The sequence below is a fragment of the Polyodon spathula genome, chromosome 4 (assembly GCF_017654505.1).
Source record: "Polyodon spathula isolate WHYD16114869_AA chromosome 4, ASM1765450v1, whole genome shotgun sequence".
NCBI lineage: Eukaryota > Metazoa > Chordata > Actinopteri > Acipenseriformes > Polyodontidae > Polyodon > Polyodon spathula.
The window spans coordinates 85,995,235-86,139,413 of NC_054537.1; the positions used below are offsets into that span (position 1 = coordinate 85,995,235).

Sequence of the window (144,179 nt, forward strand, 5' to 3'; positions counted from 1 at the left end):
ATGAGGAAGCAGCTCCAGCAGTGTGATCCAGGTCATCCAGGAGGAGAAGGGAGGGCTGTCTCCACACAGCCTCTGCAAACACCTCCTCCAGCTTCTTACACACCGTTTCACACCTCTTACCTGAATATTGAGACATTGAAATCACTCTGTTACAACCACCTAACAGACTTAATAAAGAAAGGCTTTCATATCTAATAAAAAAAAAAAAAAACAGATAGAAGTGGTCATAAGGGCGAGCTGGTTTACTGTATAATTGATTCATATATTACCAATATTGCTAGAATTCTGGTTATACATTTAGAACTTTACTTCATAACCCTTATTGTGCAATATATGTGCTTACCTCCCAGTTGTTTACAATCAATCAATCACTTCCACATAGGCATCCAGTTTATCAGCTGCTTCTCTACACAAGGCCTTTGCAAGAGCTGACTTTCCACTACCCTGAGAAGCAAATGACAACTCATCATGCATCTGCTAGGCCTAAAAAAAAAGTACACTTAACTAAATATGACATGTTTTGCAGGTGCAGAGCCAAGACATATATAACTCCTTGTAAACAAATACACTTTACATGATTTGTTAAACTGAAGCTAGTATATTAAATTCACATTAAGCACAAACTCAACATATGCCTACCCTACTGAGCCACGCAACAACTTTCCAAAGCAAGTTTAAATAAGCAGATTATATTGGAAGTAAAAAACCAAATCGGTCCTCATAATACGAACGCAGCCCTTCTGTCTTTGGATTAACGCTAATCTAGATTAGCGATGTCTAGATTGAAAATCCTACCAGTTTTCCAAGCACAGCATCCACTTTAACCAGTCTACAAATCTTTTGTGAACCACTGTGCCTTCTACTTTTGATTCAAGATTCAGTTACTTTTACAATAGGAAAGTGTTTGGTGGTTACTAATGTGACCCTCCATAGTTTTTACCTTAGGTCCTGTTAACAGAAGAGCTCCATTTCTTAGACCTGGAGCTGCAGAGAGCAGCTCTTGAGAGAGAAGGCGCCCCCTCAGGCTGTGAATAATGTGTTAGAAAGCTGTGCGGCCCACTTCTTCTACTCCTCTGAAAGGCAAAGCAGTGAATCATTATAGCTGAAAGTGTACAAAGTACTGTACAGGGAGTATAAATACATATTTACATTAATATTACAACAAGGATGATGCAGATCACTTCAGATTCTTGCTGGACTGAGGATCTCCTGTACGCTTAAAAAAGGGTGAGTGTTTTGTGGGGTATTTATAATTGTAAGCACATTTTAAACAGCCTGCTCTATAGATTTAGTCTAATAACAATAACTCCTCCCGTTTGAACGAGCGTGAACAATCGAAGGATGTCATATCATAACTTCAATCCATGTGCAGTTTAGCTGCGCTCTGACAAATATGTGATTGTATTGAAAGCTCAGTCTAAATCCACAACACTCCCTGCTGCTTTGTTTCAAACATTTTCTACTTTATTTTGCTAATGGACTAAGAAGTGCGGCCAATTCAATGGTGCGCAGAAAAAACTTTATTCTGTCGGAAAAGGAAAGTTTCTGCAGCTTCCTGGTACCTAAGCACTTCATGTGTTCTAGTTCAAACTCATTCCAGTGTTTTAGCTGCAATCAGACCATATGACCATCAGCAAAGGTACCCGGATACAGAAGTTTAAATATTTTCACAATGTGAATTAAGGCAGAAAAAGATAAATACAGTTTTGGAATATTAAACGAGTTACCAGTAATACTGTTAATAAAACGAATAAGTAAAAATAAATATTTTAAGCACAACAATGTGTATAATGAGTAGGGTATAATGTCACAGATTACAGCCAAAGACATGTTGTTTTTGTTTATCTTACCCCAACCCCCTGAGTGTTGAAAAAGAAAGAGTCTGGTCGATATCATCTTTGACTGTTATCGTGTCTGCTTCTTTAATCAGAGGCTGCATTATTACCTGGATTAAAGGGAGAGAAAGTTATTTTTCTACAGATGTACACAAGCAGGCTTTTTTTTTTTAACTAGTCTCTGAGTGTGCACTCTTTTTACAAAAGCAAAACAAATGTGAAACTGCACAAAACCTTAATGCTCCGTACCTGTATGTCTGTCTCTTGTATCAAACTGGAAGACAACAGAAAAATCTCATCTGATCTGCAGCTCATAGCCTCAGGCATAATCACAGTCAGGCAGAATTCTACCTGGGCTGAAAAGAAAATGTAGTAGTCAGTACAGAAACCGCACAAGAAAACAAGAAGCCTTGATTTAATATAGGCATGTACACATATATGTATGTATGTAAAATATGAAACATGGTATACATTTTCATTAGCAAAAAGTATATGAAGCAAGTACTTTTTAGCAAGTACCCGATTTCCGGGTACGTTCTGTATGTTTTCTGCTTGACTTTCGGACATCTTGGTTCCAAGTGCTGACTTAGTGGCTGGTATATCTCCATATGTGCTTTGGAATTTGCTTACATTAGGGTTTCTCTCAGCTCGAGAGGAGAAATCGGACACAATGTCCTCAGTCTGGCGCAGTTTAGGCGAGACAATAAGTTCAGTAAGTTGCTCCAGTCGGCTATAGGGAGCAGCAGCTGTGAGAGATCCTGAAACTGTGCATGACACTGAGCTAATGACTTGACACACATTCATCCACACATACAGATATAAACCTACTTGTACAATCTAAAAACGAATTGCCAACAAATTTCAAAGTCAATAGGTAGACAATTGTCAGCTTCAGAAATATGTGTAAATGTTTATAATTACCATTCCAAGCTGGCACTAAAAGTTTAAACTACTCTCAGTAGCTGCAATGCATTTAAAAACAAAACGAGACCTCCTAGCAGGTTTCACTTGTAGGATATATTATACATTATCCATAATCTCACCACCTTCTTGTTAAACCTTATTCTTTACGCTTAACTGCTTCAATAGTATGTTCTAACGTAAAGGTAGTTGACTTATCATTATAATACTGACAAGCCATGGTAAATGTGCCATATTATCTTTAACAAATCAATATTGTTCAGTTTAAAAAAACAAAAAACAAAACACCCATACCAATATTTCGCAGTCGTCAGCTGAGAGTGGTTCAACAAATACCTGTTGAATGGACAGGATTTGGAAACAGGGCCTACGAAATGCCTAAAACAGAAAAATGTTAATTTAAAAAAGTATCCAATCACATTTTACACAACTGAGGTAGAAACACGTCAGAATCACTGCCAATGGCTGCTAGAGCTTTAAATAATGTCGCAAGAATTTGGAGCCAAAAAAATAAAATACTTTTAAAACGTCCTATTAGAATGCTATGGAAGCATCCTAGTGCCAATTTAACTCCTACATAGGACTTAAAAAAAAAAAAAAAAAAAAAAACATAGGTGATATAAAGTCCTACGTAGTAGCTAGAAAAGTTCTATGTAGGCGATATGAAGTCCTTTTTTTTTCTAAATTGGAACTAGGATGCTTCTGTAGAATGCACAGGGTAGACAAAAATGAGCAACAAGCAGAACAATGTCCATGAGAAGCAAGGGAAACCATTGGTGTACAATTGGATACAGGTTAATTCTGCAACTGACTGTCTGCCCATCAGTCACACCTGCAGAAATCGAGTTACAACAGGGAGATACAGCCTTTATTTATCTCCATCTGTATCATTCTATATACTTCACACAATAGAAGTTCCTAATTTGATGGCTGAATAAATCAATGCTTCCCACACCTGCTCCCCATACTTGATTCCAAGTTTGTCCCCAAGTTGTCTGTTTATCGCCACAACATTTTCCTCCAGGAAAGCACTGCCTTGACATTTTGTCCAACTGAGGAATACAGACCGATGCAGACCCCAGGAATGCTCAATTGCTTGGTTCTGTAATTAAAATATATATTTTAAAATTAAAGCAGGCAAAACACACCACTTTTACACTTGGAAAAAGATTTGTTCTGAAATCCTGGTTATGAGCCTGTCCCCACGGGTGTATATTGTACGTGTTTAGCACATCCCAAATTAGTTTTGAAAATGATCTATAAATCAATCAATAAATCTTTATTATTTATATAGCACCTTTCACGATAAATCGTCCTAAAGCGCTTTACATAGATAAAAACATTGATGAGTATTAAAAGTAGCTATACGAACACTACAATGATAAAAAGAAGCATCACTAAGAATTAAAGTGATGCATAAAATAAAAACACTAAAACAGCTCCCAAACCTCTACAGTTAATTCCAGTTTGGAATGCTCAACCACCTGTGTTCTTTTTCTGTATCTTGCTGGGCACAGCAAAGTAACTATTCTGTGAGCGTCCTGGAATATATAAGGTTAAAAGATCACTTAAATAAGATGGGGCAAGGACATTTAACTTTTAAGTTAATAGCAGTACCTTAAAATCAATTTTAAAGTAGACAGGAAGCCAATGTAAGGCTGCTTACACAGTGGCAAGGCAATGTGTTCATGCTTCTTTGCTCTTGTTAAAACTCTGGTAACAGCATTTTGTACAAGCTGCAATCTGGATAAAACACAACTTGAACACCAGAGGAAAGAGCATTGCAATAATCAATCGTACAAAAGCATGCATCAGTCTCTCAGGATTATGCTTTTATTTGCACATGTAAATACACTTTATGAAAAGCAAAACACAATTTATATTAGGAATTTGTTACCCACTGGAAGTAACATCCGCGTAATACAGCACAACAATCAAATTTATATTCTCGAACTTGTGGAGTACGCCACGAGACACTGACAAAAAACAAAGTCAACTGCTTATTATAGGGTATGATTAGATCACTTTCATTTAGCTGTTTATATGTTATTTACATTAAATGGTTTCACTTTTGTTTCTTGCTAATGCAGGTAGTTAACAACATGACTTACTTGTATCTCCGATTTATTCACTACACCATCTTAGTTACGTCTAATAAAGTGCAGCTAATCACAAACTCGTTACCTCTTGCAAGCGAAGCTGTGTTGCAAGACTTGAAGGGAGATTCAGAAAGCAGTTTTTTGTGTTCGTAAAGGTCAACGAAACTGGTTGAATCCCATGGCTGACAAAGATCTCTGCTGACTGTTTGTCCTGCGGATATTTTGACTGAACCCTAATCGTTCAAAAGGAAAGAAAAATCAATGGTTTACGAATAAGGCATCAGCACTTTTTTTTCGACGTAGAGTACACATAACTTGGATACTATTGTATTTGGGGTGTGATATAAAATTACATTTAAGTACCAAGCGTAGATGGCTTTACAAAATAAAAAATGCTACCGCTGTAAAATCTGTGTATAAAATATATTTTTGCAAAGGTTTTTTTTTTTTTTTTTTTTTTTTTTTAAACACCAAATTACATTGTACTTTGTGACGATCCCCTAATTTAAGCAAACAGGAAATGTTTGTAAAGGTTATTCGTACAACAAACCAATCATGCTGCAATGGTTCTTGGATTGGTTAGGGACACTGCCGTGGTTTTGTTGATTGGAGGAGAAATCTATGCTTCCTGTGTGTGATGAATCTGTCTGAATAGGTTCACGGAAACATGGCAGCTTCCAACTGGAAAACATTAGAAGTCTGTAAACACCACGAGCAAAAAGATGTTTGTTTCACCAGAGCTAAATACAGGGAAGGAAGAAGGCCCAAAGCTGTTAGGGTATGTTGTTGTTTTATGCTTTAATAACTTACCAACTGTGTAGAGGTTTATTATTATATACAGTACATAATAAGTGATTTCTGAGAATAGTAAGTTACTGTTGGCGCTTAGTTTCACCTGTGTAATTGGTTTCTGGTTCTTGAATTGAAGCTGTTTTTCTCTTCAAAGGTTTGACATGCATTTTAACCTTATCTGGGAAGACAGGAATTGTAATCTTGACACCTCGGGTTCAACCTACTGTGTTTTCACCATTTAGGTTTATACCATCAACCTGGAGTCCCGTTACCTGTTGATTCAGGGTGTGCCAGCAGTGGGCGTCATGAAAGAATTGGTTCAACTTTTTGCAATATACGGAGCTGTTGAAGAATACCGTGTACTAGATGATTATCCTGCAGAACAGTTCACAGAAGTGTACCTCATTAAATTCCAGAAGCTACAGAGTGCAAGGTAATAGCATATTTTGTGGAGCATGATACATTGCTATAATAGTTAAAGTGTAAAAAACAAAACAAACAAAAAAAAACTTTAACGGTTCAACCTAGTTCCCATAAAAGGGAAAGCAACTAAGCATCAGTGAAATGATCCAAAATGTGCAAAGTTGTCGGTTTAATTGCTTCATAGTATCTGACACACCATGGTCTTCAATTAACCAGGTAAGCATTGACAGGCAAGATTATACTACATGTCTGATTGTGCTGAAACATTACATTTTGATGCAGAACTGCCAAACGGAAACTGGATGAAAGGAGCTTCTTTGGTGGATTGCTTCACGTGTGCTATGCTCCAGAATTTGAAACCGTGCAGGACACTAGAGAAAAATTACAAGACAGAAGAAAGTTCATAGCAAGAACAACAAACAGAGGTATTTTATCCTAAACACACGTCAGTGTAAATCTGTAATAGTTATAACACTCTATTTGAAATTATTCCTTTTGAAAACCCACATAGGTGTTGATTTGCAATCAACCTGTACCAGCATTTTACAGCACTAATAGCAGCTTGGTTGTCTCAGGATTACACCTAAAATACACTGTTGATACAATGCAGGTGAAAAACAGTGACGCAATACCTTTTATGTTCATGGAGTTGACAAAATCTTTGGCTCAAATGGAAGAGTTCCACTTGCTGAGCAACCAGCACCATTGCTTGCAGAACTTGGTTTTGTGGAGGCTCCCCATTCAAGAACTGACTAAGGCCATTCTTGCTTAGCTGTTGAAGTGACAGGGTCAGGCTCCAGGGTGATATGAAAGTGACAGATGCCCAGTGTTTACCAATATCTGGTGACAGGGAACCATTGCTAGTCTTGGTAGTGTACAGTAAGTTACTGTAGTGTTATGAAAAACAAGACCATAAAAGTAAATATAAAAGTTTACATTTGAGAAAAAAGGCCTGCCGTACTGTTATATAAATGCACATTGAACTACTCAGTTATGTTGGCTAAAAAATATGTATTTTATAGGATTTATATTTTCCTGAACAGATAAGAACTTGGCTAGAACACAGCAGAAACACGAGGAACCTGGTACATCAAAGGAAGTTATTAAAAATCTGCAGCAAGAGCCCACAGAAATCGAGACAAGTAAGGTCTGTGAGGACTGGAATACCTATTATGGTTACCCAATGTTGCCTCCCCCACCTCAGGAAGATCTACAGAGGTTTACCTCTGTGTCGGGAAAGAATTACTTCGAGCCTACTATACGTGACCCATTATTCAAGGACTTTAATACCAGTTCCACAGGACATGTAGCTAATACTGGTAAACATTGTGGAACAGAATGCCCCCCTCCCAGTGATGTGAGGAAATATCATGGGCCAAAGGAAGCATCTTTCACGATGAGTAACGCTTCTGTTGCCAGATTTATCCCAAGGACTACGCATTTGCAGGACAGGAGAAGAAGAAAGGAACAAGTAGCTGTAGACTCACTGATTGGAATTGACACAAATGATGCAGAAGTATTTGTAGGTCCAAAATTACCAGAAGAACCCAAGGTGGATATGGGGGATGATTCACTAAACGTGTCAGCCGATTTCATTAGAAACAGATTAATCAAGGTAAGTTGTGCATTTGTCTTTCTTAAAACATTCCTACTGTTGTCATCCTTTTATCTTTTTTATTGATTACTTATACATTTTAACTGAAAACTGTGACTCCGTTAATTAGGTTACATATAAGTCCACAGTAATCAATTTTATGTACTTGATTATCAATTTACTGAATGTAGGTCAATAACAAAGATGAAAGAATTTTTTTGTTAAATCACTGAGATAAACAATGATTTTGCATCTTTCACTAAATTCAGAATAGTTAAAGAATAATTTCAACTGCTCAAATTTGTGTTTGAAATTAATATTGATCAAAAACCAGATATATCTAACATCTATCCCTAGGATTACATTTATATTATGACTCTGTTATCCTAATTGGTGCTTTTAAAAAGAACCAAAAAACAAAACAAATAACTGAAACGTGTAACCGATACATAATTAATGTAGTGTTGTAGGTCAATCTGATTGCATCACAAACACATATTCAACATAAATTCATATTCCAGTACGTGTAACCTGGTTAAAAATATAATCAGATTTAAGCATTTAATCCAAAAAAAAAAATGTTGGTGTTGCTAAAAATACTGTAGCATTCATGTTGTGCTATGTTTAATTTAATTTTTGGAATAATCTTGTGTTTTTTTTTAAGGTTTCTTCAGTCCCTGCATTAAAACCAGAGACAAAGCAGACAACTGAAGAAAAACCTCCACCAAAGCAGCGCAGGAGGATCTAACCATGTACATTTTATTGTTTTCTCTCCCACGTGACACCTTAAATTACAGTACCCAACCACTGAAAGAGGCAGGTGCATCAGTTTAGGATGAACTGTGTGTAGAAGGGCGGAGGCTGGGTGCAAACCAACGACCCTGGGCACTGCAAGCGAGCATCTAAAACATAATGCCAAAGAGCTGGGCTTGTCTGCATTTGTGGTGTTGGAGCTTTTAACCTCCTCCCCCCTCCCCCCTTTAACCTTGGTGATTTCCTGCAGCAAATCTAGGCAATCCTGGTCACTACACCTTTGTAACAGGGCGCAGGCTTGGCGTGAACTGACAGGACAGAATCCGTAATAGCAGTGTATCCCACAGCACTGCCCATTACATATGTATGCCTCATGCCTAGCTTTGACTAATTATTTGTTACAATCAGAAAATTAGGTTTTGTTGCAGGACATGGAACAGTGTACCCTATTTACAAAACCAGCGTTAAACTACTTTGAATTTAAACAAAACAAGTCAGATTTTTCTGATAATTTATATAATGTATAGTGCTTAGGCTTAACAGAAAAACACATATGATACAAAGGTTTGAATTAAAATACATCTAAAACAAGACAACTGTCATTGTTATTTTCAAGTTTTGTTTTTTTTACAGAATAGGTGCACATAAGAGTCTTGCTTTCAGTCTTTATTGTCTTTAATTTTCTGTGGTATCCTGGAAGGCCTGTCTTTCAAATGCAAGAATACTCTGTTAAAGAAAAAAAAATGTTGTAAGGGGAAGAAAAAATAAATCAATTTTTACAAGATTTGGTAATTGTAAATCTAACCTAGTTTTATATGAGATTAACATAAGCCATTGTATTATAATGGTGCGGTACATGTGAAATAACATGTTACAGAGTGGCACAGCATATTTTTGGTTCTAGAAAGGAGGACCAACATGGAGGTGAAGGCTACTTTTCAGTACTTTACCTTAGGTGACTTCAGGATAAAGAATGTATTAGAAATATACCTTTGATTACTGAACATGGTGACAAGGCAGCAAAAATTTATGAAGGTTTTAAAACTGTAAGGACTACTGCCATTAAATGAAAATGACAGACCAGGTTAAGAACTATATACCTTTGCATCAGGGAGACAAGCTCCAAAAGCCTCAAGCAAGAGATTTTCTTCTTTTACTGCTTTCTCAAAGTCGGCGTATGAAAGTCTGCTGTCATGATCATGGTCCTGTAAATAAATTGTGATTTTTGCATTATTTTATTGTTTTTAAATGAAGTTGTATACATGTGTAACTGATTGAAAAAAATAATTAGCTGTGAAATGTATAGCTTTGATAAGAATCCAAAAAAACCTTTCACATACTGGGTGCATAACTACAGTAACAGCAAATTGAAAGTGGGAGCTCAAGACTGTCTCACCATCTTTTTAAGAGTAATCTCTACCAAGTCCTTAATCCCCTCATCTGGATCTTCTTCTGTTGGTTGTTTTATGAGACTGTTTTTCAGCATGTGGAACATCTCTTCTCGTGAAATATATCCATCTCCATTTAAGTCATAAACCTCAAAACAATCTAAATAAATCAATGAGAAAAATGTAAAATACCCTTTGATCTAAGAAACAAAACTATGACACTACTACATGTACTTAAAAGGAATTGCTCAAGTTTTGACATATTGAGAATTCATACCATGTTTTGTGCAGAATTGAAGGGGGGTAACATTGTGCAAATGCTACATTGCGTTACTTTTTAATGTATTAATAATGATGAAGGTCTTTGAGACAAATAACAGCCACACTGAGCAAAAAATAAATTACCAGTGTATAGATGTAAGATGCCTTGCCCCTCTTTGTTACATTCTAATATATGTATTTAATTTTGTGTATTGTGATACATGACTAGAAAAGTATAAGATTTACAGATGGTTTTACAGACCCAGATTAACTCAAATCTTGGACTACCTAAGATTACCTAAGGTAAAGCAGTCCACCATTGGTGCTAAGTCTGAAACCAGATGCTTTTGTCTCTTGAAACCCCAGAATCAATTTTATTTTGTACAGTATACTGTAGGCCACAACAAGACTCTTTTTCTCATTTACCAAAATAGTATTGCATCCTAACATGCAAGTCATGATATGTATTGCATCTGGTGTATAATTCGCTCCTGTCTTGCAGAAAGTAGGCATACATACATACATTTAATTTTTTCATCCAAGGTCCCTCGCAGAAACACTGAGAGTCCTTCTATCCATTCTTTTACACTGATGTTGCTATCATTGTCCTTGTCAAATGCACGGAAGACTGAATAAGAAGACAACACAATATACATTGTATTAAGACATCTAGCAAGTAGACTGTAAGATGGTCTTGGTTAAGTAGTTTAAAGAGTTATTATAGTTAAATGGACAGGTACACTGTTTAGACCATTAATGTGGCACTTGTATGTTTAATAAGAATCCACAGCACAGGTTTACTTATGATTAATATGTTAATAATTTGTGAAGGTTTATTTCATAACACATCTTACTTCTATCCATAATCATGTCATCTGTCATTCCAAAGGTGTTGTGGAGAATGTTCCTGAATTTACCACGATCCAGTCCATTTCCAACCCTGTGCTCACTCTGCTCTCCCATCAGCACATTGAACAGTTTGACCAGACACAAAACTTCAGTATTGTTAACTGGAGAAAAAGTTACAACCATGTATGAGTGGAGCGATAAAGTTCATAAAATAAATACAGTGAGACCTTGTAAACAAACTAACTACATATACGTGCTCAAGAGTATAAAAGGCAAGGTCCTCTTGACTATCATCCACAGTACTATATCACATACAAATGCAGTTCCAGTCAATAATGTCACTGTTATGAATGGCCATTTAAGTTATGTAACAAGTAGAAAAATAATCCATAACAAGTAAGACGTTTACGTCACTCTAACAAGATACGCAGCTTCATACAATTGTGAGAAACACTTATAAGCAATATAACTTTTTTGTATCAGTGCATTGCATTAGCAATTTGAAATGGATAAAAGCATTATACTTATTACTTAATACATATTTAATGCTCCAGTACCAGTGTAAGAACTTTTAATATATATTTTATAATACTGTAAATACAAATTAGTTACGCTACTTTCAAGTCTGATGTCGATTAAGTTACGTGCATGACACAGTGGCAAAAGAAAAAAAAAAAAACACGTTACTTAGCAACTGGACAATAGGTACTTACAGTGCTTTACATGTTTGGCAATTGAATCTGCTAGTTTTTGAAGATTTTTCGCATTCACAGAAGATATGACAGACATTTTCCTTCACAGTGTGGTCTCTCTCAAGAGCACAAATCGAAACGACAGCAAACCGAAAGAAAAGCAGAGCGTTATAATCTGCAAATGTTTATAAAGCCGTTTCCAAGGCAACGCCAATCAGCTCTGAGTACTGCAGACCCCTGTGTGGCGTCAGTCTTGTAGGTTTTCATGTTGAGAGAATGCTTGCCTCCTGTTTTGTTCATTTCTCCTTCTTAATTTGTTAAATGTTCCAAAAAAGTGGTAGGCAAGAGGCATTTATACTGGACCACTCTTCTGTTGTTGTTTTTCATTAATGGGGCTTACTAAATACCATTTATTTATGGGCAACATGATTTACTTATTTATTTATTTCTGCATTGGAGACAGAAGCCAATGTTATGTGTATAGTATTGTAAAAAAAAAAAAAAAAAAAAAATTCAACTTAGCAGGAGAGCAAATGTAAAGTACAAGTAAGTGCAAGCTGGATAAATTGCCTTTCACTTTTAGTTTTTAATTTTTTTTTTTTTAGATATAGCCAACAGCAATTCTCTTTTCCCCCTAAATGCACTGGAGTAACACAAATGGCATGTCATGTAAAAAAGGGAAGTGACATGTTGTTGCAAAGTAGCCTACTGCTCCAATATACAAGCATACATGATTGTGTGTGTGTGTGTGTGTGTGTGTGTGTGTGTGTGTGTGTGTGTGTGTGTGTGAAAATACATTCCTTAGCAGTTTTAAGGTACTCTACAAATATAATGCTGATAATAAGGTCTGCCCAACAGCAAGAACATAAATAGCATAGTACATATGTAACATGCTAATTACATCCACCCAGGGAAAATATACTAATCAGTCCCAGCAAACAGTAATATGTTAACTAACTAAGACCCCTCACACTGGCGTGTAACCTGTGTTAAATTAGCTTTGAATCATACAGTTTCTATCTTATGTTATGGTATGTGTGGTAAAATATGTCCTCTCAACAAAACAAACCAAGCAATATGTAGTATGAATAAAGTAGCATGCCACACTGGTTTTGTATTGGTTGCTTATTGAACATATTTGGAAATGCTAATTTGTTTTACAGTGATCATGGTATACGGTAAAAGATTTAGCTCTATGCCACAGCAGGGCCAAAGTCACCAGCATCATCAATGCTATATATATGCTATTATTTAAGGAAATAGATACTCGAATAGGCAATTGGAGAGAAACAGCATCAGAAAAATACATTTATAAAACACTGCAGGGTCATAAGTTTGCATTGGTTCTTTATTGGTTGTTTATAGTGATCAAGGCAGAAAGCAAGAATTCAAAAGAAGCCAAAAAGAATATAAAGTCTTTAAAAAGCTTCAGCTGGATTAAACAGCAAGGCTAAAGATGACAGTATACAGTCAAAACTCAAGGGAACAGTCCTGCAAATTAATCTAAAACCAATGGGAAAGAGAAGGATCAAGATAAGACATGATTAAATGCATTACAAACTATTATTTATTATTATTACCTCATGCTACCCCCTCCAGCACAAACGGCAGAGCTGTCTAATTTTCTATGGTGTGGTATGGTATGGGGTCGTTTGCACAAACCTTCCAATCTTGCCATCATTAAGTTAATTTTCTTTCCTTCTGGAATTTCTGTCTTTCATTTATAGTGTATTTATTTAATTAGTTTAAAGAATGGTTTCAAGTTTTCTTCTACAGTAAGTTCCTCGCCATCAAACCTCCAAGGTAAAATGCCAGAGATAAGATGATAATTTAGTGTATAGTAAAGCTTATGTTTGTTCTGTCCATATTGGGGTGTAAAAGTCAAGACATTAGCAACTCCATGCTGTATAGGACTGTATTTTTTTGTCACAAAGCATACTCTTTTACTCGTTGTCTTTATGTACCATAGTAGGCTCCTTTTCTACTATACTTTGTGACATCACAGGAATAATAAATAGGACAGCAGTGGTAACAATCCTGACAGCAAGTAGTCTGTATAGAATAAATTATTGTATTGTTACAGAACATAATCCTAACTGTAGAATCTGAGGACAATATTTAAAGTCAACTTCTAAACAAATTAATTATTGTAGCCATTCCACTCAGATCAATACATGGCTCCTTCTTAAACCAAGTGTGAAAGTGACATAACAATTAATTCCATATGGACAGCAATGGTATCCATCACGATAGCAAAAAGCCTGCAGAGTATTTATTTATTTCATTTTTGTGCCCACAGGGCCGCCACAGGTACATCTCAATAGTGCAGCACCAATACAAAGAGAGACCTAAGTAGACCATACTCAATAATAAACAATACAACCACATCCAATACATCCAAGTAATAGCAATACAAACCCACATATACACACACACATATATTTAAAGATACAGATATTTATATTTAATTTACATTACAAATAAAACAAGTTCACCTCAAAACGCAGATTACACTGAACAGCAGTTTTAAACCCCCGGAGGGTCTTGACAATGACAATGGAATCCAGAAAGGAATTCCATAACCCCAAGGCTGTGCCAAAGAAAGAATAATGACACAACTGAAGACGAAAAGGACTGATGGTCAGAGCAGCTCTGTGGAGACTCTCAGCTCAGGTCTACTACAAGCACAGACTGACATAGAGGCAGAACACAGTGAGTGCAGAAACTTATAGAAACGAACAAGAATAAAATAGGACCTTCTGCTACGTAATGGTTTATAGAGACTAAGACGGTTGTCATGAGTACTACAATGATGTGATTAATGTGGCACAACAGAATCTGAAAGTTAAGGTATGACATGCTAGTGGTTTTAAAATGAATAAAAAGGCTTTTTAAAATAACAATTGGAGAAGTCTGAAAACGTTACTTAAAGTACCAGCAACTACTAACGATGCAGTGATCAGCAAAAATGTGGAACTGAAACACACATTTACTGGTTTCCTAGTAGATGCATTTTGTATTCTAAAAATAAACATATAAAAAACAAACATACTTAAAATTAGTTTTCCAGTAAAACCATTAATTTCCCAAGCATGGGTCTGTAATAAAATGAGAGGTTTTAGCATTATTGATAGAATTAAAAAAAGTATGAAATCATTTTTATAATTGAGCCTTTGAAAAGCAACAAGTACATAATAATCAGTAGGAAAGGTGTTAACATTTCACAGCTCAACATATCCCAGTTCTGCACCAATCACTTTGAGATGTCAAATTAAAATATTAACATGTTAGTCAGGAACTGTTATATTGTCAGGTGATTGAAAGAAGTAAAGGAGTGAGAACCAATAATTTAAATTGTAATGAATGTCTTTTAAATGCTTGTTCTTTGCTTGTATTTTGTTTTTTTAAACTTAAATTGGGAACACGTTTGAATGCTTTTTTTGAAGCTTATAATGCTCCTACACATTTTCCTGTGTCAGACTCACTCACATGGTCAGCCAGTGTGCTTCTTGGATCCATGGGAAGTCCACTTTCTCATTATTCGAAATTACTTCTGCAATAACTTCACGCTCTATTTGTAAAGATACATTCATTTATGTTATGGCATCAACTGACATTTGCAGCTGTAAGGTTCCTTTTCTTCTTAAAAATAATCAGACAGTCTTAGGTCTCAACAGATGGAATCTGAGCAACAGAGCTGCAGGTAAACTCACAGGTCTCCAAGGTGGTATTCGAGTCACGAAATACCTGTTACAAACATTAATATACACCCACCCCTCATTATATCGCCTCTCGCTATACTGCGGTCCTGCAGTTGGCTCCCCATTTTTAGTCTAACTGCACATGCCTTAGCTGCAATATATATAGGCACTTAGAATTACTGTTTATTTTATTTGGTACTGCACATCACAAACAACAATATTCTAAACAATTAAAAACAAAGCATTAATAGCGTACTGTTATCATAAACACACGCACTGTACAATAACACAAAGCAAATTAAATATCTACTGCCTGATGCAGTTTTTATTTTAGCCAAAGAGGTTTTCACTTGTGGCAGCAATGCACGTGAAAAAGCCACAAGGCAGTGACATCAGCTCCCTAGCAACATGCCTCCTCTGTTGTTGCTGGAAATTGATTATTTCAATGCAGCGGGTTTGTGCATTTGAGAAAGGAGAGGAAGACTGATTAAATTAATTGGAGACAGAAGTTGATGAGAAGCAATTGCCCTCTGCTGTATGTGTTAAAACGGTGTGCTGCTTTTTATATGAAAAATTAGAAAAAATGGTTTGCGTAGAGGATTTATACTGCACCCTGACGCACCCGATAAAACAAGGGAGTGGTTGTACAGTATTTATTTGTTAGCCTGTTTGTTTTTCTATGGGTCTCTCGCTATATTGCAGCCCTCTATATATAGCGGATTTATATTAGACACGGACACCCGCAATATATCGAGTGGGTGGTGTACTTAGCAAATGCCTGCCCACTGGAAGTGAAACTCCACCTAGAGGGAGTGGAAATTCCCTCCCTTCACCAATGAACAGAGTTGACACCCCCCCCTCCTTCCCCTCCGTCCCCTTTACTGGAAGTATGTTAGTAGGTGTACCGTGTTGTGCTACCAGAAGTATGGTGCATCACTTTTAGCAGAAGTTTGCGGTTGGCAGTTTTAGCTGGGTTGATTGTGGTTTTCGCATATGATCAAAACAGCTTTTTAAGTCATCCGTCCGATGTTTATCATAAATCTCAGTTACAAGAACACACAAGATTGTCATATGCACGTAAACAGCAAGGCTTGCGGCGAGGTTACCAGATTACATTTTTACAGCACTATATGAAATTGTCATTAACTTGGTTACAAAACTGTTCAAGCTCTATCAAGTTCCTTGGGGAGTGCTGATGGACAGCAATCTTCAAGTCATGCCACAAATTTTCAATTAGATTTAGGTCAGGGCTCTTACTGGGCCACTCAAGGACATTTACCTTTTTGTTCCTTAGCCACTCCAGTGTAGCTTTGGTTGTGTGCTTTTGGTCGTTGTCATGCTGATAGGGGAACCTCCGTCCCAGTATCAGCTTTCTTGCAGAGGGCAGGTTTTCCTCAAGGACTTCTCTGTGCTTTGCTCCATTCATTTTCCCTCCTATCCTGACAATTGCCCCAGTTCCTGCCAATGAGAAACATGATGCTGCCACCACCATGCTTCACAGTAGGGATGGTGTTCTTTGGGTGATGGGCTTTGTTCGGTTTGCACCAAACATAACACTTTACATTTAGGCCAATAAGTTCCATTTTAGATTCGTCCACAAAACTTTTTGCCACATGGCTACAGAAGGTGGGCTTTCTTGAGTAAAAGCTTCCATCTTGCCACCGTATACTGGCCAGATTTGTGGAGTGCTTGGGATATTGTTGTCATATGCACACTTTGACCAGTCTTGGGCATAAAAGCCTGTAGCTCTTGCAAAGTTGCCATTGGTGTCTTGGTAGCCTCTCTGATCAGTCTCCTTGCTCAGTCATCCAGTTTGGGAGGACGGCCTGATCTAGGCAAGGTCTTGGTGGTGCCATACACCTTCCACTTCTTAATAATTGGCTTGACCTTGATCCAAGGGATATTCAAGGCCTTTGATATTTTTTTTATACCCATCCCGTGATCTGTGCCTTTCAACAAGTTTGTCCCAGAGTTCTTTGAAAGCGCCTTGGTGCTCATGGTTGAGTCTTTGCTTTGAAATGCACTACTCAACAGAGGGAACCTACAGGAACTGCTGAATTTATCCTGAAATCATGTGAATCACTACAATTTAACACAAGTGGAGGTCACTTAACTTGGTGTGTGATTTTGAAGGCGACTGGTTACACCTGAGCTAATTTAGGATTGTTATTACAAGGGGGAGGACACTTATCCAACAAAGCTATTTCAGTTTTTATTTTTAATTAATTTTCTACAAATTTCTAGAATATTTTTTTTTCACTTGTAAGTTGTAGGATTTGTAGATAAATGAACAAAAAAAACTATTTTATTGCATTTTAATTCCAGGCTATAAGGCAACAAAAGGTGAACATTTTAAAAGGGGGTGTAGAATTTCTATAGGCACTGAAAGAAGAAGAAATCTGAGCAAATTTTACCCAAATTTAAGTCAAAGTAGATTCTATAGTCAGAGGTGTAAGTAACTTTAATTTTCTTACCTGTGTATTTCTTTCAGGTATGTCTTAAAAAACAGTACTCAGCAAACTGCTCTTGCTCACGCATGCCTAAACAACTTTCACTAAGAAAGCAGGGGAGTGCCAAATATTTACCACACGCAATACATTGGGACTAGTCTTTTTTTTTTTTACTTGTGCAACTTTGCGGTGAACTTCTCGGGAATATATATTTTTAATTTTTAATCTTTTTTTAAGGGGGCAATTATGCTTATTTAAACCCTCTTTTATCCAAAACCCTATATTCACTATTACAACATTAACATACATACTGAGAATATTTTACTTTTAAAGCAGAGTGTCTAATGGTTGAAGCTAACTCTCTTGAACAGCACCCTGCTAACCCAATTTTACAGAGTTATAACCAGCGCTCCAGAGAAGCTGCATACTGGGTGTTTTATGGACTGAAAAAATGACTTGACTTTGCATGTTATCAAGCTTCTTGTACTTCGTTGGTTCCCAGTGTCTCAATGGTCAATTGGTAATACATTGCATGCGGTAGCTTGAGAATGGATCATAGAAATGCCGGGACAGCTAATTGTATCCTGACTGGGAACTGCCTGAAAAACGTGACCTGTAAGTCTGGATTTTCAATAAAAAATTAAAAAAAGAAAAAAGATGGTTGAATCCACCATGTGTGACTGGTGAATAAGTGACTAGGTAAGTGATCCTTAGGATTTCTTATGTGTCTGTCAATTTGGAAAGGGAGAGCACAAGAGACTGAGAAAGGAAGATTTACAGAAAACAGCTATAAAAACAGCCTAGTACTAGTGGGAGAAGACTCAGTGAACGCAGTAGCTAACTACATCGAGCGTAGAAACTTCCCGGACTCTAACATTATTAAGGCAGGACTAAATGGCTGCGAAAAAGGCATTGTTAGATTTTTTTCAGGTGGAAAATAAGGAAAGCCATACAGTATTTATTAAAAGTACTCATGACTTCAAGGTAATGTTGCATTTTACTCACAGTGTCTAAATTGGAGAGGAAATTACTCAATGACCCAAAACCTTATCTGGGGCACTGGTTATAACAATATTTTTATTAAAATTGCATTCATGTCTATTAGTAAAATTTGTGTTTCTGTATGTAACTACAGTTTTGAAAATGTGTTGCCTGTGCACCTGAAGGTGCATTCTGGCAAATACGTTTATTTATCAAAAGAAGTGGGCTTATACGCTGTAAACTGAATAAAGTATCCGTGAAATATTCTGGTTTTCTTCACAGCTCTTTTTCAAGATCATTCTGACAAGGAATAACCGGAGGTTCTGGGCATGGTGCAGAGTACTCTGGCAGCGGCAGCACGAGCCTCGGTACAGGGCACATCTGCAGCAGCAGCGCAGGCCACGGCAAGAGGCAGCCCATCGGTGACAGCACAGGGCTCGCCGACAGCGGTGGCACTGAAAGCGGCAACGGCTCCTCTCCTGTTGGCACTGGAGATGGCACCGGCTCCTTTGCTCGCCGGGAACGGCCGCTCCTCTCCTTCTTCCTCTTTCAGGCAGGTGTCAACACTTATTCACCCTTAAGGGGGTAGCATTCTCCACAGACAAGGCACCACCCTTGGTCCTCCAGGCCTGCAAGGAGGGCATCCAAACCACCATCCCAGGTGACTTCGGCGGCAGATGGGCCCGTCTCTGGCTTTTGGGCCGGAAGCTGGTCTTGGGCCTTTAGGTGGAGCCACTCATCAGGGGACTCCTGATCCCTGTGATATGCCTCCATGAAGCAGGGGTGTTCATAGGTGCACTCTTCCAAACTCACTGCATGCTTCGCACCACGTGGGCCCTGCAGCTTGCCGCCGCAGTTACTCATCATGCCAGTCTTGATTTAGGTCTGTGTGACAGGGAGGTTTATTATTATTATTGTGTTCATTACTAGTGGGTGTAGATATACTCTCTCTTCCTCTGGGATACTTTTGTTCTTTATTTTCTTGGTAAGTCTGTGAGTGAATGTGACATGTAAGGCAAATTAAAGAGTTGCTTCTTTTCTCTAATTGCTGCAGCATCTTTGAGTATTGAAAATAAAGTTAATGTTTTGTTGTGTTTGGTCTTTGGCTCTAGCCCTTCAAAATGGCTGCTTATAGGTGGGGCTGGCAGACCAAAAAAGGCTTTAAAAGGGGTCAAGGACAAAAAAGTATACAAGGAATCATTCCTTTAAGACATAGTGCATTATGGGAAAGATTGCTCCCTATAAGAGAGGACATTTTCAAAATGGTGGTGTATGTGGGGAGACAGGTTAGCATCTGAGGGGAACCTCTGGACAATATATCTTCCCGCTATACTGGGTAATTCCAGTTTATTTGTTGTTGTTTTGTTTTATTCTGTAAAAAGGAATATATTGTGTACTCGCATTCTAAAGAATGTGAATGCAAGCCAACCCAGTCACGGCTGGTGACATATGGTGTCAGAGCTGAGGCTTGGGTGTTATTAAAAACAACAAGACCAAGGAAGACTGTAAGGAATGAACAAAACAAGAGATTGGAGAATAAGTCCAAACAGACAAAAAAAACTGTTCCAAGACTTAACTCAGAGAAGGGAGATTCGCTGAACAAAAGTAGTAAAACTCTTGGCAACAATGGCAGATAAAGAAAGTGAGCTGGACAACACGGCAGCATGTTCTCTGTCAGCACCACAGATGGTTAACAGCTCAAGCATCTAAAAGAGGAGCTGGAAGATCCTCACACTTGAGAAAAATCAGCTACGGGAGCAATGCCAGAACTGATTGGTGACCTGCTTAAGTGGCTTGCTATACAGCAGGTTGAAATGAGAGGAGAGCGGAGGATAAAAAAAGCCGAACAGAGTTGTTCGTAAGGAATAGCAGCAATGAGAACAATATCAGCGTCAGGAATGAGCAGAAATTATTAAAGCCATGAAAAACAGAGCCATGACCCACACAAGCTTGGAGAGCCAAATATAATTAAGTTGGCACCAGAGGATGACACTGAGGCCTATTTAACAACTTTTGAATAAGTAGCCCAGTCACGCCGATGGCCAATAGAACCATGGGTAATGAGGCTTGTCACAAATCTAAATGGAAAAGCCCCAAAAGCATATCGTGGCATGGATATCGAAGAAGCCATGGATTATGCCAAAGTCAAAGAGACAATTTTGAGATGGTACGACATAAACACAGAGACCTACCATCAAAATTAAATCAGAGAAACAGAAGCCCCTAGAGAAGCCTGCAATCAATTAAGAGAGTTGTTCCAAAAATGGATAAAGCCAGGCACCAAGTCTTCATTACAGACTGCTTAGATTCTTGTTCTGGAGCAGTCCCTGTTCATTCTTCCACAAGATCTCCAAACTTGGGTGAAAGAGCATCATTCTGAAATCTGTGAAAAAACAGTCTCCCTGGTGGAGGATTTTATCCTGGCAAGAAAAGAACCAGATCATCAGTGACCCGTGGTAAGATCCCTTCTATTCATGTTTCAGCTGGTGAAGGGTAAAGTGGATAGCCAGATAAGTCACCGTAATCCCAAGAGACTGAGTTATAGTTGTGGCAAGACTGAACATGTGTAAATGTTGCTGACAATATCAGCCGTCTACCTGGGGTAAGCATGGTAACATGTCTTTATTGGCAGGAGACTTTACGATAGACTATACAAATTGAAAGCAATATGGTGGATGCTTTCATTGACTAGGAGTCGTTAGACTTTGGCAAAAGCCTAATTATTGAATCACGAGAAGCCAGCAGGGATAACCCCTACTACTTGTGTGCATGGGGACTCCAAGGAGTATTCAGTGACTAATGTCAAATTAAACATTGATGCGCAGGAACTGACTATGAAAGTGGGACTAGTAAAGAACTTGCCTTTTCCAGTCATACTGGGCCAAGATGTGCCAATGTTGCCTAGTCTGCTGTGTGACTCTCAGAAGGATCTCCCTGTTGTGGTGAATACGTCCGGCCAATCCCAGAAACAGTAAAATGAGAAAATAGAGGAATGGTTTCCATTTTCTTCTGATATTTTTCAAGGGGGAGAGGGGGGGTGAAACAGCATCCCACAAAAGCAGAGTAAAGAGCTAAAAGACTGAGAACAAAAACTGGAGTTGGGCATAGTGTAATTAAGTCTAGGCATTGTGAAAGAGCAAAACTGTGATGTAAGATTGAGAGATCTGTATAAAACTGTTTGTGATTCAGATGTAAAAACAGATAGTGATACATTTCCTTTCATCATGGCACAGAATAGCATTTTGTGTAGAGTATGTCAACATCCAATAACTAGTAGGAGAGTAAAACAGCTATTCGTCCCAGAACCTTTTAGGCAAGGAATCCTAAAGGTAGCACAAGAAAATCCACTGGCTGGTCATATAGGGAGAGATAAAACCTTAGTAAATATTTTTTAGCGATTCTTTTGGCCTAATGTTCATAAGGAAGTTGCAGAATAAGTCTTGCCCAGAATGTCAGTTAGTTGCCCCGATCTTACAAAGAGACAGACATACATTAATGTCTATTCCGATGATGGAAACTCCATTTGAGAGAATAGCAACAGACATTGTGGGTCCTTTAGAATGTAGTCCTAGAGGTAATCAGTACATTTTAGTCATTAGTGACTATATGATTAAATACCCAGAGGTAATTCCACAGTGTTGTGCTACAGCAAGAAAAACAACAATTTGAGAGGTTTGGAAAACCGGTTGCAGAAGCTTCCTCTTTTTTTAACTGCAGTCCTGCTGAGTCTCTACGGGGCACTATCCCACTGTTGACACTACACTGTTGCAGGTTAGCATCACGGCCCAAGCTGGTTACCGGCAGGAGAGAGACTCAGAGACAGAGAGTTGCAGTGGAAGCACATGTGCATGTTTATTAAACAAATAAAAACATAAATAACACAAAACAAATACGACACGGTGGCCAAACAAAAGGTTTATACAAAAAAAAAAAAAAAAATCCTGGTAGGATGGGCATTTGCCTTCACTACATCAGGTTTCAAATAGTGCATAACACAGAAACAAACACTCACACCAACTCCTCCTTCTCACAAAGGAGCCTAACTGCCTTTTTATACACCTGCAGATGGAGCCTAATTAATCATCAATTATTCAATCCAGCCACATTCTCATGTGGAGTTGGCAGGAAGAGATTAACTCCTTCCCTGCCAACACAACACATGTGCAGGGCATTTTCCGTCACAGTTACCTTTGATTTATTTGGTAGAATTATTTTTATATATACAGTCAGCACTTGGATATTCGTTACCCAGATACACGTCACTCAGATTTTACCGCCCTTGTATTAAGAATACAATCAATCCCATTATATATATATATATCAGTGCCTATAGGAAGTATTCAATCCCCTTGGACGTTTGTTGTGTTACAACCTGAAATCTTGATGCATTTAAATGGGATTTTCTTTCCTTTGATTTACACCACCTATTCAACACTTTCAATGTGTGAAATTGGGGGGAGGGTTTAAAAAACAAATCAATTAAAAATAAGTTAAATGGAGTCCATCTGTGTGCAATAAAAGTGGTTCACAGAATTTCAGATTAAATACACCTGTCTCTAAGGTCGCAAGTTGGGTACTGCATTCAAAGGGAAGATACTACCATGAAGACCGAGGAGCTTTCAAAACTCCGGGATAAAGACACAGATCAGGGGAGGGGTACAAAAAGATTTCAAGGGCATTGAATAACCCTTGGAGCACAGTCAAGCTGATCATTAAGAAGTGGACGTTATACGGCACCACTCAGAATCTGCATAAAGCAAGCCATCCTCCCAAACTGAGCAGCCGTGGAAGAATTGCATTGGTCAGAGAAGCCAGCAAGAGGCCAATGACAACTCTGAAAGACCTACAGCGTTCCATGGCTGAGAAACTGTCCACGTGTCAACAATAGCTGAGGTACTCCACAAATCTGGCCTGTATGGAAGAGCGGCAAGAAGGAAGCCATTTCTGAAAAAAGCCCATGTAAAATGCAGCTTGGAATTTGCAAAAAGGCATGTGGGATACTCTGAAAAGATTCTCTCGTCCAATGAAACAAAAATGGAATTATCTGGCCTAAATGCAAAGCGTTATGTCTGGCGCAAACCCAATACAGCACATCACCCAGGTAACACCATCCCTACTGTGAAGCATGGTGGTGGCAGCATCATGCTATGGGGATGCTTTTCACTGGCAGGGACTGGGACGCTTATCAGGGTAGAGGGCAAAATGGATGGAGCTAAATACAGGCAAATCCTTGAAGAAAACCTGCTTCAGTCTGCAAAAGACCGGGACAGAGATTCACCTTTCAGCAGGACAATGACCCCAAACACACAGCCAAAGCGACATTGGAGTGGCTTAAAAAGAAGAAAGTGAATGTCCTAGAGTAGCTCAGTCAAAGCCTGGGCTTGAATCCGATTGAGAATCTGTGGCTTGAGGATTGCTGTCCGCCAACAATCCCCATCCAAATTGACATGAGCTAGAACAATTTTGCAAAAAAGAATGGGTGAATATTGCACAATCCAGACATGCAAACCTGGTAGAGACCTACCCTAAAACACTCACAGCTGTAACTGCTACCAAAGGTGGTTCTACCAAGTATTGACTCAGGGTGGTGAATACTTATCTAACCAAGACATTTCAGTTTTTTATTTTTCATTAACTGTTGTTTCACAATAAAAATTCTCTTGCCTCTTCAAAGTGTTGAGTAGGTAGTGTAAATCAAAGGAAAAATCCCATCCCATTTAAATGCATCAAGATTTCAGGTTGTAACACAACATACTGTGAAAATGTCCAAGCGGGGCGAATACTTCCTACAGGTACTGTATATATAACAAATTAATTACCTGTCACATGCGATTTCCGACTCTGTCACCAGTTTTCTGATACGAAGCCCATCTCTTCAATGTTACAATGTACCTGTTTATCCGTTACAGCCTGCAAGTTTTTTTTATTTTTTATTTACTGTGTAGTTACACAGCACTTGCATGACGAAAATGCAGCAAAAACAAAGCGAACGAGATTTTTTTTTTAAACTTATCTTTAGTTGTTTTTGTGCATTTTTATTTGCAAGTAAACTGTGACATTAGAGCCTTATCGAGCACTGTACTCTGCAATTTTGAATACTGACTGGATACTGGTTTAATTCTGGAAACTGGTTTTGTTTTTTTAATCTTTTGCTAAAATTAAATAATCAGATATGTGTCACAAAAAGTAAAAGTCAAAATTTTATAGGGTCGGATATACGAGTGCTGACAGAGTGTGTGTGTGTATGTGTACACAGAGACACAAACACATAAATACAAACACTAGAAATGTATCTACTACAGTAATGTATTACTTCATCCAACATTGCAAAAGCAAGACACTGATTTTAGAACACAATTTATTCTCTTGTAGTTACATTTTTGTTAACTGCACTACTTCTCTTTTTCTTCTTCAATGGTACCTTAAAAAAATATGTCATTTAAAAAAAAAAAAAAAAAAAAAAGTTAAAAATGGGGAATAAACTTTAATTTTTAAAGAATAAACTTAATACACCAAAATTGTTAAGTTACAAATGGAATGAGTTTGGTAGTTTCAATTTAGCAACGATCACAAAACTACGATACAATAGTCAGCAATGTCCCTGGCATTACAAAAGTAGTTTATCTTCAGTCGTAATCAATTAAATGAAAAAGTCACCTCCTTTTTGTATACACACAAGTTGTCATGTTAAACTTTAAAACGTCAGGTACTGCACTTACATCGATATCAAGGTCCGTATCAGATGAAGACTTTCTTTTCCTCTTTCTGCTGCTACAGCTGTCTTCCTGTCATGATAAAGTCAAATACCACATCAACCATGCCTGTGACCATACGTAAGTACAAGCAAATCAATGAAACATTAGCTGTATCACTTTGTAGTAGGGGTGGGCGCCAATATCGATATTTTGATATGATATCGCTATCAGTTTATCGATAATTTCCATATCATGGTATTGTGGGATTAAAAAAATAATTCTCTTACGCTCGCAGAGATGTACTTTTTTTATTGCAAATAATGCTAAAAATACAAATGCAGTATAATCAGGTGTATTTTATATTAAGATACAACAAACCCTATACATACCAATCATTGTTAGTCTAGTAGGCAAACACCACACAATGTATTAACCATTTTATTCTATTGATTGCCATTTTTCTTTTTCAAACATTCAATAAGTCAAGAAAAACAACAAAACCACAAACTGTGCCCTCTCTCGTATGCTCTACTCCCATTTTCTCTTCCCAGCCAATCCCTTAGCAGAAACTATATTCTTTTTTCAAAAAGTGCATGCATCAACTAAATAAGAAACAGGATCGTCTGTTTTAAGGGGATACACACCTCAGTGTTACATGGTCCGCGGTTTTCCCGCGGAATTGGGCTACTTCAAAAACACCACCGTGGGAAATATTAAGGAGTCACGGGTTGATAATGTAAATAGATTGGTGGTATAACTTTAACAGACTGAACTGTTTGCAGTATTGTTTGGGATACAGTACCAGTATTTCAATAAGGGGATCACGCTGTAATTCGGTTGCTGGTCTGGTATGAATGTTGATTTGGCCCTTCAGAGCTTCCGTACAAATTTGTTGATAGTGACGTGTAGATGAGCTGTACTGGGGCTTGCAGTTTCTATCAAATTTATATAAGGTATCTTTTCTTACGAAAGCTTTTGATTGATTTTCTTTTTTTTTTTAAATGCACAGGCCTACCTGTTAATAATAAGCTTGCTTTCTGTAAAAACTAATAATTGGGCTATTTTTGGGCTATTTTTTAAGTGACTTGGGCTATAAACTCTGCAGAAATCTGGCAACCCTGACACACCTGAAAAACAAACAGCACAAAAAAACACACTAAACAGGAAAATCGGCTTAAATAATTTGATACATTCTTTCATTCAGAACATGCTGGCCGGGCATACTGCTGTTCAAATTAAAAACATCAGGTAGAACACTTATGGTTCCACATTAAGTGGTACTCACCACAAGGTACCAAACGCTATCTGCATGATGCATTAAGCACTATTGGCATTATTTTGAGATATGCAGATGTGTCAATGGTTCATTGCATTTTGACCGACTTACGGATTTCCATTACGAGGGTAGATGCTGAAGTTCATCCTGATTTGAACTCGACTCTCGCCAAGATAAGCACCAACTAAGACGTAGCTTTACAGTAAACTAATGTGCTCCATCTGCATCTCCATCCATATGCGTTGCTTTCCATCTGACGATGTATATAATCTTCTGTCTGGTGTTGATTGCTGAAGTGTAATGCTGGCTCCAGGGATCAGCTCATTTTGCCTCCCCAGCGCATTAGCACACACAACAACTGCGATGTTGGCTCTGGTGATCAACCCAGTGCGGTCTCCCCAGTGCATCAGACAACCGTCTGGATTGAGCTAAGTAGGGTACATCTCTGGGGTCTTCAAGTGGGCACCTTCCGTCCTCGGTGTTTCGTTGACTAGCCCACGACACCTCAAGAGGGCTCAACAGTGATTCTGGCGTCCCAGCATCACCCCCCTCCATCCCCCACTCAGCTCAGCCCAGCTTACTTACCCGTACATCAGCATTGCTTAAAATGTCAATTATTATGTCATATTACCGATATCGAAATACATGCACAATATTGATATACAATTTTCATATCATTGCCCACCCCTACTTTATAGTCAAAAAACGTCTAAGAATACTACAAGTTTATTTTACTATTTCCAATAACTCATCAACAGGGATCCTAGTAATCCGTTTGCTGCGGAAAAACACGGATTTTCTATGCTGTCGGAGAATTTTTTATTTTAAATTTGCAAAAAACATGCAAAGCTTTTTTTGGTTGTTTATATACCAAATCAATACACTTTTCATACGTAATCATCAACACAGGCAATTTTGCTTTAAATTTAGTAAACAAACTTGTTCAATAAAACTGCTTCTGGTGAATGAGACACACTCATGTCCCATTCATGCTGAAACAGAGCTGCAGTTTACTTCAGTGTGTTTTTACTATTCAACAAGCTGTTTAAAGATGCTGAAAACAATAAAAATCACCCCTAAAGATCAGGTCAACGAGTTTGGCAATAGCCATCCAGGTGACAAAGACTAACTTAAAATAAACTAATATAAATACCATATGGCTTCAATCTGGCGCCGCAGCGTTTATTTTAAATTTATCAAAATGACTGCGGCCCTTAAATGAGGTTGCCGATTATAAGAGGGTGTCCTTTATTAATAATACTATGCTTTACAAACACTGCAATATTTTATTACAGGGCATTTTAGAAGCGGCGCTGTGAGAGACAGTGACACTTTTTCAAATGTACCCCATTCTCATACAGGAGATTTTGGTGTGAACCCAATTAACACCATAAAAACCACTGAGTGCAAATCAGGCCGGGGTATACAGAAACTGGTTTCTACATGAAGTAACTGTTCGTAAGTATTCGTAAGGAAATGGTATATGATTTTGGCCTCTTAGGTTTGCAATTTATACACTCACTTTTTATCAAATTTAAGGACTAAAATAACAAACTATTGTAATTGCTGTACATTTTTGGGTAATATAACACCTGTAAACTTAATAAATTATGTCTAACAAATTTGCCTAAGGCATCTCATGTGTGTTTCTTTATTGTCCTCAAAGACAAATTACCTTATTTTTCACTGGGTCCTTGGGTTTCTTTTTTTTCTTTTTTGAAGACTCCTAGAAGAGCAGATATATACTTTATGTAGTGCCAGTTTTTCTTTTTATGAAGCTACTTTACGAAGTACCTTGGAACAGACAGGTGCTATATTCTTGTATCAGTATATAACTAAAATGCTTTTGTATATATATTCAATACATATACATTTGAACAATTATTTTAACAGCATGTTGCATAATCTTTGCTATGTTCAGGTGCCTTAAAAAATAAATATATAATGTTTTATAAAACATGAAATATCAGGTTAACCCCATAAACTGAACAGCAACACAGTATACATACCTACATATCTAAAAAGTGCCAAATGTTGACTTTTATATAATTGGTTTACTTAATACGTTAAAGATGGAATATCAAGATGTTGTAAATAAAACAACTGATGTCAGAATTAACATCTTCTAAAAAGAAATATTATACAATATTGTTTTTTGTTATATTATGAAAAGCGACAACTTTAAACAAATAAAATTCATGCAAGGCAAAGATTAAATATTAAACAGTTCAGTCTGTCCTCACCTTACTGTCAGCATCAGATTCAGATGAAGAACCCACGGATGATTTCCTGGCAGAGCTGTGCTTCCTTTTTCTTTTCTTTTTAATGTGCTTATCTTCCTGTTAAGAAAAGGCCACAGTGCTATTAACTGCAGAATTATGACATTTTAAACAATAACTCTGACCGAAATTCTTATTGTAGAACAATACAGTATTTAGGTACCTGGACAACTTTGTTTGGATCCTTAATACAAGGGAAATGTCTAAATTCAGATCATTAAGATTAGGGTATCCTAGCATCTATTGGAAAAATATTACTGTGTCATTTAGTAAAATGTTGTAGGGCATCTACACCCTCAAATATAATTAGAAAATGTTATGGCACACATGTACTTTTAGCTAATAAGTAGTTTTTACCTCATCAGAGTCAGGGGAGCTGCTAGAAGAATCAGAACTTGATGAAGAGGAGGAAGATGAAGAATGCTTGACCAAACACAATTAAAGCAGAGCTTGTGAGATTTGAAATTCTTTCAAACATCAACAACTGAATAAAAACACACAGAAGTAACTAAATTAGTTAAGCCTTCCATCCAAACATGTTTGTGTTGCCAGTGTTCTGGGTTTTTTGTACAGTCAGAAGGACATGCATTTTTTATCAAAGCATCTATTAGCATTTCATAATTGTGCACAAAGAACTCACTAATACCATACACAGCACTCTTACCAGGACCCTGCAAAAACATTTTGGTTGCATTTGCCTGGCTAAAATGGCATCTGTGTTGACCTGTATTTGAAAGCGCTAGTACACACACTGAAAACTACTATACAACACACCATATTTCAAAATGATCACATTTTTTTTGGTATCCTATATATAAATACAATACTCCATTCTTTTTTCTTTCTAAAACTGCACAACAAGACTGCATTCATGTTTTGTTTTTATCATCTGCATGATGTTTAGTCAGCAGAAATTACTGCAGGGGAAATAAAATAAAAACACTCTTGGTTAATAATTCGATTCTTTGTATCTGTTCTTCAAGGTCCTATTGAGAGGATGCTATATGTGTTTCTGTTTGTTATATATATATATATTCTGTATGCTATATGTGTTTCGCCTCACACCGTGACAGAAATTTGGCCCTTGATATTTAAACAAGGCAATTTATCAAAGAGCATCCTATTATATCCCTATGTTGTACACAATTTTCAAATGTCTTTATAAGAGGTCACAGGCGATTGAAACCAGAATGTGCCCGTGTTATTCCAGTTATATATTTGGAAAACATTTCTCACCCTGTTTGATTTCTTCATTACTTTCCCTTTTTTCTGGAGAAGAAAAGAACACCAGGATTTATTAACAGTACCACTCTCAAGGGAATTTAGTAAGCAGGTAGGCTGTAAGTTCATTTAGCAATCTAACCTACCTCTTTAGTTTTTGAAGAGCCTTTGTTTCCCCCAAGTAACTCATCTCTGTTTTTTTTAAGCTCTTTTCTCCATTTCTAAAAAAAAAAACGCCTAGAGTACTGCAACCTTCCTACAGATGTCAGGACTGCCCAGTCCCTGACCACTTTCTGGCGCCTCCTCAAGACATACCAGACAACACCTGTAAAACTCAACTCTTCCTTTCTGGACAATATGACAATCTGCCTTTAATGCACTTTACCTTGCACTTATTTGCTCCCTATTTTACTCTATGTAATCCTGCACTTAACCCAATCTGTGGTATCTCGTATTTCACTTGCACTGATCTCTAACCCTGATGGAACTAAAAACACTGTTACCTGCTCTTGAACTGCCCAGATATCAAATAGTACTGTGTTTTGTGTCTACTGTTATTAGAACTTAAGTCATTGTATTTTGTATCTTGCTCTTAATTGTACTGTAATTCCTCATATGTATTTTTTGTACTGTAAGTCACCCCTTCCCCTCCCCCAACTAATTGCCATTAATTTGAGTGGACGTTGGGGTTTATTCTAATATAATTAAAATGCTGTGTTGTCTTTCTGATTACAAAATAATGTGTCTAATTCTTGAGATTAACATCTCATTGTCTTTATAAGGAACGGCCCAAAGTTTTTAATTGTTTTTTGAAAAGTTTTTGCATGACTTTGAAATTGTTAACGTATTTGATTGAATATGTTTCTATACCGTCTGTATCCAATACAGTATGTATTTTCCCCGTAACAATGTCTCCATTAGGGTCTTAAACTTCATCTAAATTAATAAAATCCATACTTACAATCCTGTTGTCTCTCTTCCCCATGGTAACCTAATTAACGGAAATGTAATTTGAATTAGATTATTTACATGGCTCCGTAGGTGATGTGACTGTAATAAAGCCAAGACAAGCAGCTCGCCAGTCACTGGCATAGAATGCAATATCGCCATCTGCTGGTTTTCCCTAAAATGTTTACACTCACATGAGGATGGATCACAGACAGTAATTGATTTTTACACACTTTGGAGTTTCGATCATTATTTACAACAGTATTATCAATCAAACAATCTTTATTTATATAGCGCCTTTCATAGTGGCCCACCATCACAAAGCGCTTTACAAGGTGCAGTAACAACAAGAAAATCCATAATACTTTAAATACAGAGAAATGCATAATACATGATACAGTAATAAAAAAAAAAAAGCATGATACATTAAATAGTAGCATAATACATGAAACAGTACATAAAAACAATGGAAAGTGCATAATACATGATAGTAGCATAACACATGAAATAGTAATAGCAGCACAGCAGCTAATAGTAGATATCAGGCTAAAAGAGCATGGAAAGCAAGAGAGAACAGGTGGGTCGTGAGGATTGATTTAAAGCGAGCGACGGTAGGAGCATCACACACCAAAGCTGGAAGAGAGTTCCAAAGAGTCGGAGCCATGAAGCTAAATGAGTGTTCTCAAAGTGTGGTGCACTTTTGCCTGGGGATAACAAGCAAGTCAGAGTCGGAGGACCTCAGCTTGCAGGCAGGGACATAACGAGTCAGCAGGTTGAGGAGGTACTCAGGACCTGTGTGATGAAGGGCATTGCGAGCAGAAGAGTTTTGAAAATAATCCTGAATGGTAGAAGGAACATTTGACCAAGGAGGAGATGTGGGCATCAAAGGAGAGGTTGCTGTCAAGGAGTAAACCAAAGTTTCGTACTGTGGGTGAAGGCAGCAACAAACAGTTTCTGAGGTTCATGGCAGCCATATTGAGATTCTTAAGTTGAGTTTTAGATCCTACTAGAAGGAGTTCAGATTTGCTAGTGTTCATCTGAATAAAATTGGCAGACATCCAGGCCTCGATGTCTTGAACGCAAGCCGAGAGCCGGACCATGGCAGAGAGACTACCAGGGTTGAGTTTTAAGTAGAGCTGGGTATTGTTCCTATAGGAGTGAAACAAGAGGCTGTGTTGGCGGATGATGTGTCCCAAGGGAAGCATGTAGATATTGAAGAGAAGAGGCCCAAGAACAGATCCTTGGGGGACACCACAAGTGACTGGCTTTGCAACGCCACTGCGTCCAGCATAGAAAATAATGACTTTGATTGTATTTCTCTAAACAGCGGTGAATAAAAATATTGTCTCTCTTGAGCTCTATAATAATACTGGGGGTGTTTTACCTAAGGCTTGTTTTAATGACCCCCTTAGTAACATTATTATAAGTGGGAGCTGCAGAAGACTAACACCGTCAGAATGGCCAAAGATTACAAGGTACATAATGGATACAACAACTGTCTTGGTTTCCACTAAGAACAGACCATAGGGTGGGATCATCTTTCTAATCCCATGGTGGAAGTTGTACTCTGTAGACCATCTCCCCCGGCCGTCCCAGGACTCGGCAGGTTCATATCCAGGCACTGTCCAGCTTGTGGGCTTAGACCCAGACCAGTTCTCCGGAAAGAAAGTGTTCTGTGTGAGAAGAAATGGTTTTCTCTGTTGTAGTTTTTTTTTTTTTTACAGAAATATTAACACGGCTGTTGGGCTCAGCTGTCCTGCGATGAACAAAGAAGCACACGCTGAGTCAATCTGCTTGCAGCTTTTCCCACGGGGTCTCTATTCCACATTAAGATCTGCTTGCAGATTTAGTGTGAAGACTGTTAGAGCTCTAGCAGTAGGCTTTCCTTGGTTTTTGATCTGTTGGTTAGCCAAAAAGCGTTATAGGTGGGCATCCCTAAATTGCTCCTGTGGTAACTGTAAGTCCAAGACTTTCTACGATTCCCGCCTGTACTGTTGTACAAGGAACGAGATTACCCTTCCGATTCACTAGCAGTTGCTGGGCTCAGCTCTGCTTCGGGTTTGATTGCTTGCAGTCCTTCCCCCAATATTTCGTTACCGCTCTGGTTTCCGCTTGCAGTACCATTGCGAGGGCTGTCATGGTGATAGCAGGCTTCATCTAGTCTAGGGCTATGTTGTGTTAAGCCAGAAGATATACAGGTGGGCATCACCAGGCAGCAGGTAGGAACCTGGCTGCGCTAGTAGCTGCAAATCGTCAGCTCTGGCTGTCTCAGACAGGCACCATTGCTGGATGCTTCCATTATTCCAGGACACACTTTTGGTCCTGCAGTAGGTGAAATTCTGCAGCACTCTCATTGGGCACGTGAGTCTACTAAGGAACTGGTGCACCTGATAACAAAGAGGCCGCCTCCAGTATGTAGACAGGGAGTCACCTGGAGTACTGGTGTCAATGCACCTTGGACACCTGGGTGCTCAATACTGTACAGACCGGCTATTCTCTGTTATTCAGACACGGTCCCCCTGCATATCGGGGTGTGACTACAATGTTAGTCACGGATCCAAGAGACACATTGGTATTGTCACAATAGGTGACAGCCCTGCTGCTGAAACTGGCTATTTGCACAGTTCATCCTCTTTACTTAGAAGAAGGTTTTTACTCCAGGTACTTCCTGGTGTCCAAACGGGACGGTGGCCTCAGATCAATCCTCGATCTCAGACAGGTCAATCCATATCTGAGTCGATGGAGGTTCAAAATGTTAACCATGCAGCAGCTGTTGCAATCAATAAGGCCAGGCGATTGGTTCACTACGGTGAATTTAAAAGACACCTATTTCCACATCCACATAAGAGCAGGGCACAGGAAGTATCTCAGGTTCGCTTTCCAGGGGAGAGCGTAAGAGTTTCAGGTGTTGCCATTTGGCCTCTCTTTAGCCTAGATTAACACCCATGAGGTAATGGTTACATTTCTTTTTCAGGGAACCAGAGTTATGAAAGTAACCTAATGTTTTCATCACTGCTGTTTAAATTCCCTTCCCTGGAAACACTGTCCACCGAAAGCAATTATCTGGAGAAAAGGAGAAAACTTGCTATGTTTCTGCCAAAACTCATTGGGTTTGTTTTGTTAACATTTACAGACAGCCAACTATGGTTTGAACCAAGAGTGAATGTTATTAAATAAGTTGGATAACTCATAACTTAGGTCACCGATACACTTTTAGTAAATTATGATATAGTCTGCATCATTGTTCTGAATACTTCCAACATGTTGGTACAACTAGGTTTACACACAAGAAGAAATAAATACAACCCAATACAGAAAATGTCTTGACATCTTGTCTCGTCTCTATTTTTAGGCATGTATAGATTTAAAACTGCTATGACCAAATTAATTGATAGGGCTTGTAAAAGCAGGTATGGAGTATGCAATGGTCTACTTGGTTAAACATTTTGGAAATGTTGATGTTGGCAGCGCCTCACAAGAGCCATACGTTTTTTTTTTTTTTCCATAGGGTCACAGAACACCATGAAATATTTTCAAGAAACACAATACTTTACCTTTGCTGTAGCCTTTGTGGGCAGGCACATGAACTGGATAAACTATAATGCTCATAAGAAAAAGTGGTATGAAAATAAAAGGCATTCTCCAATACAGTATTTCATCTACATTTTTGTAATATAAAACTTCCTAGCGTTCCTGTTTGTCTAGTTTCACTCGAAATGTATACCTCTCTATTTACAGACACCACTTGGTAACTAGGTCATATCCCGCTTAAATTAGTATTAACCTTGGAACTCCTTACCTAAGATCCAAGAGTAGTGTGAATGGGGTCTATGAAAGCAACTGATCGTGTGTGTTCTATATGAATATCTGTTATTTCTGCTCAGGTCTTTGGTTTCCATCCTTGTCATCCATTACTATTGAACACTTAAAACTGCTAAGTTTAGAATTACTAACAAAAACTATTCAATGACAAACATTTCCAGTCTTTCTCAATGTCTTCAATCCCTTATTAATTTTTTTCTCAAAGAACATTTGTGTTGTACTGTGAGCTGAAGCCCACAAGTGAAGCAATGTTCACTGAAGTCTGTGCGTCACTTATGCATCCCCACCTCACTTCTTCACGGAGCCTTTCCAGGAGAAATTCCTGCTGGAATTGTGGCAAATCATCACTATTAGGAAAAGTACAGTATCCCTTTATCTTAATTGATTAAATAAACACAAATGAAAAAACATTCCAACTTTTTACACACTGAAAAATTTATTTTATAAAAATAAAATTGTAAAGCAGTTAGAGCTAAAAGACACACAAGCACAAAATGTAGAACAAATTCATTCAATAAAAGCAGCTTTATCATTGGTAGCATGTTTTACCAATTCTTGTTTTTCTGATCAGCAAATGGTATAGACCAGAACAGGACATAAATTAGCAGCGAACAACTTAAGAATTGCTAATAAAAACAACAAAAAAGAAACGATGCTATAATAATGAATTATTTTTCCAAACTATCATAGAAACATTTGGCAGCTGAAGTTAAGCATTACACATAAAACATGAGCATCTGGAGACCACACCGATTATTATAAAAAGCAGACAGTGTGCAAATGAAGTATTATTGAGATAGGAAAGTCCTGGCACTTATATAATGGCCCGCGTGGTTCATATAAATTGTTACAAAACATCTTGTATTTGTCTTTCAAGGATTTATTTAAAAAAGAAAAAAATAAACTTAGGAAGAAGATATGAAAAATTATGCCTTATTGTACATACTTAATTATATACCAGCACAAACTATTGTAAAGTGTAAGAACTGTGTGCTTTATAAATGTCCACTATATGCTCCATAAACATCTGGAAAAAATGCTGTGCTGTTCTTCCACTGTAATAATATAAATGAATGATGTTTTGGAAATATATAGTTTTAAATTACAACACGTTCGATGATGCACCGAATGAAGAGGAAAACAATCAGAAGAGAATATTCTGCTGCACAACCCCCACCTCATTGTTTACTACACCCGAGAGCGTAGTGTACATTATGTCCTTAATTGGTGTTTAAAAAACTGCTAAGGAATTAACATTGCTGTGTATTTTTCCATAGCAACTAAATTTCAGCTTTACAGACACACTGCCAGACAGTTTTTACCACTTGGTAACTAAGTCATATCCCGCTTACTGTACTCATATAGTATACAACATTATACAGTTCAAGATTTAAAACTCTATACAGTACTACTGGTATGACACGTGCAGTTGTGGAATCCTTGGCAGTGATGGCACCATTTAGACCACAATCTGTTATTATTTTGGATTTAGTTTCAAGTGCAAAGATATACAGTAAAAGTATGTGCTGTAGCAACAGCTCCGGTTGGCTTATATCATTGATGTTTGGAAAAAACAATCAACATTTAGATTTAAATGGAAAAACCTACTGGAGAATCCAAGCATACATGTATAAGTCAGAACCACTACACCAATAGCATGTCTCAGTGCAGTGACCTCTATTTGAATACTAGAAAGCAGAACCCGACAGCAAAATGCCAATATACAGTTCTTCTGTCAAGCACAGTAATGCTGATTGTATTTTATAGATCCGTGACACAGAATGCTAAATGCATGCATTTCAGTAAAATGAAAGGCTGTGAATCAGATTGTAGGTACGTTTGTAGGTAACTAATAAAACCCGTGACCTTTCTTCTGTGTGGAATTCAGAAGATTAGGCAAATCATATTCCAATATTGATAACTCTAATGGGTTTCAAGAATAAGAAATAAGTATTGAAACAGTACTGTTAACAGTGAAGGAAAATGGTTTCCTCACTAGAGAATGAAAAACAAACAATATTAACCTAATATGTTACCATTTTTCTTGAATTAAGACTTTTGCTAAATGAATAAAGTGGATGTTTGTATCTAAATATTTCTGCCTCTCTAACCACCTTCTGGATCAAATTAAAAACATCTAAAAATTATGGATAAATGCATATTAAAATACATTCAACCAAAATTTGCATCACTGAGTACAATTTTACACAGAGACGGTGATACATTTTAGCAACAAAGAAAACCCCCTTTTCAGGGCTAGTTACAACTGGTATCTCTTTAACTTAAGTTGCTATGGAAACACCATCATGTCACCTGTCACATTACACTTTAACTCCTCTTTCAGCCATGGCTCTTGTACATACACCCTTCTCTTGTTTTCTTCATACAGTTAATTAAAAGTCTTAAACGTCATACTGCTACTGCAGTAATTAATAAATGTGTCAGTCTGTGTGGGGAGGGGGTGCTATATAAATGTGGCATCCAAATATGTACGTTGTCAAATAAATAGTTCCCTTCCCAAGTCAGTAATAAAACACCTCCCCTTAAAAACAGGTTACAATACTGTATAACCTTTCCAACCATCTGATCTGTTTAGTAATTATGTATCTACACCAAAACAAATGATTTCAATCTGAATTAGCGTTTTATTTAACCTAGCCTGGTGTTCCATGGGTGAGATCAATGGTGAAATACCTTCCATTGCATATTAATAAATGTCTGTTCATTTATAAAAATTTTTTTTAAAAAAAATCATGAAATAGCACTCCTTATTCCTAAGCTTTGCGGACTAAAATAGACCTGATCCAAGGCACCATATTTATTCTCTGCAATATAAACACAAGCTTCATGACACCCACAAGGCAGTCAAACAATGAAACATTCCTTATAGCATGACATCTACTTCTGTATAGGGAAATCACCACATTGAAATCAGCATTTCATATGTGCCATGTAGGCTTGAGCTTTGCGATATGTATTATTAATAATAAATTCAAGTTAGATAATAAGGCTAGACAACAAACCGTGTTAATAACCAACAATACATAGCTACAGAGTATTCAGCTCTCTGTTAAGCTCCTATAGAGCATGATAATTGTAATTGTTAATGTTTTTATTTTATATTAATGAAGTACCACCATATTGTTCCAACATCTTTGGATACCTGCACCACTGGAAGGGAGTGGTCAGCATCCCTTACAAATGAGTCTATACTCAATTTATCAGCATGTCATTTTACTAATAAAAAAATGAAGCAAATACATTTATCAAACCAATAGCAAGATGTTTCTTAGATTATGAACTAGAGCAATTTAAAGTGAAAGGCCACTTGTTTTCTAAAATGCATAATGCTGCCTAATGTATGATTCAATTGCTAAGAAACCATCCATAATGGTGAACATACTGTATTAAAAACAATTGCTGTCACCAATATGATCGTTGTAATTCCAATTAAATGTGGATATAGGTTAAGGTGTATTTATAAATGAACTACTTTTATCAGCTACAAATAAGGTTCATTCCTAAACTCTCTCTTTTGACATTCTGCTTGCACTGCTAAGAGACCATGGTCCAAAGTATAATAATCTTACGATTAGAAAAGATTATTACATTTTTGAACGGCAAGGAAGACCATGGAAACGTTCGAATGAAGACGTGGATTAACCAGAGTATGCTGCTGCTAAGCAGGGCAGGCCAGGTGACAGCTTCTCCCGCTCCTCCTGCATTGTCTCTATTCCACATGGACTGTTGAGGAGTCCTGCACTAAGAGAATACAAGAGAACGTGAAAGAAACGACAATTAACGAAACGACAATTTTTGTTGCTTCAGTGCAAAATTTGCCCCATGTTTTTATGAAAGGGAAACAAAAACAAAACAAAACAAAAAAACTGCCTAAAGTTTCTTAACTGTAATTGTTGGTTATTTATTTTCTAAAACAGGTATTTTCCTGCCTTCAGCATATAAATGTGTTCACACAGAACTTTAACTTCAGGAGTTTTTGTAAACCTCCACATTCAAAGACCTCTTTAGAAGCCGTCAAGAAAGATTTAAAGAAACCGAACTGTAATTTCTTAACACAGGCTTACGTCAAGATTGTAAATTTGACAGATCATTCTGCTAACATTTAAATTCTAGTAAGAAACTTTCCTTAATCTGGATGTTTGAACTGTTCATAGTCTATAAATAAATATATATATATATATATATATATATATATATATATATATATATATATATATTCCTGTAGACATCTGGAAGGGTTTACTTGGCATCTCCCTCTTCATTAGCAGTCTAAAATGCTAAACACATAAGCAGCACATATATTTGCTGCAACTTTTATAGAACAAAGATAGCTGCAAAACTACGTGGCAGCAGAGCACCCTTTCCATCATCTCTACATTGATAGGATAAATATATATCTATACATAGCTGATTTAAAAAATATTTACGTGATATAAACATCATATACCATTGTTTAATATAAAATGATATGTATCAGGGTGTGTATGTTATTTTGGTAAATCTATTACCTAAGTATGTGTTACGGTAAAAGTTTGACTCTGGTAAATCTCAAGTTTTACCGGTAATGGTCAACATTTACCAAGTGAGGTGGTAAATGTCTGAAATTATGAAGAAATATATGGCTTTTTGGACATTTACCAGTCAATCTTATGATATACCTACGCTCATTGGTAAAGTCACTGCTTGAGATTATTCTTGAGATTTACCAGTAAACATCTGACTAGTTTAATCGTGTTTATTTTGGATATTTACCAGTAAATCTTACGATATGTCAATATTCTAACTTTTTCACTTCTAGCTGTGAATAACTTTTACAATAATTCTTATTTCCAATATCATTTGCACATTGAAATTAGATTTGTGATTTTCAATAAAACAAAAAGCATGTACAGTATCCTTTTACCTTAAACTACAAAATATCTTAAAAACAGTTATAACATGGTCCATTGTCTCAAACATTCTAATTCCCATTCAAATATATAAGGAAGCACATATTCGTTTCTGGTTGCAATGGTTCTTAAAAGCCACAAGATGGCAGGCTTGATTTTAAACACTGTACTTTAGTTTGTAGGTTGATTTGTGTGTAACAGCTTACTGTATTATACCCCCCCCCCCCCCCCCCCCCCCCCCCCCCCCCCCCCGCCAAAAAGAAAAAACCCACAAAAACATTACCGTAGAATAAACATTCTAAGAACAGGTTTCAAAAAAGGTTTAGCAGCGGCATTGACTAAAAAAAAAATAAACTAAAGAAACAAACAAAAACAAGCCCTGGCAGGGTACAGGCAGTGACCGTGTTTGAAGTTTGGCAGTAATCTTCAAGACAGAAAGGCAGTAGGTGTGCTGAGCAGCTTCTGTATCTCCAGCACTCTTCCAGTTACACATGTGGAGCTGCAACGATCCTTGCATTGTTCATAAGAAGGTAAACAATTTAGAAAAATGCTTGTATCCCAAGAAAATACAGAAGTTATTCTTAAAGCAGCATGGTGTTGTGGCAAATATTTTTTTCTTCTTTTTTTAATTTATTTTAAGTACCAAGAAATAAGTAACCAAAGGGCAAAGTTTGAGTTTTAAAACCTCCAGCAAACCAGATGCTCCTTCAAGCTTTAATATCTTCCAACAGGCCGTGTTCATGCTGCATTCTCCTCTGTGGTCGTCTGGCCTGCAGAGATGTGCGAGTCCATGCTCTGATTGTACCGCTCAAGGTCCTGGAAGTATGGATGTGATAAAGAACTATACGCCGATATTCTCTTTGTTGGATTGAATGTCAGAAATTGCTGGTTAAAGAAAGAGAACATGAGAAGGGTTTAAAGCTTTATTATTATTATTATTATTATTATTATTATTACATGTGTCAAAAGTCTATAATCACTTGAAATTCCCTCAACTGTATTGCTTTAAATAGAGGGAACTTTTAAATGTACATTTGTTTCTAAAGGAAACTTTTAAAGCATGCACACTTGTTTCCATAGGGAACTTTTAAAGCATGCACACTTGTTTCCAACGGTTTTGCCCACTTGGTGAGAAGGAGGCATACACTTAACACCATCATATGTGGAGAAATACAAAATGTTAAACTACAGCAGTTATGCTTGACGTAAATTGATATATGAATATATAGAGGTTGAAACTTAACCAGGGCTATGCATTTTTTTCCCCACACAGAAAACAGAACTAAAACTATGAAATATGTCTTGGGGGGAGTTTCCTGGGAAACACAATATAACACATACTGTAAATACAAAGTGATACCAGGGATTAAAGAAGGACCCCTTTTGACAGGTCTTGAAAAGCAGGCAAGCAAGTTGTGTTACAATACCAGACAAGACTTACAAGCAGCAGGTCTTTTCCCAGGTCCTCTATGTCTGGTACAAAATCCCCAATGGGCTTTGAAGGTCTCAGAGAAAAAGCACTCCTTGGAAGGGACACATCATCTGGCCAGTCCCCTTCTTCTGGTACACCGATGACACTGTATGCAAAACATAGAACATATATGCATATACTAAAAGAGTCTCAGTACATTCAATGACTAGCACGTGGAGTAAAAGTAGGCCTTGCCTATGTGACCTACTGTAACTTGTGCAATATGCATATTCCTCTTAATGGGAACTTCAAGCACTGACACTCAGTCAAGTTTCAGTTCACTTATTTTTAAATACATCTGACATTATCTTTGGGCATAGCGTTTGATACCATAATTGTCAAGACTTATGGGGGCCTAGCTGTAGACCGGCCTAAGCTGCTCCTGCATTGTTTTATGCCTTCACATTCAGTAGATAAAAAGGTACTTACTCAAAGATTTTTCCCAGTTGGTCAACATCTGAATTCCCCCGGAAAAGAGGCCTACAAATAAACATACATGAACAAAATGTTTGAAAGAAAGTCCATTTACCATGGAAACAAAACTGCTATTCAGAATCATTCTGGGAGATGTATGGGTTCAAGTCAAGAGTTGCTGCTTTTTATTATGTCAGGTTTGTTCTTTAAAATAGGCATTGCAGGGTAGTTACAGAAACATATACAGGTTCTGTCTGGGTAAAAGAGTGTCCTCTTCAATAAGCATCTACTACTGCAGATGGTAAAAGCCAACCAAGCTTACAGAGAGAATTACTATTCCATTTTTACCCTGACTTCACTCTATTTTATGGGTATCTGTCTAAGTTCAAGTAGTTTTGTGTGCAATTTGTCAACACATAAGACCTTTAGCTAGCCGCCTAGAGGAAGGGCGGTCCGTCTAGCCACTGATTCTCAGAGGTTTTATTTCCACTACTTACTTGACTAGGGGGGTTTGATTTTCCTCTCCTGAGTGCTAACGGATCACGCTGGCACCAAAGCAAGCCAGCATAGGTGGGCCGAATGGCCTTTTCTTGTTCTGGAATTTCTTATGTTCTTAGATAAATAATTTATGTTTAGAAATTATATGTAAAGATCAGCAAATACTGTACCAGTAGAAACTAAAAAAGCAGCTTTGAAAGAAAGTGTGTACTTTTGGTGAAGGATTCTGCGATTGATTTCATTCCAATAAATCAAGCCTTCCTTGAAAAGACAGTGTGGCCTAGCGGTTAGAGCAGAGGACAAGATGTACATAGCGGGGTTCTTCCTGCTCAATAATTTCTTTGAAATGTCTTGTAATGATCGATGGCTCCTTTACCTTGTGGTTAAAAACCTCAGTGGAAACCACGCGCAGCTGAGGCATGCACTCAGCATGCTGTTGTGTTCTCTGCTCAGGATAGAAAATATGCTTTGCTTTTGTGCCATGAACCAGAAAGAACCAGCAGCCTACCTAGGATTTGACATTTTTTGGATCAAGCAGTACAGCACTAGGTTTGAAAAAAAACTTGATGAAATTTGTTGAGATGTGTTACAACTGTTTTAGATATGTAGAAATTTTACAAATGCAGAGGAGGCCATTCGGCCCATCTTGCTTGTTTGGTTGTTAGTAGCTTATTGACTCCAGAATCTCATCAAGCAGCTTCTTGAAGGATCCCAGGGTGTCAGCTTCAACAACATTACTGGGGAGTTGATTCCAGACTCCCACAATTCTCTGTGTAAAAATGTGCCTCCCATTTTCTGTTCTGAATGCTCCTTTATCTAATCTCCATTTGTGACCCCTGGTCCTTGTTTCTTTTTTCAGGTTAAAAAAGTCCCCTGGATCATGTACATACTCTGTTGTATAAACAGAACCTCACATAAGCTGTACTGTGACGTTCCAGATCAATCTGGTTTGATCAATCTGGAGTCACTGCAGCAGAAACCAATTTTTGGTGACCCTCCCAGTCATTCTGCTTTTAACAGTAAATTTAGGGTTTGCAAATGAAAAAATTGAAAAAATCTTCTTCAGTTGCTGAACCAGACCAGTGTGCTGGTACATGGTGGAACAAACTGCCCATTAAAACCCTCTGCATGTACATTATTGTAAATGGGACACAAGTAAAATAAAACATTTCAGTTTTCAAATTTTGTTAATCATTATGTTACAAGTTGTTGTTTTGCTTAGTACTATACTATATTCAAATGTATATTTTCTGAAGTGTAAAAGTTTGTTGCAATTGAAAAGGTTTTGCTTTTTTTTTGTCTTATTAGTACTCATCTGAACAGCTTTCCTAGTTAAGTCACATAGGGCTAGAGTGCTTGTGGCACAATTTGGATCACATCCCAGACCTTCCTTTTTTATTGCAGACACAACTGAAATAATGTGGAAGCCGACTTTATATCTTAAGGCTTAGCCAAACCCGTTTGTTATTTAAATTCACCTTAAACGGTATCATGACAAAACAAGTATGATACTTGAAAGTTACTGAAGAGGAATTTTCCCACAGCTGCTCCCTTGGGCTTAATTAGTAGCTACAGCCAAGGTTTACATTCTTTTGGAAATGCAAATCTACAGTGCAATGTGACCTTCCACTGTACTTTGCTATCCCAACACAATGAAGCATTAAACTGGAGCATTTATGCAGCCAGCTTACTTGTATGTGGCAAAGTTAACGTCCTGCATACTGAATGCTGACCCTCCAAACTGGGGTGGAGAACTGTCAGGCTGTGAGAAAGCAGTCTAATAAAATGATGTCATTATTGATTGTATCAGACTATATTTACTCTGAAACCCTAAAAAAGCATTATGTAGTGTTGTTTTTATTAGAGGTTCCTTCATGTTAATTCTGTTCAAAGGCATTTTAAGAATATGATATACGGGTGATTCAGAAAGGCACTGGATAAAATGGGGATAACACAGAAGTTACAGATACTGTTCAGACTTGTCCACTTGTCTAGTGACTTTCCAATCACAAAACTGAAAAGTTGTATTGCAGTGCAGCTCCAACAGCTTTGTAAAATGACTGCCACAAGACGCTTCCATTTTTTATACAATATTCATGACCCAGAGAACCAAGGAATATCGAGTATGAAGCTACTACTTAAAGTATTAAAGTCTTTGTCAATGACAATTATATATAAGCCGGTTTACATACAATTACATGGTGCTGGTTGGCTGCTTTCCTGTTTACAAGGAACTGTGAAATAGGAGGAGAATTACCACGGCAAAATAAATATATATGTGTGCCTAATGATATAAAAAAATTGCAGTCAATAACAAAAAATGATTCTTGGCAAGTACATGCACAACATTGTCCCATTAAGTCAACAATACCCTGATCTCCTTGGCAACAGCTGAAGAGTTGGGAAACAGTGCTAAACCTGCACTCATGAGTGACGGAACAATACAGAAGACTTAGCAGCCCTTCCCAGTCCAGGCTGCAAACGATACTGAGGATTACTGAACACTATAAAACAGATTAAGGGGTTCTCAGAACAGCACGATTAAGCTGCTGCACATCTACAGCGCACTGTATGTTGCTGAGAAGAATAGAAGATGATGCTGGAATATTAGCACATTCTTTTGTTCCTGGATGTCAGAAGATGTTGGAAGACAGGGATTTGCAAACCTGTGCATGTGTGAAAGACAAGTATGCACAGCACATCACAACCCCCTTACTGGACAATAACTCAAGTACAGCATCACTGATATGACTGTGCTAGGTATTGCTGGGCCTTACAGGTTAAACTCTTACTGCAATTGCTTGAATTTACTTAATCTCACAACTGTTTACACTGCAGTCCAGCACTCAAACCATCTAATACTGCAAAACTGTCCACTGCCCTTACTACTAAACTATTTAAACCCACAGCAGTCAAACAATCTATTGCCTGGAGTTATGCCAAGCTTTCCAGTTGTTCCTTTCTCATCACCTGTTTTTATTCACAGATTAATGTTCTTGTGTTCTGAATAGCTGTTTTTTGTAAAAAGTTCCATAACAGTAAGATATAAAATGCTAGCAAAACTTATTTTTTTGCATAAAAATGTATGTATGTTTTATAAGCTTGTGATCGCTATAGGGTTTATTAACACTGAACATTCATATTAAACACATTCTATGTATGTGCACATCATGTGGTAATAGTTCCTCTGTTTAGAAAAAAAAGGATTATATGTAAACTATTTGTGATGAAATGCAGTTTTTTTTCTTCTTGTTAATTATATCAGTATTTTTTTTTTTACCAGAGCTTTCCTAAAACACACTGTAGAGAGGGGAGTGGTAACACAACTGTTCTGTCTTAATATATTAGTCTCTGGACACTACATCCTTTGGTTTTGGCTATTTCCTCAATCTGATCTGCCTCTGCATCATTGGAAAGGACATTTCTCTCATGCAATGTATGTTTTGGTTTCAGTAAACTGATGATGCCTTCACAGTGTTCCCCTGTAGATTTTTAACTTAGCAAAAGGGTCCCCTTTGTGGCCTAGAGCAGTCCACTATGCAATGTGCTTCATATAAACAATTATGTAGTTTTAGAGCTTATCTGAAAGTAGTTTTTCATGTTAAATCACATATTGGGGAAAAAATATCTAACATATACACTGAGTGTACAAAACATTAGGAACATCTGCTCTTTCCATGAAATAGACTGATGAGATGAATCCAGGTGAAAGCTATGATCCCTTATTGATGTAACCTGTTAAATCCACTTCAATCAGTGAAGGGGAGACAGGTTAAAGGATTTTTAAGCCTTGACACAATTGAGACATGGATTGTGATTGTGTGCTATTCAGAGGGTAAATGGGCAAGACAAAAGATTTAAGTGCCTTTGAACAGGTTATGGTAGTAGGTGCCAGGCGCACTGGTTTGAGGGTGTCAAGATCTGTAAAGCTGTTGGATTTTTCATGCTCAACAGTTTCCCACGTGTATCAAGGATGGTCCACCACCCAAAGGACATCCAGCCAACGGCAGGCCAGTGGTCAAAAACGGCTCATTGATGAAAGAGGCCAAAGGAGGCTGACATGAATTGTGCAGAGCAACAGACGGGCTACAGTTAGTCAACTGACAGTCCATTACAACATTGGTGCTGAAAGCCAATAAAAGAATGCACAACTCGTTGTACCTTGACACAAATGAGGTACGGCAGCTGACGACCTAACAGAGTTCCACTTCTTTCAGCAAAATGTAAGAAACTGTGGTTGCAGTGGGCTAAGGAACGAAAACACTGGACACTGGAGGATTGGAAAAACATTGCCTGGTCTGATGAATTCAGGTTCCTGCTGTTTCACGTTGATGGTTGGACTAGGGTATGGAGAAAACCACATGAATACAGGCATCCATCATGCCGCATGTCAACATTGCAGGTTGGTGGTGGTGGTGTGATGGTGTGGGATTTGTTTTCATGGCACACATTGGGCCCCTTGATAAAAGTGGAGCAATGTTTGAATGCCACAGGATATCTGGACATCAATGCCAATTAGGTGCATCCCTTCATGGCAGCAGTGTATCCATCTGCTAATGGAATTTTTCAGCAGGATAATGCCACATGCCACAAGGCTAGGATTGTCCAGGAATGGTTCCACGAACATGACAGTGAATTTAGCTTACTGCGGTGGCCTGCCCAGCCACCTGATCTCAATCCAATTGAGCATCTGTGGGATGAGATGGAACAAGCTATTCGGAGTAGAGATCCACTACCAGCCAACTTGACACAACTGCGGGAAGCATTGGAGTCAACATGGGCCAGCATCCCTGTGGAACGCTTTCGACACCTTGTAGAGTCCATGCCCCGACGAATTGAGGCTGTTCTGAGGGCAAAAAGGGGTTCAACTCAATATTAGGAATGTGTTCCTAATATTTTGTACACTCAGTGTAAATAACCAATAATAACCTGTTTCCATTTCATCCAGGTCGCTGTTGTCATGATCCACACTACAGCATAGCGATCATTACATTAAAACCCATGCCTGGGAGTTTGTTTCTCATTTTGTAACTGTGACAGAGAGCGAATGAATCCGAATCAAAAATCTCCCTCTCGACCAGTGAGGGCACTGTACAACAGGAGCTGCAGGCTTCCTACTGAATGGTTGGGCAGTTCATCCTGGGGACAGTCGGGAGCCGGCCATTCAGGAAGAGGGCGGCGTTACGGTACCTGGAGTCATCGCCCTAGTACGGTGAGCGAAGTTTCAGTCATGAACTGGAGGAGACGTGATTGAACTAGCTATCGGAGGGGGCGGGGCTTAGGGTACTTTAGGGGGACGTGACGCCGTAATCGGCTCCTTTGTTGTGGTTAATGGGAGGAGACAAGGACGGAATCTTGAATGAAGTGTGGGTTCATTGAGGAGTATTGTGTTTGTTTTGCCAGACGGCTGATACGAAGCTGGAGCTGCAGCAAGAAGCCCAGACCTGAACGCGCACGAGCACCAGCACTCAGAGCACCGCACCTGCACCAGAGCACCCAGTTTGGAGACGTGTTTTTGTGTTTATTATTTCGGGACTGCAACCCCTTTGTTTTGTAGCTGGTAATACCCATTGCTGGGTAGAACCAGCTTTATTATTTGAAACCTGGTTTAAAAAGGGCATTAAAAGAAACCTGACCGGTAAACTTCGTGTTTGTCCTTTGTTGGAGCACCTCAACTCACCTATACACCGGAGCACTACAAACCACTTTGCCACAGTAACATTTACATAATTTTTTATCATTTAAAAAAAAGTGCTTCAATATCCACAATTTTAGGTTAAATTACCAGTGATGACAATATCTTTAATTCTTAAAACAATCACAGAACAGGAGCATGGGCTGCGAGGAGTAAGCCCTGGGACTTGAAATAGGAATTATGTGTTTGTGACTTTAAGAAGATGACATGCTTTCCCCCTGGCTCGTGCAGAGCCGCCCTCACAGAAGTGAAACTGAACCGATCAGCCTTCAAGGCTGAGGAGCACGTATGCTGCCCCCAGGGGGAACAAGTGATAGAAAACAGATTTAAGAAAAGAGTGCAGGGTAGCCCCCTGGCTCAGGGAGAGCCAGAGGTGAGACCGAGCTGATCGGCCTCTAAGGCTGGGAGCATGTATGCTGCCCCAGGGGGAACCTGGAATGATAGAGAGATTGTTAAGATAGATATGGCCAGGGGGTCCCCTCTGGTTCTCGGATAACCTTCCTCTCAGAGGTCGAGGCCAGCTCGTCTGGGCCTAGGGTTGGGAAGTAAACGTTACTTGTCCCCAAAAGAGGACCCCCGGCTCCCCACATCTGCGCCACCAATGCAACAAAAAAAAGAAAGAAGGGTTAGTAAAGAAACACAAAGGTTAATTAGTAACAATCAATACTGGAGGATTTAATAAAATTATAAATAAATAATAAAATTAATGACTAATCTCACCTCTAGTGGTCCCGGGGGAGAAATGGCCCCCACTCCAGCATACTAACAATATTCTCAATATACTAGCAAAGTTCCCAGGGGAAGGTGCAGCTTGTCTTTTGCATAAATGGGGAACAAAAACCTTATTTCCTGGTTAAAGGAAGAAGGGGATACCTGATTTTGCTTACAGAAGGCAGTGAAGGTAGACCAGCCAGTTGCACAAGGGGAGCAGATGGATAGAATAAGGCAGAAGCCAGACCGACTGGTTGCGTAGGAGAACATAATACGTGTGAGTGCAGTGAGTGTGATGAGATTGTACAGTGTGATGAGATTGTGCAGTGTGATGAGATTGTGTGGTGTGATGACAGTGCGAAAGCCATGAACTTAGTTGAATATCAGATCGCTAAATTGGTAGGTTATCTTATGCGTGAACAAGGAAAACAAAATTAAATCCTGGTTGGCAGAAGAATGGATAGGGGTAACAGTGATGAGGCGGTTCCTAAAGGGAAGATAGAATTATCAATGGAAGAATTTGAGTGAGTGAGTTAGTGAGCAAGTAGTGGCTTGTGGAATAATGCAGATCCATGGCAAAAGCACAAAGCAACAAGGTGTAGTAGAGCATCAAAACAACTCCCCTCAAAATATGAATAGAAATAAATCTATTTAAAATAATCATGTTCACCAAAATCTTTAATGACTGGAGAATTTCACTCTTGGGACAAGGGAGACCCCTAGTGACAGTGAGCTTGTAGCTTACGGCATCAGTTGAGAATTTACGGTTACTGCTGGAGAGAAAGAATATTGCTGAGTGAATTGCCTGGTCAAGGTACAGCAGATTGCGTAGGGAGCATTATAAGATTGAACGAGATTACATGAGTGTGGAATACTGGCAGCTGCAGTGCCAGCCGAGCGTGGCGAAAGCAAGGATAAAAAAGAAGGATAGGTCAATCAATCCCATGGCCCAATTGTGTTATCTCATGATTTAATGCATGTATCACTACAGGCGCCATTTTTGGAGCCCACTCAGAGGTGAGAGTAACACAGAGCACTGCGGACAAAACAGAGAGCATGGCAGAGTATAAGCGGGCACCGTAAAGCCGACAGAAGTATGGCAGAGCCCACCAAACAAAACGCACATAAATAAAACAAACTAGGGAGAACCACTCCTATAAAAACCAAACCAACTAAAGCACAGAGAAATGTAACAATGTAAGAGAAAGCCTGGCGACACATAAGTAAGCACAGACGGCAGAAATGAAAATGACGGTTGGGTCAGCGCTGCGTGGGTATATGCAAACACAAAAAGAAAGACAGAGAATGAGTTTTAGACCCAGTGCTTAAATAGGGAGTGTGATGAGTCAAAGGGGTTTCGGTCTGCAATTCAGCCTCCCAACAGTAGAAGGCATCAAACCAACTCGGGACTTCCCTTACCAAGGTCTTGTGACCATGACAAAAGTCATCTTTTTGAGGGGCGGCACCTTGGTGAGGGGCGGAAGTACGAGTATGTAAATTCCAGCCACTGGAGTCAAGTGAAATTAAGGATACCTGTCAGTTTGGGATTGGTGATCCACTGACTACCGGGGTGGGGTTTGCATACTAAAGGGAACGTGCTACTGTGTTTGGGGTTGGTCCTAAGGAATAGAGGCGGGGGAAAAAAGGCTGGAGGGAAGTACGTGGGAGTTTGGACTGTGTCACGAACGGAGGCCTTACTAACTTGGCTCTTTTCTGTTTTTATTCCTTTTTGTTTTATTTTTGGATTTAAGCAGAGCGCGAAGAGGACTAAGAGGCTTCCGTTCCTTTATTTTTGATTACTCCAGCACTCCCTCCCTCACATCCTTCTTTATTATTTTTCTTTTTTTTTCTGTGTAATATTAAATAAAATTTTAATTTTTACACGTAAATCACTGTCTGGAAAATCCATTTTTACTCACACGCCTCACAGGGAGGTTAATTGATAGATTGGCTGGACTAACTAGGCAGGAGACCCTGCTCCTGCTCCCCCAACAACACCCAATGGTTACAAATTAACAGCGACCCACAGTGAGGAAAAGAATAACAAATGTATATCTCCAGATTATTCAGATATACAGTAAGTCTGTGTTAAAGTAAACATGAATTTATACATCCATTATCATTAACCACTTAATCCTTTACAGGATTGTGGTGAGGCAGAGTCTAACCCGGCAGACACAGGGCGAGAGGCAGAACGCCAGTCCATCGCAGGGCACCACACAGACACACACACACACACACACACACACACACACACACACAGACACACACACACACACAGTAATTCAGAAAGACCAGTCAACCTGAACAGCATGTCTTTGGACTATGGGAGGAAACTGGAGTACCCATGCAGACACAAGAACATGCAAACTCCACACAGACAGACCCCTATAACTTTAATGAAACACATTTGTCTCCAATACACTTACTTTATTGGGTGCTGGGAAGAAAGTCATTTTGTGTTTGAGCACTGATTCTGTTATGGTGTATTTGTTTGTAATTGTAAAACCAATAAACTGAATTTTGGGGGAAAAAGTATGCAGCAGATCAAAGTGCTTATTGAATATTGAATCTATACCAACTTCATGTATAGGCATATCTAGCAGATCAACCCTAAACAAGCAAGCTCTGCAAAATGAAATGCCCACAGTAAACTTTTCAAATATTACTTTGTATAAAATCAAATCTTAAAGTCAAGTCTAAGAAGCAAACAACATAACAAAACAGAAAGCAGACAATTTTAGGAATATTTTAATCTCCTTGAATTGGAATATAAAAAAAGTCATTTAGACACTGAGAATTGTGCCAGAAAAGTACTTAATCTATAACAGGTGGCCTTTTAAAATGTTATCTTAATCATCTGCAGGAAAACAAACAAAAAAACATAAGTGCATGAAACAGGGATCAAAGACTTACCCACCCACATTAAGGTTACAACTGGGCAACAGCCAACTCCTAAGCAACAGAAGGCTTAATGACATTAAAGTAATTATTTTCTCAAAGGATTCAAATGTCTCAATGGATATTCATTTCAAGTGATAAAAAAAGAAATAGAAAAGTTATTTTCACGAGCACTGAAACTGTCACTTTGGACAACTACCAAAAAAAAAAAAAAAAAAAAGAAACAGACATCTGTTTTAAAGCTGTGCATTCAAACTCAGATGTGGTCACTTCATAATGCTTGGTAGCTTTCTATATTATTGGCATGTTTCCTTAACCACCAGGTAGTACTGCTAGAATACATGGAATAATACCTACTGTATGACACGAAATACACCCTTAAGGAAATAAAAAAGGTAAATAAAATGTGTAGAATCCTCACCCCCTTTAAAAAAAACACATATATAAACTCTTCCACTTTTATTAAGCCATCACTTGCAAAATAAAGGTTTTTGTTTTGTTGTTGTGTGGAACATATGAACCTGCTCTTCACAACACTGACGATGGTATTAGCAAAAACGTTGAACTATTTCACTTCTTATATGCACTACTTCAAGGAGTCCAACTGGGCTTTCCTTTAAACGGTTTTTAGCGGAGGCATTAACCAGCATACACTAGTGCATCGTTTGTGTTTAGAAATATGGATTATTGATTTAAGGGTTTTGTACAGTATGCCCTTTATGTAAACAGCACCGTGCCCAAGACTTATTTTTGTGGAACCATGTAAACATATACAGCACTGACATTTTCAACATGGGCTTGCTGTACTAAATATGTACAAACAAAAATGTAAACCACACGGTGCACCAAATCTTTAATAGGCATACAGATGGAACAGGGATGACCATGGATATCCATTTGTCCATGAAATTAGATGACCTAAACTTGGGACATATGTTTCAGTTGAAGTGTTTCCCAAATGACTTTTTCAGTCTGGGAGAGTGTCATTGTGAATTTAAAAGTAATTGCCTTCTCACAGGCACAACGCACTGCAGAAAGAAAAGCTGCCAATATAAATCTGACTTCATTTTACATTAATAATTCAGGGTCAAAACCCAGGCCTTACTTGCTTTTAATGTTTTACTGGACTTCAATGTGCTTTTACCATTGTACAAAGTAATTAAGCAGAGCTTTTTTTTAAACTTTTTTTTTTACAATTTTTGTGTCCCTGGAAAAATGTAAATTGCCACAATGTGGAGAACATCTACTTATTTTAGAGTGACTAATACCTTTTCTCCACCACTGCTGGCCCCCAAGTAATTTGTACCCACTCCTCTGTTTCTGCTAACTGAGCAGCAGAGGCAGAATGTGACTGGATATCTTGAAGCTAGGAGAAGAGCTCTGAATGGCTAAATCCCCAGAGTTGTCAATGATCACTAGTTCCTGGGAAGATATAGCCTTTTAGTAAACTAACAGCAACTTAAAAATACCAACCAAGACCACGTTTAGTTTTACATTACTGCATTCCAAGTGCTTTTCTTTTGAAATGCCTTATACCTCAAAGACTATAAGACCTTAAGATGTTCATAGGAAATAGACTTAGACTGACATTGCGTTCAAATTCTGTTGGAAAGCAGGCGTAATGTAATATTACAGTACTTTACATAGAACTGTTTTATACACAAAGAGTATCTGCATATTTGTCAAAACCTGTTCAGAGTTCCAGGTTTCCACTTTGGCCTAAATGAAATAATATTATGTGTCATTCAACTGGGCCCTGTCTTTCTCCTCTGTGTGTTTCACCCTGACCAGAAACGATACAAAAAACTGAGGTTGCAGAGGGAAAACCCAAAAAGAAGAAGTTTAAAAAAAATAAAATTATCACCTGCTTTTGAAATTCTCAGTTTAGGTTTCTATAAAACATGATTTTAGATACTTGCTTTCTCTTTAAATTAGTCAGTGCAGAAACTGAAGAAAACCAAAAACCAACATGCTAATTCTCTTTACCATGGTCTTAAATAAATTCTACACATAGCACGCATCACCATTACATTTTGCAGCATTTCGGAATGATGGCATACAGTGGTTTTCTTAACTACAATCTTGATAATCCACTGGATAAAGTATACCCAAAATTGGATACCCAAAACCACACCACTGGTACTTGGGGGAATTTAGGAGACATAAAGTAGACAAGGAAATGTATGTTGCCTGAAATTCTACTTTTTTTTTATGACATTATCAAACTTTGATAATGTTTTGAAGTGGACAGAAATGTACTGCACTTGTTCATACTGACTGATAACTCAGAATGACCAGACTTCAAACCAGTGAGCTTTTGACCGTAAGACTCCCACTGCACCCTAACAAAATAATGGCCATTAGTGACCTTGTGGCAGGCTGGCGAGTGGAAAGAGGCCCAGAGACAGACTGCAGTTCAAAAAAATAACTATTTTATTATAAATAAACACAAAAATGAAAGGGCACAAGGGCCAAAACAAAGCAATTTAAACACAAAGAAAGACAAAAAGCAAAACTTACAAAAATAACAATTTCCAGGCTGGGCAATGCCTTCACTGGATTCAAACTTTCCAAACAACCCAAAAAAAAACCCCAACCTGCTTCCTCAGCTCCCTCTCCCCAAATGAGAAGCAGAGGCCTCCTTTTATATCAGGTGGCTGGGCGCTGATTGATCGTTAATCAACCTAATCAACTAATCAACCCCAGCCACCTGAACATAATAAACCCAGGCAGGTAGGGGAAGTTAACCCCATCCCTGCCAATTTAAAGGGCAGAGCTTTGCTCTGCCACAGACCTTTAAAACATGCTATATGTTTTATGTGTCCACTGTTTGCAGGAATAGAGAACAGGAACTGGGTCAGGCGACTTTCAAATCCTCATCTCAAGCATGTCACCTAACAGTCAGTTGTGGGAGTGTCTAGCCAGCTCAGTGTGTGTCTATTTTAGTTGCTGGCTTTTGTTCATATTGGGACAAGCTCAACCTCGCACATCATTTACCTGTACACATACAGAAAGTAAATCAGAGAATACAAAACATTTACAGGTTTGTTTGATGTGCAGGTGAGGGGAGCCACAGACAAAAAACATTACAAAACTACCCCATGAGGAAATGTTTAGCAGCAGTTGAATCGGTAACTACAGGAAAGTTTGAAAACTAATAATTAATTTGAAGCTTCTTCAATGCAAATAAAATATATTACAATGGTACTCTTTAATTACAGAGTAGACACAGAGCAGATACAGGGTGAAGGTGTGGCTACTATTAGAAAGCACTGAATGCTCTAGGCATGTTGTTCAAGTCACCATTCACTACAGCCGTAGTCTTCCTGTATACGTCACCATCCGCATCTGGTTGTACGGAAACCATTTAGTTGTAGTCTGGTTTCATTGCTAGAAAGTTATCATTTCTTGAAGAAAAAAACATGTGACATTTGCTTTGGTAGCACACTGTGACAGGGAGAGAATGAATCTTGGTTATAAATCTACCTCCAGACCTGTGAGGTGATTGTCACCGAGCAGTTTTGCCATGTGGTCGGCGCCAAAACCCCGGCCTGGATATGGCGCAACAATCTCGACACCCTGGAAGCTGCAGTGAAACTGGCTGAAGATTTCAGGACTCCATGATCTTCGCCAAGACCAATCACAGCCACTCCCATACCACGGAGCAGCCGAGCAACACCTCCTTTCCCAGTGCCACCACTCCAAGTACAACCACCTCCTGGACCTTGATGAGCCCTCCAACCCCAATGGGCAGCCTTACCTCCCCACCATGGGCAAAGGTTGGCCCCCAGCTGGGGTACATTTGCTGATCCTGCCCCGTTGGCATACCAGCAATGGGACAGATACTTAACCTTTGCTCCCTCTGCCCCTCCTATTTGTTTCAGATGCCAACAACTGGGACACCTCGCCAAGTCATGCCCATTCGCGATGGAGTGTGACATGGCAGCTTGTTATTTGGCATCAGAAGCGGGTAAGCGAAGGGGAAATGGTCAGGAGGGGCCTTGTATTGTTGATGTGATTATAGGGAAAGTGAAAAACCACGCATTAGTGGACACAGGGTGTGAGCACACCTTAATTCGAACAGCTCTCCAGGGCGGTGTGTCGTTGCAGCCACAAGGTCAGACGGCTATCTCCTGAATCCATGGAGACACGGCAACATACCCCATACTAACAGTATATTTATTGGCGGGACGGATTAAACGTCACCTAGTAGTAGGGGTGGCGGAAAGGCTGGCCAAACTATAAGCAATTGGTGAAATTAATGGCAGCCCTGGTGGCACACATAAACATGGCAGAAAAAGATAAAGGGGAACCGACTGGTGAGATTTTCCCCTTCATAACTGATGTTTTCCCCCACTTTTCATCCTAAAAAAAAAAAAATAGAGAGAAAAATTGAAAAGTGGGAGGAAGCATCAATGAGACGAGGCTATGGTCTGGTGGGAGAACGCTCTGATGGTTGCAAACGCTAATCAAAGGGGGTTGGTACACAGTGTGACCGAGCGGGCAAGGCTACTAGGCCATCCAGGGCAGAGTTTAACTTCAGTCCCCGTCTCAATATAGTCAGGGAGGACTAGTTCCCTCCTGAGTTCCGCCACACCCTGGTCTTTTTGACCCCCGTCCAGGTCCAGATACTTCCATTCCTAAGGAACTTCCGCACTGGGCCGGATCATATAGGTATGAAGTAATATTTTCCCATTAACAATATATCCCACTTGGAACGGTGCTCGTGTCCTGTCGGACATAATGTTAATTACTAAGGGGTCGACATAGCTAGGTTCCAGTACTCCGAACATGACACTTTTTCCGGGCAACCTAGGAGAAAAAGCCCCGTGGAGCCTCATTTATTTTGATTCCTTGATTATATATAGATATAAATAATATATATAGATAATATATATATATATATATTATATATATATTATATATTTATATATATTATATAATATATATAGTTCATAAGTTCATTAAGTTTGCCATCTTTTCCTGTCATATTGTTTGTGACCATGTGCAAGCATTCTGAGAAACTGACTTTAACAGTTGTCACTTGTGATTGAAAAAAACACTGTATATGACAACTTCTGAAAGTGCATGAGATGACATTTTTTTTGTTTATTTCTAATTGTGTGTGGACAATAAGTCTGTATCTTTGATTGCCTGCGTGAAAAGTGGTAGATTTTTACTGGAAAACCCAGAAAATATGAGTCACTACCGAACATGAGATAAGAAAATGCAGCGTTGGCAGGTTAGCAAGATCACTGTTATAAAAGGGTTCATGTTCAATGTGCACTGCACACAATCAGACTTCCTCTGGAGATTTTGTTAGATTTTGCCTGACTTTCTACAACACTGAAAATATGACATCAGGATCTGAAAGGGTTTATGAGATATGACCAGCTGAATAAGGGGTTGAAGATTAGCAAAACATACATTCCTAAGTTTTCAATTTTATAGTTCTAGAGTTGAGTTCCTCCGTATTCAACTGAACTTTTTTACTGGATATCATTTTTTGGTTTGGTTGTTACCTTGGGAGAAGAGATGCAAATGGTTTAAGCACTTTATGATTAAATATAAGATACATTATTTTTGTAGTACAGGTTTGTGAATAACTCGGAAACTTAAGAACATTTTTAAAATCTGTTTACCGATAACTCATGTCTTCATAAGAAAAACATTTTTTTTTTTCAAACAAGGCAAAAATGCAAAATATTAAACAGATTATCAGATTATTTTCTGACACAGATGGTGGCAATTACTCAAAACTGAATGTGAAGATCTCACTTGGTGACTAACTGACTTAGATTCCTTGGTAACTCTTCTGAGTGGTGTATTATTGTATTTTGTATTTCTGCTGTTTGAAAACTGGCTATGTATTAGTTAAAATGTAGTGTTGGTGTTGGCTAGGATGGGGTTAATTCCCATCCAGGGATGATTGCTCAGGTGCAGCTGGTTAGGAGTTTTTTGATTGTCAATTGTGCAATTAACTCCTAACCACCTGCTAAATAAGCCCAGCTCCAGGCTCATTAGGGTTGGTTGGAGTTAAGAGAAGGAATGCAGACAGAGTCTGAAGGAGCAAGAGAGCAGTGTGTGAAGATGACTGTTAACTTTGTTTTGCTGAGGTATTTGTTCTGTATTTTCTGTATTATAGCTCTGTTTTGCTGAGGTATTAGTTCTGATTATTTCTGTATTGCAGCTATGTTTTGTTTGACCCTGTGTCAGTTTTATTTTGTAGTTGGAACTGCTTTTAATTTTGTTTAACAAAATGCTGCCCAGCTAGCAATTTGCACCCTGCATACCTGTGTCTTGTTCCTGGTTTCTACCATCTTCCCCACTCCACTACATCCTGACAAGTTGTTAATGAAATGGGTTACTTCACTGTAACTCATTAAATCCTTAATTAACTTTCAGTACGATACACAATCTATTGACTGGAGAAAGATGTCCTAAGCAAAAGTAAAGACAGCAGTGATGAATCTTTTGCACATTAACCTAACTGTTATCAAAAAGTGTGGTTAAAGCACTTACCTTCGTCTAAACATTTCAGCAAATATGCAACCAACACTCCAAAGGTCCACCGGAGTCGCGTAACTGGACTGAAGTAAAACCTCTGGGGCCCGGTACCACAATGTGACAACCTAGAAAATCAGAACAACGTGCTAAACCTCAGAGCAGACATCAGAACTCTAACAAAACAGCAACTGAAGTCTAAAGGAAGTGAGTTCACACACTGCCTGGGAGTGATTTTTTTTTCTTTTTGTACCACTGAAATAAAAAGTAAAACCCTAACTCTGCCAAACAAACTTAAAGTATTGCGTCTTGGTCCCTTTAACAGAACAATCAATGAACGGCATTTTCATATACTATACTATAGGCGTCAAAAACATGTACACTCTAATCTGTAAGTACTGGCTGTTCTAAAACATAATTACTTGGTTTACATATTCATTCAAGTGGTGTACAGTGGTGGCACTTACAAAATGTTTTGTTATTTTATTCAAGTTGGCTGTTCTGTAGAAAATGTTCAAAGCTCTCCATCTTGATTTTTGCCCACTGGCCCAGTGGAGAAAGGCAAGCCAGCTAGGTCTTTGGCCTTAAGATTTGTCTCCCGAGAAATTTATTTCAAACATTATTCCAGAGAGTGGGTTTGGTAAATCACAGCTGTGCTAATGCTGAAAGCAGATTGTGCTCTTAAATCCTGTTGAGTAATATAGTGTATGATATCATATTTGGCATATCAAGTTGCTGCACTCATTTTCGGAATGCACTGATCACACAGTTTTTCCATAGAAAACAATCAGGGAGACTCCCAGAGGTACAGTCAGTGCCCACTTAACCATGCTCATATATAACTCCAGTCATCACTTAGCATTGAAACTTGGTGCAGGTCAACCAGTTGTCTCCTTTTTAAATGACCCAGTATGATTTAGAGTTTCATCAGCAGTTTCTGAATATTTTCATTTACAGTGTAATGGAGATGGGTGACATACCTACATACGTCACACTTTAAATACACTGTATGCAAAACCGCTACAGAAAATTGCTTGCCCTATTGTGGTGATGAAACTTGCTCAGGACCTTCTTCAGCACAGTTATTGAGAGTGGTACACAAGGCATCTGTCTGTTTGTCGAGGTTCAATTTTTCATATAACTCTTACTTGAATTTACAGCTGTGGAGGGGGGGTGCGCGTCACAAACATGCTTGTTTATACAGTAGGATACTCTTTTAAAGTTGTAAATGACTAGCTTTACCAAATATACAGTGTCACATACTAGTAATAAATGACCACCTGTGTGGATGCATGTATAACAAGAGTACAGCAGTAAACACCAGTATATACTATGCACCCACAACTTAGGTTTACGTTACATGGAAGTTATTAATCACAATGTATTAATTAGAAACGTCCACTGCACAACCACACAAGTAATTGATGCAGATTAGGGCCCCATTCACAAAACATTAAGGACTGTTTTTTTTTTTGAGGAAGACAGAAGATGTTTATTTTTTTTTTTATGAAAAAGCATTATCTTAGGTTAAACAGTTAAAAAAAAAACTGAGAATAAAACTCTCTAACAGTTCTAAAATATTTAATTAATCAAAATGGGCTTTCAAAAGGGTCTTAAGTTGAGTGAATAAGGCCCTTAAACCTGCATGACCATGCAATGACTTTAAGGCCATTTGCAATGCTTGCATACTGCACACTATCTGTAATTTAATTGTCTCTGTTTTTTTTTAGTTCAAGTTGAGTGGTGTGGAATTTACTTCAATTATGCCCCAGTGGTTCCAGTCAACAAATAGTTAATCTCTCTCGATTCTTATTATTTTACTATATACTGTACCAAAGTTCTTTTGATTAATGACACCATCCCAGTCTTCTACTAATTTCAAGGCAAACATCCAGACCAAACTCAATGACCCAGTTAAAAATGGATTCTCTCCAAGTTCCCTTAGTTGGCTTTTACACTTTGGAACTCTGTTCACTTTTACTTACTGTAAACATTGTTATGAAACCACTTGCATCTGAATAATCTCTTAAAGAGTAAGTAGCGGGGTTCCGAAAAATCTAGTATTATACGTCCCCATGTGTTGCTACATATTTTTAAATAACGTCCCCGTATTTTTTTTGTAATTAACATCCTGAAAACTTTTTACACTTATAACTCTGTTTCAAAGCTTTTTTCAAAATGTCCACTCTAACACACTGGGGTTTGTGATCTGTCCTCTAAATCACTGCAGGAAGAGCGATTTAAAAAAACAAAAAACAAAAACAAGTGTTCTGTCTTTTCTGTTCGGTATCACATCATGGCTCGTTATTGCTGTGTTACCTGTTTGACAACGTGGGCAATAATCCTTACACGATCAGTGCACTAGAGCAGACATTTTGAAAAGAGCTTTGAAACAGACTTCAAAGTTATAAGTGTAAAATGTTGTCAGGATGTTAACAATAAAAAGAAACATTACAGGTATGTTGTTTACCAGTTGTAGCAACATGTGGGGACGTATAACGAAGGATTTTTTAGGAACCCCACTATTCATTCTTTAAGGGGCATTTCAATTCTGCATCAATGCTAAAAAAAAGGACACTTACTTGTTTGACTACCCACTATGTGTACACTATCTTCAAACGGTACATATACATCAAAGCCACCTCGGGGTGCAAATGGACGGCCATTTGGTACCTGAATACTACACAACGTAATTACTTTAGTCTAAATTACTGTAATTTTTTTAAGGGTTGAGGTATACTAGGAGGCAGGCTGAGACCAACAGAACCTTATTTACAAATTTGTATCATTTTGAAACCAAGTCCTCACAGCCCTGGGATGAAATATTTGTGCTGTCTTACTTTGCCTATATGCCAAAGGTAGGTAACTTTAGCCTTGCAGTCAAGGGGTCTAAATAACAGAACATTAAAATGTGTATTTTTCTTTGTTCTTATTTCATTTGCTGGTACTGTTTTATATTCACTTTAAGGGCTACTTTACCATTACCGAATTTTGTGTCTTATGGCAACACATTATTGGATTCCCTAGTCGCATGCTATTAACAAAAGTTGTAAACATTTTCTTTAATACTTTAAAATACTGCAGTCCTTTTTAAAAAGGTAAATCTGCTAACGTAACAGGGAGTGTACCCCAGGCTCATTATCCTAGCATGCTGGTGGTTTAAGAACAGTGCATAGACTTAACATGAAGAAACAAACTTAATAGGCAAAATCATACAGTTTCCTGATCTCTGTTTCCAGTAACCCTTATCACAATTGCATAGTTGTTGAATAACATACAGCCAATAGGTTACCTAATATGCAGCATATTAAAAACAACAACAACAAAGAAAAACAAACAAACAGAAAAAAAAATTCTGCCTACAGTTGTAGTGGAACTGGAAACTGGAACTTCTCATCAGTTTTGCACTAATGGCACACTTTTTACTAACTACTTCACAGTGACATTCCACCACTATGAAATTTACCGCAAGAGTCTGTGAACCACTGCACATATTTAAAATATATTGAATTATTCAGCGGCATAAGATGATTGGTCAGTTTTGGGACACAAATGAAATACAAAGTAATCTTTTAACAAAAGTTTTTAAGCCCTTTTTGGTGGCTAACAGCTAGTAATGGTAAACTGAAGGGCTCTCTAGGAGTTGTACTTTTTAGCCAAGATGTTTGGGGAGAAAAAATTGATTACATCTGCCAATGTTGAATCACCCACCAACATCCTCGGGTCATATAAGTCTAATAGGCTGTACTAAGGAGTTATTATCATTGAAAAGTTTACCGTTCATGGTAAGGTTTATAAGTAAACCGGGAAAACAGTGAGTAAAATGTCTAAAAGTCCATTTCTTCTGGTTGAAATCAAACTTAAGGAAGAAAATAACCATAACCATGCAGGCCTGTGGTGTTCTTCCCAGGAGATGGTATGAACTATTTATGGCCATTTGCTAATGAAATCTTATAAGCCCCCTAGCAGTCAAAAAATCTGGAAGTGGGAGTTGAAAAGTCTAGGTAATATTCATAACTTGGAGACTACATGGCTAAATACATTTGTGGCTTCTAAAAGCGCTGCCTCTCAACTAACACATTTTACACTTATTCACTGAGCTTATGCAACCCCATACAGACGTTTTCAAATGAAAATGACCTCTGACCCTGCATGTAACATCTGTAAACCTGGCACACCTTACACCAGTATGCAGATGTTCTGGGACTGTCCCATCATTGTAACTTCGGTGTTATCTAAATTGACTGATTCACAGTTAGTAGCTGAACGTTGTTTATTTTTACTAAATGATGACTCATTGATTCATCTCTCATTGACTCAGCGTAGAACTCTACTTCCTGGCCTAACAGTCAATTTTGCAGCTATGAATATCACCAGATACATCTGGCCTGCTCTTGGCTCTGCATGTTTAGGGATATTGTTCATTTAAAGTGGTCCACAGTCAGGTTGAATGGGGCGAGACCAGCAGAGTGGAGGGGTAGAGTGCAGTCTCTGCTGACTTGGCTGACCTCGTTAAGGCATGACTGGTGTTGTGTTGTTTATTTGTTGTTGTTTTTGTGCAAGCTTTCATTTTTTATATATATATCGTTTTTGTATTATGGTTGTTTTTCTGTATGTTTCTTATATATATAAAAATAATAACTGATCACAAAAAAAGTGTACGTTATGGACACATTCTACATGTTCTCAATTTATATGTATATACAGTATATTTCAAATTACAATTTTAATAATAAAATTGATAATTTGGTAGATAGTATGGTGGGCAAGTTGTCCACAGGGGAAAAATCTGGCTCTGGTGTTTATATAAAAACGGTCAGTTTTACAAATATCTATGGTCATATTGTGAATGATTTTGGAACCACAGGCATGCTGCTATTCTTCATGGTGATTCATAAGAAGCAAGGTCATTCAAACATACTGATGCCCAGTGAAAACGCAACAATGTAAGTTTTACATCAATAGCTCATTGGGCACATACATAAATAAATAAATATTAAAAGTAGGCTACAAGAGTAATGACATTGGCAGCAAATGCAGCTTATAGGATGGAAATAGAAAGAAAGTGTTACAGCAATCAGCCTTTTGGTGCGTTCCCCTTTAAGAGAGGCGGGCTGTGTGCGTGTGTCAGTCAGCTGCGTGTAGCCGTGACGTTTCAATACACCAGTCAAGAAAGCTTTTTTTTTGTGCAATGTGTTTATATGATGGAGCGCACGCTTGCAGATATTGGCAGCGTGTTGTTGTAGCTTTTAAATGCATTTGAATTAAACAAAGCAAGCTACATAAATGCAATGCTTACCGGCCGTTTGTTTAAAATAGCCGAAGCAATATTCAAACCGCTTATCGGCAGTTAGCAATATCATGAAAGAGCTCAAAGTACCGTGATCGAGATATTAAGAAAGCAGAACCAGGGAGGCAGGGACTTCTAGAATTAAGAAAGAAGCCTAAAGTATTGCATACTGTTTGGTAAAATTGTATATGTATCTATCTCTTAGAGACTGGCCCCTACGGCAATACAGAAAGGGTTTTCTAGAGCAGTTTGAGTCAGCCATTTTTGCTTTTTGAAATAATGTGATAATGAAATAATATAATAAAATAATAATGTTCCAACAATGTGAGTGTCAAACCCATGATAAATATGCTGTACCTGGTTAAGATAAACTGCTTTCCATTTATGGCTGCCTGGATCTCTTTTGACAGGTAAATCAATTAAAGCTTACAATAAGTCTGATCAGTTAAAAGCTTACATTGTTGGAAACAGGATTACTTTATTGATAATAAATTTACATAGAAACCAAAGTTTGCTGTTCTATCAATTATTTATTGTCAAGATGTATGTTAACCTTGCTACATTGATTCATTCTAAGAAAATACCATTAGTCAGCGTACAAAAGTTTTTAAGGATAAAGTATGCAATATTTATGACAATTTTTTTTCCCAGAATCAGTTTTTTTTATGTATTATAAGCACACATGTGTATCTGCTATCCATTTTGAGTGATGGGGCTCTGATGTCATTTCTTGTCACAATGGCCACTTTGGGGGCTCATAACTCAGTAACCAATTATTAAGCTGCTGACACTGCATACTGTACATGGGCTTTGTTGTTGTTAAATAACCTGGAGAACCTCAGAAAAGGCAATAACTACAGCGTTTCAGTTCTTAGAAGCACAGATTGCCATTTGTATTGCTGTCCTTGCATTTATTCTACGTTCGACTCCAGCAACCATGATTTCGTGATTTCCATTACATGAGAGTAGATGTTCATGCTGATATTGGACTCAGCTTTCGCGAAGATAAGCATCAACTAAGACATAGCTTCTTTTACTCTAAACTAATGTGATGCACCTGCGTTTCCTTCGATCTGATGATGCAGATATCCTTCTGTCTGGTGTTGATGGCTGAACTGCAATGCTGGCTCCAGGGATTGGCTTATTTTGCCTCCCCAGTGCATCAGCACACACAACAGCTGCGATGATGGCTCCAGGGATCAACTACAGTGCGGCCTCTGAGCTGAGTAGGGTACTTCTCTGGGGTCTACAAGTGGGCACCTTCCATCCTTGGTGTTTCGCCCATGACATAAGATAGGTAATATGCGGTGTGCAGTGAGTATCATAAAGATATAATTTTAATGATGAGTGCTCGTTTTTTTGTTTCATGGGCACCCCTCTATATTAATTAGAGCTAGTATTTTGTTTCTTCTGTTCAGTAAATTCATAGGACAGCTCACTCCAATTGAACAACAAGAAGTGCAGTCTGAATGAAAGCTAATTTGTTCAGATCACGGTAATACATATTTTTTATTTAGGGGACATGTCAAAAATTATATATAAAAAAAATAAAGACTCCATTCAATGTTGAGTACATAGAAACAATAAGCATATAGTATTTAGATTTCTAGGAAGAACCGCACTGCCTTGTTAACTGCTGGTATGTCACGTATATCCGCTCAGTTATAGTTAGCTGTAATGGAGAGCTGTCACATATAACCGTTCAGTTATAGTTAGCTGTAATGGAGAGCTGGACCACAGCCCACCGTCTAGCAGCATTTTCTTTCACATGCAAGAGATAACAGGAAGTGAAGTTGTCAGGTTCAGCTGAGTTCACAGCGGAAATTCTAGGTAAACCCAACGACTACAGTAGAATTATTTAACTATTTTTGTCCAAGACATGATATAACACAGTTCTACTATGGATAAATGTTTTGCATTACCTAAAATTTTAGGATTGAGACCATTAAAAAAAAAAAAAAAAGTATTGAACATACTTGAGATCTTTTATTTAACATCATGTAATCAAAGAAACTACAAAATGATATTGCACAAGTTTACTGAAAGCCATAATAGTAGTACAGTATTTCATGTTAGATTTCAAAATGTCACTTTTTTTGACAGTTTTACTTTAGTATATGGAAAACTACAAAGCAGTATGTAATCCAATATGTTGACCTGACACTGTTCAGCTTCATTCGACTTTATGACGCCAAATTAGTTTATTCTATAGGGTGATGCAAAACCATAGGTTTTGAGGTCTCACAGCTTCCTTTTTACTGAATTTTACACCAGGCAGCAAGACGTGTTGCTTATGGTTAATCATACTGAAGTTTCAGTTTTGATTTTTTTTTTTTTTTTTTGTGAACTGCAGTGTAACTTCCTTGTTGTAGAATCGAATTCAATGAGTTCACTCATAGTTGAAATTTATCTTGAACTCAGACTTGTTAATCCCCATCCTTTATAACTTTTTACTTCTAGAATACAAGATGGAATGGTAGATATGCCAATGAAAATAAGAAATGAGTCTGTAATTAATGTAGAGACCCCTTGTAACAGGGTGATTTGTTACGTGTGGGGGTTATCACTGAATAATACTGAGGCAGACACAGAGCCATTGAGTGTTGACACGCCACACAGGTGAGCAAATTTAATAACACAAGTGATGACACTAGGGTACCAGCAATGATAGCCCTAGTGTTACATTTAATAAAGAAAACAAAACAAAACAAAGCTAAAAATAAAAGTTTATCACACAAGGTGAGCGCTAGTCCCACTAAAAGGAACGTCCCGCTCCAGGAACCTACTACTCTACACTGTGGGATCAGCATCCCCTAAACTGAACTACTTCTGGGATCACGGCAACCCGCCATCCTCACAGCGACTCCTGTCTCTTCAAACGGCTGGGCAATGCCTTCACGAGCAACATCTTGCAGCTAAAGGGTTCTGTAGTAGTTAATACTGCGGAGTGGACGTTCTCCTCCTCGCTGTCAACAAGCGCAAGCTTTCGCTCAGCATCCGTCTGTGTAGCAATGGCCGTGCAGATGTTTGCCAAGCTCCACGCAGCCTCGCCGAGCACGCCCCCCCAACCAATCAGGACCTCCCGATTAGTTCCGCGCCGGGCGAGCCTAACTGGTCAATTGGTTGCCTAGCAACACATCTCCTGTTCTGCGTCCCAGCTGCACACATTAGTGCAGGAACCAGCGACAGGGCTCTCCCTGTCACTCCCCCCATGAAATGAATGGCAATACAACGGCAATACAAGGCAATACAATACAACTTTGGCAGAAGGATTTATGTAGAATTAAGCACCTCTTACTCATTTATCAAATAAGCCGATGAATGTTCAGCAGTCAATCGAATGCCTACATTCCATAAGAAGGGGTCATACTTACTACAAGGTGCTATAGTTCTGCTGTTTACCTAGTTGACATGGCGACAGTCTAAAAACCATGTCTGCTCTTTAAATAAGTCCACTGTTCCAGCCCTAGCAGCAAACAAATTCTTCATATTTGGCACAGGGAAAATATATTTTCAGATATTTTACAGGAGGTTGTTCGAGCTGTTTCAGCTGAAAATTAACCCTAAATTACGAAACAAGCTAACTAATCTTGTTTCAGATGCTGATAATATCTTTAAAATCTAATGACACAACAAAGTAAAAGTAAATATGGAATTAAGGTGGCCATAAATGACACTGGAATACAATTAAAAGGTTTTACTTGATCTGACTTTAGGTTTAGTTTAGGTTATGTTCTGATATAAAGATTACTTCATAATTTTACTAACAATTAAAATAATAATAATAATAATAATAATAATAATAATAATAATATTTGAAACAAATAAGAAAAAAGTGAAATAATAAAGCCAGAGTGGATTACTCTGGAGTGAAATGATAAAGTAGGAATGGATTACCCAGCAGTGAAATGATAAAGCAGGAATGGATTACCCAGCAGTGAAATGATAAAGCAGGAATGGATTACCCAGGAGTGAAATAAAGCAGGAATGGATTACTCAGGTAGGTACAGTAGGAATGGATGGACCAACTATTTATTTTGAGGTTTACGGCCTCATTTAAATTTGGAGTTAGCGCACACATAAAGTAGTGAGCCTAACGTGCACGATAAATCAAAATTTACTGCCCCATTTACTAACAGAGAACGCACTAATTTACGTGCACCGTATTTGGTTAGTTTACATACCATACCGTGTGCACTACATGTATTATGAGCGATAAATTAAGATACTTGATAAAGTCAGAGACTTACCCGTGACCACCGTGATATTAAAAGCCCCAGCAGTCCAGGCGTATCTTTTGGTCAGTAGCTTATTGTAAAGGTGGAGGTGGCTTACATTGATAGAAAATGAGCGATCAACAGACACTGCACTCATTATACATCTTTTTAAATTTTTCTTTTACTGTTTTCCACTGTAATAAAATACTCTTCTATTTCCCATTATATTCAGTTAAGATTTAGGTTTTTTTTGTCTGTGTTCTGGGAAAGCTGCTTCTAGTTATATCTGCCTATTTCTGTACTATAAAATACATTAAGTAATATGTTGATTAATGGATTGAAACCGTGCCTGCATACTTATTGATGACTACGAATCGTGCAGTGGGGGTAATTTGTTTTGAGCAATATATTTGCCTATTACGATATATATATATATATATATATATATATATATATATATATATATATATATATATATATATATATATATATATATACATACATACATACATACATTCAGCAAGATGTATTTATTTTGCATTAGTGAACCAGAGAATCAAACAAACAAATCTGTTGTAGTGATTCATTAAACTGAATAAATCAAACAAATTGAGTCAGTAAAAAGACCTGCTCTGCACATCACTAGTATTCAGGCCAGAAAAAATAGGGTGCCTATCAGTGGTTAAAGTGTGGGTCCCATACACACTAATGCATGCATTAAAATGAATCCTTTAGTAAATACAGTGTGAATGAAGCTCATCTCATTATTCTGAGCTGGATGCTGATGTAAATACATTATCATTCTGATTACCATAGCATGGCACAATAAAATCAGTGTGCACAATAATATGCCCACTATTTTGCACGATAATTAATAAAATTGCAACAGTAAATATGGAAATCATTAACATGCACAGTAATTGCAATTATCATACAGCATAAGTTTACCGCCTTTTCGTAAATGAGGCCATTTCGTTCATTCACTTTGTGCCCACAGGGCCAGCACAGGTAGTGTAAACTGCTTTACAAAAATCTAGCTGTGGTTTATACCAGTGGGGTTTTAACCTGATCTTTTTTTTTTTAAATTTCCTTTTATTATTATTACAACATGAACAGCTATTGTGTGTGTGTGTGAGAAAAGATCACTGCACTGACATAACTGACTTTTTAAGCTGAAGCTGCCCCATAGGACCACTTCCAGCACTTCCAGAAACAACATGTTTCTTTGATAACAGTTTGAATGGGGATGCATCTCGGTGCTTAACATATAGTCATCTTGTGCAGGTTTGGCAAAAGCGAAGCAAAGCAAAGCTGAGGAGCTCAAAATGTGCAAATGATGGCTCTTTTCCAATAAGAGACACCCTACACATGACATATTAACCTATTATAAATCACACAAGTAAAGATTTGTGCTCAGGAACAGCTTTAAAATGAAACATATCTAATATTTTTGTAACACATTACAGTCGTGAAATGGTTCAGACCAAAATCAATTGTCACAGTTCCTGAATAACATGTGCAGACCTGCAGGTGCTGTGACATGGTGAGACTATTTATTAAAAACAAGTGTAGCTGGAGAAATGGGTGGTTTTAAGTTTGTAGTGATTGTGGTAATATTTTCTTCTGAGAAACTAATGTGAAGTTTACCAAAAACAAAAAGAGTGGTTAATAAAGGTGCCATTTTTTTTTTAATTTATTTTTTTATTATTAATTTTTGTAAATACTTCACTGCTATTGGTTGATTTCTGAGATGTGGCTTATAATACTGGTAAAATTCCTTTCCAAAGCAAACTAATTTAAAAAATGATTCAGCTGCTTTTTGGATTTGTACATTGTTCATCTGTGATTGGTAAGGTGTATAAAAATTATCATATATAAATCAAACCTTTAGGCAAGAGGGATTACCTTCTGCATGTCAAAATATGAGACCCAACAACACAGAACTGTTATGGGAGTAAAACCAGTGTTTGGCAAATACTGCATTTATAAGCCAGCCAACAGCAAAAAACTGGCTGTGATGACATTACTGTAGCAACAAAAACTAGACTAGATCGACTCTGAACCAAAAGGTGAAGCCAGTCACAAGTGCCACTTTCAAACGTTTTTTTATTTCAGCACAGACTCGTCATTATCAGGTTGTAGGCATAGAGCCCCACCTCTATGAAATGTGAAATACTTTCCCAGTTTTCACATCTGAGGGCACTGAAGCCAAATTGAAGAGAGGCAGATAGAGAGTGTAAAGCGTGTTAGTATTAACCATCAGATAAAAGGAGTCCCGGCTGCCTTATGATTAAATAACAACATTCTGCACATTCTTTTGTGATGAGAAAGTTGCCACACTTTGGCCCAAGAACGGCAGCTATTTTACACTTGAAGCACCACTGACCAAGCATGTCCTTGCCTTTCCAACTGCCACAAATGCGGGGCTTGAAAATCTAAAAAGTCTCTTTTAAAAACAAATGCCATGCCTGTTATCTACAGCTATTGCCAAAAAGTTTTGCATCACCTAGAATTTTAGGATTGAGACATAATTAAAAAAAATAAATAAAATAAAATACATGAACATAATTTAGATCTTTTATTTAACATCATTTTTTTTTTTTTTTTAATTATGTCTCAATCCTAATATTCTAGGTTATGAAAACTTTTGGCCAGAGCTGTAGAGCGTAGGAAGGTTTCTGGAAGCTGGCCAGAGAGTTCAGTGACCATATCTGTATAAAGCCTCAGGTATAAAACGTGGGCCAGGTTTTGGAAGTTGGGAGAACAGTTCTCACCCATGCTTTAGCTACACTGTTCATGGGAGTGTGGGTGGAGGTGTGTGGATAAGGAGGAGAGCTCATTATCGGAATGCTTGGTTACTCCAAACAAAGAGTTGTACAGGTTTAGTTCTAGAACAAACCTGAAGGGCTGATTTCAGAAATACAGAATAACAAACTACCTGGAAGAGGAAACCAAGCTGTGCTCAGCCCAAATTAAGAAAAGATGATGCCATTAGGCCTTACTAATCTACTTGTAATATCTATGTTCAATTCAATACATACCGCTCTGATTGAATCCTGGGTGTTTTAAAAACGTTTCTAAATTCAACCCTTATTCTGTACTCATTTTTATCTGAATGGAGTGATTTACAACGGCATGAGTAGGTTTTGGGCACACCATCTGTTTTAAAAGGTTAGGGGAGTTGATAAAGATATAATAAAAAAAATAAAAAAAACATTTTCTGTTCTCAGGCACCATATTAAAAGCATATAAAGGAAAGACTTAATTGCTGTGACATTAGTTTAACACATGTAATACTTCTGTGAAACCCATGCTCTCAATAATATTAACTTGACCTTTATAACCCAAAACCAAAACCTCTTTTTTCCTTAGTCAGCTACATTCCTTGAAATAGCAAAACATTGAGATTGAATCTGTGTGCGGTAGAGTTGCTGGGTTTCAACTCTATCCAAATGTGGTCCATTATTTAATACCTTGCTATTTGCAATATCTACACAGGCATAGGTGATGGACATAGCAACTACTGTAGGATCCAAGTCGAACGTGAAACTCTGTTGGACAGCAACAATACAACGTGACCTACACAGAGGTAAGATATATGAAGTAACAATTGAGCTGAGGAATAAACAGTATACAGTTAACAGCTATGCACAGCTTAAAGGAATGTTACTTGGGGCCTCACTTAGTGAACAAAGAGAGCTCAGTTTGGCTCTTTTTCCCTAGTGCTACCACATCCGCACATCATTCGTTTTTTTTTTCTTCCAGTACAGGCAAAGCTTTAATATCCAGATGCCAACCCCCCTCCCAATCAGTCCCTTGCAGCTTGGAGCCCTGCCAAGCCCCATCAACAACTAATACAGATGAACAAAAATACAGCACTGGCAAAGTCTCGCAGGAAATACTAACAAAAAAAATGCAGTGCAACTTTAATGTGTAATGTTTGACCATTCTGTTTCTCCTGAGGCCACCCTCCTGCAATTTATACAAGCATACTTCATTTGGAGAATGCAATCAATCTCTGCCATCCCATAATACGCCACACAACCACCCTCCATATTTTATTTTGATCCTGTCGCCTATTTCTTCTAAAAGCAAAGCATGGCAGGATTCCAGAAGAATTCCATTTAATTACATAAATTATAAGCAAATGTTATGCAAGATACGACAAACCTTTTTGGCATTAAAAAAAAACAAAAAAAAAAAACACATATATAATGAATTACTTTATACAACAGGTTTTTTTAGGAGTTTTTATTTTCTGGCAGTGGATGCAAGATATAATCTCATTGATTTATCTAGTCTCAAAATCGCTGCATGATACATTTGCAAGACAAAAATGGTGGCGATGTAGGGCCAAGACCCATAAAAAGATGGACAACAAGTTAATGCAATTCGTCTCTTTTGTAAAAAGAAAAACAAAAAAAAAACACAATATGAAGGTCATTTTTATATCTATCTCTATATATATATATATAATTTGAAAAAAAACCTGGTCTCCCCTATATTACACATACAGTATGTAAACAAACACGCTATCATTGGTTTTGTAATCCAAGATTAGTGATGAGCAGAGTCTGTGAAACCAGCCTATATCTATGCTATGTTAATACAGTACTAAAAACAATGACTTTGGTTTGTAAAGTAAGGCATTACTAGTGAATGAATGTATCCAAAGGTTAAAGCTTCACTGATGCTGTGGACAGAACCTGCTGAGGATGCACAGCTATAGACAGGAACAATGGGAACTGTCAAATTTCTTTCTATGTTTGTTTTTGGCCCTAATAATATAATAACATGACAAAACTGGATCATATAAATTGACTAATTTAACTATAGCACTAGAAGGGATAAAAGTGCCGAACCTTTGCACACTCAAGAAAATTCGATCTATTTTTTATGAAGATATACATTGCAAATTAGCTTCTATTTTTTGCAGAACTGAAAAATATCGGCAATATTGTGTCACAGAACAACACCCCCCACCCCCACCACCTCTGCTCTTATTTAAGCATTCTATTATTCTATTTTACATTTAGTGGCATAAACTAGTTTTGTGTATATTGATCACTTACAAGCTTTGCACTGTTTAACAAGGTCAGACTGTTTATTCTAGCCTGCATTCTTTCCTACTCTAAAAGGTGCTTTAAAATGCCACATTCCGGTGCTGATGCCAGTGACTCATTGAAGCATAGTTTCTCACAAGAACAGATACAGTACTTCAACTGCTGTAGTGCTTTCCAACATTATTATTAATACTGTGAGGTAAAACAACCCCGTCTCACGAGAGAAACGTTAACAGATTAACGTTTCTGCATTCCTGCTTTCTGGGGGGAAAAAATGTCACGTGGGTACTCGATTCAACAGAGACAGTCAGTAGCTTAAAAAACAAACGAGCTAAATGGTCCGTGTCTATTCTGTGTAGTCTGAAATTTGAATGTCCATTGTATAGGCAGGGACGGGACGTTGAAAAGAATTGTGGTAAATGTCATTTTAAAACCTTGAAATATACCTTTGCTTCCATGACTCGATCCCACATATCCCACAATTCTTTTCAATGTCCTTTCCCTGCCTATTGGCTGAGCGCCACAGAGCAAGCAGGGGCGGCACATTCAAATTTCAAATTACACAGATAGACACGGACCATTTTAGCTTATTTAAACTACTGACTGTCTCTGTTGAACCGAATACTGTTTTGTTTTTAGCCATATTTTCATCTGCAGATGCGCTCTGGATGCACGTACAGTGCTGACATGTCATTTCCTAAAATTATACTAAGCAAGGTTTTGGGTAAATGTATAAAGAGAAAAGGCAGTGTATATTTCAGCACTGGTACAGCAAGACCATGTACGGAATTAAAACAAATGGACTATAGAATAGCAAATTGTTTTGTAACAATTTAATTGGTTTAAAAGCAAGCAAGATTATCCATAAACTAATGTTGACAGAAAATAAACATAAAAAGAGAATTTTGACAAAAGCCGCAGCGAAGCACTGTACTTGAAAGTGAAAACGTTACCCCAGAAAGCAGAAATGCAGAAAAAGGAATCTGTTAACGTTTCTCTGGTGAGACTGGGTTGGATAAAATGATTATGAAATTAAAGGGCACGTTTTTACAGGTGTATAGTTCTCATGTTATAATGGGTAAAAGCACAACCATTTTCCAAATCTGGTCAGCCCTGTCCACATAACACTTGACCTATTACTCTTATTTATTTTTAGCAAACAAAAAAGTTAGTTAATTAGAAAAGAAGTAATGTATCTAACAAAATAATTAACTTTTACCTAGTCTAGTACCTATTTATTTTGCAGTATCAGTATCACAGAGAAGGGAACTACACAACAGGTAACATTTATGAAATTATTTTGTTAGCTACAAACACTTTAAGCACCAAGTCTGCCTAGTTATGCACCTGACTGCGCAATTAAAAGGACACATGCTCAACAGGGATTGTATACAACAGACATGGTTTGGGGACTACATGAGACAGATACTGTTCACAAACAGTTTCTAGTTTTAGTTTTCATTTTCACATTGAAAAATAATTTCTGCGTTCATTTGTTAGTTTTAGTTTATTCTTCATGGGACATAATTTAATCATGTGTTGAAAATGATAAGTGACACTCCCATTTCAGCAAGGCAAGATGAGTAGGGTGGCCAGAAACAGTTGGCGGTTGACTCATTTCAATCCTCCAAAATGTTTAGATTATATGTTTTTTCCCTCTTATTAGCTTTTTAGAAATTAGTCAGCTCACTGAATAGACAGTGTTACGACTTCACTCTTTTATTTGTGTGTGTGTGTGTGTGTGTGTGTGTGTGTGTGTGTGTGTGTATATATATATATATATATATATATATATATATATAATTTACTTGTCGCCAATGGTTTTTACCCTAGTTTTCTCCTCAATTTGGAATGCCCAATTATTATTTTTATCCCAGTTCACCGCTGTAACCCCTCTGTGACTCAGGGAACGGAGGCTGAAACACAGGTCCTCTGAAACGTCTTCCTGCCTATCCATCATTTTTCACATTGCGGATCCAGCAGATGTATAGCGCTGGAGGACAACACAGATCTGAATGGCTCCACTGCAGGCCCGTAGGCACCCTATCAGCCACAGGGGTCACTGGTGCGCAGTGAACCATGGATTGCCCTGCCAACCTAAGCCCTATATATAGAAATATATGAGGAGAACTACTCAAAACCTTTGAAAAAATGATTTACCAAGAGTAAGGGAATTTATAATGGGAAAATTTTCGATGTTCTCAACTAGTACCAGTTACTTATTCTAATATATTTTTATTGCATCTCAACTTGAAAAAACAAGCGTTACGAAACAAGCCCGCACCCCTCAACTGTTCCTTACCTAAACACCTTTCGGTTTAACATGAATCCATATTACAAGGCTGCAAAAATAAAAATGAGCTTCATTGATTTTGTTTTGACAGTATTCAAGCACAGCTAATGCTTATTCGGGGAACTATGCAGTTACATGTGAACACACAGCCTATTCAGCATCTACCCAAATACAGATTCCTGCAAGACAATCTGACATTAGAAAGAACCGAAAAGCCTGTCTCACCTGAAGAGACCCTGACTTATATTCCTTCCTCTCAGCCAGGGCCACTCTCTTCCCTCTCTCTCCCTCCCCTCCTCGCCCTTGTCATGCTCACAGCCGCAGCTATCGTTCTCACTTTACAAAATGCATTGCTTGCAGTCATCTTTGGCTGCATGTGATTTTAGTTTTTCATGGTCACCCTAAGGGACAGAAGGATCTTTTCACAGCAACAACCTGCCACACTCATGACACACTGGCAGGAACTCATGGCCAGTCATAGCTCTCAGAAACCACTGTCTGCAAGGAGCTTTTGCTTTGATATCCCAGGTCTTCCCGATTCAAGCAAGTGAGAAAGAAATCAGGTTTTCAGAAGAAGACCCTCTTGCAAAGCTTTTTGTCCCTTATAAATGGCCCCTTTGTCCTGAGAGAATGTGAGAGCAGCTTTTTAAATACTTAAAAGAGATTCTTCTAACTTATCTAGTAACATGTGGTTATATCACGGAAATAGGTCTACAATACAAAGTCCATACAGTCATCACCCCCACTACCACCAGTTATCATTTAAAACTTGCCCACATTCCAGCTACCCAAAACTACATTAACTCACTTTCAAGTAAATGAAATACAAGGGGAGACAAAGTGGGCAAATAATTTGTTTGACCACCTCAACCTAATTATTTTGTATCATTTTTAAGAGTAAGTTGTTTGACAGTTTTAACTCTAATCCACCTCATACTGTACAGTACAGTTAACAGTTTAATTAACAATAGGACTGTAAGGAAAACCTATTTCTAAAAGATCTACAAGCTGTGCTTCACAAGCAAGAACCTATTTAATATCAATTGAATTGTCTTCTGTTTTAATGTCATTGGAACCAGAAACCGGGCATATAGCAATGTGCTTTTGGTTTGTGACTTTCATTTTATGACCACAGGTTTTCACAATCTGTTTGAGCCACAAGGAAGAACATTTATATCCAAAATTAACAATAATGTAACAACAACACATCATCTAAGCGTTAGGGCATATTTCATACACAGAAAGGAGCGACCATATCATTAAGCAGACTAGTCTAGCCTGTACAAACATATTAACCATATACTACAACCTCTAACGATCCAATGAACAAAAAATATGCATCAATCTGTGAACATCTGATACAAAAATTACAACATAAGCACTAAAGACTGCACCAGAGTCTGCCTAACTGCTAGATAACGGGTCTGACTATTAATTAAGTTCCCATGGACTTTTTCATTGTACCACACACTATAAAAACAGAGGAAACAGGGATTTCATCAACAAGAGCAGAGCAGAAAAAAAGGACCATTCTCTAAAGTACATATGAAACACTATAACAAATGCATGCATCCACTGAAACCTTCCACCTACTCACCACTGAGGTAAGTGCCATCTGAAAGCTGTAGATTCTTGCCAAGCCGAAGTCAGCTAGTTTGATCTGACCAGTGCCAGTGACGAGGATGTTCTGAGGCTTGAGATCCCGGTGAACGACTCGGTGGGAGTGAAGGAAATCCAGACCCTGCAGCAGCTGGAACATCATATCCTGAACAAGCAAGCAAAGTGTATAGAAATTAGTCAACAGTCATTTTATATCAGCCACAAGCAGTGCTAAGACCAGCAGGTTTTTTTTTTCATGTTTGAAATATGGTCATTTTGATACAGTCTTTTAGAAATTCTGCTATATGAACAAATATGAACTTGCATTACATTTCACACACTGTTTGTTTGAATATTCATTTGTGCCAGCACTATAACCCCCCCCACACACACACACACACAAAATGGTGTGGAATTTGATTTATACCAAACCTACAAACAAAAGCAACGCTTGTAAGAAATAATCAATAAGCATTTTTTTTTTTTGAGTTTCAATCAAGTTTCCTATTTGTTTGTTTTTTGTTTTTTCTGTGCTGTGCACTAGATGGCTCTGCGCTAATATAAAGACACTATGGCTGATCAAGCTACATTTCATAAAGTACGTCTATGGCAGAGAGCACTTCCTGTCCCCTAACACCAAACAAATAAAAATAAATAAACAGAGCCATAATACTTACAGTAGGTACCACTAAAATTTTTTGTACTGAGGAGCTAATTAATCTTTAACTGCACCATCCTGTATTGTAAAAAATATGCTGTTTTACAGCATATGAGTACCCTTCAATTGTAAACCCTCTGAAGTGGAGTGGGACAGCATATGAGTACCCTTCAATTGTAAACCCTCTGAAGTGGAGTGGGACAGCATATGAGTACCCTTCAATTGTAAACCCTCTGAAGTGGAGTGGGACAGCATATGAGTACCCTTCAATTGTAAACCCTCTGAAGTGGTGGGACAGGGACTGGGCTACAGTAAGCACAAGAGCTATTAGAGAAGCTCAAAGGCTAGAATTGCTGCATCTAAAGGCCTAACTAAAATGCAGTCTTTCCACTTGTGTCATGATTGTGGCGAGAATTCTAACTGAAGACTTTCCATCATCTAAGCAGACTTTTCAGACATGCACTCAAATGCACGGGTTACACTCCTGGTTTCACAAATATGGAAAATATAAATCACACAGTGTTAAAAAATGAAGATTCATGGACAAACAAAAACAAACGGTGGCGAATAAAACTAAATGTTTTAAAAGATATTCTCATTTGATAAACTAAGCACATTCATTCAAGGGACACAACAGTAAACTACAAACTCTGAGTACAATTCTGTCGCCCAGAGCGTCTACAGTAGTTTTCTTTTTTAAGCCTGAGTATTTTCATTGTGTTCTTAAAAATAATCCGACAGCAGACTCGAACAGTTTAATAATGCTAAGTATAAAATTAATTTGACAGAACTCATTAGTTAAAGCCTTATGAATAGGGCCCATAATCTCAGTGTCAGGTATTATTTCTATAATAATGATTATCTGATGAGACTGTTTAAAAGTAAGTACAACAGATCATTGGCACAAACATTATTCTCAGTCATAAATCACTATGCAACTTAGTTTAGCGATGTTACTTTTCTATATTATGATTAATTGTGTTGTTAAACTGGTTTTAATTCCAACACAGTTTGAAGTGACTGTGGCTTACAAAATGTTTCCAAAATATTCCAAACCCAGCCATTTACTATATACAGTAGGTCACAAATGTGAAGTTTTGAAAGTAACCTTTTTTTTTTTTGTAGCAAACGTGTAATTTATTTAAAACATGGTATCTGGTACTACACTAGATTAAAGAAACTTCAGTTTGCAGGCATTGTTTCCATAGTTTACCTACATTTTTTGTTTGCTATTTCATCTTCAAGTTGTCCTCAATGTCAGGCATGCTTTTCAGCTAGATGCTTGACCCAGAAGACACAGTGAGGTGAAATAAAGGTCAGCAACAGATTTCCTGGAAAGCATTCCTTATCAGTCATGTTTTAAAATGAACATACTTGTTTGCTATACCACGTGTTTCTATCAAAATTGCATATATTAGACTTTTATAGTGAATAGAAGTGCAAAATGATTAAAAGGTATGAATTTGTTTTGATAGCTATATTAATGGTGCTGGTGCTTTTGGCCTGGGGTGATTTATTATTTCCCTTATTATCATCACCAATTCCAGAAATACAACAAGAGATGTCTACCCCCAAAACAGCAGGTTTAAATTACCTAGGTAGTGCAAGTATAAAGACGACCTGATAGTAACACATGTAAAACAGAGAACTTCCTTTAATCTAATATGACACCATATACCATATTCATACTTGCCAACATTTGGAAACTGTTCAGCAAGATGCTCATCCCCTGGGGGGGGGGTTATACGCATCATACACATGGGAGGAGTCACACGCAAAAAGCATTCTATCATATAATAATAGACGTATCCCCTCAACTGAACACCACACGACCAGAAAAAAATGGCCAAACAGAGGGATAGGGTAAATCTCATTTACTCGTGTAACAGATGAAACACACGGGAAAATCCATGCCCAGTTTAGCATGGAATCCCGCATTTCACGTGCAAATGTTAATTAACGTGTTTATAAATATTGTAAGGGAGCACAAGCCTCCTCAGATCGCTGCTGTCCAATTGAAACTGGAGGCTGAGGTAACCTTCACAGTTGCCAAGCCCGCTTATAATAAGTGGAATTGGGCTTGTTTTTTGAGAGTCGCTGGTCGTAATTTGCATTAACACCCACTCTAACATGGGTTGCGCTTGTTTTGGGCTTACTGTGAAAGGCAGTGCAGCTTTTTTTTCTCGCGAGACTGAAACCTTCCTTTTCTGTCTCAGGCAGCCACTGATTCCTGAACACCTCATTTTGTTGTTGACAAGAGTTTGTGCAGGATACAGCAAGCAGTGGCAATTTTGGGAACGAATTAATGCACTTCAGTCTGTTTCATCAGTATCTGCCACTTCCCTTTCAAGTGCCCACTACCCGTATTTGCCCAAGCATGGTGTTGAATGCTTCCTCAGCAACTGTCAGCCATCTGGATGGGTAGGGTTTCTAAGCCAGTAGTATACGCAGCATCACCTGATCCCTTGTATGCTGTACTGCCTGAATGAAGAGATGCTGTATTGCCTGAATGAAACGACTCCACCGCATTTCAGCCATAGTGATCTGCAATGACTGTTGGTCAGTTTCATTTTATACCTCCAAGTTTATTTTTAATTAATGAGTCATAAATTAGTTGGAACAGTATTCACTACTAACGACATTTGAAAAAATCTGGGCAAGAGCAGTAAAACACATTATTAACCACCCAGGCACAAGGTATTTTACTTTATTATAGCAGCATAAATTCACTTGTGTACCAGTTCTCTGTGCATGGAAACCACATTGTCACAAAATGTCACTAGTAATCTTCAAAAACAGCATGAGTACTTTACACATAGCTCATTTACATATCAACACCCACCTTTCCCATTCATTTGCATGACGTCGGGTGAAAAGCCAGTTTTACTCGTGTAAAAACTGAGCGAATGGAAACCCAAAACAGCATTTTACACAAGACATTTTTCTTGAGTAAAAGTCTGGAGTTAAAAAAAAAAAACTTGCATGGAAACCACATGACAGACACAATGAAGCTTTCTTACCATTGTATGCCGGTAAGTTATTGATCAGCAGGTGTATGGTTGTCACTAAATCTACTGTACAGAATAAATTAATTTTTTTCTATGTGTAGATATCCAGACTTTCTTCCTATGCATCGGGATGCGGGACATTTGCTAGGAAATCGGGACTGTCCTGACCATATAGGGACTGTTGGCATGTATGCATATTTTTTTTCAAAATAAATATACACGTTTTCTGCAGTAAGAGACCTAGATAGGGTATGAAAGTCCACAACAGTATATATTTATTGAATTATTTCACTATATAACCTATAGATATATAAACCTGTAATAGTTAAATAGTGTGATGACAATGCTAGTAAAAGTACTGTATTATGTTTGGTTGATGCAGTTTTACTGTATATGGCTATATTGGGTCGTCACACGAGTAACACCATCTGTAAACAAAGAACTGGGCCCTACTGAGTGGCTAGGACTACAGAAAGTGAAGGGTTAATGTTTTTAAAGTTGTCAGTTTAAGAAATTTAACCTGTAAAGTAGTAACCTTTACAGGTTAAATTGTCAATGTAGATGTTGGGCTCTATGTACGAATATTGCTTACGTGTTTGTAAATACTGTGGATTCACAGCCTCCGTCCTTGGTAGAATTTTTGCGTGCAATGTACTAAACAATCACGGCAAGTTTACAAACAGCAAAAATTACTGCTCATTATACAGGAGAGATCAGAATTTCCATCTCATTATAAATAGATTCGCAACACCGAAAGTCAAGAGTTAGAACAGGCAAAGATAAATGAGTGGCATAGTGAACAGAAAGAAGTAGCAGACTCAACCATGGCACCAGCCAAAATGAAAATGAAAAAGGAAATATTATTTAACACTTTGAATGGCCACAAAACATTAAGAAACAATTATGTAGCAAGATGGATCAATTTGATTAATAACTCGATTTAGTTAATATTCAAACATATTAATATCTTCAAATTAGTCACACAACGTATTAATCAAATGCATCAATTGGCTTTTTAAATTAATGTTATCAAGTACAAGTCTATATATATAATATATATATATATATATATATATATATATATATATATATATATATATATATATATAAAACACATGTGCATCTCAAAACATAGTCCCTGAGTCTATGTATATTTTAGATGTGTAAAGGAAAAAAGTACAGCACATACAGTAGGCTATGCAAGTAAATACTTTTCATTGTATTTCATTTGTCTATGCACTACATAATTAATTACTGAAAAGAAAATATTTCATTTTGTTTAATTAAAGAACTCTGCAGTGATTTGTCCTTTTGCTTCCTTTCATTAATTAAGCACCTTAACGGGGCTCCTGAGTGGCGCATCCAGTAAAGGTGCCAGGATGCACCCTATAGCCTGGACGTCGCCAGTTTGAATCTGGGCTATTCCACAGCCGACTGCAAACGGGAGTTCCCAGGAGGCGGCGCTCAATTGGCTGAGCATCGCCGGGGAGGGGGGGCTCACCGCGCACCAGCGACCCCTGTAGTCTGGCCGGGCGCCTGCGGGCTTGCCTGTTAGCTGACTGGGAGCTGCGTTGTCCTCCGATGCTGTAGGTGGCTGCAATCCGCAGTGTGTAAAGAAGCGGTCAGCTGACGGCACATGCTTTGGAGGACAGCGTGTGTTCGTCTTTGCCGCTCTCGAGTCAGCACAGGGGTGGTAGCAGTGAGCTGAGTCTAAATAATAACTGGGCATTTCAAATAGGGAGAAAATAACAAAAAGTAATTGGCAACGACTAAATTTAAAATAAATAAATAAAGCACCTTAACATATAAAATAGACCAAAACAAAATGGATTTATTGTCATTTAATATAGACTATTAATAAATTTATTGTTTTGCTTTCTTTTATATTTGGAGGTGCTTTATTTTAAAGTAATTAAAAGCCTGGAAAAGTTTAAACAGGAAGTTTCAAATACAAACAGCTAGTTGAATCTACGCCAGTGAGAGGCATGCATAAAATAACAGGCACAAACTGAAGTCGTAAAATCAGGGAACAATGATAATACATCAAGGATAAGCGCGAAACTTCGATATTATCATGAGAGTTGCACATTAGCATACGAAAGTAGTTTGAAACAAACAGTCGAAACTAAACTACTGCAGCAGGGATGAAACTAAGTTACAGGAGTGAAAATGACTTTATTACATTGCGGCCAGGTCTACGAAGTCACAAAAACCTATAAAAAGCCAAGAGACGAAAAAATAAAATCAATGATACACAAGCCCTAAGTCTGCGTGCTTGCTGTCCTATACGTTCAATCTATATATTAAAATGTAGTATAGCAAACAAAGTAAAAAAAAAAAAAAAAAAAAAAAGGCCCTTCTCGTTATGTTAAATTTAACAGCACGAGGCGGGCTTTACCAGACAGTGAACCCCTTTTCTCCGGGTTCTATTGCTTAATTAAGGTTAGCCTTAGTGGTTTGTACAGTGCCAAGTATACTGCATACTGTCTGGATAACACGTTTCATAAACATCAAAGATACTAACAACCAAAGCGTTTTGAGGTAAATTGGTAGCCAGTAAAACAAAATACTAGAGTTTCACAAATCACTGATAACACTTAGCAGGCTGATAGCTAGCAAGCTGTCTTATTTTACCTGGATTTTTTTTTTTTATGGAAGTGAATTGGATTTAGCAGACTGGTACCAAGAACTGCTTTGTTCCCAAAATCAATTACGATTTGTGGGGACTGAGAAAACTAAATGTATTATTACATCACAACATAACTCGACTGGAATTACAGCAATTACCTTGTCAGCCCAACTGATCCAACTTCCACCCTTATTAAAGTTAATATTAGCATTATCTTACAGCTGTCACAATTCTTCACATTTGCACCACCCTCAACCATCTGTAACTGCCTGTAGGTTCTCAGGTTAATAAACTAAAGCATTGACAGATTTTTTTTTCATAATTATGGTTATGAAGAGCACTCTTCCAAGCTGTGAAGAGAACAGAATGATACCGACATCAGCTTTGTACCCTACAGATTTGTGTGTGTCTGTGTGTGTGTGCGTGCGTGCGTGCGTGCGTGGTGGGTGTGTTTGTGTGTCTGCGTGCGTCCGTGCGTGCGCTCGTGTGTGGCGGAGTGTCCCACCCCTTTGTGTTTATTAGTCATTTATGTTGTATGTAGTGTGTTAATGTTGGTGTTTATGTATAAAATACACGGGATATAAATATGGTGTTTAAAATGTATGTTTGTATTTAGGCAAGAGGATTGCACAGCACTTCACATGCAGGTAAAATGTAATAATATGTGAGCACGGGGAATTACACTTTTATTAATTCACGTGCAGTTGTACCGAGACTCCAATTGAATGATTGATTAGCAATCGAGTCTCAGTACAGCTGCATAAAAGCAGCATGTTTTCACTCACTCGGGGTTGTGTGTTCGGAAGTGGAGAATGGGTGAGAGAGGAGAGTTTAGTTAAAATAACAACTGCTACAGCGTGCTTGAAGTGCCAGCGCAGTATTTGTTTGTTGGGTTCGTCCATGTCTGTTTGTTTGGCCAACGCGTCCTTTATTTTCAGTGTTGTGTTTTTTGTTTAAATCATTTGTTTGTTTATTATTTAATAAAACGCTGGGTGCTGTAGTGTCTCAGGTTCACCACCATTACGTGTTTTGGTTTCTGGTTCTTCCGGGTCCGACGTCACCACTACAGTCATCCTGCTCACAGTGTGTCTGAGGAAAGAATGCCAAAGTGCTAAGTTCCTTGGCTAACATATTTCCTTTTTTTGTTATTTAGCATGGAATAAAGAGATTCAATAAAACAAAGTCCCTTTATGCTTTGATGGCACTGGACATTATTTTTAATGAGCAAAATTCTGATAAAGGTCAAATGGTTCCCCAAAATACTTTTGACCGACTTGCTCATTATACCATTAAGGGGTCTAAGGTGACCGGTAACACAGTGATAGTTCTGAGTAAGGGGCAAAAAGTTAAATCCAGGCCATACCAAACAGATTTACAGACAACCCTCTGTTACTTTATTTTATCCACATGCCATTTGCCACGGTTCCAATACAACAGGAAGCTGTTTGACTGAAAGGAGAAAAGAACTGTGTCCTTCTAAAGCTAAAGTATGGCAGATGTTGATAGCTGACACTGTTACTTGCAGGAAAGAGATGTTTCTGTGAGGCCCAGTAGTGGGCCTCTACTTCCCTGCAGCTGTCTGTGGGTAGCAGCTAAATGTATCCACTCGTTGAACCTAAGGGATAGCGTCTGGAGGGGTCCAAGCACCACAAGTTATCTTTACATTATTTTACTTTTTTTAAACGGTAATTTCCTCTGGTGCAACTTGCATGAGAACTCATGACAAGAAGAAATGAGTCGTTGGTGGTGAGGGGGAGGCTGGGGTGCAGTGTTTGATACGAGGGCACCGCTTTGCAGTTGCTGCTTCAATTACTTTGACACCGGCTGCAGCCAGCCTATCCAGCCACCCTGCCAAGACTTCACAAGAAACATGGCGAGGGGCCCGCAGTTCCATTCACTAACAAGCCAGCTGGTCAGTGCTTAAAAAATCGAAAACAATACAGTGCACACTCATCCAGAAAACATTTGCGGATGCCGCTCTGAACTGACTGGCGACATTTCTACAATGCAAAGACAGACAGCCTTAGGAAATGTGTTAGAATGGGTCCCTGTGTGTGATGGTAAGGTAGCCTGATCTATAACAAGGCCTCTTAATGTCAGTCCACTCATTAGCTGGCACAGAAGTGCTAGTTATTTTTAGTAGTCGCCTACTGCTAACTTAGCCTCACAATGCATTTTGTTCTTTTCTATTTTGTTTCTGACTTCCTGTGGCCTCTTTAGGCTAGTTCGCCTCCCTTTTTTTTATTCCACTGGCTACTTCTGACTGCTTTACAGTTTCATTAAAGGCCTTTACCACACTGCTCAATACCTGGCTCCTAGCACATCAAGTCTGCATTGTTTTTTGGTTTTCATTTTTAAACCCAGAATAACCTTGTGAACACAACCTCAGGCCAATGTATACGTTCTAAGTTTTTAGCGCAAACTAATGTACTATGACAATGATGGTACTATTTTAATCCAACCCTCTGCAATAAAACAAAGCCTTCCTGGTAACAGAGTCTAAGGGACATCACATATCAGATCAACTTTTTGTAAACATGTAAAATGGAAATGTGAAAAAGATTGTGAAACGGTCAATGGTTACTGAACACCACCTTTACAGAGAGAAGCAGTTCAGCAGCTAATTTTAACTGGACAAAGAAAATCATAAACTTCCGTTGTGTACCAAGCATTAGGAAAATAATTCAAAGTGTCCTATGAAGCCTGAAATTCTAAAGTTTCATGACCTCAATATGGCAGGCATATTAGGTCAGTTTAATGGAATAATCTGAAGTTACTACCTTGAGGCCGCTTCATGTTTTTAGGGATGCGGTTTTATCTTGTTAGCTACACCTCTGTCATTGTTATAATATATTAAAATCATGTTTATGTTATTTCTTTCTATTACCTTAACCTAACAGTATTACTTTAACCTCATCGTTATTAGCTGTCACTACTGGGAAACTGGTTAATATGTTTCCTATGTTGCTTTGATAGTCGTCATTGTTGTAGCACCATTTTCACGCTTTGACGGAATTTGGCTTTGAATGGCGGCAAATCTACAGCCACCATCATTTCAGTTATAGTGTGAACAGAAAGGGTAGGGCGTTTATACCAAAATAGCAAATGATCCTTCAGTATGTAGTTTCACTTGTAAAATGACAAGTTTTACTCTTGAAGCAGAGCACGGTCTTTGATTGAAAGAACAACATAATGATTTTCAGATGTGCACATTTACAGTTACAATACGTAGCAATACTAGTATATGTAGCAATACTAAAATAAACTAGTAAAATTATTTGACAAGTGCTTTGACTTTAAATAAAAATATACAAAGGTACACTTTAAATCATGTACAGTAAAGATGACTTGAAGATAAATCAAATCTTCAACATGTTCCTGTAACTTTGTTGTTAATATGTGCATATACTGTACAACTTCAAATTATTTGAAGAATCATGTGTACCTACATAGAGAGTAGTAAATATAGTGTGCATTTACCTACAGCAAGTAAATGTCTTTAGTCACACATATTCAGTATTTCCAGTTCATTTACTTTATTTTTGTCTGGCATCACATGCATGCATACAGAAAGTTAACCTCAAAGGGAATAATCAAACAAACAAATACATCTGTTGTACTCCAATATTTGGACTTGCTGTCAAATATGAAAAAGAAATTAAAGCCCGAATGGTATGGTTTAGGCTTACCTTTCTACTCTAAATACATAGCATTCAATGTAATAAGTGCACTGATCCAAGGTACCTTGATGGTTTCAGGAGGCACACCCGGCTGTGGAGCTTTTTCCAAATAGGTGGTCAAATCTTGATCGACGTGCTCGAACACAAGGGTCAGCTTGGTCTCTCTGTCTGTTCTTGACACTGTGCATACATCAAACAACCTGAGGGAAAAAAGAAGGAGGAAAATCAGGAGGGGGCTTAACCAGTAAGAAGCAACATATGCTGAAAACTTTGTTTGAAGAAACAGCAAGAACAAAGTATGTTAAACAACACCTTGCCACACGTGTAAATGCAACATTTCATCATGTGACCAAGTGGTTCATATGTTATTGGTATTTGTTTATTATTATTTTAGGTGCCAAATATTATGTATGTAGTTATGTACACAGTTTAATACCAGTGCTACTTTCTGTTACAATTATCTTGCGGGTAACATTAATATTTAGAATACAAGATTTCAGCAGGTATATCATTTACTATACTATATATATTATATTATTATTAAGACTCTAGGGGCCAAAAATTGTGTACGAGACACATATGAATGAAAACATTAAAGTCTAATTAATTTATAAGTGAATAAAAGGTGACTGATGCTAAACACTGTTCTTTTTTGACAGCTGTGGTTAAAATTATGTGACTTTGAATTCCTGGAATTACCTAAACCTTCTCATATTCTACCCAGTAAAACATTCACATGTCAACCTTTTCTTGGAATAACATAGGTTAGTAATGGCAAACTAGCAATATAATCTTCAAAAAATATTTATATGGGGAACAAGTGGATTAATGCACTATTTTTCACGTTTGTGATTTTGCAGATGGCACTGCCTCAAAATGATTAGCACTGACCAATCTATGAAAAGTAGCAGACAGGAAGAATTAACAAATCAGAAACAACTTTAATAGTTGCTGGCCCTGTGCTTGCATTTTCTGTGATTTTGATAAACAGATATAGATATTTAAAAATATTTACATTGATTCACAGGACCACCTTTAATAAAACTCTATTGAGTGTACCACCTATAAAGACACTGTATCCTTGATAGCCATGCAGCAGTGAAAGGGTTAATTCTTACTGTACAACACTGGTAATGGACCTTAAGTAAGTTAATTAAAGAATACAGCTGGGTCAGATTTTCTTCAACTGACCCCATGAGTGGGTAAGCATGTCTACATGGGAGTTGGTTTTATTCCTTAATAAGTTCACTTATAAATCAAAAAGACTGTTGAATAGTCAAGACTAATGTGAACTAACTGTAGTATATATTTCCATCAACCCTCAGAGACATTATACATATCAATGGTTATAGCATTTTGCAAGAGAGGTAAACTTAATAGACTTTGTCACTGTGCAACACAAAGCTTTTGCCAAGGTGTACATAAGTTTGGATCTTAGTAATGCCCTTCGGATCACCCTGTCCTGACACTGTTTCTTAGGAAAGAATACCAATGCTCTTCTGAACTGAGACATAGCAATACTTATTTCCTCTGTGAGAGCAGTTAAGAACTGGACCCTGTGCCACTCCCTCCTCGATAGCTAATTTAAGCCAAAAACTTCTCAACTCCCACTGCCAAATGGAAATGAAAACTCTGTTAGTCTAGCAATGACTGAGGTGGTTTCTCTAATCATATTAAACAGCCAAACGCTCATTCAAAGGTAATTGTCTACTCTGCAGCTGTATGCTAACAACCACGTCAAAATATCAACATGAAGCAGCTCTATTCTTACGGTAAAGGGAAGAGCCCAAATCTGAGAACAATTTCAAAGCACAGAAACCACCAGGATACTTTCAAGAAATAATCAAATGCTGAATGGACAGTTTTTTTTTTATTTCTTTTAAATGTAAACAAAATGTAACTTCCCCCATATTGCTGAATTTTCTGGGGAAATTCCCTGAGCAGACACCAATAACTAAATGACCTTGACTCATTTGGTTTCTAAGTGTGGATAGAAGAAATGAGTACATCTCTTAAGTGTTTCTCATCAAAGTATAATCAGACATTTGCATTTGGCATTTCACTTCCTGACTCAAAACAGGCCATTCTCAAGGAACTAAAAATATAACGGCATGCACAAAAGAACAGGTGTCACTGACCACTGAAACTCATGGGGCAAAACTAGTATTTTGGCCGGGGGTCATGGGGTTACAAAGCTATGGGGTTGTACATGCTCTCCCTTACAACAATGTACCATTGAGTACCATAGAAGTTTACCATTTGTATACCATTGCTCGCCTTGTCTTCTCCCTTCCCAGTTTCTTCTACGCTACACTGCTGCTTCGCTCTCTGCCCTGGCTCCCTATCACTGCTCACATCCAATTAAAAACTCTTGTATTCGCCTATCGCTGTCTTGACCATTTTGCTCCCTCCTATTTCTCCCTACACCCCTTCTCACCCCCTCCGCTCCTCCACCTCTAGCAGACAAGCTGTACCCTCCCCCTCAACTGCCCGCTCCTTCTCCACCCTAGCCCCTCAGTGGTGGAACGACCTGCTCAGTCCCTGACCACCTTACGACGGCTCCTCAAGACACACCTGTTCAGACAGCATCTCTAACCACTACAACTCTCGACCATGCTGGACTATACGGCACCCACTTGTACCAGTACTTGCATCAGCTTGCACTTGTACTGAACTGCTCCATACCTTCTACATTCAACTATTGCTCCTAACTATAACTACTTACTAAATCTTGTATTTGATTTTAGTCTTAGTCTTATATGTAGTCACATTTTCTGTAACTGCTCTTATCAGAAATCATTCTCAAATAGTTTCTATACGGTTTAACTGCACTTAGTCGAATTTGCTCTTACTTGTAAGTTACTGTATGCTTTATTTTGCTTTTATTTGAATTTATTTTATTGCATATCTGCTCTTACCTGTATTATGATATTATGTAATGTGATACTTTATAATGTGATAACCTGTAATGTGATATTTTATAATGTAATACTTTGTACTGTGATAACTTGTAACAATTTTAAGTTGCCCTGGATAAGGGCGTCTGCTAAGAAATAATAAAAATAATCATTTCAAATGGTGTTTTAGAACACTCTGTATGTTAGCTAATTGTATATTTCAATGGTAAACTGTAAATATGTGCAGCAAACAGCAATATTGAATGAACTTGACATTTTGGAGTTGGTTCTCCTGCAGAAATAATCAACCAATATTTGTAGGCAGAAATACACAACATTTTTATTAATGAATGGAATTTTCGATGGAATTTACAATAAAAAAAAAGCATGTCAGTCTTTAAATAAAAGATAATTTATAAATTGAATATTGTTGACCACATCACTCTTGAAAACTTGAACAACAGAACCAGCTGACATGAGGGAGATATTCAGTCTCAATTCCTCCTCTTCCTTGTTCAGTTTGATGGCTTTGCTGTAAATTAAGGTAAAAATTGTTTTAGAATGTTAAGTCCTGTAAAGGCCTAAACATTTCAGATTATGACATCTAGTACTTATAAATATATTATTATTATTATTTTTTTTTTTATTGTGCCCACTTATTATACCTCAATTTTTCTCCCACTTTGTGATGCCTAGTATACCGCTCTGCTTAATCTCCATGCACACAGCTAACTCCACACTGGCTTTGGAATACTACAGAATAGGGTTGGCTGTGCTCCAGCTATGAAGCCCTTGGTGACTTAGTGGAGCTTGCCAGTTCTGTGAGCTGTGCTCTGGAGCTGGAGCTGGGGATGCTGAAGCACTCTGGAGCATGGAGCCAGAGCTGAGGTTCTGGAGCAGCGCCATTCTTCTCTGTATTTCACATTTTATAGGAATAATGTTTCCTGATTTAGTCTGAACATTCGATTGAACAAAATAAATAAGTATATAAGTCTATGGACAAAACATTAGAATATGCAAATGTAATATTCCTATTGGTATCATATACAAGGAGAATACATTATCCTAATGTAAATAAAAACATTAAAGCTGTTGAAAAAGCTGTTTACATTATAATAATAATAATAATAATAATAATAATAATAATAATAATAATAATAATAATATTATTATTATTATTATTATCAGAGATTGAATTATGCATTTTTAGGAGAATGGGGCAGTGAAAAAAGCAATATTCCTCCTCATCCCAAACTGACCCCTTTCAGGTTGCAACTTAAGCAGCATGAACCTAACGAATATTTTGGTACTTTTAAAATGTAGGGGGGCAATAAATACATTACCGACACAAATTATGGAAACAGAGGTATAAGGTGAAGTTGGGGTGTTAAAGGTAAAACTACAGCAATATGGCCAAAGGTTTTGCATCACCCTATAGAATTAACTAGTTTTGCTTCATAAAATCGAACAATGCTGTATAATGCTATAAAGTTGAATAATGCAGAAAAAATAAGGTTGCGTCAACATATAGGAGGCGAAAATGAAAAGAATATACATACCGCTTTTGTTAGTTTTCCTATTTTAGGTGGAAAATTGGAACTTAATGTCTTTAAATCGATTTCAAACACTATATTAAACAAGACAACACGTGAAACAGTTTGCGTGCAAAATACGACTTAACTAGTTTATTGCACTTTATGACAGAGATGATAAGAAAAATGCTATAAATTGACATATTGTGATAAACTGTTTTGTATACAATCTGTTGAAAACACTTCAATATTGAAAACATCAAACATCTAACGTAATTATATACTAAATTACGTTTTTATATATATATATATATATATATATCGTACATATATATACTATATAATATATAGATATATATATATAATAATATATATATATATCATACTATTCATAGGTGACGCAAAACTATATGGTCATATCCTGTATTTCTAGGTGACGCAAAACTATTGGTCATAGCTGTATATAGCTATTTATTTGTTATAACATTTTTGAAAACTTACCTACTGTGAAGGAACTGGGTTTTCTTGTTTATTAATTTGTGTACCAGTTGGCAAGCTGAAATATGGTTCGCTTTCTTAATTTTCTTTTTTGCTGTAATAAGCATAATACAACAAGTTATAATACAACTACTGGCATGGGCATTTAAATATACATTGAGTACTTAAATATACAATGAATATTAGCACTTTCACATAACCAAACGACTAACCCCCTTCCTTCAGACGCACACACACACACACACACACACACACACACACACACAAACACACACACACGTGTCCCTGCGTAATAAATCTGAGTCATCCTCCAAAAAAAATCTAACAGTAAGCATTTTATTTTTCTCTCTTTAGCTCGGTCTGTGTGGAGAAAATAATTTGGTTATAGCACAAAAAGGATTTATACTCTACTTGAGTTATAGCTGATTTCCGCTACATTGTAGAAATACTACTAATACAAATATTTCACATATCTTTATAAAATCTGTAAATGTGTAGTATAAATATTAAGTATAATAGCACTTACCTTGAACGTTTGGTTTTTTCAAAAACAACTGCCACTGCAGGATCAACTCGGGAGAATATCTCGTGCCATCCAATTTAAATGACTGTATTCCTTCAAATTTAAGACACACCTTTTGAACAATTTTTTGTTTCTCAAAAATATCCTGTGTCTTAAATCCGATGACAGTATAGCGATGGGTGTATTACAATCGGCAACAAAAGGCTCGACTACCCATGTACACAAGCAGCAACGTGACTTACTGCCGAGAAAAGACAAAGACGTCACTGCCTGAATACACAAACAGCAACATAACGTTATTGCCCGATCTCAAATCATCCATGACATATAGGCAGACATTTTCAAAGAAGCCAGTAGCTTCCTGAGGAATTCAAAGAGGAGCTTTTACAATTTCAGCGTTTCTAACAAACAGTACCATCTTGGACAGATTGGAAATGCTGATTAGACCCCAGTATTTTTCAACAGACCAAGCAATACCAAAGTTCACAAACTGGCAAAAAAACAGGTGTGAGTAATCACGACTGGAAATGAGAAGGAGCACCTAACTCTAATGCTCTGTATGATATCAGACAGCCGCAAACTGCCTCCATATGCGTAATTGAGGTTGTATCTTTACAAATGCGTATTTATTTGATGTTTTTTTTTTTTCTCAAATTGAGGGTGGAAAATTTGGGCTGAGTATGGTATCAACTTCTTATACTGAAACAATATTCCGTTATCTGACTACAGATAACACACTATATTAACAATATTTTTCCTGATATGGAAAAACAATTTTTTTTTAAGACTTTGGAAATACCAAATGGAGACTTAAAAACAGGGTAAACAAAGACGTATTGAAATATTGACAATTCATTTTACACATTATAAAAGAAATTCAGGAAAATACAAATATACTGGGGGCCACTTAAAATGTATTATAAAATTTGTATTTGTCCAAAACTTCTATAAAATAACATAGATGTACTCAAAGAATTGTATACAACAAATAACTAATGGTTATTATTCTTCCAACACCATTCACAAACTTTCACAATTCATTGTGAGGATTTACCATTTATACCATCCAAATATTACTGAGACTTAATGGCATGTAAAAAAAGTACCATTAAAGTACAACTGAAATACCACTGTGTATTCTTCTACCATTAAGAACACTGTTTGCTACCATTACTTATCATTGCTTACCATTTAAGGCTAAATGGTCGCCATTAGTATAGTTTTGTATTCTAAACCACTTTCAGAAGCAAATTTGAATGTTACATTTTACCAGATGGATCAGCTTGATAAATCACACATGAGGCTAGTTAGCAAATATTGTTTTTGAAATGCTACTCATCAAACCTTTCACATGTATGCCCAATTCACAACATTTTATAAAACCTCAGTTGCAAAAACCATGTACAATCTCTGCTTAACTCAATCAGATGTGGTACAGTTTTTCTGACACATCAAGGACTTTTCAAGGAACTTCAAGGACCATTTTGACAATTTTCAAAGACCTAATTTAAGAAGTTTTACATAATTTTCATAACTTCACACAGATAAAGTATAACTATTTTCAACTGATAGAGCTTAATGAAATTTTTGCCTGGTAATGCAACTCGTTTTACACAAACACTGTAAACATCAAAATAAATTAACATGTAAAACGCACTATACACATAGAGTCAACAAAGACCAATTACACACAATAACAAGCTTACCACTGACTCGACAACAGCAGAATCAGGTGTAACCACGTAAAAATAAAGCTGTAAATATAATAACACCAATCTAAATTATACTCATTTTTTCGAGTACAGATAAGCTGAGTCAGTTTGGGTACCTATAGATGAGTGTTTCATTCTAAAAGCAGTACAACAATTCAGTATTTTAATTAATGTCACAAGTAATAGTCCAACTATTTTGTGTGTCAATCATTGGCGTCTAACTTTTTTAAAAAGTGAGGGGCAAACTGAAGGACTAACTGCAGAGCATGGAGAGGCAAATTCTAAAACATTACAATTAAGAAGCTCTAAGAAAGCAAGCAGACATAAGAACATAAGAATATAAGAAAGTTTACAAACGAGAGGAGGCCATTCGGCCCATCTTGCTCGTTTGGTTGTTAGTAGCTTATTGATCCCAAAATCTCATCAAGCAGCTTCTTGAAGGATCCCAGGGTGTCAGCTTCAACAACATTACTGGGGAGTTGATTCCAGACCCTCACAATTCTCTGTGTAAAAAAGTGCCTCCTATTTTCTGTTCTGAATGCCCCTTTGTCTAATCTCCATTTGTGACCCCTGGTCCTTGTTTCTTTTTTCAGGCTGAAAAAGTCCCTTGGGTCGACACTGTCAATACCTTTTAGAATTTTGAATGCTTGAATTAGGTCGCCACGTAGTCTTCTTTGTTCAAGACTGAACAGATTCAATTCTTTTAGCCTGTCTGCATATGACATGCCTTTTAAGCCCGGAATACTTCTGGTCGCTCTTCTTTGCACTCTTTCTAGAGCAGCAATATCTTTTTTATAGCGAGGTGACCAGAACTGCACACAATATTCAAGATGAGGTCTTACTAGTGCATTGTACAGTTTTAACATTACTTCCCTTGATTTAAATTCAACACTTTTAACAATGTATCCGAGCATCGTTAGCCTTTTTTATAGCTTCCCCACATTGTCTAGATGAAGACATTTCTGAGTCAACAAAAACTCCTAGGTCTTTTTCATAGATTCCTTCTCCAATTTCAGTATCTCCCATATGATATTTATAACGTACATTTTTATTTCCTGCGTGCAGTACCTTACACTTTTCTCTATTAAATGTCATTTGCCATGTGTCTGCCCAGTTCTGTTGTGAAGTTACAGTTTTAGTAATTGCAAGTCAACAAAATTTGGCAAGTGTTTCAGCATAAAATGTACAATATGTACTTACTGAGCACGCATTAGATACAAATCCATGCAAGTAGCACCACATGGCACAACAACTACTAATGTCATCTCTGCACAGTGCTGCACCTAGACTTCTCACATGTACAGAGTACAGTGTGTAGTGTACAGTACAGTGCCTATAGGAAGTATTCACCCCACTTGGATGTTTTCACAGTTTGTTGTCTTACAACCTGAAATCTTGATGGATTTAAATGGGATTTTTTTTTCCTATTATTTATACAACCTACTCAACACTTTCAATGTGTGAAAAAATGGGGGGTGAAAAAACAAATCAATTAAAAATAAAAAAACCCTGAAAAGTCTTCATTAGATATGTATTCACCCACTTTACTATGACACTCCTAAATAAGCTCGGTACGACCAGTTGCCTTCAGAATTCAAACAATAAGTTAAATGGAGTCCATCTATGTGCTATAAAAGTGGTTCACATAATTTCAGATTAAATACACATGTCTCAATAAGGTCCCACAGTTGGGTAGTGCATTCAAAGCAAAGATACTTCCATGAAGATCACGGAGCTTTCAAAACAACTCCGGGATAAAGTTGTGGAAAGGCACAGATCAGGGGAGGGGTATAAAAAGATTTCAAAGGCAGTGAATATCCCTTAGAGCATAGTCAAGTCGATCAATAAAGAAGTGGAAGGTATACAGCACCACCCAGAATCTGCTTAGAACAGGCTGTCCTCCCAAACTGAGCAGTCAGATAAGAAAATGTAACTATTGGGTCAAAATGCAAAGCGTTATGTCTGCCGCAAACCCAACACAGCACATCACCCAGGTAACACCATCCCTACTGTGAAGCATGGTGGTGGCAGCATCATGCTATGGGGATGCTTTTCATTGGCAGTGACTGGGAAGCTTGTCAGGATAGACGGCAAAATGGATGGAGCTAAATACAGGCAAATCCTTGAGGAAAACCAGCTTAGCTTGTTTGAACAACCAATCTGAAAATTGAAATTTGGAGCCGGGACTGAGATGTCTCATTTAAGCGATAGAGCCTGTCGATGCGGGCTCTACCGTGTGGTAGATGACCTTGACTGGAGTTATGCGTCCCGAGCCGTAGGCGAGAGAGCTAACGAAAGTCAAGGTCACCTACCACACGGTAGAGCTCACATCGAGAAGTCTCTATTGCTATTAGAAAACAATTTATTTCTTTATTTTCTCTTTAAAAAAACACAAAACTTTAAAACCTATATTTACCTTGAACTTCTGATATTTTGCCAGGTAACCTTCCGCTGAAGCAAATAGTCCCTAACAGGGTATGAATAGAAAAACGACATACACTTAGAGCAAACAGTTTTTATTATTTTTATGACATTGCCAGATAAATTAACTGTAGGATTGTTGAATAGTCTGTGTAGCATAGAGTCGGACATGAAACTTCTTGTTGGAGGTGGGGCGTCATTCAAGCTGGAAGGGAGTGGATTGGCTTGTGCGTCAAGAGCTGAAACAGGTTTCACAGTTTGACTGGCTGGTTTTAGAGCGACAGTGCTGTTTGATTCCCTGCTTTCAACAGGGTTTATTAATAATAATAATAATAATAATAATAATAATAATAATAATAATAATAGATTATTATTATTATTATTATTATTATTATTATTAGAATGACAGTATTATTAATAACGTTCAGTGCTTTTTGTTTAGTTTTTTTTTTTTGGTCCTGCAGTTAAGAATGGAAATCTTATGTGTGCGTATGGAAATGTGTTTACCAGTGTTGCCAAACACAACGAAAATACAAAGTATTTATTTAAAAAATGAATAGGGTCCCAGATGCGTTAATATCCTACTTTAGAGCACTGATGTGCAGTGGAGGCTTTGTAGTAAATATACCTAGTTTCAGTATTTTGATAAAGAATAAACATAATTATGTTATTTTTTTTATAACTTTGAAAGCAAAAAAATGTTAAATGTACTATAACGCTGATAATAAACCACTTTATTCTTTAGTGCACTAAGATGGATGTTAAAACATTTGCGAATTATTACATTTCAACTAGATGTACAATAATATTGTTACGCAATACATAATTAAAAAAAAAAAAAAAAAAACATATTACACAACTGCAAACAGTTGTCATAGAATCAGAAACCATATGAGCAACATTTTATTTCAAGCTGTCGCTCCTATAATAAATATATCTAAAAGTTGGGAAGCTAGCAATGAGCTACTGAAAATACTTTACCATAATGACCTTCTACTCTCTCTGTATGGAGCCAGAAATTTGATCACTTTCCTGACTGCCCGGACCGCTCTTGCCCTGTCACGCTTCTTTCTCTGATATGTGTCTCCAAGTTAGGCTATTGTTTCTTTACTTCCTCGACTACAATTTAAATAAAAAGTATATGCTTGTAATAACCTATACTGCACAAAATCCAGGTGTTTATGTATGCTATCAGTTCATAATTTCATGTTTTATAATACATATCATTCATGCCTAAGTCTGCGACAATATCTTTTTTTTTTCCAGTCTTTGTTGGATTTATCATCAAGTAATTTTTGTTTGGCAACACACACAATTAGTTTTTCCATTTTGTTCAGGGAACTGCAAGAAATAATGTGTCTTCCTCGTCGTTTTTCATTGATCAATGTAATTTTTAACGCACGTCAAAGCGGATTAAATTGAACTTGTTTCGATTCCAAAATTGCCGCATCACCTTGTACGACTATTATGGACTCAGTGTGCAAGGTGCAGTAGGGATTGCACATGATCATTTTTCTGTTTAGACGCACGTTAAATTAGGATGCGTTATCGGATTCAGTGTGCAATGGCCTTTAGACTGGAGTTTGATCAGGAACAGGCGTGTTTTTTTTTTAAACTATATAAGTCAACAGCCAAACTGGTACAGTTTGAAGGATAATTTAGCAGAAAACATATTGTTACAAAAAATGTACAAGAACACATTTTTGGATTGTACCGTAATAAAGAAACAATAATGACTCAATAGGGATCAGTTGAATCAGTGGTGTAGTGCTATATAAAAAAAGTGGGTAAACTCCCCTGTTTGATGGACTTGAACAGATCGATTGGACAGATAAACATGAACAGATACATTGTTCATGACCCTGCAGCAACATGAACCTCCTAACTTCCTTATTTAAAACAAATAAATAACCGTCTGGTTCTCTCTTGCCTTTTTTTCAATGCATTCATTAATAGTGAATTAAAAAAAAAAAAAAAAAAAACTCAACTAACTACCTAGCATATATTTAATTAATCATTTTTTGTAGTCTCCCAAACTGTCCAGCATCTTCTGTTGCAGTCACACCGCTGTTGTAAATAGTGCAGTGCGGACTATGGATCAAACCAATGTTCTTTTAGGGTGCGTTTTATTGTGTTTATTTATTTATTTATTATCAATGGTGTACATCTGGCGTCTTCTGAATGATTTTTCCGGATTTTTTTTACATTTTAACCCGTTTAAAGGCAAAACCATTACAAACCATAGAATAAAAAGTGTGTATACACTGAGAAAAAAAGTAGAGGGGCAAAACATAGTGCACTCCGTTTATAAGAATCACATCTGTCCCGGATGATTTGATTCTTATAAACGGTTGATTCTTAAAAGCAGACCGATATGATTGCAATAAGCAAAAGCGTGCCTCCACACATCAGCAGTTTAAATATAGTATACAAATTTCAATGGTGCTCAATCACTGAGGACAGTGCATTAAAACAAGTTCTAGTGGGTAAGCAGTATACTTGAGAAGCGATTGCCTCGTGAGGGTGCTAGTTTAACTGCCGTGCGGTGTTATGTATAATGGCCTTTGAAATGACATTACAGTATGGTATTTTACTGTCACGACTACCACTGCATTTAAGCATCTGTGGCTTGCTTATTTTCAGCTGCGATGCAAACCTCACAGTTTTTCACTAAGCAGAGATGTAAAGTTCTGCAACCCCCCCCTGCCTCCTCACTGCCTCCTCTGTGTCCTACGGGTTAGGCGCCTATGGTCTCAACCAAGTTACAGTTCAACAGGAGAGAAAAAAAAAAAAAAAAAAACTAAAAAGTTCACAACAATCAAGTACGTGTGAAAACATTTTAGTTTTCCACAACAAGAGGCCATTTTGATGGAATTCCATCTACAGATGGAAAACTTTCACCCATGAGATTTGGTAATAGTTTTCATTATGAGTCAACTGACACTTGACACTTTTAATCAATCGACACTTTTAATAAAGATATCCCATACCTTAATTTAAAGCTTTTGAGTTCAATCACACTACTGAAAAAGCACCTTGCATGAGAAACCAACATGTCCAGCCCCAAACATTCAGAACGCAATATGTTTGAGTCTTAACTGTTGTCACCCACCTCTCTAAAGTGCTTTTCATTGGTTTCTATAATACAACTTATATAAGGTTTTCCCCTCATACACTTATGCTCACCAGCTTGCGATATTAAATCATCACCAGATTGTGTGAGACTACACTGATAAGTAGATACAATGAACGACACATCTCAAGAACTCTGACCACTTTAAACCCACACAAGTAATGCTAGCAATGGGCTGCAGTAAGACTTCCACTGGAAATATCACATTTATGCCATTGATAAGGATTTTAAAACTAGGCAACATGTTTCTTGTTTCTGCTGTTGCACCTGTAAAAAGCATGTTTACTGATGCTATTCCACCTTCTTAATAACCCTGGACCTATTAGTGCGCCTTATTCAAAGAAGTGTACACAAGTCACCTGGATTGGACTATGAGAATAATACAGTACATAGTAACAAAATCAGATGTGTTCACATAAATAAGAATAGTCCTATCAGACCTTATCTGTTATCAGTTTGATGTTTTCATTCTGAGGGAAAACTATCTCAGGCCAAGAATGAAAGTACCCCCAATCAACAAGTACATACATCAGTATTTGTATTTACCTCCCCAAATATTCTGTACATAGGCTTTATCTTAAATTCATATTTATCATACAGTAAATATAAAACAACTATAAAAAAATAAAACAACAACAAACGTGTTATGACACACAGTCACATTGAAGCCTAAAGTAAACTATGACAGTTGAATATTGGAAACCCGTCCCCTCCCGTTATTGATCCCTCTCACCTGACAACGTTGGGGTGTTCAAATGACTCCAACTGTTTCAGTACTGCCACCTCGCGGATGGTAGAGAGAGGCATCCCCTCTTCTCCTGTTTGAACCCGGACCCTTTTGAGGGCTACAAAGCGACCCCCATTCTTCAAATCCCGTGCTTTATACACCTTCCCATAAGCTCCTTCGCCGATCTCAGCAACCGGTTCGTACTGTTGAGTCGAGCTTTCTTTATCCATCTTTAGAACGAGTTGTAGAAAGAATCAGCGTCCCAGGCAGGCGGGCAACAGCAGTTATTATAAAGACATCAGTTGGGCAGGTGAAGCATTTTCACGTCTATTAAAAGATACATGAACAAAAAAAAAAAAAAAAAAAAAAAAACATCAAGAAAAGAAATAAATAAAAACTAAAACAAATAAAAGAAAACATGAGCCAATCAAGTGTATATTGTTAACGGATGTCTACCTACCACCCCTTTTCTCTCGATTTTATTAAGAACATTATATTATTAATATATCTTATATATACAACTTTATACTGAAGTTACGACCTCAATAACATGCAGGTTTAAAATACTTACATTAAATAAACACGAAGAAAATATATGCAAATGTTAATGCTAAATTAACAATGCGTTTCTCCGAGTGTTGCAACATGCGACTATTTAAAAGTCTTCGCTATACACGTGGTGGTAGTCAAGAAAGCTATTGTCTGTCACTGATCGATCTGAGCATCTTCACCAAGTCACACGGTGATGATGACATGTATATACATCTGTTATAATATTTAACTATATAATTTTACACATTATTAGTATCAAATGTGTACAGTAATAATACGAATTGTGCAATTCCATTGGTTTTGGAAATAAATATAACTCTTAAATACAATTATTTATAATTTGTTAAACAAGTATTAAAATATAGGTGAAATACAAAACAAAGGGGAAATAATTGCTAAATTTAAAAAAAAAAAAAAGCAACGTGCATATTATATATGTTAAAATCAAAACTGTCAAAATAAATGAGCATATAAATTAAATCACCTACAATAGCCGTTTTAAAATCACAAACTGTCGCACGAAGATTGTATCTGTGCCCTCTTCCAATTACCAGATCGACATAATTTCAAATCGACAATTCCAAAGTGGAATGCAACGTCACTCCGGTGCACCTCTTCCTTCGCAAACGGAACTTTGCAAACAGTTCACTGATCATATACTGTCCTCAGCCTGGGCCACACAGTTAGAGGCGCAGAGTACTCTCGGGCCCCCATTCTCCAGCAGCAGCAACAACAGCTTCAGCAGGAATTTAGGCAGATCAGCACAAAAATGGGGATTCGCTTCCCACACACACACACACACACACACAACAAAAACAGTGCAAGTGCAAAAGTTATTTTTGGAGATCAAAGCGTATAGATTAGCTCCTAAGCTACCAAGTTGTATTTCTCTTTACGGAACTTTTTTTTTTTTTTTTTTTTTAGTTCTAACCCAGAATATTTTAATGCTGGTATGTGGGTTGCGATTCCTTTATTCCTCCGTTTTTTCCCTTTCCCACGCTGGCTGGCTATGCCGTGACCCCCTTAGGAGAAGTTTGACACTGTGCAGTAACATTTCCGCATTCCTTAGTGACTACAAAGGAAAACCGCCTCCTTGCTTCTCTGCTGGGTTAGCATTCTTGTGTGTGTGTGTGTGTCTGTGTGTCAATGTCAAAGCATTGGCTCACCATGGACAAAAAAGGCTGCAGCGGCCAGTGGGTTTCTTAGCAGACGCACTGGCCGATGCTCCAAACTAATGATAACAATGGTGAATTAGAAACGAGACCAGCTGAAGGGGCCAGGTTCAAGGCAATGCATTTATTTATAGGAGTTGGTGTCAGGAGATATTTAATTCAACTGAAGTTTATAGCAACATTACCAATGCCCTTGTAATGTAAACTGCTTTATAATGCTAGACTTGCATTATTTCAAGCTATTATAACCAGATGCCTTGTTGAAAATCACTCCGTTACCTGGATACTGCATGCTAGCTTAGAAAAATCATATAACAAAACCACGTTCGCGGTAAAACGTCTGTAAAGCATCCCACAAAACAGACTGGAACCGTTTATTGTGAACTTTTCCTAAAACACACTGTCATTAATAAATACACAAACAAAAAATACAATGCAGCTCACTTGAACTGCAATAGAAGCATTAAAAAAGTTTATCAGCTGCCCCATCTGAATGGCTTTTATTCTCCACCTATTCTTTTTTTTTTTTTTTTTTTTTTTTTTACTCAAGCAAACGGGTAAGATTATTTGCTAATTACAAAGTATCAATAGTCGCTTCTCTGATCACGAAAACCGTTAACCACATTAAAATAAATTATAAGTATGCATACATACCACATTTGTTTATTTTCAGCAACATTTATTTCCAAACGTTGTGGCAGGTCTCTCAGACCTAGAGGTGCTCTTTTCTAGAATGCTGTTAAAGCCACCTCTTTCTGCTTTCTTGAAATTATGTCTACTATCCCTATTTCTTAGAAAAACCCAACTCCAAATACAGTTGAGAGTGACACACACACACACACACACACAAACTTACTTACTTTTTTTTTTTTTTTTTTTTTTGTACCCAGAATACTACGCGACGCATAAATAGAAAGTTTCCGGTTCTATAAGATCACAGTTTAGCTATATCAAAAGCAAAATATCCAAATTAAGCATACATTCAAATATGCAAATAATGGAATACGCCGGAGTGGAATCAGGTGAATTTTCAGCCTGTTAAATTAAGACAAAAAACTGTCTTAATGCTGGGTTATTGAGAGGAAATTACTGCAGCCCTAAGGGGCCAAAACAGGGACATGAATATCAACATTGAAACTTAAAGGCGACTCACTGAAGGGAGCTTTGAGTTTTCTGGGGTTTATTTTAAGAGGCGCAAGCTATCTTTTAATGTAAAGACAGGTCTGATCCATACTTCCCTCTGTTCTCTGACCAGGTTGACGTAGTCTGCTAATATAAACTGGGTAACTTCTTACATTGTTTACAACCAGCTCTTTCATGCATTAGTTATATATATATATATATATATATATATATATTATATATATATATATATATATTTTAACTGTTGGTACAACCTTTTTGAAAAACAAACAAACTTGCAAACAAGATCATCTGTAGACATATGTTTTTCTTTCTTTTAATTTTTTTTTTTTTTTTTTTTTTTTACATATTAGTACATTAAGTAGGACTCTGGGTCTCATTGTTAAACTTGTAAGAAAATAAGATAGCAAAGTTAAAATTGTGCATCAGACTTCTGGGAATAAGGTGAACTGAGCTTTTGCTGTGTTACTTTAAAGTTGAAACTGTACAGCTGCTACCAAGACAGAATGACTCTACAAATAAGAACAATGTTTTAACATGTCGGTTTTAGACAGACTCCTTGGAATCAAATGTAAAATAAGACTTTGTTGCTTTTACAGCTTTAAATGGTAGGAGTACAAGCAATTTGGTCAAGGTATGTTTTTTTTTTTTTTTTTAAAGTCACTGGCTAAAGTGCTAATGCCTAATGTGACTGTGCAGATTATAAACACAAGTTAAAAGAAGAGAAAATACCCACTACATTTTAAATGCTTGTTAATTAACCAGTGCATGTTATTTGTTTTATGTGTTGCAGGAATTTTATTATTATTATTATTATTATTATTATTATTATTATTATTACAGTGGATTTAATGATAGAGCATTTGGTCTTTATTGTTGGAAGAAAAACCTTATTTCTTATTTGTGTTAACTGATTAAATACTGGGTGTTTTAAATGTATTACTCTACACGTTTTGATGTGTAAAAGGTTTATATTTGTACATAAAAATGAATTGTTAAAAATGTTAAATATTCACAATAAAGGAGTCGCTGTGTATGTGTTATGTGGTAACTGCCAGATACGAATATCGTTTAAATATAAGTTTGTTATTAAACATACTAAAATAATATCAAGGGGTCAGCAACACTAGGAATGCAACTGTTTTACTACATTAGTCTGGTTTGTGATTTTTACAAATGTGGGAGCATTATTATTATTATTATTATTATTTATTATCACCCCCCCCCCCCCCCCACCCCAACCACACCCCCCCCCCCCCCCACACACAACCCCCCCCCCCCCCCCCCACCCCCACACACCCCCCCCCCCCCCCCCCCCCCCCCCCCCCCCCCCCCCCTATTATCCCCCCCCCCCCCCCCCCCCCCCCCCCCATTATTATTATTTATTTTAAAATTTTGTTTTTAAATTATTCAATAGTTGTTAATGTTTGTGTATTTGATTTAATGAATTCTTGTTTGTGCATGTCACTGAATGCTAGATGGATAGTGTTTGTATTGTATGCCTGCTGCACATTAGAACTGGAATATAGAAAACAAGATAATACATTGAACACGTTTTGTAATGGCATGTTCTACTGTCCTTACCTTTTCTTTGTTAATATGTTCTTTTATGTGAATATGGTATTATTATGTGGCAAATGGTTGGACTCAAATAATATATTATAATACCCATGACTTTTGTTATAACATTCAAACCTGTAAAGGAAGTAATCATAAATATATGAAATCTTTGAAAGCAAATCCCATGCTGTTTCCCATGACTTTTCTATTTTTTATATATTTGGTTCCCAAATAGTTTTTTAAATCAGAAAAAGAAAATGATTGGATTGCATAATTTCAGAAAAGTATGTTTCAAATGTAAATTGTTTATGGTAAAATTAATTGTCAGCATTTAACATAAATAAATTTTAAAAAGTGTTATACATGAATGATTTTGTGTGCATGCTAAATAATGTTTTAAATGTTACAGTGCAGATCTTGCGATTCTGGGAACAAACAGGTCTAAATATAATGTTATTAGGGCAGCAGAAAGTGCAGTCTATCAGTGACACAACTTCTAATTGGGATATCTGCCAGCAAGTAGCGTTTAGGGGGGTTTCCTTGACATTTTAAAGCTTGTTATCTTTGTGTACACCAGTACATTACACTGAAAGTAACCCTAAAACCAAGTAAACAGAAAGTAGGAAAAAAAGAAACACTAAATTACTTTATAAGAGTTCCAGGAATGGATCTTCAAAACAGCAATGCCATTTCCACCCATTGTAACACTATCTTACTGCTTTAGTGAGAGCCGAGAGACACTTTAGTTATTAACAGGAAATGACAAAACAAAACGATGATAAACACCAAACTCGATTAACTGCAAAGAACAGTTAATAATACACTCTAGCTGAACAAGTTTATTGAAGGAACAGTATTGTAATATAGAAGTGACTGCCCCTTTTTCCATGAAAGATTATCAGCTACTTTTCATTGCTTGCTTCAAGATAAATTCCATTAATCTGAACCGTTTTTTGTAACTGAAGCATACCTTTTAAATTCATTCTTTTGTTTTACAAAAACGACTGGCATGGTGGTTATTCTTTAGAGATGTTGGGGGTTCAGTAGTTCATTGTGTGTCTGTTTTGTCTAAATTATTTTTCAATTTTGAATCCACTCTCTACAAATCTAAAAAGATTATTAACGCTTCATTACTTAATTACAGTATTCTGTGTATTAATGTATTTCGAATAAACATAAACAAATGTAATTCTGATGACTAAAGGTTATAGTTTAATCCCATATTGTATTATTCATTCGGTTCTAAAAACAAAACTATGTATCATACATAATGTAGATTTTAATTTTTTTTTAATGTTTATTATATTGTAATCAGCTGATGTTCCAATTCAGAATGCACATGGTTGTTATTAAGATATCTTTCTCCACTTGATGAAAAAATAACTATTGGTTGATCTTCAAGTAAAAAGAAAAGCGTTGATAGGCTAGGGGTTTTTAAAAAAAAGGTAATTCAAGAGAGCCTAGGTCCACTCATCTGGTGCAAGTGGGTTTAAAAAAAAAAACCTGACAAACAACGTTTATATGATCTAATTAAGCAATCTATATGTATTTTTAAAGCTGAATAATTAAGTTCTTAATATTAGGTTAATATGCTGTTGCAAACTAAAGAAAGATGGATACTGGGATGTTTCAGTCCTTATATCAGAAGCAATATAAAGGGAACACTATTGTTGTAGATAGAAGAACTTTCTGTATTCAAGAAGCAACTCATACTCGTCAGTCAGAAACGGTTTCTATATCCCTGTTTGTAACAGTGCATTTGCTTCAGATAATTAACAGAAACCTACCTGTACAATGTTACTATTATTTTGTTATGTCATTATAATTTTAACATTCTAAATAAAACTGGTTAAGTGTATTTTAAGTGTGAAACATATGTTTGAGTCATGTTCTGTGGGTGTGATTATGAAGGATGTTTTACTGTAACTCTTCAACTGTGGGACTTTTTAGTTATGTCTGCGGCACATTCATGTGTAATATTTATAATTTTGTTTTGAGATGTTTTGGTTTATACAGGAGGTGTACAGTAGAAATGAAACTGTTCATATTTTTTCTTCCCAGCCACTTTCACTTGATGACATTATATATATATCACCCATAACTACAAACATTAACATTTGGATTCAACTGTAATAATGTTGCCTCTGTCTTTATAGCTAATTTTGAAAAGGGCAAAATAACAAAATAAACAACAAATGTGATAAAGATAACTAATAGGTTTTTGGCATCGTATTCAGCACTCACATAAATACTACCACACTGTTATTATACAGATACATTCTATAAGAATAAACCATAAAAACATTTGTCAAATGCCAGTGCCTTCAAATGCACTGTATATGTCAATGTACATGAACTCTGGAAATACCCCATATCTGATCCCTGTCCTTTAAAAAGTTGATGAAATGTCATTTTATTTCACTTTTTACATTTCCATTACTTTTTGTAGTGTTCGAAATCGTTTGAGTCGTTGTGGGTTCTGTTTATCCAGTTCCGAGGAATCATTTTTCTGCCTATACCTGGTTTTAAACTTTCTTTAAGCTTGTCTGGAGAATCCTAAGGGCCGGGACTGAACAGCTTTCCTCATTCTATTCAAATCATGTGAGAATCTGACCTTTCAACTCTGCTACCTACTCTGGGTAGGGCCAGGAGAGAATTTTGTAACATGATTTGTATGGAATGAGGAAGTCTGTTTAGTCCAAGCAAGTTAAAAAAACAAACAAAAAAAAACAGGTAATGATAGATACATTTAAGTTTATCATGTTTAAATCGTTTTTAAAGGATGTCCCTTTCTGTGAAATCCATAAAAAATTATTACAATTTCTGTGAAAAGGTTTAATACTTCACAGTGTGTAAAGTATTATAAAATAAATACAAGTAAGATATGCAAATGTTCATACGTCGGTTTTCTTTACTGATTCGAGGGAGACAGTCTTTTGATTGACGGGTTATCATAGGAGTCCAGTTCAAAATGAGAAACAGAAGTATACAAACGACGACGTCGTCACAGAGTGACTCCCCTCCCCCCCCTTACCCCCCCTGCCCCCTGCCCCCTGAAAGTAGTAGGTTAAAAACCCCGAAACGGGAGTATACCCTTCATCATCTAGATTTAGATAAACGATCGGATTTCGTCTTTGCTGCCTAAAAGCAGAAAGATATATATATATATAGATATATATATATATATATATATATATGTATATATATATATATATAATACAAGGTATATAAAAAATACACATTATGTGATTCAGTGGCAAGAGTATTATGTCACAATTGTGCCATATTTTCAATGTAATACACTTACTGTATGTTAAAATATTTGTCTGCTTGAGTAAGAAGTTTATTTAGTTTTACTCAGATTCTATTTAATTGATTATTTAACAATTTAAAAGCTGCAGACCTGCATACAGGTTTAGGAAAAATGACTTTACTAAAAACCACAGAACATTCTAGAAGTATATGAAAGATAATTCCACTTACTGTGGGTGCATCTATGCGCATTTAATATTAATCTTTAGGCTGAGACATTGAAACGATTGTATTAGTTACCATAGGCTTTGGATTTGACAGATTATGAAACCATTTTTTGAAGTATGTGATTTTGCAGAAGCAACAGTATTTTTTGAAACCTGAATAACTCACGAAAATGAACACATGGCATAAGCACATATTAAAAGATGGATATGTTATTTATAATGTTTAAAACTGGGCACTGCACTATTTGTATGCCATGTATAGCATGGGCTTTGTATTTCATATAAGAATATTAGAATACTTGCTACTTGGTTGACACCCCATGCCAACCAAATAGCAGGTATTTGATGTTAATCCCCCAAATTCTCTGTCCAGAGTCCTGAAATGTGCAATCAACCAAATTTCAGGTGGTAAGGCATTTTTTCCTCTGCAGTTTGTATCTGTCAGGAAAGCAATGTTGACCAAATATAAAAAGCAGCAGATCATATTGAAGGTGGATATATGTATTGTTATGCATGATGATCACTATCAGGTTTGAAAAAAGGCTGCAGGAGCAATGTATGCTATGGCACTACTGTGCGAATATTACTGGTACTTGACCATAACAAAGACTGTTCATAAAGAACTCTCTCTGTAAGTGACATAGCTTTTGGAATAGCTGGCAGTAGGTTGGATCCTTGGTTGATGTTTATTAGGTTACAGTGGTTAACTTGTTGTTCACTTTCATTCTCAATAGATGTCTTCAATTGGAAGTGCTGAAAGAAACACGATGATGTATATTTAACTGATGTACATGAATGCAGATCTAAACGCTGTGGTTATTTAAATCATCAATAGAAGGGGAGTTTGCGAAAACGAATATCTCTAACAGTGTCTGTGAATCTCTCAGGTATATTTTTGTCTTGATAAGTAAGTCAAATGGTAGCTACCATATATTTGTATATATATATATATATATATATATATATATATATATATATATATATATATATATATATATATTATTTTTTATTTAAACTTTGTTTATTGGATTTTACAATTTAAACAGGGTAAAACAAAACACAATTCAACAGAGATTTGCATGGAAATTATATTAATAATTACAGTTGTTATAAAACAGGAAAAAAAAAAGAGGACAGAAGAGAAAGAGAGCAAGAGAGAAAAAGGATTGGTAATATTTTAATATTGAATGGGTGGGGGTACTTAGATCTGTCCTGTGTTTAGATCAATTAATGAGACCCCGCTATCCATCGCTACACTAGGTTAACAAAACTGCACATTTGAAATGTAGCGAATGGAAGTACACTGCAATTTAAATCATTATTTGGATAGCTGCAACTACTTTAGGGTGCTAACAAACTACCTGACTACCTTCCCAGCAGTTCCTTGCAGTTGTCTTTTAGCACTAAAAGTAGAATGATATGGATCAATTAAGCAGTCACCTACAGCAACCCCTTTTCAATACATGATTAATTATCCAGATTGACCAATTACTTAGGGTACAATTTTAGTAGTTCTTAATGTAAAAGGTATTATTGCAATCCTTTGGCATGAAGATATCGAATGTATTTTCGATATTGTGTTCCTTTTCTGAGGAAAAGTTTTTTTTTCTTCTTTGTTCTCTTTGTGGTTGTAGTGAGAATGTTTCCTGGCAGGTTATAACAGACTGTTTTTTTTTAACAGGGAACTTGCAGGTTTGTGCATTTGCTGACATACATTATAATGTGTTGTTTGTTTAAACCATGTATGCCAGTTCCAAATAGCACTCCTTTTAAGCACAAAAACAATCAATTGTTGCCAGGCTTCTCTGTATTCTAGTTTCCTGGTTAAATAACATACAACTGAATTTCCTTGTAGGTCTCAACTTACTATTTGAAATGTTTGCATTGTGTACATTCATACAAGGATTTTTGATTTTTTTTCTCTCCCACAATAATGGTTAATATGCAAATCCAGCACAAGATGGAATTTTGTTTTGCACACCAGCTGCTTGGAGACTTGATGACTCCTGGAGCTGTGTGACATCACTGTAGCCACACCTGAGTCAGAATAGACCCGAACACACAACCTTATGATGACTGGAAATACCATGACATCGTTAACTATGTCAGCCTGAAATCTGTTCAACGGGCACTTTTAATAGAAACACATGAATGACGAATAGGTAAGCAGATGAAGTTGACAGTAATCATTTAACAGAGGACAAAACTGAAGATGAAGGAGGTGCTATTTGCACATTTTCATAAAACATCAGAAAGCGCAAGAAAAAGAGCAATCAGTTGTATTAGCCATGACTTGGTCTCTAACTTTGCTGGTTGCTAGTTGATTTTAGATTCAAGATATTGCAATAATTCGACAGGCACTGTGTGCATGTCTGTAATACGGTACTGACACAGGATAGGCAGGAATCACACATGGTGTAGTTAAAAGTCTATGACAGGCTTTACAGTGGAGACACAGCACTTACAGACAAGGTTTTGGTTGAAGGAACTCCGTCACCTTTAGCACTTTCAGCAGCACATTGAGCTAGTCTTAATGGTGCCTAAATAGTCTACTACCCTCGTGAGTGGACAAGCTTCTTCCTGCAGGTACAAAGATGGTAATTTAACATTAATTCCAACTGTCAATTGACATATGCGTTTAGATCTTAACATTCTGCTTGCATACTCAGAACTAAAAACAGACTCAGTGTTTTTTAATCAAGGCACATGTCTTTGACTGGGTATGCACAAAAAAACCATTTTGATTTTATTGTGTAATATTGTTTTATTCTAAAATGAATATAATAATTAAAAACTTCTTTAAACTATTTTCTTTTCAGGAGCAGAAGCGGATTTACTTGGTCATTTGGTCAATTGAAATGAACTTATGAATTTAGTCCTGTTGTGTACAGTACAAAGTTGGGTACTGCGTAGTATGGTACAATCTGTGGATCATCTCCAGTTCTGTACTGAATTGCAACAAAGTGATACAGGGAACAAATTTGGGATCAGCTGATCAACCTCAGGGTTGAACTGATCACGTCTACTTTGTATCTGAAAATGCCAGTGAGTGGGGGAGTAGACAGGAGAATAAGAAGAGTGATGCATTCTTGCACTGCATATTTCATCTAAAGTTTTAAAGCTGTAAGTATTTTCTACATTTTCCTTCATTTTATAACCCCCAGAAATCATATTTGCGAATGATTACATTTTAAAATAAAATATACTTTATAAGATGCAATTAAATGACACTTTCAATATTGAAGAGAGGGAGATATATGTCAGGTAAATGTACCTATAACACTCAATATTCAATACCTGTTTGTAAATTAAAGAAGTTCTCAGGAATTAGAGAAACTGTTCCACCACACATACATTTGTCTAATTTTCTAACTATGTTTCTATTTAGTAAAAAATCAATCAAATCTATTTAGATGAAGTGTACCCTTCAATCATGTACTGTCACATGGTTTTAAATCTTGTTTTAAGTATCAGCAGTTACAGATTAAATTGATGATGATGTACTGTTTTTTAATTTACACGCTCAGAATTATGTTTAACTCAGGACTCTTTTATATGAGAAATTACCACTTTGTTAAATATGTTGCATTAACAAGTTAGTACAGCACTTAGTTAAAGAATCACTAGACTAACTTAGGATGCTAACAAATCTAGGGGCGACAGCATCATCCCCAGTTAGTATGCTACTGTTAGTTCGTTGCAATTGACTGATAACTGTTAAATAGACCATAAACAACATTAACATATGACAATGGTACCTTTTAAAGTTCAAGCTTTAACAGATGGCAGTTAGGGAAAGTCAGAGGCACTTATAAACAAAGCTAAGTGGGACAGCACCAACCTGATATGTAATGATTGCAATAAAGTGCTTTGTGGCAGGTGTTGTAACATACCCTGGAGGGCTTCTATACCTAGAGGTGGCTTTTTCCCAGAAATTAACTGTTGAAAAAAAAATTGTCAGCTGTTCACAATGTTTTTTTTTTATTATTATGAAAGCTAGTACCAAACATCCTAAAAGACAAAGGCAGGTGTTCACTCTCCTTGTGAACCCATTATAAATTCTCTATATCCTCTGTTCTTCCAGGTCATACACAATGCACATGTATATTTCGAATGGATTATTACATGCTTCTCCTGCACTGCATGTTTCAAATGACCACAGAGTCTAGTCCTTTCACATTCATGTTGTACTGAAGCCACAGAACACTACCTTGGGGGTTGATAGATAGAGAGAGAGAGAGATCGGGATCATTAATACTTTTGTGTTTCCAGTCCGTCCATTGTAATAATTGAAGCACTAAAGGCTTTGTTTTATTTTTTCTATAATGCCCCAGGTGCTCGGATCACAACCCAACTGCCCCAGCTTGTTATTTTTAAGTGGGCTCAGCAAATCAGGAAGCTACTTTCTAAGTATCAGTTCTACATTTTAACTGATCAATTAACCCTGATCTCAAATTGTAGTGCATTTATATATACAACATCATTTGTAGAACAACATGGTTAACCCCATGTCCTAAAAATACAGTCCACGGCAAACAGATTTCCTTATGGTAATTTCAATAGGAGTTCCCATGGTGTATTAGACATAGAGTGGAGCATATTGACATTGATCTTTATCTTTACTCTCCCTGGCGATTTTGGGTTTCTCAATCTTGGCTACCGTTTTATTAGTAAGGGTCCAGAGCCTAAGTCTAGTAAAGTATTCCCCGTACAGGCCCCTAGACAAGACTCTTTCTGTTGTATATTGCCATGGAAACCTTGGAAACCAAGGCACAAACTAGAATAAATACATAAAACCTGCACTCTTTGGAGGAAGGAGCACCTGCTTCCCCTGCGGATGTAGGGGGTACACTATACATTTATAACTCACGGATAATAAAAGTTTTTGTGGTTCAGGGAGGGTTTTTTTTCCGTTACATAAACTGTTTTTTTTTTTTTTTAATTTAAAAAAAAAAAAAAAAAAAAACGAAAAAAAAAAAAAAGAAATAATAAAACTGTCAAAGCACAGTTCCCATCAGACATACTGCACACCGTGGTGGAATAAAAATAAAAAAACCTGGGAAAGGTTGTGGGTGGTACGTTTTTTTCTTTCATATTATCAGCTACTCAAATCTTTGTTTCTTCCTGTTTCCCACACTCTTATCATAATTGACTGTAAAGGATCACAAAGTAGAATCAGAATGGGGAAATTGCTCAGAACTTTCATTTACACAAATTGCTTCTGCAAACTCTGAGTTTCATAGAGGCCTGTGAGGTTACTTTGAGGCTGTGTTCCGCAATGTCCTATTATAAGTAGGCCTGCTGAAGACCTTATTCTAGGGGTATAGGACTTGGTTATTCATCCATTGAGCAGTATACTGTATGTCACCATTAACCACTACTACTGCACAAGAATATTATAAGCAATATATACATTTTGGTGTCAGATGTCATCAACATCTTTAAAATTGTGTTGATCTTCCCGGTGGTTTAAAATTCTAACACAATTTTGACAAACTGAATCCAAGAATTGTAAACTTGGTTGCTTTTCTGGAAGGAGAATCCGCCCATAACCAAGACATCATCTTCAAGTGCATAAAAGCTCTGTGTACTATTCTTGTCGCTTCTTTTTGTTTCGGCTGCTCAGTCAAGCGCTGGGATGCCGAAACGGGAGTTGACCGCTTAGAGCCTGGAGGAAGGGCTGCCCTCAGCCACGGATTTCCTGAGGTTTCCCCCTAAAAAAATTAAAAATATGTGAGTAGGGGTTTTTCCTTACCTGAGTGCTGAGCGGTTCATATTTAGTTCTGTGGGGTGCGTGGTCAGGTATTAATATATTAATTTAAAATAAATTACCCAGTAAACATCACCTGACTGCAATTATTTTGTACAATTTCGTATGCACACAATATTATTTAGTTATTAGGGTTCCAAGCCGAAGTTGCTGCGATAAATTTTACTATCAAAATGGCTGCCACCAAATTTGCCAAAACGGGCCCAAACTTCAAACTGCTTCTTTTTCAAAACTGGTGTGGGTAAACCAATAGGGTCACATGACGCATTTCTAAAAACCTTCCAAAATCTGCGGTCAAATGTAAAACTAGCTTAAAACTCCTAACAAAGTGCAGAGATTAACATTTACTATTGAATACATATAGCAAACCGTATGTACGCTATCCAAAAATGACCTTGCCTGTGACCTTTGACCTCCCTAAGGTCAAATGTAAAACTAACTTATAACTCCCTACAGTGCACATAGAATTGTGGTTACTATACAACACATTTAGGAACCCATATATGCTCTATTCAAAAACTAACTTGATTGTGACCTTTGACCTATCCTTAGGGTTAAATGTAAAATTAGCTTATGACGCCTTACAGTGTGTAGATACGGTCATGGTTGCTATGGTGTTTAAAGTTATAAAGCATCATGAGATAATTAACTAACGTACTATTTTGAATTGAAACAGCTCCATAAAACTGGTCTGTTGCTGACACTCGTGCTGCAATGATACAGCTTGCCAACATTTCCAACTGGTACTGAGTCTGGAAGCCGTAAAACTGCCTGGCAGTTCTAGTTTTATTATTATGTTTGCTATTTTATTATTATTGCGTACATCCGAAAAAGTCACAAAATAATACTAACAGTTCTTTCATTTACCACACAGTGGGGTGATGTTTGGCAAATCCTTATTGAGTGCGTCACCTTTTGTGAAATATATTAATTTAAAATAAATTACTCAAAAAGCATTACCCGACTGCAATTGGTAAATGACAGAACTATCAGCATTTAGTTTTTTTAATATAATTTGAGATGTACGCAATAATAACAAAAACTGAGAAATAATGTCATAATTTGTTAATCTTTTTATTCTTTATTCAGTAATTAGGTTAAAAGAAAAAAATATATCATGTTTCAATCTTTAGCAGCCCTCATCAGCACACAGCTGATTTTCTTAAGGGTATTTAATTTCCTTATGTTTCTCCCCTGCTGCTCTATTGTGCTCTATATTGGTGTAATGGAATTTTAATGGAATTATCAATCATTGGTTGAATTGATAAAAAAAAAAAAAAGTTAGCTAACTATTTCCAGTGGTTCCATTTGTAATCACATTAAATTGCTTACAATTCTCAGAACACTTCTTAGAATGAAAAACAAATAAGGTAGCCACAGCTGTTTAATCTTAAGGCCACCACTCACCACTACTGCTACAAATCCTCTTGATTCAGTGGGACCTACATGTTCATACGGATGCTATTTACACCCAGATGAGCACAGTGGGGGGTCTCATATAGAGTGACATGATAACATTTTCACTGGGAGACAAACAATAAACATACTGTGTTGTCCAGCTGCCTGTGAGACAAGCAGGGTTCTACTTTTGAGCCATGAGTCAAGTTAAAAGTCTGTATGTTCCATTCTTATTTCTTTTTGTTGTCAGTATCCTGGAACTAGAGGTAGGCGAGCAAAATGACCTCTACTCACACTCTATACAGGATTCAAATATTTGTTTATCAATCATTGCTCATCCGAATACATAATGTTTTCAGCCATTAGGCAGGATGATGTGTCATATGCATTCACCCACAGTATGGATAGTTCTATTTGGGATTCTATACATTGCTTGCAAACAACACAAGCACACATGATGCAGATGGAGGCTGCCATGGAACTCACTTTGCAATCAATTCTACCTGTTTTTGAAGAGCCTAATTTCCCCTCATATGATATACTTTTTAATACCAAGCAACTCTCTAACTGCCCCCACTGTAATGCATTTGTTACACAATATGTTGTCAGTCTGTGGCAGGTTGAAAACCCTGCCAGTTCACAGGCGTGGGTGTGTGTGGGGAATATTGTGGTGGCAAGAAGGGGGTTAAATTCCTCCCTGCAGATACACGCGGGAATGTGGCTGGAGGCGTACATTGAATACTGATTAATTAGGCTGCAGTCACAGGGTATAAAAAAGATATTAATGGCGTTGGGTATAGGGTTAATGTTGGAGAAGGTGAGAGGAGAATTAAGGTTTGCTGGTATTGTATGATGGTGCTGTTTCGTTGGAAGTGGCGGCTCAGCTTGAAACCACGGGGTATAGTTAAGGGTTGTCTTGTTTTATTTAACTGTTTGTTTTGGCCGCCATGCATCTGTAGTTGTGTTTGTTATTTTATTATTATTATTATTATTATTATTATTATTATTAATAATGTTATTATTATTAATGTGCACATTAGTGCCTAAGCATGCAGCTTCTGTCTCTGAGTCTCCTTCCTGCCAGTTACCAGCCTTGGCTGTGATGCTATGCTTACCACAGGGTCTTAGGACTTTGACTTGGATAGATTGTCTGCTAAAGAGAGAGATAAAGGGCCAAAACCAAATTGAATTGTGTTGCTGGAAAGGTGCGATGGAGTAAAAAGTGCTTTTAATTGATGTTAAAATCCAGACACTGTAATTTACAGTTAACATCATTACTAGTCTTTGGACCATATTTTAAATAATATGTACTTAGTTTACAGCATTATTTTTCTGAAAACCAGGGGGTAAATCAATAAAATAATAATACATGTAAAGAATCATGTTTGGAAAATAGCCAGGCAATAAACATGGCAGATGTTACTTTATTGTTTATTTCAGCAATAAAACACTTAATTAGTGTTCCTGAAGATTGTCTTTATTAAAAGAACGTATAGTACTGTAGAGTAGATTTCCAAACAATTGATAACCTTGATTCTTTAGAATGTCATCATTATTATGTAGTCCCTCATGCCCACGCACCAGACACCAATAAAATCCAATGGAAACCCCCTTACTTGCTGAACACCTGCTTGTTTTATTAGACTGTTAGGAACCCAAATGGTCCATGTTGAAACCTCCTATAGACCAGGCAATTTTTCTTGTTGTTCAAGATTCATTTTTTTTTTTAAATCAAAACAAATATAAAACAAAAACCTCAGCTGCACCTTGTAGCTTCTAAGGTGTGCTACAAGCAGAAACTAACACCCAGCCTCAAGCTGTGCCAGCCTTTAAGTCATTTTTTAAACCAATGAACTGCCATACCCTCCAACAATGGCAGCGTTTACATGTACAAGTGTCACAGAGACGGCCGAAGTGGGCGGCGTCAGAGCCAGGAAAAGTAATGAAATACACAAAACACAGGACGGATGAAATGAAGTGATGAAGACGCCTGTTGGCGCCGGTTTAATACAAAATAAAAGGTTTAACAAACACGAAAAACACAGGACACGGCACTCTACGCCAAAATAAATAGACAAACAAAAACAGACTAAACTTAACAAAACGGTGCACGGACAGACACTGACAAACACGGTGAGCGGATACTTTCTCCTCTTATTATTATTATTATTATTACTACTACTACTACTACTGCTGCTGCTGCTTATTTCCTCCGTCTCCAATCCCGTTCTCCGCTCACCGAACACCCAACCACCAGTATGTGACAACGTGCATCTATATATACTATTGTGCTGGGATTCAATTACCAATTAATTATTCACTTGAATCCCAGCACGTGAATTAATAAAGTGCAATTCCCCGTGCTCACATATTACTACATTTTACTTGCACGTGAAGTGCTGTGCAATCCTCGTGCCTAAATACACATATACATTTTTAAACACTCGTGTTACACAGACCCGTTTATATCCCGTGTACCAATGTCTATACACCAACATTTAAACACACCACACGCAACATATAACAGATAATATACACAGGGGCGGGCACTTTGTTACATATACCCCCTCCTGTGCAAAGCACACATGGCCTCAATGGCCACCTCCCCCCTTAAAAGCCCAAAAGTCCCGCCCAAAGTCCTTGGCCAGGACCAGAGGCTTCCAGGGGCCCACAGGTCGTAATGCTGTCAGCAGGGTAGCATTCTCCTGCCAGGGTAGTCCTAGCAGCGGAAAGGCTGCTTGGGGTGTGGTCTCCTGACCTTCCCCCTCCTTCGGCGCCGGCAGCTCCCCTTGGTGGGGCTTCAACCACCGTTCTTCCTGCAGGGAAGAAACTGCAGAGGGAGCAGGTCTCCGGACCTCCCCCACGATCTCCGGCGGAGAAACTGCTGCTGGGGTTGGCGGTCTCCAGACCTCCTCCCCCTCCTCCGGCAGCGAAACTGCTGCTGGGGTTGGCGGTCTCCAGACCTCCTCCCCCTCCTCCGGCAGCGAAACTGCTGCTGGGGTTGGCGGTCTCCAGACCTCCTCCCCCTCCTCCGGCAGCGAAACTGCTGCTGGGGTTGGCGGTCTCCAGACCTCCTCCCCCTCCTCCGGCAGCGAAACTGCTGCTGGGGTTGGCGGTCTCCAGACCTCCTCCCCCTCCTCTGGCAGCGAAACTGCTGCTGGGGTTGGCGGTCTCCAGACCTCCTCCCCCTCCTCCGGCAGCGAAACTGCTGCTGGGGTTGGCGGTCTCCAGACCTCCTCCCCCTCCTCCGGCAGCGAAACTGCTGCTGGGGTTGGCGGTCTCCAGACCTCCTCCCCCTTCTTCGTGGCCGGCAGCTCCCCTTCGTGGGGTTCCGGCCACAGTACTTCCGGCTGTGATGCGGAGCGGCGGGCAACCCCAGGCGATGCAGAGCGGCGGGCAACCCCAGGCGATGCAGAGCGGCGGGCAACCCCAGGCGATGCAGAGCGGCGGGCAACCCCAGGCGATGCAGAGCGGCGGGCAACCCCAGGCGATGCAGAGCGGCGGGCAACCCCAGGCGATGCAGAGCGGCGGGCAACCCCAGGCGATGCAGAGCGGCGGGCAACCCCAGGCGATGCAGAGCGGCGGGCAACCCCAGGCGATGCAGAGCGGCGGGCAACCCCAGGCGATGCAGAGCGGCGGGCAACCCCAGGCGATGCAGAGCGGCGGGCAACCCCAGGCGATGCAGAGGCATCCTTGGGCGAAGCGAGGCTGGCATCCTTGGGCGAAGCGAGGCTGGCATCCTTGGGCGAAGCGAGGCTGGCATCCTTGGGCGAAGCGAGGCTGGCATCCTTGGGCGAAGCGAGGCTGGCATCCTTGGGCGAAGCGAGGCTGGCATCCTTGGGCGAAGCGAGGCTGGCATCCTTGGGCGAAGCGAGGCTGGCATCCTTGGGCGAAGCGAGGCTGGCATCCTTGGGCGAAGCGAGGCTGGCAGTCAGGACAAGCTGGGGTGCGGGTGTTGGCCCTCTTTTCGGCCACTGCAGCCGGGAGGTTCTTCCCCGTGCTTCCCTCAGCAGCCTATGCAAGGGCTGCTGAGGACCGCCAGCATCTAGTCCTGGCCCTTGTGGTGCAGGGAGAGGCAGCTCCTGCTCCTCTCCCCCTGATGGAGGTGGAGGCAGAGGAAGCTCCAGCTCCTCTCCTCGTGATGGTGGGGGAAGTGATACCAGCAGGCATTCACCCTCTGCTGGTGGGGGAAGTGATACCAGCAGGCATTCACCCTCTGCTGGTGGGGGAAGTGATACCAGCAGGCATTCACCCTCTGCTGGTGGGGGAAGTGATACCAGCAGGCATTCACCCTCTGCTGGTGGACAGGGACCCAGCAGGCATTCACCCTCTGCTGGTGGACAGGGACCCAGCAGGCATTCACCCTCTGCTGGTGGACAGGGACCCAGCAGGCATTCACCCTCTGCTGGTGGGGGAAGTGATACCAGCAGGCATTCACCCTCTGCTGGTGGGGAAGTGATACCAGCAGGCATTCACCCTCTGCTGGTGGACAGGGACCCAGCAGGCATTCACCCTCTGCTGGTGGACAGGGACCCAGCAGGCATTCACCCTCTGCTGCCGGTGGAGGTGGCGGAGGCAGAGGCAGCTCCTGCTGCTCTGCCCCTGCCGGTGGAGGTGGCGGAGGCAGAGGCAGCTCCTGCTGCTCTGCCCCTGCCGGTGGAGGTGGCGGAGGCAGAGGCAGCTCCTGCTGCTCTGCTCCTGCCGGTGGAGGTGGCGGAGGCAGAGGCAGCTCCTGCTGCTCTGCTCCTGCCGGTGGAGGTGGCGGAGGCAGAGGCAGCTCCTGCTGCTCTGCTCCTGCCGGTGGAGGTGGCGGAGGCAGAGGCAGCTCCTGCTGCTCTGCGCCTGCCGGTGGAGGTGGCGGAGGCAGAGGCAGCTCCTGCTGCTCTGCTCCTGCCGGTGGAGGTGGCGGAGGCAGAGGCAGCTCCTGCTGCTCTGCGCCTGCCGGTGGAGGTGGCGGAGGCAGAGGCAGCTCCTGCTGCTCTGCGCCTGCCGGTGGAGGTGGCGGAGGCAGAGGCAGCTCCTGCTGCTCTGCGCCTGCCGGTGGAGGTGGCGGAGGCAGAGGCAGCTCCTGCTGCTGCTCTCCCCCTGCCGGTGGAGGTGGCGGAGGCAGAGGCAGCTCCTGCTGCTCTGCGCCTGCCGGTGGAGGTGGCGGAGGCAGAGGCAGCTCCTGCTGCTCTGCGCCTGCCGGTGGAGGTAGGAGCGGCGTGTAGTCTCCTGGTGGTGGAGGTGGGAGCGGTGTGTAGTCTCCCCTTGAAACAGGGGACTGGTGCGGCTCTCCCTCACTTGCAGGGGACTGGTGCGGCTGTGGAGACAGCGGTGGGACCTCTGCCTTCCTCTTCCCTTTTCCCCTTCTCTGCCACCTCCTCACCTTCCTCTCCTGCGGCAGTTCCTCCTCTCCCTCCTGGTAGGGGCAGCGGAAGGGACAATTGGCAAAGAGATGGTCCTGGTTGCAGAGGAGGCACCCCGGCAAGGACTGGTTACATCGCCGGGGATGTCTGGCCCTTAGGCGGCACTCCTCCTCCCTGTCCCTCACCTCTTTATCGTCTTTCCTGCTTCTCCCCATTTCTTTCTTTTTTTTTTTTTTTTGTAATCCAAAGACGCCCCTTTTTTTTTTTTTTTTTTTTTTTTTTTTTTTTTTTCTCCCCCACACAAAAAAAAAAACCTCTCCTGGTCTGACGCTTGGAGGCGCTGTTAAATCCCACGCAGGACACCACGTGTCACAGAGACGGCCGAAGTGGGCGGCGTCAGAACCAGGAAAAGGAATGAAATACACAAAACACAGGACGGATGAAATGAAGTGATGAAGACGCCTGTTGGCGCCGGTTTAATACAAAATAAAAGGTTTACAAACACGAAAAACACAGGACACGGCACTCTACGCCAAAATAAATAGACAAACAAAAACAGACTAAACTTAACAAAACGGTGCACGGACAGACACTGACAAACACGGTGAGCGGATACTTTCTCCTCTTATTATTATTATTACTACTACTGCTGCTGCTGCTGCTGCTGCTGCTGCTGCTGCTGCTGCTGCTGCTTATTTCCTCCGTCTCCAATCCCGTTCTCCGCTCACCGAACACCCAACCACCAGTATGTGACAACGTGCATCTATATATACTATTGTGCTGGGATTCAATTACCAATTAATTATTCACTTGAATCCCAGCACGTGAATTAATAAAGTGCAATTCCCCGTGCTCACATATTACTACATTTTACTTGCACGTGAAGTGCTGTGCAATCCTCGTGCCTAAATACACATATACATTTTTAAACACTCGTGTTACAGACCCGTTTATATCCCGTGTACCAATGTCTATACACCAACATTTAAACACACCACACGCAACACATAACAGATAATACACAGGGGCGGGCACTTTGTTACAACAAGTCATAACAGTTTTCCTCACAACCTGTTTGCCATACTTTTCAGGAAATGTGTTGCCATGCATTTCTGATTTAGGGAGAGAAATCAGCCATACCAATGCAGATTACTCAATTCATAACTATTTAGGGGAGGGGATATTTAAATGTCTGTGTCTGATTACTAAGTAGGAAAAGAACGGCTCTGAAAAAATCATGAGGAGAGCTTCAAGCATTACCATGAAGATAAAAACATTTAACAAGGGAAATTAGAAAACGATTGAGTGCGAACAGCCAATCAGCTTTCAGATCTAGCGGGCTTCTATTTTGCATAGATGCCCGCTGGAACGTTGAAATGCTTAACTGTGAATTAAATTTTAAATCAATCCGTGCATAAAGACATTCTAATCTACGATTTCCATTACATTAGAGTAGATGTTGAACTTCGTGATGATTTGATAAGCACCAACTAAGACGTAGCTTTGTAGCAAACTAGTGTAATCCATCTGCATCTCCATCCATTTGCGTTGTTTTCCATCTGATGATGTAACTATCCTTCTGTCTGGTGTTGATTGCTGAAGTGTAATGCTGGCTCCAGGGATCAGCCCATTTTACCTCCCCAGCGCATCAGCACACACAACGGCTACGATGCTGGCTCTGGGGATCAACCCAGTGCGGTCTACCTAGCGCATCAGCATGACAACCGTCTGGATTGAGTTAAGTAGAGTACATCTTCAAGTGGGCACCTTCCATCCTCTGTGTTTCGTTAACTAGCCCACAACACCTCGAGAGGGCTCAACAGTGATTCGAACGAACACACAACCCCAAGTTAGTGCTTCGTGCATCTATATATACAATTGTGCTGGGATTCAATTACCAATTAATTATTCACTTGAACTAATCTGTGTCAATACCCACTTAAATATACACGTGGCGTGAGTTGTGCCATCCTCGTGTCTAAATACAAATTACACCTTATAACACTCTGGGCCATAACCCATATTTATATCCTGTGTATTTTATACATAAACACCAACATTAACACTCCGCCACACTTGCACATAACAAAAAAACTCTAATACATTTTTCCCCCTTAAACTCTCTCAGATTTTAATCCCTAGTACCCCGCTCTACCTGTAATAAAATGTTAAGTAATTTTCACCTGAGACAATTCTGTTGGTATTCTTCTGAGCAGTACCGGAAGTTGAGTGCATGGTGCTGAGTGGTACTGTTCTGAAATGGACTGTTTACTATCTGGCTGCACATGCACTGCAGTTACCATGGGGACGTGACTCTCTCACCCTCATGCCTCTAGCGGCCCGGCAGTGGCGTGCAGAAGAATAAATGCAGTATAAATAAGAGGCTTCAGATGAGGCTTAGTGCTGGTATGATCAGCACAGTCATTGTCAGCCTACTTGGGTTAAGAACATAAGAAAGTTTACAAACAAGAGGAAGGCATTCAGCCCATCTTGCTCGTTTGGCTGTTAGTAGCTTATTGATCCCAGAATCTCATCAAGCAGATTCTTGAAGGATCCCAGGGTGTCAGCTTCAACAACATTACTGGGGAGTTGGTTCCAGAGCCTCATGATTCTCTATGTAAAAAAGTGCCTCCTATTTTCTATTCTGAATGCCCCTTTGTCTAATCTCCATTTGTGACCCCTGGTCCTTGTTTCTTTTTTCAGGTCGAAAAAGTTCCTTGGGTCGACATTGTAAATACCTTTTAGAATTTTGGACGCTTGAATTAGGTCGCCGTGTAGTCTTCTTTGTTCAAGACTGAATAGATTCAATTCTTTTAGCCTGTCTGAATATGACATGCCTTTTAAACCCGGAATAATTCTGGTCACTCTTCTTTGCACTCTTTCTAAAGCAGCAATATCCTTTTTGTAGCGAGTGACCAGAACTGAACACAAAATTCAAGATGAGGTCTTACTAATGCATTGTACAGTTTTAACATTACTTCCCTTGATTTAAATTCAACACTTTTCACAATATATCCGAGCATCTTGTTGGCCTTTTTTATAGCTTCCCCACATTGTCTAGATGAAGACATTTCTGAGTCAACAAAAACTCCTAGGTTTTTTTCATAGATTCCTTCTTCAATTTCAGTATCTTTAGAATTTAGAATATAATTTAGAAAATTTGACCTCTGTGTTACCTGTGGTTGCAAATCCAGTAATTTCAGCTGATTTGTCTATGTAATAAGTACTGTTGTTTCATGCCTTGTCATTACAGATTCTGTCCCTTGGGTGAAATGAGGTTAACCCCGAATGCAGACGAGCCTTGCTCTTCTGCATAGTGGTTAAGATGCTTGCTGTGTTATACCTACACCATGTTCTATATAGTTTATCAATAAAAAGATACATTGTGATGCCAGCATTGAAAGGTTTTAATACACAGATACAACTGTAAACCTCAAAATGCTACCTGATGTTGTATATTCTCAGCACACACTGTGTAATAGCAAATGGAGAGCATGCCCAGTGGTTGGCAGTTCATAACAATAGCAACACGACTGTTCCTTGCATTCCTATGCTGTATATATAGTATCTTGTGCGCACGTCTTACTATAGGTATCTCGTGGCCATGAGATGTTAAGATGTGTACACAAGGTATATATTTTTTCTCTCATGTTCCTTCCCAGGCTCAATACATTCCATTGGGTGACTTTTTTTGTTTTAATCTCCAGTGTAAATAACTTTCCCTTGAAGAAGTTCCAGTGGTGCAAATTTCTGAGAGACTGCTGGGCCTCAAATTATCAATCGCTGTTAAACTAAACTAACAAAATATCTGGACAAATTGGGGTCCCCATGATGAGCAGCACAATTTCTGCTTTTGATAGGTCCATAATTTAATATATGCTGCCATTCAATTATTTCCAGCAAATCGCTCTAAAGATGTTGCTAGAAGCCAAACAGAGAAGGAGGTGGTGCCTGCACAGTGTAGCAAGCCTGCTGGTCTGTCAACTTTACGTTCTTTAAAAAACCAAAAAGAATCACAAGGTCAGTTGCTAATATTTATTTAATTAAATCTATAAAGATATATTTGAATAAAACATATATCTCAAGGCATAAGTATATATCGCTGTTAGAAAAGAATCTGTGTTCAGTGAGGTAGGTTGTTGTATGAATAGAACTAGTTACCACACTCATTACTTAGACAAAATGTCATGTTTTTTTACTATAATAATAATAATAATAATACTACTACTACTACTACTACTACTACTAATAATAATAATAATAATAATAATAATAATAATAATAATAATAATAATAATAATAATAATAATAATAATAATAATAATAATAAATAAACTTTAATTTATATAGCTCCTTTAAAAGCAATATCTCTTACAAACAAACAAAACAGAAAATAAAAAGTAAAAAAAAAATGCCTTTCTATAAAAGTATGTCTTGAAGCTAGATTTAAAAGCATTAAGAGGGCAGAATCCCTTATCTCTTTAGGAATGGTGTTCCAAAGTTTTGGGACATAACAACAAAAAGCCCTGTCACCCATAGAATGCAGGGGAACAGAGGGAACACATAACAATCCAAGATCAGTTGAGCGAAGGTTGCGTGAAGGGGTGTACACTGATAAGAGATCAGATAAATACTGTGGAGCCAAACCATGTAAAGCCTTAAAAGTAAGAAGTAAAATTTTAAAATCAACACGAAACTTGACAGGCAACCAGTGCAGGGACTCTAGAACAGGAGTGATATGATCCTTTGCAAGTGGTATTGTCAGGGTACGAGCTGCTGAGCTCTAAACATGTTGTAATTTGGACAGTGTGCTTTTGGAGATGCCTGCAAGCAGAGTGTTACAATAATCAATCCTCTAAAACACAAATGCATTAACCAGCTTTTCAGCTACAGAAGCAGAAAGCATAGGTCATACCCTAGCAATGACTCAAAGGTGGAAAAATTATTCCTTAACAGTATTCTGCACATGAGGTTCAAAAGTTAATCCAAGATCAAAAATCATTCGAAGAACAAGATCATTAAGAGATTCAGAGGTAAGCAGTGTGAAACAAGAAAGAGAGGACCCAGCAAAACCAGGCAAACTAAAAGACTGTACAGAAGCGAATGTGCTGGCGAATGCTATCAATCTTGGTTTTAAAATATTCTAATAAACTGTTACATAACTGACGCGAAGCTGGTAAAGTAATGGAACAGTTAGGACTAAAATAAAGTCTGGTTTGTTTTCATTCTGTAGAAATACGATGCCAATGCCGTCAGAGACCTTTAGTTCATGATACTTGTGGGATTACTTTTACAAGCATTCTGCCACCAAACAGATAAAAATAAATACAAATGGGCTGTGCTAGAAAATGAACTGCTTCAAAAAGTTCTACGCACTCAAAAATTACAGAAATGTTTGATAGTTGAGCGGGAAACCGAACAAAAATATAAAACAATAAATCAGTAAATGAATTCTGTACAGGGAAATTACTGACTATATACACACATAGATATATATATATATATATATAATATATATATATATATATATACCAAAACATAATTTGGTTTTGTATTAAACAAATAGAATCACGAAATAGATCATTGTGGTAGATAAATATGTAGTATTTTTTTCTTGGTTTTTAGTACTTTCAATGTGATTCTATATAGGTATATTTGAAAAAAAAAGTTTGACTATGTTGAAATGTTGTTTTTACTAAAGAAAATTGTTAGCCTAATGTCACTAATGTTCTCTTCATTTCTTCACAAAGATGGCTGACTGAAATGAGACAATTTTGCAAGAGAAGTGTGTGACTTGACTCTACAAACATTTAAAATAAGCACCAGTTATCAGAAACTTCGATTCGGAGTGTACCGTCAAAACTGATGTGTAGGGAATCAGACATTAATTTTTTTGGTTCATAGTGACTATTCAATGGAAAGACTAATTTGATTTCCTCATAGAAAATAGATTGCTTCATTGGTGTCCAGGCACCAAAATTAGACCGGTCGGGCGCAATACAAGCATTTTCACAACAAATGGGTAAAGATTCTTATATTCTGCCTATAGAAGTACCAGAAAGCTCGACCACACCACTGAATATAATTTGCTTTGGCCTATCCAACCTCCAAAGATGTATTTTTTAAAAGTCTGGAAACAAAACTACCCCAGCTGGCTGGCTGGATAGTTTGGGGACTGAAGGAAAAGCAGCCAAAATAGTTTTAGCTTTATTAGTCTGGCAGCTAATGAAACGTCTATATAACTCACCACATATCTGGAAAAATGTTACTTTATATTACATCATCTAAGTAAAGCCTTGGCTTCTTTTGACTTGTATAGTTTTCAGCAACAAACTTTTCTTTCAGTACAGCTCTTAAATGCTCAATATGCTGTCTGTCTCACTGGAACCGAACCCCAACCCCCCCTGCCCCATTAGGCTCAACTGCTGAGGGCGAGTGGGGTTAAGAAAATGTCTCAACATCTGCATATGTCTGGAATTATTCTTACAAAACTTGTGATTTCTTACAATACAAAACACATATATTAGGCCTGTCAAATAATCGAAGTTAACTTCTATGATTAATACGTTATGTTTTTCGCACTCCTGTCTTGTCCCTCTTACATACCATAATTCATTTCCTGCTGCACCATTTTAGCGCATGTCAGGATTGAATGAGTGAATTTAAAATTAGTCACGGAACTACAATATGAAGCAAAGCACTCAAACTGAAGGACTTGGGAATGGGACTTTTTTTGCTTTCTGATTGTTCATTGGATAGAATGAGGATTACTTGTATCTACTGTCAAAGTGAGTTCCACTATCACAGAAGTGCATCTAGTCTGCTGTGCCACCTGCATGCTAAACATGCTTTCACTTCTCAGAATACACTCTAGTAGTTTTTTCTATGTTCTCCAGGGGCATCGTGTGACATATGAATAATACAATTTCAATCTTTTTGGATTATGATACTGACTTTAAAGTTAGGGCTAAATTAAAGGTTTGGGGTAAAATTGAGGTATACAATTTTGGTTATATGATGATGCTCCAGACAAAAAGCACCTGCGATGGCAACAGGCTGGTAGCAGAGCCAGAATAAAAAGTTATAGTTTAATGAAGTAGATTGTAGTTAGCGTGATCTCCCTTCGGAATTGAAACAGTATTCCAACAGGTAATATAATCTGAATTAAAGGTGGCAGGCATTTGATTTGCAAAAGTTTATTTTGTAACCAGAAAATCTATTGTATTTTTAATTCCTTTTATGAGCAGCAGAGGTAGATTTCTCAGAACTCGTCAAATAAAGTGAAATCTTACATTCACAGCCTCTGACAAGAAAGCCGTCATTAGATCTTAACAATTCTGCAAGGGGTTCGAATGCTAGGGCAAAGAGAATTTGGGATAGGAGCATCCCTGTCTGGTGCTTCTACTAAGTGAGAATTTTTCCATAAGATAATGTAAATACCTGAGCCTGTGGACCAGGGTACATGGACTTAATCCTGTTTATAAAATTTGAATCTAGATTAAAAATAAATCCCTATTTCACTTTGCCAAAGGCCTTCTCAGCTTCAGGTGATACCACCATTGCAGCAGTTTTCTGTTTTCTTAATCAGTTTTGGTAAAAGGCTCTCCATCTTCCGGGCCATTCATTAGCAATAATTTTATAATAATTTTATAATAATTTTTCATAAGCAAACATTAAGCAAAGAAATAGGTCTAACAAGTGGATCTTTATCTTTATCTTTATCTTTCTTTTTTAAAAGACTGATGGCAACAGACCTTAAAGAGTCAGGTAGGGACCTCTTTTCACAGTCCTTGAGCATGGGCATAATCTGTGGCATCAGTACTGGCCAAAAGTATTTCTAAAATTAAATTGGTATTTGTTAGAAGGCATGGCTTTAATGGCTGCCAAATCTTCTTCAGGTGAAAAAGGGGGTAGTAAGATATTTACAATACGAATCTGACATTTTTGAAAGAGAAATGCCATCAAAATAGGATTGTATCTCTTTATGTGAATAGCTACATCGAGATTGTTAAATATCTTAACAGGAATTATGAATAGGAATTAAGGTGTTATTGATTAAAGTTGGGTCACATGTAATTGTGCTACCTGGGGTCGTTTCTTTTTAAACTTTGGCAATTGGATTTCCACATTTTATCAGGATTATCTTATAATATTGGGTTTTTCAAAACATTAACATGGATTGGGAATTACTGTGATTCAGATTTCGCTTTGGTAATCTGATCACACTTTTAATCACAAATAAATGTAATTGGGTGTTTCAGAATTTAAAGAGGCGATCAGGATAATTTTGATACTACTGCAAAGGTGGATTTCACTTTTAAATATTCATCAAACATAGATATTTTGTTTGAATTGTGGTAGAAAACACACACACAATATGTGAAAATAGAGTATTATAATATAGGTTTCAATATTTATTTCAGCTTTGTAACAATGCTGGCAAATTACCAACATGTGTCCGATTAAGGAAAAAATGAATTTAGTGATATAGCTTTTTATCAAGTTTTTTTTTTATTTAGTTAGTTTTTTAAACTTGTGTGTGTACGCTGTGTTGAAATAAAAACGACACATCTTTAACATGAAATGTCAATGGAGGTTTGTGGCAATGTTGCCCTGCCTCTGTGTGTATTTCTGTGTTGTATGTTCCATGTTGTGTTAATGTTAGTGTATAATCATTGGTACACAGGATGTAATATGGGTTATGACTACATGTTTAAAATGTATATTTGTATTTAGGCACGAGGATTGCACAGCACTTCACGTGCAGGTAAAATGTAGTAATATGTGAGCACAGGGAATTGCACTTTTATTAATTCACGTGCAGTTGTACTGAGACTCCAACTGAATGACTAATTAGCAATCGAGTCTCGGTACAGCTGCATAAAAGTAGCATGTTTTCACTCACTCTGGGTTGTGTGTTTGGTGAGCTGAGAACAGGATTGGAGATGGAGGTAACAGTTAGTATAATAGTTAAATCATAATACAAACTCACAGTGTTCTGTCTGTGTAGTCCGTTTTGTTTGTCTCTTTATTTTGGCTAAAGTGCCATGTCCTATGTCTTGCTTGTCTTTCAACCTTTTATTTTCTGTCTGTTTCATTACTAAATGCTGAGCGAAACCAATCTCTCAGCTTCCCCAAACTCCACCTCTCTGTTGTTTATTTGTTGGTTCCTGGTTCTGGTCTGACGTCACCCACTACAGCCGTCTTGTGACAAGGCTCCTTCTAGAAGTAGTTCTTTACAATGACATCCCTCACTGCACATTCAGCAAGTCCACCCTGTTGTGGTTCTGCTAAGGTGTATCATGGTGTCCTACCTGAGGCTCTGGCAGGTCAACGCTCAAATCCTCCCCTTCAGTGGCTGGTACATTGCGACTGATAGCGATATTGTGCAAAACAATGCAGGCTAGAATAATATTATTATTCATAGGTAATTCATACACAGGTGATTCAGACAAGCTAATAATCATCTTTTAAGCACCTGTGTTTTAAATACCCCTGCACTGCTGTAGTGGGATTGACATAAGGTGTCATTAGCCAGGGTAAAAGTGAAAGGCCTGAGGTTTTTTATATATAAATATAAAAACCATAATAAATAAATGAACTTGTGCATTATTACTCATAATTATCACTGATCTTATTTTTTTTTTAAGTTAAGCTATATCATAAAAATTGGCCTACTTAAAGAAATAGACTATAAACTATTAAGAACTACTTCAAAAAACGGATTTTGTAGTCGTGATTATTTGTAATTTGGATAGGTGTAATCCAGCAGTGATATGTTTTGAAAATAGAAAAAAAAAACTGATCAAAATGATCCAGATAAAAGTAATCTTGATCACAAAATAGAGGATTACAAAATCCTGTTATCCAGATTATAAGTTTTGAAAAACTGCTCCCCAGAGTCCTAATTGATTTTACAAGGCATTCTGCCTATTTCTTTTTTTTAACTGATGAGAAAGTAGTTTGCTAGGTTTGTTACCTACATTTTTGTTTCTTTGTCGTACTTTGAAATATCTTACAATCAGATGTTTAAAATTATGGATGAATTTTTAAGTTTCAACAAAGAAAACTATGATCTGCAAGTTCAAGCTTGATATTGTCTTCCAAGAAAAAAACCTTTTTCAAACTTGATGAAACCTGCCCAGGAAGAAGGCTGAAACTATCAAATGGGTAGATGCACATTCCACTTTATCTCTGACAACTATCTTTCTGCTTTATCCCTGGAAATGAACTACGTTTGGCATATGTTTCCTATACAGGAGCATTTATCCATGCTTCAAGATAAAACAAGTCAGTGTACTAAAGTATCTTCAATTACATCAGCCGAAACAATAATGGTGAGGTGGCAAGATAAGTACCCTAACCAAAAGAACACATAGCATGGCTGAATGTACGGTATTAACTGACTGAGGTGAACCACTAATGGGGCCAGATTTCTAAATCAGTTTAATTAAACTACAGAGGCAAATCTTTTTCTGAATATACAGACATTAACATACTCTAAAAACATGGTACTACCATAAACCCATGCTATATATTTCAGGTTTTATAGTTAAGAAAAGCTTGTAACATGTTTTTAATTTAATTTACATCAATACTAAGGAAGTCAAAGAAAAATACATCCAACTAAAATGGCAGACTGTTGTGTGGGCAAACAATATAACTTGGGTATCTTTGTACAACCTATTTCCAAATAAGAAAGCACAACTATTTAACTAGTTATAATATGGTTGTCAAAGTGACACAGTGCTGAAAGGGTTAAGTGAAGCGGTGTGAGAAGAGGTAGACCATACAATATGTTCTACATAAAAAGAAATAGATTTTTTTGTAACCTAAAAAAAAAAAAACATTTATACTTATTTTCCCTCCATTTCCGTGTTCTTGTCATATACATAAATACAAGGAGATGTATGGATTATCCTGGCTCGACCATACAATATGTTCTACATAAAAATAAATAGATTTTTTTGTAACCTAAAAAAAATAAACATTTATACTTATTTTCCCTCCATTTCCGTGTTCTTGTCATAGATGTATGGATTATCCTGGCTCGTTTTTGCACTAAACACGCAGGACTACATGAACTGCACAGACTACCCCCTACATCTGACTGCTGTGTCCTAGCCACAATATATGGTCCAAGTTTTGTAAATGCACTGTGCAAAGCACCCCACAGTTACAGTTACTCATTTTATAATTGCTTGGGTTGCAACATCTGTTTCAAATATATATTTTTTCATCTTCAAATAGATGACATCTAAGCCTTACTTATTTCTGTAACTACTAAATCAGCACAAAACAATTTCATAAAATATAAGTAACAATTTTTTAAAAATGTTTTGGTGTAGTGTAAAGAATGTCTTTAACACAACCAGGCCTGTCCTGTGGTATTCAAATGATGGCCACCCAACCTGAGCTGCGTCGATCACATGCAACATTGCTTTTCCATTCTCCCCCCATCTGGAGGCCACCTCCTGCAATGGATCAGGTGGAACCATAAATTTGACTTTTCAAGAGAATTTAGTGCCTGGATGTTGAACTGTAATTACACTAGTTCTCTTGATCTGTGACTTATAATTACTGGCAGTTACAGTGGCTAGAGTGCCTTAACTTTTCCTAAATATATGAATTAAATATCCAGACGGATTTTGTTAGCCAGAATCTCTAATTATAAAGTTATAAACAGTTCTACCTGGAACTGCTACGTGGGTCAATGTGACACATGCATTACAATACATGTCTTTTTTTTAATATAATGTAAGATATTCTCTTTTTTTGTTAATGCAGCAAACAAGACACGCCTCTTTCTCTCAGCATGTGTGTTTTTTTTTATTTCAAGCCTTTGTTTGTATACTGACTACGAGACAAAGTTTGCTATGATTGAGGATTTTTCAAGATGCAAACTCAGTGAAAGCCTAGTTGCTTATTTTTCAATGAGCCTGGGAGACAACAATCATTTGATTTGTTCTATAAGTGCAACTGGTAATATATCAGAAGAAAATATTTAATCTCGATTTTGATTGGAATACGGCAAGCTGCACTCAGATGCATACAGCAAACTGAAATGACAGGTAGGATAACAACTTATGTGGCAAATATGACACGTATGTTATATATTCTTTTTTATATTACTATTAGAAAAAAAAAACATTTGAGTTTTACATGTTTGTATGTACCAGTTTATGTCATGGGTAGGGTGAGAGCTCTAACCAGTACGTAAAAGAACTTGAATATAAGTAGCCAACTACGCCACTTTGGGTTTCAAAAGGACAAGGACCTTCGTGGCCGAGAGATCTTTCAATTATCCCTACACAGTGATAATCCCGCACACACGACAACGACAGCAAGTTAGTAGGTCAGACTCCTGCAAAGGAATATAAAAGATCGAAGAGACCCGAACGGGGGGGTGGGGGGGTGGTGGTTACGCTCCCTCCCGCCGTCCCTGCCTCAGATCATCGTCCTCCAGGAGACGCTGGGAAAGGTTAAAAAAAAACCTGCAGATTGTCAGCATATAAAAAGAGGAATGTTTTTTTGACAATAAGCTCAACAGGAATTTATTTATTTGTGAATAAAAAAAACAAGAGTTTTGTTCTTTTAAGATGTCTGACCAGAAACAGGAACCAACACAAAATAAACAGAGAGGTGGAGTTTGGTGAAGCTGAGCGATTGCTTTTGCTCAGCATTTAATATGAACAAACAGAAAATAAAAGGTTGCAAAGACAAACAAAAACACAGGACACGGCACTTTCGCCAAAATAAAGAGCCAAACAAAACGGACTACACAGAAAAACACGGTGAGCTGATATTTTAACTATTATTATTATTGTTACCTCCGTCTCCAATCCTGTTCTCTCCTGTTCTCCAAGTGAGTGAAAACATGCTGCTTTTATGCAGCTGTACTGAGACTTGATTGCTAATCAATCATTCAATTTGAGTCTCGGTACAACTGCACGTGAATTAATAAAAGTGCAATTCCCTGTGCTCACATATTATTACATTTTACCTGCACGTGAAGTGCTGTGCAATCCTCGTGCCTAAATACAAATATATCTTTTAAACAAACTTGTGTTCCACAGACCCATTTATATCCCCTGTACCAATGACTATGCACCAACATTAACACACTACACGTAACATACAACACAAATAAATAGCCCAGGGGCGGGGCACTTTGCCACAGTCATCTGTGACATTTACATGTGTTTGCACAACAGTGTTCAATGGAACTGCGTCTGTGTTTACAGTCAGCTGGCAGACATGTGCACTCCTCCATAGAGTACAATGCAGCCATCATACCGGAAGTAGTGTTATATTTTATTTAATGTAGTATTAGAAACAATAATTTTGGTTTTATAGTTTTGTGTGTACATATACCCATTTATGCCTATACATGGGTATATGTACATACCTGTTTCTTTTGAAATGTGTATTTTATTATATTTTTTCACAGTTTGTAGTCGTTCTGTATATGTGCGCATTTTAAAAATATAGCCTTTTATGTTTAATTTTCCCTTTAAATACAATGTTTCTGAATAAACCTTTTCAATTGTATCTGATAGAATGTCTTTCATTTTCTTAACAAAGCATTTTAAAAGGGTATTGGTCAAAATGGCCCGTGTGGAGGTTCTAGGTAGTTCCTTATCCCAACAGGTGGTCTTGTAGGGACTCTGAACCACCTATCCCCTTCGACACTCAGAATGCTACAATATTATACAGCACATTTGAAACTGGAAATTATGAAGACTAATTGACTTACACTAGTGTTTTTAAGGTATTTTGCAAGAGGTATAGTAACTGGAGATATTGAGGATGCCCTTATAATGTTAGTAGGGCAGAAGTCGTATACTCCTCGTTGATCTCAGATCAAAGCGGACGAATCTGAGAATTTCACAGAAGCGATTCCTAGACATTGTCTTGATAAAAAAAATGAAATCTCCCCTGTGTTGACCAGTAGCTCTCCAAGTATTGGCTTTTGCCCAAGTACGCACCATGAACATACAGGATTGCAATAGCCACTTGTAACTCCTCCACAGACAATGTCCAGGAATCATCATTTTTCACCCGATGTGCCTCTGCTACTGTACAGCATTGAATGTGCAGTAGCATTGGTATATTGAGCAATAACAGGAACGCACTGAGTGGGGTATCAGTGTTGCATTTTACGTGCGCTGTTGGACCTGATGTTTCAGTCAAAACCTTTTCAGATGCATGTCTTCACATAGCCTCATGACCGAGATTTATAATGTTCCAAACAGTCCCGTCTTTTCCTTTCTCCAGAAGCCGATTCAGCTGTTGTCATTGTCCATGGTGCTGGTTGGCCAGAAGCTGGCACTTGAGACTCTGCTGCTGCAGACGGCAAAGCCACCCCTGGCACCACAGGTAATTGCCCAAAAGTGGAGCTGGCAATTCTGTTGCAATGCCTTCACTTTCACTCTTGGAACTGCTCATTTCTAGAACCCAAGAACAGTAGTTCTCATCATCACTCATATCCCCTGCATCAGACACATCTTTAGGCAGAGTATGGAGCATTTCAAGCACCTGTTCTTTTCTCAATCTCCGTCTTTAAGTTATTTTATGTCTATTCTCTGTCACTGTATTTGTAACAATGAATTGTTATGCAAAATAGCTATGTGATGACATCAGATATACTGTACTCTTACAAGTTTTCATGCACTTGCAAGGATTAGAATACATATGTACACACCCCTTTATTGCGAGATTGATTGCAATGCTAAGAACAGGCAAGAATGTCAACAATATTAAAAAAAAAAAAAACATGTATTGTAATACATGGGTCAAATTGACCAGGGTGGTGATTCTAGGTAGAAGTGCTTATAAAATGTTTATTTTTGCAAATCTAGTGATGCAAACGCTGTCAGGATATTTAATTCATATACTGTATTTAGGAAAAGTCAAGAACGGACATGCACATACGATTCACAATGGAAGAGTAATTAAAATTTGTAATCCAAAATGGGTCAAATTGACCTGCATGGTGGTTCTAGTGTTAACAATAGCTGTATGTGTGATCTAAACTATCTAAAATCCTCACCCAGGAGTATGCCATAAGAGATAACAATCAGATTCAGTATGTCAAAACAACAACTACAATGAACACTGCAGTGTCAATGATTTCTCAGATTTTAAATCATTTCCTGAATGTTTGAATGAATGAACAAACTTCAGCTCTCCCATGAGATGACTTTGAAGCCATTAAAATCTACCACACCCACATCACATCCAGGCTATTTCTTTGCTGACTGATGACGGGTCTCCCAGGTGGCAGGGCTCAATTGGCCGAGCGCCGCCCGGTGGCAGGGAGGGCTAGGTCGACCAAGGTGTCCTTGGATCACCGTGCATCAGCGACCCCTATGGTCTGGCCGGGCGCCTGCGGGCTTGCCTGTAAGCTACCCAGAGCTGCGTTGTCCTCCGTGGCCTTAGCTCTTGGTGGATGCATGGTGAGTCTGCAGAATGTAAAGAAGCGGGCAGTTGATGGCACATGCTTCAGTGGACAGCGTGTGTTCATCTTTGCCCCTCCCGAATCAGTGCAGGGGTGGTAGCGGTGGGCTGAGCCTAAAAATAATTGGATATTACTAAATTGGGGAGAAAACAATAAAAATCATTGGTGACCACTAAATTAAAAAAAAAAAAAAAGTGCTTCCTTTTTATGTTTTGAATGCTCCTTTATCTAATCTCCATTTGTGACCCCCGGTCCTTGTTTCTTTTTTCAGGTCAAAAAAGTCCCCTGGGTCGACATTGTCATTACCTTTTAGAATTTTGAATGCTTAAATGAGAGATTGCCGCATAGTCTTCTTTGTTCAAAAATAGATCCAATTCTTTTAGCCTGTCTGCATATGACATGCCTTTTAAACCAGGAATAATTCTGGTTCTTTGCACTCTTTCTAGAGCAGCGATATCCTTTTTGTAGTGAGGTGACCAGAACTGAACACAATATTCTGGATGAGGTCATACTGATGCATTGTACAGTTTTAACATTACTTCCCTTGATTTAAATTCAACACTTTTCACAATATATCCGAGCATCTTGTAGGCCTTTTTTTTTATAGCTTCCCCACATTGTCTACATGAAGACATTTCTGAGTCAATATAAACTCCTAGATCTTTTTCCTTGATTCCTTCTTCAATTTCAGTATTTCCCATATGATATTTTTAATACACATTTTTCTTGCCTGCATGCAGTACCTTACACGTTTCTCTATTAAATGTCATTTGCCATGTGTCTGTTTAGTTCTGATTGCAGTCTAAATGACCTTTGCTGCTGCAACAGTGTTTGCCACTCCTTCTATTTTTGTGTCATCTGCAAATTTAACAAGTTTGCTTGCTATACCAGAATCTAAGTCATTAATGTAGATTAGGAATAGCAGAGGACCAAATACTGCGCCCTGTGGTACTCCAATGGTTATCTCGCTCCATTTTGAGGTGTCTCCTCTAATCAGTACTTTCTGTTTTCTACATGTTAACCACTCCCTAATCCATGTGCATGCATTTCCTTGAATACCAGCTGTGTTCAGTTTGAGAATTAATCTTTCAGAAAGAAGACATCCACTTAGTAGTAAAAATAACAATTTATTGGTTGTGAAAGATATGCCTGATGGCACATGAACAATTGGCAATCAGATATGCCTGACAGGAACATGATACCGGACAGATACATAATACATTCACATTACAATCTGGCCCATGGCCTTATCCATTGGAGCTCGATAGCCGCCCCTGTGCTGGTCGAGCTGAGATGAACGCAATACAGCGATTAGAATGGCTCGGCCAGTGGGCAGGACAAGTGGCACATGGGGCCACCTTCCCTCTAGAGAAGGCACGCTGCAGGGTGGAGGCAGGGAGGAGGAGGCCCAAACAAAGAAACAACAGGGGTTTGTGGGCAGAGAGACCTATTTAACTGGTCAAACTGGTAACATATGTGATTGATGGGTGGAGTCTCCCTTCGGAAAGACAACACGTTTCCACTTTATGTGGGACTTTGTCAAAAGCATTCTGGAAATCTAAATAAATCATGTCATATGCTTTGCAATTATCCATTGTCAATGTTGCATCCTCAAAAAAGTCAAGCAGGTTAGTTAGACACGATTTCCCTTTCCTATAACCATGTTGACTGTCTCCCAGGATACTGTTATGATATAGGTCATTTTTCATTTTGGATCTTATTATAGTTTCTATAAGTTTACATATAATATAAGTCAGGCTTATTGGTCTGTAGTTACCTGGTTTGGTTTTGTCTCCCTTTTTGTGGATTGGTATTGGTCTGAAATTCTCCAGTCTGTTGGTACAACCCTTGTGTCAAGAGACTGTTGCATGATCTTGGTTACCGGTTTGTAAATAACTTCTTTAATTTCTTGAGTACTATTGGGAGGATCTCATCTGGCCCAGGGGATTTGTTTATTTTAAGAGCTCCTAGTCTCTTCAACACTTCTGCCTCAGTTATGCTAAAGTTATTTAAAACTGAATAGGAACAGGTTGACATGTGGGGCTTGTTGTCCATATCCTCCTTTGTAAAAACTTGTGAAAAGTAACCATTTAATATATTTGCTATTTTGTTCTCTTCATCTATGATTTTGCTATTTGTATCTCTTAGACATTATACCTCCTCTTTGAATGTTCTCTTGCTGTTATACTATTGGAAAAACATTTTGGAATTGGTTTTAGCCCCCTTAGCAATGCTCATTTCTATCTCTCTCTCTTGGCCTTTATAACTTCCTTTTTGACTTGTACTTACAGTTTCAAGTACTCTTTCTGTGTACTTTATTCTTGGTCCCTTTTAAACACTCTGTAAAGTGCTCTGCACAGGGTCGGGATCTGCCTCTGCATTGTGTCTTTCACCCTGACCAGCTATTCTGCCAGGGTAAAGTCTTTATGAGGTGAGATGTAATTTGATTGACTCTGATTGGCATTGTTTTAGCAGTGCTGTCCAGAAGCTGACAATGCAGTGAGCTTCATGGCCAGCTCTCTGATGGGACTCTTCTCTGGGCTGAGCTCTTGGCTTGTCAGGGCTTTGTGATGGTAGGATTTTGGATTGCTGTGGTTTAAATGAACCCAGTATTTTAGTGCTCTTTTTTTAAATATTAAGAATCAGTGGGTAGCGGCCTAATTTGGCCCTGCATGCAAGATTCACTGTATTTCTCTTTACTTTTAGTATATTTATACAGAATTCTGCATGCAAGATTTCTGTTGGGTGTTTGTCCCATTTTATGTAGTCCTGGTCTGTGAGTGGACCTAACACTTCACTACCATACAGGGCATGGGCTGAATAACACTTTCAAATATTTTTCACCGTATTCTTCTGGGGGGGTTCATGTTATAAAGCTTCCTGTTAATTGCGTAGAAAGGCTTGCATGCTTTTTCTTTTAATGCATCCACTGCCAGGTTAAAGCTCCCTGATGCACTGATGGTCAGACCCCTGTAGGTGTAACTGGTGCTGTGCTCCAGTGTCTCTCACTCCCAGTCCTTTCAACCAACTCTTCCCCCCGCCATGGACAACACTCATCGAAACAAGTTGAAAGCACAATCTTTTGGCTGTGTGCTACAGCCAAGTAAGTGGAGTCTCTGGTTTCTTTCTTGCTCCTCTTAGTCCTGCTTCTCTATGGCTCTTTTTTGCAAGCCAAGCTTCTGATTGGTGGCAATTCTCCCATCTCTGACGTCCCTGAACACCTGCTGCAATTTAGCCTTTGACTCTGGGACACTGAACCTTCTTGAACAGATATAGTATGACTAGATTTCCAAATATATATTAACTAAAAGGTGTCCATGAATTAATATATATACACATACACACACACACACACACACACACACACAGACATGCACATACAGCGCTAAAGTGTATAATACCATATGCATTATGGGTATTTTAGGGGAGGTGATACCTTAATCTGTTCCTTTGATGTGGCTACTGAAAGAACATGTTTTGGAAATGGATGTAATTAATTATCGTGAGTGTTTCGTGTTTTGTTTGTATGACGTGCTAACTGTTTGTCATTTGTCTTTGTTAGACGGTTAAGCACTAGCCAGGAGCTGTTGCTACAAGCCAGAACTAAACCCGGACTACACTGCACCACTGTTTCACAAACTGTTTGTCTTTCACCACACCTGTACAACAGCATTCACTATTGGGAGAAGTGACCATGTCTGTCTTGTGTGTTAATTATTAGTCTCTTATTGTTTTGGGACTGAAACCCTTGTTTTGCATGGAGCAATATACATTGCTGTGTAGTGCCCGTGCTTATTATTAAAGTGTTGTTGACATGCAGCCCAGCCAAATAAAGGAGCTGTTTTATTGAACTTCCACTGTCTTGTGTGTTATTCCTGAGCACTGCACAAACTACACCTGCGCACGGAAAGCGACTTTGATACAGGTGTTTTCTAAGTGAAGAAAAAAATCAATTAAACAGTGTTTTCTTTTAAAAAACTAAACATTCAAATGTAAAAGTAATTTATTTCAACAAGTTTGTACATGAATTGGAAAACAAAAAGATTCTATTATAATTCTCTAGTTGCAAAATAGGTAGGCCTACTTATTTAGAGTGCTTGGATTAGGGACATTTGTATAAGGAATTTAAGATTCAGCTTATACTTTCTGTACCACCAAAATTATGAACTAGGAATCTGAGAATTCTTACTCTGCACCAGTAGCTGAAAATTGGGAGTTAGTGAGTTGCTCACTGTGCAACACAACTGCGCTTACAGATCAACCTCGCCAAGTCTGCTCCTAAACATAATCTTCCAATTTAAATGTATGTAAAAGGCCAGGTACTCGGAATGTCTGGCTTCGCAAATTTCAAATTGCCATCGAGTCAGTGCCAACAATTTTACCAACTCTCTCACATTTCACATGGCAAAAGAGAAAGTATCTTTCAGAAATGAGAATGTCAGATCCACCGGCAAAATCCTGGAATCGATCGGATGTCATCTTCAGTTCTTTCATCCAGGTAAGCTCGTTTTCGAAATCACCACCCCTGCTCAACAACTGGAAATGAGTGAAATCAGAATCTGTCATTTGGTCGATAAGCAAATCCAGTTTTTGTCGAAACTGGTGGACACCGTTGGCCAAATCAGCAACCGTTTTGTTACGTCCTTGCAATGATGAATTCAGTTCCTTCCAGTGTCCTGTGATTCCCTTCAGAAAGCAAAGGTCTCAGCCATGCATCAATTTCCAGCATAGAAAATTTGAAATTTCTGCCTAATCTCTGACGGTGATTGAGTGCTTTTTAGCAAAATTTACAATTTTCTCTACCTTACATGTAGTCTTTCATTTTATCAGATCGACCCATTTGCAGACACAAACTTTCTTGGTGGATAGTGCAATGGAAAGCGTACAGCCGACTGTCTGTTTGCAACAATTCCAGCAGATGCTCTAGCAGCAAAGCTATGAATCTGACAGCTGAGCCAGTCATTGCTGCAGTACCATCAGTTGTGCAAGACGCAAGTCCCAAATCCAGATCGAATCTCAATGCAACTGCAAAAAAGGCGTCCATAATGTCGCAGATATAAGGCAAGCAGTTCTTCTTTTATTTCTCTATCTTTTGTCACATATCTTACCCAGATGCAAAGCTGCGCAATGTCTGTTATGTCGGTTGACTCATCCAAGGCACTGCTGAAAGACAGGCACTCACTGAGTTTTAATTTCAGTTCTGCAATGTTCTGCCATTTCCTTAATTCAGGACACAATTGTTCCTGGACTGATTGGAACATTCCTTGCCAGCTGCCAAGCTGCATCCCTTTCTTAGGAAGATTTTCTGAAAGATGCTTGAGATGCTGAATACCTTCTTCCCTCTCCCAAGATTCCAAGTCACTTTATAACTAAACAGCATCACCAATTCAGAGTCAAGGCCGCCACACAACAGACATGATACGATTTTTTATTGGGTGACAAAGTAGTTTTGCAGCAACATGACCAAACACCATACATGACCATCTTGGGATTTGAACTAGTCTTGGTATACACTCTTGGTATTCTTACTGTTTCAGAACTTTGACAGGATGTTCGAGTGTTGATGTCACAATATTTAAACAAAAACAAATTACTTTTACACAAAACAAAATGGCACGATGGCCACAACAAGCAGACAAAATAATCAACAAAACAAGTACCTTGATGGAGATAATTCAGCACAAGTAGCAATTGTATTTTCTCCAATGAACAACCCAACCCCGTCCAGCAAAAGTTGCTGGCATGGTTTTTATATTGTGGTCAAGGGATTAACTGGCTATCAATTACCTAGTTTATCCCTCGACCACATTCTGCACAGGATTTCTCATACACGTGGTCGACAGCCAATTTATCAATAAATCATTAGCTGCCAACCACGCATTCTTACGAATTTAGCTGGTTGGGGAATGTAACCCCGTCCAAGCTGTCAAACATATAATAATAATAATAATAATAATAATAATAATAATAATAATAATATACAAATTAAACACAGGGGCAAGGTGTACCCCATCACAAGAACTCACAGACATTGGCATATTTTCCTTTAGGGCACTATGTGAGCAAGCTGAGGTGGAATTTGTGTATTGAGGCCAGTATAAAAGCGTGCACTGGGATGCACTTAGAATCCCCCCTGCCTGTGGCAGGGCGGAAGCTGCCAGCCCATACGTTCTAGGTCACCCGCTCCGATCTCAGGATGCTGGGCATCTCACTGTTCCAGATATTTTAAAAAAGAACACAGGTGAGAGAGCATTTGGTTACAGGGCCCCTAAACTGTGGAATGCATTGCCAGCCTCTTGCCAGTGATGTTATGCTTTCACACTCCCCCATGCCCAAAACAGTGAGCTTTAAGCCTGCAGCAAATGTAAAAAAAAAATAAAGAAAACCAAAAACAAATGCTGGTAAATATATTACACATGCCAAATTGAAATTAAATTAAATCAAAAAACATTGTGCTGATTCATAGGGTGTGAAGTATTCTTTAATACCTGAGTGAAGCAATGCTGCCATCGCATGATGAAATGGAGAACAACACTTTTTAATTTTGATTAATTTTCTTTTACATAGAAATCACACAAAAATATGGTGGGGGCATGGTCAGATAGGAAGACTCTTTATTTATTTATTTATTTATTCAACCACATTTTTAGACACCTTGTTTCTTGTCCGCTGCAAATTGGATATGTGGTTTATATTGTGCCCAGGTAATGTGCCTTTATATTGAGACATGCATTACTGACAATGCTTCGCTGTTGACAAGTTGTTTGGTTCGTTTTTTATGTTTATGCATTGTTTATATATTAGCCAAGTTACCAATGCGCAATACAAATAATTCATTGTATAGGTTTTTTTTTTTTTTATGTGGTGCCATATCTAAAAAAAATTGTTTTTTCAAGATTCAACTTAAATCTTGTATTTTTTCCCAGATTTAACTTAAATCTTGTATTTTTTCCCCAGATTTATAAATGTTGTGCTTTTTAGCTAATTATTTAACTAAATATTAAATCTCTTAACAAGATTTAACATTTAGCTAAATATTATAACTATATCTTAATTCTCTTAACTAGATTTAACATTTATCTAAATATTTATCTAAATCTTACATCTCTTAACAAGATTTAACATTGAGCTAATCTGGAGAAATGCAAATATCAGCATTACAAGAGCCAATCAAATTGTGTGAAAGCACAAAGCAGGCGGAGCTTATTTGTATACAAACTCCAGATTTAGCTGGCCAGTTAAATATTTAGCTAAATGCTAAATCTTGTTAAGAAAGTAATATTTAGTTAAATGTTAAATCTTATAATTAGATTTATAAATAATATCTGAATGTACACGTTTAAAATATATATTTATTTATTTTTACCACATTTATAAATCCGAGGGAAAATACAAGATTCAAGTTAAACCTGGGAAAAAATACAAGATTTAAGTTAAATCTGGAAAAAAAGGTGTGTTAGAAATAAGTTTTTTGTATACAATATTAATTTAACCGCATAGTTTGCACTTACTGCAAAATAAGCGGTTAATTTAAAAATCATTCTAGAATTTAAAAACTGTGTTTGGTAAAATTATTCTTATTGTAAATTAAAGGCAAAGAAGTTGATTAAGAAATCAAGTTGATTTCTAGATTTACTTGCTCCTTTTTTTCTCCTCTCCTAGTACAAACTATCTGCTCCCTTCTCTTAGAGATCACCCTGCACCAGCTTTCCATTCTCTTGATTGGCTGCTTTTAGGGAATCTTTCACTGTTTTAGTTTAATTAAATTATTGATCCCTCTATATAAAACAATAGTTACATTACAGTAGCAGAGCTACGCAAAATACTTTAGTTGAAATGGAAATGTTTTAGGGACTTATTGTACTGTATATATTTGTATTTTATAGTGAGTTACACATAGCAATTCATTCTAAAAATCATAATCACAGCATGTAAAAAACAAGTTTGTTCTAAAGTCTAACATAACATACTGCATAACTACAATAATCTATTATTTTACACACACACACACACACACACACACACACACACACACACACACACACACACACTCTAATCAGGGTTTTATTACAATTAGAAATCATTACATTATGCTTTACTTTACTGTACATTTTAGAAACACAATTCTGATGACAGCAAACCTCTAACACTAGGGCAAACAAATTTGCAGCTGATTTAGATTAAAATAAAACTCAGCGCAAATGGGAGCAAACTGCCTTTACTCTGTAATGTGATTCTGGTGACATGCTTTGCCCCATCTTGAACAACCAGGTAGGCTTGCTTGTAAGTAAATAGTAAAAAATAATTCAACTATGAAATCCCTCTGTAAGTCT

General features: G+C 37.9%; 4 protein-coding genes and 1 pseudogene across 7 annotated transcripts; 1 reads left to right on the forward strand and 4 right to left on the reverse strand.

Annotated features, from left to right (window-relative positions):
- LOC121313996 overlaps positions 1-5,093 on the reverse strand; it is a 12,836-nt pseudogene extending 7,743 nt beyond the window's left edge.
- LOC121315024 (RNA-binding protein 48-like) lies at positions 5,083-8,418 on the forward strand. The gene is made up of 5 exons (XM_041248882.1): positions 5,083-5,633; positions 5,890-6,080; positions 6,353-6,495; positions 7,114-7,685; positions 8,329-8,418. The coding sequence occupies exons 1-5, from the start codon at positions 5,523-5,525 to the stop codon at positions 8,410-8,412; spliced, it is 1,101 nt and encodes a 366-aa protein (XP_041104816.1). The 5' UTR covers positions 5,083-5,522; the 3' UTR covers positions 8,413-8,418.
- Positions 8,419-9,054: 636 nt separating this feature from the next.
- On the reverse strand, positions 9,055-11,768 carry efcab1 (EF-hand calcium binding domain 1). Its single transcript, XM_041248883.1, has 6 exons — positions 11,629-11,768; positions 10,921-11,076; positions 10,590-10,694; positions 9,814-9,965; positions 9,518-9,622; positions 9,055-9,143 (listed from the first exon to the last, which is right to left on the reverse strand). The coding sequence occupies exons 1-6, from the start codon at positions 11,702-11,704 to the stop codon at positions 9,093-9,095; spliced, it is 645 nt and encodes a 214-aa protein (XP_041104817.1). The 5' UTR covers positions 11,705-11,768; the 3' UTR covers positions 9,055-9,092.
- Positions 11,769-24,953: 13,185 nt separating this feature from the next.
- fam133b (family with sequence similarity 133 member B) lies at positions 24,954-31,255 on the reverse strand. Its single transcript, XM_041246666.1, has 6 exons — positions 31,172-31,255; positions 29,347-29,412; positions 28,954-29,049; positions 28,386-28,436; positions 25,459-25,524; positions 24,954-25,160 (listed from the first exon to the last, which is right to left on the reverse strand). Exons 1-6 carry the CDS (start codon positions 31,193-31,195, stop codon positions 25,098-25,100), a joined length of 366 nt encoding a protein of 121 aa, XP_041102600.1. The 5' UTR covers positions 31,196-31,255; the 3' UTR covers positions 24,954-25,097.
- Positions 31,256-40,167: 8,912 nt separating this feature from the next.
- Positions 40,168-102,517, reverse strand: LOC121315026 (cyclin-dependent kinase 6-like). 4 transcript variants are annotated; one of them, XM_041248887.1, is made up of 8 exons: positions 102,343-102,517; positions 99,971-100,291; positions 86,586-86,721; positions 76,545-76,712; positions 58,103-58,212; positions 41,791-41,841; positions 41,332-41,467; positions 40,168-40,775 (listed from the first exon to the last, which is right to left on the reverse strand). In XM_041248887.1, the coding sequence occupies exons 2-8, from the start codon at positions 100,192-100,194 to the stop codon at positions 40,629-40,631; spliced, it is 972 nt and encodes a 323-aa protein (XP_041104821.1). In that variant the 5' UTR covers positions 100,195-100,291; positions 102,343-102,517; the 3' UTR covers positions 40,168-40,628. The 4 variants fall into 4 exon arrangements, with proteins under 4 accessions (XP_041104821.1, XP_041104819.1, XP_041104820.1 ...); XM_041248885.1 differs by lacking the exon at positions 102,343-102,517 and adding an exon at positions 101,005-102,333; XM_041248886.1 differs by lacking the exon at positions 102,343-102,517 and adding an exon at positions 101,001-102,333.
- Positions 102,518-144,179: the final 41,662 nt, after the last annotated feature.

Bases quoted from the DNA above. Each gene is read 5' to 3' on its own strand.
- LOC121315024 (XM_041248882.1), top strand. From the start codon at position 5,523: ATGGCAGCTTCCAACTGGAAAACATTAGAAGTCTGTAAACACCACGAG. The intron at 6,496-7,113 runs GTATTTTATCCT...TTTCCTGAACAG, and splicing joins AGCAAGAACAACAAACAGAG to ATAAGAACTTGGCTAGAACA. The intron at 7,686-8,328 runs GTAAGTTGTGCA...TTTTTTTTTAAG, and splicing joins TTAGAAACAGATTAATCAAG to GTTTCTTCAGTCCCTGCATT.
- efcab1 (XM_041248883.1), bottom strand. From the start codon at position 11,704: ATGTCTGTCATATCTTCTGTGAATGCGAAAAATCTTCAAAAACTAGCA. The intron at 11,077-11,628 runs GTAAGTACCTAT...CTTTTTCTCCAG, and splicing joins TGCCAAACATGTAAAGCACT to TTAACAATACTGAAGTTTTG. The intron at 9,623-9,813 runs GTGAGACAGTCT...ATTTATTTACAG, and splicing joins AGATTACTCTTAAAAAGATG to GACCATGATCATGACAGCAG.
- fam133b (XM_041246666.1), bottom strand. From the start codon at position 31,195: ATGGGGAAGAGAGACAACAGGATT. The intron at 29,413-31,171 runs GTAAGTATGGAT...TGTTTGGTCAAG, and splicing joins GGAAGAGAGACAACAGGATT to CATTCTTCATCTTCCTCCTC. The intron at 28,437-28,953 runs GTGAGGACAGAC...CTGCTCTTCTAG, and splicing joins AATCTGATGCTGACAGTAAG to GAGTCTTCAAAAAAGAAAAA.
- LOC121315026 (XM_041248887.1), bottom strand. From the start codon at position 100,194: ATGGATAAAGAAAGCTCGACTCAACAGTACGAACCGGTTGCTGAGATC. The intron at 41,842-58,102 runs GTAAGTGCTTTA...GTTTATTTGTAG, and splicing joins GCTGAAATGTTTAGACGAAG to GCCTCTTTTCCGGGGGAATT. The intron at 41,468-41,790 runs GTAAGTACCTTT...TTTTGCATACAG, and splicing joins CAACTGGGAAAAATCTTTGA to TGTCATCGGTGTACCAGAAG.